General features: G+C 40.1%; 3 protein-coding genes across 8 annotated transcripts; 1 reads left to right on the forward strand and 2 right to left on the reverse strand.

Moving 5' to 3' along the window:
• Positions 1-282: 282 nt before the first annotated feature.
• On the reverse strand, positions 283-106,378 carry PDE5A (phosphodiesterase 5A). Of its 6 annotated transcripts, XM_066184876.1 has the most exons (23): positions 105,799-106,378; positions 103,581-103,670; positions 57,286-57,388; positions 37,729-38,311; positions 36,939-37,028; positions 30,608-30,679; positions 29,443-29,532; positions 28,110-28,247; positions 27,578-27,645; positions 25,369-25,477; positions 23,633-23,717; positions 20,668-20,843; positions 19,213-19,272; positions 15,935-16,081; positions 14,307-14,432; positions 12,981-13,075; positions 9,669-9,756; positions 8,479-8,579; positions 8,307-8,384; positions 7,892-7,955; positions 7,597-7,671; positions 7,031-7,114; positions 283-5,683 (listed from the first exon to the last, which is right to left on the reverse strand). In XM_066184876.1, the coding sequence occupies exons 3-23, from the start codon at positions 57,366-57,368 to the stop codon at positions 5,549-5,551; spliced, it is 2,547 nt and encodes an 848-aa protein (XP_066040973.1). In that variant the 5' UTR covers positions 57,369-57,388; positions 103,581-103,670; positions 105,799-106,378; the 3' UTR covers positions 283-5,548. The 6 variants fall into 6 exon arrangements, with proteins under 6 accessions (XP_066040973.1, XP_066040974.1, XP_066040972.1 ...); XM_066184877.1 differs by lacking the exons at positions 103,581-103,670; positions 105,799-106,378 and adding an exon at positions 57,652-57,720; XM_066184875.1 differs by lacking the exons at positions 57,286-57,388; positions 103,581-103,670; positions 105,799-106,378 and adding an exon at positions 50,711-50,973 and having other exon boundaries at positions 19,222-19,272.
• Positions 106,379-130,688: 24,310 nt separating this feature from the next.
• On the forward strand, positions 130,689-134,664 carry RPL7L1 (ribosomal protein L7 like 1). The gene is made up of 7 exons (XM_066184880.1): positions 130,689-130,776; positions 130,907-131,015; positions 132,588-132,751; positions 132,919-133,056; positions 133,298-133,407; positions 133,576-133,788; positions 134,048-134,664. Exons 1-6 carry the CDS (start codon positions 130,760-130,762, stop codon positions 133,782-133,784), a joined length of 747 nt encoding a protein of 248 aa, XP_066040977.1. The 5' UTR covers positions 130,689-130,759; the 3' UTR covers positions 133,785-133,788; positions 134,048-134,664.
• A 416-nt stretch (positions 134,665-135,080) lies between these two features.
• Positions 135,081-137,489, reverse strand: MAD2L1 (mitotic arrest deficient 2 like 1). The gene is made up of 5 exons (XM_066184882.1): positions 137,384-137,489; positions 137,054-137,200; positions 136,850-136,970; positions 136,434-136,537; positions 135,081-135,933 (listed from the first exon to the last, which is right to left on the reverse strand). The coding sequence occupies exons 1-5, from the start codon at positions 137,463-137,465 to the stop codon at positions 135,761-135,763; spliced, it is 627 nt and encodes a 208-aa protein (XP_066040979.1). The 5' UTR covers positions 137,466-137,489; the 3' UTR covers positions 135,081-135,760.
• Positions 137,490-144,179: the final 6,690 nt, after the last annotated feature.

Below are 144,179 nucleotides of genomic sequence, written 5' to 3' on the forward strand. Positions count from 1 at the left end.
TCTGCTTTCTGTCAGAAATAAACTGGTTTCTGACAGCTCTCAGGAGGTGCAGCTCCAGTGCTCTCTAGTGGTCAGTGGCACTGAATTATTTTTTGTGGTTGTGAAACAAGATCTACTTCACTGCTGGCTGATCTCAGTAGTACTCAGAAGTATCTTGATATTAACAGATACTTTTCAGAATTTCTAGGACATAGAGAAGTTACTATGAAATGTAAATTTACAGAAGCAATGATTTGAACCAGGCACTGAAAATCACACCTCAATATTAATAATAACAAACAGTAAAATTTGACATTGTCATTTTTATTTTAAAAAGCATGAAAACGGTACAAAGAGAAGAATGAGGAAATAAGTAACAAGCAGCAGTCTGACCACAGAAAATAAGCTGACCCTTTTGTTCTCTAGCAGCTGTACAATAAGGGGGACTAATTATTCTCTTAAGTAATGTAACGTGCTTTATTCTAAGAAGTCATGGGACAGATGCAAGAGAGAACACATAACATTCAGAAGACTTTAATACTGCTTAAAGGCAAAACATAATATACAGAGAAACCCCTTAACCTAGTAGAAAAATACTGTGCCCAGAAACTATATATTTGTTCGGGTAATTTTAAAAGATAGAATACAAATGGACAAACTCAGTGACAAGTGACTGTGATTAAGGTTTTTATTAAACTATAATAGGAATGTATGTTAAAACTATTTACAGTGCATTTCAAACTACATTCTTTAAGAGACACATGCAGGTGTCTGCCATGTGAGTACAAAGAGGACTCAAATTCTAACTTCAGTTACAGCTGTAAGGTACCTTGGGCATCAGTGGGAATTAGCTGAACCTAGCAAAGAGCAGGTGAGGCAGCTGTCACCAAGGGTAAGGGTTTGGTCCCTCTTGACAGGTTAAATAAAGGTGCATTCGACCCATTCTTTCTATACAGTTCAACCCAGGTCCCCCTGAGGTAAATGGGAACCACAGTATTGACCTCAGGTGGGCATCTGAGCCTGTGTGAGGCCCTGGCATGCCAAGCTCGTGCTGTGGGAGTGAGTGGGAGCTAGCAGTTACAGAGCATTGTCACATAAATACACATTTACAAACCCTGGTACTCAGATACAAGTTTCTCTAGGGAAACAACCTTCCTTATGTGGAAAAGAAACTTTCCTGTGCAATTTCCATTCACCTTGCAAAGACCAAGACAAAATATCCTGCTGTCACAATTTGCTGCATTTAGCAAGTGTCACTAATTACCAGAACAGATTCAGGGATGTTTCTTCTTCCTGTCAAAGTCCAAACCAAAAAACTCAGGCCTCATTATTTATCATACTCTGGCCAAACTCATTCTGCTATTCAGGCTTACGTTTTAAATTAGTGTAAGCCCCTGAAAAAGTACAGCAGGGTCCAGGAAATAAAGCTGAAACCTTGTGGAATGTAAACTGCATGTAATTTGACATGAAGAAAAAAGCTGCAGCATCACAGAGATAAGACTCTGAACAAATACTACTATATAAATTTGCTTGAGATATGAGGTCTTTATAAAACCTTTACAAACATTTGAATTTATTATAAGTGAGGCGTTTTTTTCCATAAAAAGTCTTTGCTCTGTTCTTATGCATAACTGGAAAGGACAGCAGCTGGATCACTCCTCTAATTTTAATGGCCTAGATCTGATTCTTCATTATCTTTCTGTGTAAGGGACTGGAAAATCAGTTACCTGGTAATTTTGACAAGCCTTATGTGTGAATTAGGTAGGTGTCCTGAATTTGTCAGTTCATGCCACTACCAGGTAAAATGTATTGGGTTGGAATTCAAAAGATGCATGCAATTGTCAGGAGGTGATGCATATAAACAGGCTTTGGTTCTCTCTTCTAAGGAGAAATCAGCTGATCATCAGTGAAATTAATTGTTTCCTTTTATCAGTAGCTCACTTGTACATGTGCTCTGTGAAGATATGAGTAATCTGCTCTTAACTATAAATTGCTTCTAATTAAAAATTAACAGTCTCCAAAATCACCATTACGTTATTTCTCCCCTACTTTCTTTAACTGTGTGAGATAACAGAAAACCTAGGCCTGCTACAGCTAATATTGCACGTATGGCTAATTTCTTGGAAAAGAAATGGTACCTACAGCTCAAGAGCCTCACTGATATTTTGAATTAGAGGAGGTAAGGGTCAATCAGTAATTTTCTGTACGTTAACACAAGTAATTTTTTTCAGAACAAATCGAGAAATAAAAGTGCATTTTAAGCATTGAACTGTGCTGTGGAGTGAGTTTAAAACAGAACACGTTTGTATCTAAGATCAAGTAGGATACTAATTTAGTTGTCTTCATTGAGAGGAGCATTAAGAATTAGTGGGACAAATTCTTGTACCCAGAGATTTAAATCAAAAATGTGACAATGGTTTCAATGGACTTAAGGCTGAAATGACAAAGTGATAAACTCCATTTTAACTGCTTTCTTGTGTAAGCCACACTGATTGTTACAACTAGACAATATAAACTGGGGAGAAGGTGTTTGAGAGCTGACTGAAATAATGAGATAAACAGCTTGTGATGAAATTAATAACAGCTGTGTGCTGTAATCCACCAGCTGGCTTTGAAAATGTTGAATGCTGAAGGTAGTGAACTTCAAGCAGCAAACCTGCAGCCAGGCTGGGTTTGGGGTTTTTTTCCCCCATATTGTCCCCTATCTACATTATGAAAGGAAGGAGCAGTTTCTGCAAATGATTCAAACAAAGCCATGACACAGAACCAGCACACTGATTTTGCCTTCAGGCAGAGTAAAATGCTGTGTAAAGGCTTTGAATTTCATGAAATACAGCACTCTATGATTTTAAGGTTCTTAAACCAGTAGTTTAAAGGCTTTGGTTTTGTAGAAATATATACTGATACACGTGTGTTACTTTAATATTTATTTACTAGGAACCGTATTTATATGTATGTTCCAACATTTATAGTGGAAGAGATTCTGTGGGATAAATGTATACAGATATGTAATTAAATATATGCACATACTGTATAACTGTTCATTTTAAGTGAACCTTTAAAAAAATGTAACATCATGCCCTTTTTTTCAAGTCAAAGATATGAATCCAGCACTTCTTTGTAGCATTTATAAATTTAGTTATAATAAAGCTTTGCTGAACACACAATCTAGCAAAAAAATACTGGAATATTAATGTCAAAGTTACATCACTACACTGTGATAGCATCATAGTTATGCTGTTGTGTTGTCACCATGAGTTACTAGTCTCAACCATAATAGCAAGAGTACACCTTTATATACATATATTTGTATTTATATTAAATATGTATCTCATCAGTTAACATAATAATTATATTTCAGTATCTCAAGCACTCAAGGAAAAGACTATACAAGGACTATGCAAATCCTGAAGCAAAGTTTTCTATTTATCAAAAAGTACCTAAAACTTTTCTTGGGGGGGTTGTGTTTGGGCGGAGGGGGGGGGGGTGGGCAGGGCAGGCAGGCTGCTGTCACCTGCATACTGTGTATGCACAGAAATGCACATACAAAGTACTGCAAAACAGCAGTCCTGGAATTATTAGTCAGTGCTGAAATCCATCTCTTTTTTTTTTTTTTTTTTTATTATTATTTTTGGGGACAGAATAAGGAGAAATACTTTTATAGAAAAATGTTTTCAAATTCACAGCTGCAACAGTTTATTATTGGTGCTCGCTAGAGAAGTTTCAGATAGGACTTAATCAGTGACAAATAATTTAGGGTGGCAGAAATGCTGCTGTCAGAATACCTTGTTCTACATTAAAAACAAGTGTCAACTTTATAACTCAGTCTCGTCAAACATTTTGAAACATTTGCTTCATCTTTTCTTGGCTTCTGACATGGTTTATTTAAAAGAAAAAATTGATAAAAAGGGGGAGTTTTCCCTGTCTTTCCAACCAGCTCTTACAGGTTGGGTTGACAGTCTCCTGGGAAGAAGAATGTATTGCAGTTTCCAACTAGAATTTCCTGGATTATTGTGATAGAACTAAATTCCCACACCTCAAAGTGCAATGCCAAATGTGCTACTTTTGCCAAACACAGTTGCTGATTTTAACAAAAAAAAAATCATTATTACAGATTAAAAAATTGGAACATTTCGCGTGTCTCTGTGCAGCCAAAGTTACGTGTGCTGCTAATGCATTTTAGACTGCTGACGTTCATCTCCTTATCCTGTCTACCTAAAGAATAGTACTCTCCTTGTATTCCTCTTTCGGGATTTGTCCAATGGGGATATTTTCTTTAATTGGTTCTCTATTCAAAACCATTTTATTAATCATCTTCATTTAAATAATACATCAATTTTTTTTTTTTTTTTACTAGTGCAAGTTAATTGATTTCTTACTTTTCAGAACATTAATGCTTCACAAATGGCAAAACCCTGTAGCACTCTTGGCTATTTTTGCTTTTGGTATTATTGTTTTCTTATTTCTTCAAGACACTGTGATTAATTTTTTTCAGCTAATGTTAAAAATGGTTTTTAAGAGATGTTAACATAAAACATTCTTCTAAGTGGTCATAGCCATTTCATAGTAGCACTGGCCTGAAGAATCAGCCACTGATGGTCATCAGGAGCGTGCCCTTCCTGCATCATTCTGATTCAGCTTTTCACCTCTTGCTCTTGCAGTCATTCTCTTCTGCCTGTGATCCAGTCTGTTAGTTAGATGATGTTAAAATCAACTTCCAAATGAAGTTAAAACCAGCTTACAAACCCAATCCTGGTTTGCTTCTGTTTCTCTGTGTGCTCCTTGCAGCTTTCCATGGGAGCTGTTCTTCCACAGCAGCCTGTCAATTACATTGGGACATTTCATTGGTCTTCAGGCAGTTTCCATTGGGCATGGATAACTCGGGCAACTCTTCCACAAAACTCTTAAGCCTTCCATTGCCTAATAATTCTCAAGGTCTTAGAAATTTCTTCAGCTGATATAACACATTTGCTAAGACATCCATCTAATATGGAAAAAACCCAAACCCTACTGGCTGTACAGATTCTGGGGCTTTTCACCTCAGAGCCCAGTTCTGCTTTCTGAGAGGTTAGCAATAGTTTATGCTGCAATAGGCTCCCCAGAGTGAGTCCCAATCTTTGCTCTGAACCTCTGGAAAGAGAACAGGCAAGACTGCTCAATACTTTGATAATGTAACACAGCAAGATGGGAAGAGGGAGAGAAAAAGGTGCAAAATGCAGTAGTCTTTCAGATACTGGCCACAACACGATCACTAAACAACTATGTACATCTGTAAAGCAACAGGCTCTCAGCACAGTCAGTGCCTGCACCAGTACCTTCTTGTGGGGTGGGGTAGCAAAAACCACCCCTGCAGGTCTTCTTCCATCTCAGTCAGATGTAACAAAAGAAACATACTCTCTTCAGATAACCTTGGCATCTACACGGTCATGCTCTATCTTGAAATGTGGAAAAAATAATACAGCAGTGGCAAAACATAAGCCAAATTCATACAGTGTTCAGCAAAATGCAGTACTCCCCTATTACTGTGTCTCCTACGTGAACTTGAGCTTGTGGAGGTGAAATCAGCATCTCAGTTCCGTTTGCCTTGGTTGCTTTCTCCATTAATCAGGTTCTCTTGCTGCTCAGCCAAAGCTTGCCACTTCTGCCTGTTCTTTCTGCAGCCATCCAGTAAAGGGGAGCAGGCCTCTGACACGTGCGTTAGGGCCTGAAATAAACAGAGAACATGGAAGAGATTGCATTCCATTTTTAATTTAAAAAGGGAGAATAAAACACATCTCTCGTATTTTTTTCAGATTTCTGAATTTAGGGGAAGACCTGTAGATCATTAACTGCACTGGTTACCTAACACAAGAGCTGGGTACAATTTGACTAGGATCACTCGGTAACTGTAGGTATCAGCAGCAGTGCATATTTCAGAGTAAATAATTCCAGTTTTTCTGGTCTTTTCATCAATGGAAAGGTAAAGCACTCCCCTAACAGGAGGAAGTATAGATATTCAGGCTCTAGAACTGTGGGCATTCAAGCCTACTCAGGTGTTCTGTTCAAGTGTTTTCTATCTGTCCAATCTGTACCTTTGCAGAGACACTCACTCTTCTTTCAGTGGCCTGCCTCCTACTGGAGACAGTTTTCTGAGGCTTCAAAGCAAAGGCTGCCTTATTTTCCTGACAATTTCTACAGCACAGAAACACTGGATTTTCAGGGACAGCAGCTAGTAGCTCCCTTTCTCTATCCCTGTTTCCTTTGAACTGGTGTATGTACATTCTTTTTAGAAAAAAAGTTTATTGTGTCAGAAGGAAAAACTGAAGTAATCACCCTGTTCCTCGCACTGGAAGGTTCTTAAGAATTCAGTTATCATCTCCTTTCTTTATCTCACCTTGGTTTCTGTAAAATACTTGCTACAGTTCAAATAAACAGACTTTCACTCTAATGTTGTACTGGTTTAAAAGAACCCCAGAAGTCATTATGTTGTGTTTCACACTATATTTGACCCAGCGGCTTCTCATACTGTTTGTGACCAGGACAAAGAAGCGTTTCAGCAAATTATCTCATGCAATGCTTTGGTGTGTGATGAAAGAGAAGGAAAAGAAAGGGATGGCAAGTGTTAAAATTGGGTCAATTTCCTATACATAGGAGATTGTCGCCTTTTGTATGACAAATTCTGAATTCTTTAAAACTTTGAAACATTTTCTATCAATGCACTTCCTGGATACTATTCTTTCCCTAGAGGTCAAGGCATTAGTTTTGTGACTTTCCCTGATAATCCAGAATATAAACCAGGGACGTAACACCAACTGCACAGATCACAGCATTTTAACTAGGTTTAAAAAATATTTTGACAAAATACATTAATCAGACAAATATACAACTAATTATAAATACTAAAATAATGATTTCTTCAACAGAATAATGAACCATATGTAATATAAAATAAAACGCATTTTCTAACTAAGGGGCTAGTTTTTAATTTGACTTTTATTCTAATTGTAAATCTGTGTCTACCAGGGAGCAGCTCTGGTTTCAGATATTTGCTGTTCTTCCTTAGGCACCATACCTCATACAGCTGCAAGCAAACAGCATCAATGAATCCAACCTGCATGCTGGGAATTTTGTTTTTCTTCTCTCTGTTCATTAGATCCTGCAGATAGGTAAACAAGTTCTGTGTTTAAATGCATTAAATAAAAAACCCAACCAAAACCAAAGAGAGTTTTGGAATTAAAAAGCAACACCTTCAACAGCACAGCAAGCTCAGCACAGCGGGGTATCCTTACAGATGTTACAATGAAGGGAATTGGACTGCATGACTTCCCTCAGGAGGCTGGCTTTGGCTTGACAGAGCCCAAATAACCAGGCAAACTTACTGGGTTTGGATAACTGCATATAGGTACCAATTAAGGAATGTATTTCCTAGCCAATTTAGTAACAGTGACTTAAAGGAAATAATACTGTCTGTTCTGGTTCAGAGATAATGACACACTGTTGGTGTTTTGGAACCACAGAGCAAAAGTGACTACTAGGAAGGAAGACAGGGGAGGAGCTGGTCCTGTATTGTGGTCAGCGGGAGAAATTTTAAGTGCCATTTCTGAAAGACATTTTGCAAGAGGTGATTCTGCCACTTACCGTGGGTTCTATGTTGAGTTCCTTGCGCTCTTTATCTCCTTGATCAAAGAACTCAGTAGCCACAAGCTCAGCAATCTGTAAGAGGTTTCACTCACTGAGAGCTCTAAAAGTTTGCTTGCTACCAGCAAAAAAGAATGGTTCCTATCTCTCCTTAGGATATATCATATTAGTCCCCCCCACACATTGTGAGACTCCAGCTCTGCATTCCACCACTGCCTTTGCAATGAGAACTGGGTGGAGGAAATAAACTTTAATGCAGTTTGCTTTTAGGAAATCTTAAAAATTGAATACATACCCGTTGCTGAACTGGCCATGGTTTGGTTATGGCTGATAAGTCACAAGCAGTCATCAGCATTGCTCTACAGAGCAAACAGAAAGAAAGGGATAAATTACTCTATGTGAAACGTATGTCGTCACCAAGTCGAGTGACTAGTAAAATAGAATATAGAATTTCAAGGAACATCAAGTCAGAAAAACAAGTGAAATGAAAGAAAAGTTATAAATGTAACTCCCCATCCAATTTAACAAAGTTTCTTATACAGGTTGCACACTCGGACCCAGGGAGCTCAGTGACCTACATGACAATGTCAGCTTGCACAGCCCAGAGCACAAAGACCTGCTGGGTTTAATGAAGTTCACAGCAACACGGGATGGGAAATTGGGTACCCATTAATACTTACTGACTTCTTCATTATTCTGCTTTTACTTACAAAAATAGCTCCTTTTGTGAGGGATCTTCCCAATTAAACTGCTTCTTCCTTAGAAGTTCAAAAAATTCTCCTCTTCTCCTTTAAAAGAAGTTAAAACAAAGGATTTCACAGGATGTTGACATGATGCTAATACCCAGCAATGATTATCCAGCCGAAGTTTCCTCTGACTTACTTGATATATAGTGCCAAGTCTGTGGCAAGAATGGCTTGTTTTATCATTTTCAGTGTAGCCTTGTATTCTTCAATGGAAAGGCTGCTGAGAATCTGATTTCCCTTTACAAAAAAAGCCAGAAACAGTGCTATCAGTAAAATGGGGAACAGCACACCAGTTTACTGAAGTGTCTCTAAGTTACCAAATCATCATGAGTAGCTTGCTGATATCTGAGGTCATTCTTTTACTCTCCTTCCTCTTGCAGATTCCCTAGTTTAAAAATAAAAATTCCAGTCTTCTTCAGTAATGGCAGAAAGCTACAGAGCAGCAACATCATCTCTATTACAAAATGAAACTGCAAGCCAGAGCAACACCAAAGCCTTCAGGTCCGTTTCATTCATTCAAATCAAATTTGTTACTGGCTGTATCACAGCTTCCCTTTCCTCTTCCTTCCCCTCCCTGAGGCAGAGGAATTGTAACAGATTCCTATACCTGCCCATACACCTCTAGTAAATGAAAATATTTTCCTTTTATGAAGCAGCATAAATAACTTATTTAATAGAAATATGAGCTAGCAGCCCCCTGTTAAACCAAAGTGCTGGTGAAATGGAACTTGCCTCCATTGTTTTTCCCTATTTGCCTATCTGAATAGGAACGCATCACTGCAATACCAGAAGTACCACAACCTGTGGTACAAAAGGAGCAGTCCTTTGAAAGGATTGTGAATGCTAAATAACTGGCCTTGAGGATTACTTAATAACATCAAACCAGAAGAATGTAGTTTTATTTGCATATTTACTAAACTTAGGTTTGGCTTGGCTTTGGAATGTCAACATGAGCAGTGTTTGGTTTGGTCTCATCAGGACTGCTTTGTGTATGTGCAGGCTGGAATGTTTTTTAAAAGAGAGGAAGGACTGGGGTTTGTTTGGTGGTTCGTCAGAGGTCATGAAAATGGCAGCAAAGCCTTTTGTTTCCTTTGGTCCAAGGAAGCGGGTACTCAGAAGGATGTTAGCAAGGCTTCCTTTATCAGGCAGCACTTGGGAGGCTTTGGTGGCACCCAGCAACAGAACTGCGATTTCCATGTTGCTGCATTTGCTTTCTTTACCCAAAAAGGAATAAAGAGCACTTAAGAACATATATGGGTGGGATTCTATCCAGAAGCTAAAAATAGAAATAGTTTCCTTCAGCACACACAGGAATGTGGCACTCACTGGACTATTCAGGATCATAAGGCATTGATCAAAATGATGATGCTCCATGATTGAGTGGCAATACAGCTGAGCCAGTGGATGTTCACTTCTGAGGAGGAAAAAGATGGAGGAATCAAATTAGACAATCATATTAGTGATCCAGAAATAACTTCCCTTTTAACATCCTTTGTAGAAATACACATAAAAAGATAACGCTGTTCTTTTGTCAGAGCACTGACTGCTCTGGTTTTCTGCCTTCTCTGCCTGTAGAGACCAGCAGCACACAAGGAGTGAGAATGTAATACAGGGTTTCAAAAGGAGTGAAAGTTCCTGTATAGAAAGCAAAGGTAACACCAAGAGTTCATTCACCAGCACAGTTTAGGAGACAGTTTTGGTTTCTGTAACACGTTCTTAAACACTCACCTGGCATATTTAGTCAGCTCAGCTTGTAATAATGCAAACCTAATAGGAAACCCACTGATACCAATGGAGAAATTCCTGCTGACCTCAGTGCAATATGGCGCTGGGCCCAAAATGTCGATCAAGTAATTTCCTAGTGTTAGTAACTGTACTGGTGTTTCATCACCACTATTGTCATGACCAAATTACTGCAACATTGTTACCTACCCTTTGCCCAGGGTAAAATCCTAAAGGGAAACTGTTGAGAGGCCAACAGTGACACTGATTCTACTACAGACAGTGAAAAATAGCAGGAAACCAATTGTATAGGTACAGTATTGTATTGTAAAATACTTTAATGCGAAACTTAAAAGTATCTTCATCTAGAAAATACAATTTTCTGTTTGAGTACCTTTAGGCCAAGTACAGAAACTCCTCCTTTCTTGAGGATTTCCAATTTTTCCCGGCTCCTTGTTGAATAATACAGTTCTTGGTTTCTGCTGTTCTGTCTTAATTTTCAACCCCTGCTCCCACATTGCTCACATCATCTCTTCAACTAAATCTGGATTCTTTTGGAAAGCTATTTTGCTGATGATCCTGGACCTATTACTCTAATTATAATCTGACCTACAAATATTTAATCATGGCAGTAGCTCTTTTTTAGCATTTAATTCCATGAGATTTTCTGTACGGTTAAGGACCATTCACAAGACTTAGTGGCTGCAGGATTGGGTCCCTGTGTGAGTGAGTGCACAGAGGCTCAAATAAAAGTCATAAGAGGAGACTCTGGGGATTTAGGAAGCACAAAAATGTGGAGAGAAAGATGGAAAGACAAACAAAAACACAGAAAGGGAGATTAAAGAATGCAAGCCCCTGAGGAATATGGGCTGGCTGCCCAGCACCTCCTCTGAGACCACCACAAAAGGGGCATAGAGCAAATGTACTCATGTGTTTCTGTAAGGAAACAAACCACAGGATGGTGCCAACACATGCTGGGTGAAATTCCCATTGACTTAAGTAGGATGCATAGTGTGTCTCCCAGAGTTCATCCTGACTGGAGAGAGAAATACGTGAGAAATCTCTTAGGTTATCTTCCCAAGTACTGCTCCAAACTAGAGCTTGCTTAGTACTCGCAGACCCTGGCTGGGGCTGCAAATAAATTCAGGTCCAACTCTGTATTAGCACTTCTTTAAAACCCCCACTCCAGGCCAAAGGGCATTGTGGCTTTCTGAGCACAGGGTCTTGGTTATGCAGCTTTCTGTTCTTCCTACTTTGCATAGGGGACTGGAGCAAAAAGAAAATAACTCCCCTGCAAAACTACCAAAAAGCCTTCAAGCAGTTCCCTTTCTGTAACTTCTACTGCCAGGACCATTTCAGTTTTTGAAACCCTGCTGCTTAAGAAAAGAATCATACACTGAATATCCACTCTCCCTGCTTCAAAGGAAAAAACAAAAGGGATCTGTTCCTAGAAATAAAAACTTCTGTATTTAGGTTTAAAAAAAGAAATTCATGGAACTTTCTATTGAGAAAGAAATTATTAAGCTATAGCCATCTCGGCTTTATAGCATGTGTAGATTTTGCTGTCTATGACACTTTCCCAGGACATTTTTGAGAGGAGATGACGCATCTCCAGATGTCTTCCAGGAAATTTATTTTTAAATAAATAAAGCAAAAAATAGCTAACTAGTTCCAATCTCTGTGAGGCTACAGTCACTGCTGGAATCGTCTATTACCAAGCTAGAAAAAGTCCACTCTTCTAATGTTGTGGAGGTTGTTTGTTTTGGTTTTTTTTTTTAAATTTTTTTTACACATCAGTCAGTGTTACTCCAAACATATAAATCTGAAATGCAGGACTTCTGCTTCAGCTTACTTATTTTCTGCCTTTCAGTATTCTGTGCCTTAAATAAGCTTTTTCTCCCCTACTATCTTACTTTACACATAGTGAGAACAGCAAACCACTTCTTCACAGGTCACTTCAAAACCATTCTCCAGCTCTGCCAGAAGAAGATACAAGTACACGTTTCTGGGTATCTTTTGCCCAGCTCTGGTCAGACCAGGACACACTGCCATATCATAGGAATCACATTGAGCCATGCTTTAAACCAGCTGAAGTCTCGTATGTTGTTATTTGAAGTGATACCAAATTCACTGGATTGGGCAGATTTGAAACTACTAATAGATTCTAAAAAACCCAGTTAAAGATTAGAATATGGGGAAAATTTTAGACTTGTTCAGATATTTCATTTTGGTAACTTCAAACCAAAATATTTTGTTTAGTAAATTTTTTTTCAATGTTTTAAATATATTTTGCCTTTTTGCACTGTAAAGGCCTTTCTGTAATTCCAGACTGGATTATAGTTGAAGAGTACAGATAACCCACAATCAATGCAAAACAGCCATGCATTTTTAATATGATTTTAATCATGTAACTTACTCTGAACAACTTAGAATTCTGGAATAAAGTGGCTAAACCAAGAGTTAAACAATTTGGGTTCAGAACAGTGGGGAGACACCTCTGTATCAGGGGGCTGCAGATCTCAGTGCTGTGTTGGCCCGGACGAGAAGGGAACAACTGGGTTGGGCAGGGAGTGATCTGAAAAGCTGCACGTTTCCTACAGGCTGTCCCTTGGAAGCTGCAGCCTTCTGCTGTCACTTTATGGGAAGTGGGGGAGGGGACTTCGAGAATGGGAGCAGGAAAACGCTGTCCCTGCAAGACAAAGGCTTCACTTAATCTGCCATCGTAGTCAGCAACTGAGGCTGTGCATCTTTGAAATCATGAATGGTTCTGCCCGTTCTTGCACTTTCTGCTCCGTGAAAACCTGCTCCTTTGCACAGCCCCACATCATCAAAGCAGTCCGGTTGTACCTAATTTAGCTGTGTGCTTTTGTTGGTTCACTCACTTATTTTTATTTAACTTCTCTCAGACCTACTTACCTTTGTATGTAAGAGTTGTTCACTCCCCTGTGATCCAGATCATGGCTCAGAGTTGCTATCAGCAAAGCCAGCGTTTCTAAGTCAGTCAGTTTGCTCTGTAGGCAGAGTTATGCCAGAAGTGAGTTGGGGTTTTATTTAGTACATTTTACATCTGCTTTCTAAACAATAAGACCTGTTCTTAGTACAGGCAAAAGACAACTCAGTTTGAAAAGGACTGATTTTATGTTCCTGCTAGGAAGATGCATCTCCCAACACTTGCCTTTCCCCTCGAAAAAAATTAAGTTACGTTCAATGCTGTTCAGACTCAAGAATCTAGGACATGAGAATCAGCAGGGAGTGAATCCAGTGTAGTTAAGAATAAACAATTTATGGAAATTGCAGTGGAGACTGTCAGGATTCCAAAAATAGCAGGCAAACTATCATGATCATCAGAGATTGCTCGACTGCACACAGAGCAAAACTACCACATCCATTCCAACAGGGAAGGAATATGGATGTCCTTGCCTTGGTCTCTTCTAGCACCTTTTGTCATTTTCATTAGTGAGATTAAGTTTGTAGAAGAAAGAAATGCCTCTTTCTCATTGGTATTGAGGTTTGGCCTACAAAAGGGATTTATTTAGGCTCTCAGCAGTGCTTACTCTAAAGCAGTATAAACCTACTAGTAACAACTGTCTGTAATCAGACTGAACAAACACATTTATTCACAATGAACAGAAACATTGTTGCCTACAAGGATATAAAACCAAAATCTAAAAACATGTTTTGGAAGAATCTAGAATCGGTATCTTACTTAATAAGAGGACCATCTAGCCCTAATCAGAATTATTAGGTTGTTTTTTTAATTGTGTCATTTTAAGTGAAAGGTTGAAAAGTTGTTCAAAAGCATCGGAACGAAGATTTAAATATTTATTTCTATGTTTTTATGTACTGTTGTTTATCTAAAGCTGTACTCAGCTCTGCATTTGAACTTAAATTCCTGTTGAAAATTTTAAGGAAACATCCTGAAAATGGGTCAGCCTTTTCTTCTCCACTTTTTTGACTTGCATGCAGCATAAGCATTAACTTTAAAAAAGGACATAACCACATACATGCCTTATTTGAGATATTCCCATTGGGAACATCCCAATAACCGCTTCCAGAGGATTTAACTGAAATGGGGAACAAAAAACCATGGCAGCAGTTTCACAAACCAAGCCCTCACAGCCAGATGACTTCAGCAGAAGATTCCACTGGCAATACCATGGAATGATGAACATCTCACTGACATGACAATCAGAGCTGTGCATCATTAGAGAATTTGTCTCAGTAGAGGAACTGGAAATGTACCTGAATTTTCCCAGATTTCAGAGCAGCAAACATGCACTGTGCTGTGTTAAAGGCGTGTCTCCAGTTGTGATAAGCAACGTTCTTCCGGTAGTTTTTCTTCACACTTAAAATCCATCTGCAGAGAACCTTTAAGAAACAGCATCACATAGATGTGTTTTCATAAAAACAGTTTTCTAATACATTCAAACTTTCTTAATCCCACTTGGAAACTCTACTACTGAAAAAATATTCCATTTAACTCAATTTTAAGTTCAAATATAACATGCTTGTAACCGTGAACATAGAAAAGAACAGGATTACACCCACCAGTACAGCTCCTAATTGAGTGCATAATACTTGTGGGTTTGGGGTTTTATTGCTAATGGCTAAATGTTTGTGTCAGAAGCACTGCTGTTAATTCAGAAACTGAGGTATATTGAAATACCTGGGAGAAAAAAAATCCTTGTTTATAATGACATATTTGATTAAGAAAATTTATTCATTTATTGAGTCCTCTTAAGAATGGTTTTGAAAATGAACAGGCAGCTTTTCCCTCCTATCAGCTTGTCAAAACCCAAGCAGAATTGGATTTTGGAAAGCAAATAAGTATGATAGAAAGATTACTACATTGCAGGGCAGGTTCTTTTTTTATGCAGGAGGAAAGCATGTCCTGGATGTTTTACTCAACGGTATTAGAAATTGTGGGTTATAATTTATATATATATATATAAATATATATAAATATATATAAATATATAAAAATAAATAAATACTTTTTTCCTACATTCTTTTTGTAAGGAAGTGACAGGTATGAAGGTCAGGTAGTAATATGATGTTGAGACAATACTCCTTAAGGTTGTTGACCTTACTACAGAGGTGAAGCTAAGTACTAGGATATTCAAGAAATCAGATTAGGTAATACAGCACTTTTGGCCCTTGATTGCTACTAATCTAAACTGGTCTATAAACTGCTGATATAGAAAATAAAGACATGTTTTCTTTAACTAATATGTTTGCCTATGAAGCCCTACAAATTAATCTTGCATTTTAATATAAATTTTGATGGTTGTGTTAAAAAGGTTATAAAGCAAAAATCAGATATTTAAAAATGAAGGTTTCTACAAATAGGTGTTGTGTGCACTGAGTGGAAGAGGCTGAAGAGATTTTTTATTTTACCTGTCTTGACCACCTCTGACCAATGTATTGGTAAAAACCTTCAGAGCAATTCCCACAGCCCATCTAATTTATCATCTGCTTCAGTCTTTACTATCTTCATAACCATAAAGCTCCCCCTAATTTCCAATCTATTCTTTTGTAGGGAAAGACTAAGATAATTGCTCCCTCATATGGAAGTAATGAACAATGTTATTGTCCTCTTTGTAAGAGATTTTCACCTCCTGAGAAGTTGCTGTCTTCTCCCTCCTCAGTATTCTGTTTTCTAGTCCATTAATCATAGACTGTAAAATTACTAATCCTTCAGCAGAACCAAATTGAGGACAGCCCCCAGTTCTTCATATACCTTCCTAGTTTGCTAATGACTCTTCAATACAGATGTCCAATTCTGTGGACTGTGGGATCACTTCACTACCCTGAATTCCTAATAAATAGGCTGTCTCTTTCTGTGGGGCAATATTTGCCAGCAACCATACCTCATGTTTCATTTGGAAATTTTGCACCAGGTTGAGGTCTGTGAACATTCGAATTGTGCACAGCGTTGTTTCAAAGTCTGACAGCTCAAAGTCACTGAAGTAGAAGTCAGTCAGGTTGAGAGTTTGTGCTGATGGCACTACAGCAGCCTGGAGAAGAATAAGAGAACACAGCTGAGCACTAGGGCAGAGAAAGCAGAACAAATACTCGCTTTTTCAGCAGACTCATCAAAAAAGAGACACTAAATTTTACCTTCATGTGATACTGAACACTGATGATTGCTTCTCATTTACTTTGCCATGCCTCTCTTGTTTAACATTACCTTATTACCTCATATGTAATAAGCACTTTTCCATATATCAAGAGAACAAGGATAGAATTACCTGGTCATTCTGGTTATCTAAATCACCCGAGGCAAATTGTAACCAAAAGGATTGATGAAATTGAGAGAATGAGAAAAATGGGCAGTGGAGTTGTATGTTTGTTTTTATGGATGTGCAGACAGCAAAATCGGTAACTGCTGGCATTTTTCTAAAAATGTTGAGGAAAGAGATGTCAGTAAAACAGATTTGCTAACAGAATCCACATTCAGCACAATGGGAATAAGAACATGTCCACAGGCAGAGCTTTCCAAGAGCTAGAAACCTGAAAAATTAGAGTTCATCTGTGATCAGTAATCTTTAAAACCCATGGTCAGTGGTTTTGGTGCAGTTTGCCTACCACCATAAACCTTCAATGTGAAATTTGAAATTACAGCACACAGTACACTCCCCCATCCTATATGTTTTTAAATCTGAGTTTTTAATTGTCAGTAGTATCTCCATGTATTACATCCCTTTTCTAGTTATAAAATACAGAGTATTTCTATCGGTTGCCCTTCAAAATACCGGTGTTGAGGTTATGCTAAGTCTTATATTAACTCTTACACTAACAAAATAATTGCTAAATCTTATACTATAGAACAAAATTGAGTATAATTTTCTGCATTAGAATAAAAGGAGGGGTTCTCAGTGCTGCTACTTCAGAGCTGTTTCACCCCAATATGAGTGTGGTCCAAAGAAAATCAGGTAAATCTGAAATAGTGAAGGAAATAAACCTCTGTGTTTATCTTCCTCTTTGTAAATCTAGGGGAAAACATTTCTCCAGTGTGGGCAGCTGTGTCCTAGAAGGCTGAGGAACTGAAAAGGAAGCATTTGTCATAATCTACAGCATTAGTAGATGTAACAATGGAAATCCACAGAATTATGGCTACCAGCCTCTGTTCTATATCAGTTTGCTGTCCTCTCTAGTGTGTCAGAATCAGGAAGTCATGTAAGATTATGGAAAAGAATATTGACAGAGGGGAAAAAACACATCATTCTTACACATTTCTTGTGCCAGTAATTTTGTGTGCCTGTTTGGGTTCATGTGGGCTTTCAGCTGTGAGCACATGAAAGGCCTGCATGTTCAGTGGTAAATAATGCAACTGTTCAGCAAAGCTACTGCCATAATTTTAAAAAACTGCAAATGCAGGCTGCGATTTTACAGTAAAAGGGACTGGAAGGACACAGAAGGAGCTCAAAAGAACACCTCATGTCTCACTTCATTCATAATTTGTTTTTCCCTTCCTTGATTTCCTTCCTTTTACAGCCACAACAGTAGGTTTCATTTCAGCTGAAACATAAAAACCCTGCACTCTATAGCAGTTTATAGCATTGTTTAACCAGATTAGCTATTTCCTTTTTCACTTACTGAAGCCACTAGAGCCTTCTGCCTCCTGTTTTACAGCACAAAAGTTCATCAGCTATTTTAATTTCAATTTTATTGAGCTATGGTTTCTATAAATACATTGGCAGCAAGAAGAAGGCTGTGGAAAATGTGGGACCACTGTGTGGCAACTATAGAGAGTGTTGCTTTGGATGATAAAACAAAGGTTGCAGACAGTATCCAGGCTCAAAGGAGGTGGCTGATGCAATAGGACAGTTCTGTACTATTTGGAAATGATGATTAAAGTAAAAAATTTGACTGCAGCCTATTCCATAAGGTAGATAATTAATAGAATAGAATAATGCCAGCTGGAAGAGCCCTACAAGCATCTTCTAGTCCAGCCGCCTGATAAGTGTCTATTTTCAGATTATTTAGAAGCAAAAGGCATATCCAGAAAAAAAAAATTCAAACTATTTTGGCCATCGTACAACGGTATGAGCGCAAAAAATTAAAATAAAAATGTTATGCGTGCAAATAAGAAGGTCTGTGCTTGTGCTGTGGTATCACCTTAGAGAGCAGTGGCTGACAGTCCAGGGCTGTGCTAAGAAGCTGTGGACAGTTAAGCCATGCAGCCGGACACTGGCCCAGTTCTAGGTTCGCTGTGACTCTGTTTCATTGAGCAGTAACGGTGGAACCACAAAGATGCAATCACAAGCCCTGAAGAGAAACCTTAGGAGAGGGGTTGCATTCTGGTCTTGTCATGGCTCTTTATTAATGAGCAGCAGTGTGGTAGGTCTGAGGTTCCAAAATCCGTTGTGACACCATTCTAGAAATATCCTTAGTCTCATGCCTTGTTTTGTCACTTGGCCAGGCCGGTCCTATGCTACCCAGCTCACAGTCCCCTGTGCCTTCCTTCCTTTCCATCCCTCCCGTTTGTTTTTGTGCAGCAGGGGTGATGCTATTTCCCTGGAATAGCTGCTGAAGGCTTGGAGAAACTAAACACATGGTGTGCTTTGAAATGCACTTGAAATCCTAGCTGTAGTTATTCCTTAGGCAGTGGCTTCTAAACACAGAATTAAACATGAGCAGAACAGGATATTGCACAGAAAAGCAACCATAACATTTCTTTTTTTAAATCATTGCATCAAAAATTCGATGCAGAATTCCTGTGTGAGGCCAAAAAGCTGCACCCACACTTGGGATGTTTGAAAGGTACCAAAGCTGTAAGATATAAAGCATTCAGACTTAGCTGCAGGATGGAGAGTTCTCAACATTTTGCTTCTGGAATACTTCATCATTGTGAGTTGGGTACTGACATTGCACCAGCAGTGACTGTCTCAAATTCTTGAGAAAAATCAGTCAGCACAGGTCTGGTTCTCACAGTGCTCTGGCCAGCTTTTATCTCTCACTGTAGGCATTGTAGTATTTCCCTTTTATGTGATTCAGCTCAGGAACCCGTCAGTATAAGCTCCACTGTAATTTTTTTCTGGAACATGTGCTTTTGCCCCTTTGAGAATCACATCTGTGCACAGGACTACTCTTGGTTGTTCTATTAAAGCAATATTTCTAAAGTAATAGTAAAAAATTCAATTACCACTGTTACCTGCAGCTCCCTCGTTTCCTCCTCAGCAGCAGAAGCATGGTAAGAGAGAACCTACAGGAAGAGAAAAACAGCCCTTAGTACAAACAAAGGAGCAATGTGATTACAAGGTACTTTTCCTAGAGCAGATTTTTCAGCCTTCCACTGCATTTGCTGGTGAAATCTTCTGTCCAGGCAGGGCCTGTTTTGGGGGAGCTCTCTGAATGCATAGGTGTACATGTCTGCATCTTTTACAAATCTCCCACAGCACAGAATCTTCTCGACATAATTAGGCCAAGAAAACATAAATAGCTTCTATAAAAGAGCAAAGAACTCTGATTTTCTCTTTGGAAAGTTTTCATGGCCTACATTCAAAGACAAAGAATACACAAAACACCTCTTATTATGAGCCTGACATTATTGCCATAGTAATTCTTTCGAGAGTTTATCAATGAAAGAATAACATGAAGACATGAAAGAAAGTTTTACCCTAACTGAAACTTGGCACAAAAGTCTGAAAGACAATCTATTAATTTTAAATTAAAAAACTAAGCTCAGATTTTTAACTATTGAGAACATATAATGTGAAAATGTTACAGAGTTTTATTTTTTTGTAAAGAATTCATTTTATACACTAACCTATAATCTGGCTGGAACTTTCTATATTATCTATAAAGTGTTATAGTAGGAGACAGAATTGCTAATTTGCCAAATAAGCAAATGATCCTGAAAATTGTTTTACCAGCTTTTTATTTAACATGACCTAATTCAGGTTTATTCGAGAAATGTAATGTTTCTTTTAGAGGCCACAGGGCACATAATCCCTTTTTAGGAGCTCTGCAAACACTCTGTTTACATAATGAGTATTAGGAGATCCAAAGTCTACACATTTTTCACTTTCAACTTCAAGTTATCACACCCCTGAGTAATTCAGCATCTCAGACTAAAGCTGTGAAGCTAAACAGGAACCAATTCAAAGGCTGGGACCAGGTGATGTTCACCTTGATGGAGTTTGATGGAGTCTGAGGAAATTGCTGAGAACCTAGAACAATGCTGCTGTTCCTCCTCACACTGGTCTGTCTGAAGGACTGAGCCAAAATCATCACAAAAAACCTCAGACAAGAAGAAGCAGCCCCTTAATCTGCCAAACCGTTTCCCTCTTCCTACGTCAGAGAACGTCCCCACTGCTGCCAGCGTGCAGCATCATAGAGAGGAAGAGATGCCTCCAGCTCCCCACTAAATCTCAGGAGTGAAGTTAGGACACAATACCAAATTAAAGAGTCTGCTGGCACAGTCAGAAACAAGCAGAAAATTCCTGAGCAGCTCAAAAGCCCAAATGCTGCTCTCCTGAGGGATAATCTCTGTTCAGCATCCCTGTGAGGAGCTGCACTTATGTGCAGAACAGAGAGGGCCTGGGCAACATTAGGATCTGTTTGGGACTAATTAAGGACCACCTAGACTTGGGCTCACCTCTAATGTCACCATCTGTTTGGCCATGGCTCTTTCTACAGCCTCATACATCTGTGTGTTCTGGATCCCCAGGCCACAAAAGATGACAAATGCTTCCAGGAACTCCTCATCATTTCTGTTGAAAGCCTTGATTTTTCCTGAGTTTTCTTCCATCTTATTCACAAGCTGGCAAACCCCTATGTTAGGACACAGACATTAAAGGAAGTAATACAGAGAACATATCACCATCAGGAATTAAGTTTAGGACAGATTAGTCTACAGTATAAACCACCAATATACATAAGTGACATGTAAGAATGCTGTAGGATTTTCCTTTTTTTTCCAAGGGTAATTTCAATATATTATGAAATAAATGTTAAAATATTATACATACATAGTAAATTCAAAAGTATTTATTAGAGTTTGTAAACCAAAAATGTAGGGCTTTGGAGACTTGATTATCCCATGAAATTCTAGGGCTGTTTTCATCCTAACTTTTATTATTAATAGTATTCTAGATTGATTTAATCCCTAAAGACAATTTGTCCTTTGGAGGCTAATTAAATTTTTGCAACCATGCCAAAAGAACATTTATGAAAGTCAGAACAGTGGTACACAGAGTTTTCGCTTCCTTATTTGAGCCAGTACTAAGATTTTTTTAAAGTAAATGAACTAAACAGGGAATACCCAAGTTGAGGTTCAAAGCTGAAGTACACTCACCCATTTTTTGAGGATGTGGTTGAATTACAGCCCTTTCCAAACACTACTGAACTCCTTGAGAAGCAACTGACTGAATTCAGCTTGTTAGTTTCAAACTTGCTGATATTTACATTTGTTAATTTTCTGTTCAGAGTTTCTGGGCTTTTGTGTCATTGAAGAAGTCTGACAGGTAACTTCTACCACACCTTGCTGCAGTTTAAATCTCTGACACCACTGTGAGCAGGGGGCAATTCAGAAATGCACCTCCCCTTAGTTTTACCTGCTAAGAAACCAGAATATTAATTAAAGCAGCTGAATTATAGGAATATGTTGTCTTTGGCCAAAACTGCTTTGGGGATGAGTATTGTCTTAAGGGATGTTTTTCCAAATGTCTTCTCACTCCCATGAGCATAAAAGCTGCATTTTCCTGGTCAAGTGCCAAGATGCCCAGCTGCAAATTAAAAGTTCTGAAAAAAATTACCACATGTGCATCTTCCCTATTACAGTAGATAGTAAAACTGAGTTAAAAGAATGAAGCACACACATGAAAACTGGTTTTAGAAGAATGTTGGCCTCACAAGTTTTAATGTCTGGTGACAATGCAACATTGTTCTGTTTCCAAATTATATTCTGGTTGGGGAATTTATCATCAGAGTTTGCACTAAAGAGACCAAGACCATTCATTAAAGCTGTAGATGTCAAGTGTAATGGCAGGGATTGAGGTATCTGAATATTGCAAACAGGATCCTGAACCTTTATGGAATGAGATGGAAAGGGATGGATCATTGAATCACCGTAAAAAAATAGAATCCCATCAAAAAGGGATTAATTCAAATAAGGAACAAGATTAACTTTTTCTGAGAAAAAAGAAGCTGACTTACAAAACTCTTTAGGAAAATCCCACGAAACTGACTTTCAGATTTCTGTTTAGTACAGTTTATGACATTATAAGTATTTCCATAGCAACTGTGATGTAATGAACACAAGATTAAGACCCAACAGTGAATATGCCTGAAAAGTAAATGAATTCTTAAAAGAGGCAGTATTTGCACATAAATATCTGTTTAAAAAATAGAGAACTGCAGTAAATATACTGTGCATCACTTAAGACTCTCTAACCTCTTTCAAAAACTTTCCCGAAGCACTGAGAGGTCCACTGATTACAAAATAAAGGAAATCCAAAATCTTTAACTGGGAGTTATAAAATCACAGCAAGATTCTGTCACACTTTTACCACATACCTGAGAAATCAGGCACAAGTCAGGAGAATAAAGTTCTTTTCATCTTTCTTGCTAGCAAGATTTTCTTGGATTTGATGTGGGCAGTTTTTTACACCCCCACCCCACTTCCCAAATTCTGGTTTGGGGTATCCTAATCTTAAAAATAATTTTAAAAAGAAACCAGACTTATAATAGTAGTCATACATGCTATGTAGTATTGTAAAAGGAACTTCTGGATACTTCCCAAAGACAATTTCTTGACTTTGCCCTGTTAAATAACTGAACATGAGGCAGCTGTGAAACCAGAAAATACTTCCAAGAGCATTTCCCAATGAGAAGGACTCAGACTTGAAAAGCCCACCTAAATGGGCAGCCTGACTGAAACTTTCAGTTTGAACCTCAATGGAAAACCTCAATAGAATAAAAAAAGCAGATGCAACTGTTTTACCAATAGCTCACAGCATGGTGAAATATCTCTGATTAAAGCTCCACAGTTCAGTCTTCATCTTGGTCTTCTAGGGTTTGTTGGAATATTTAAATAAAGTAATAAAAGAACTCGTGGAAGAAGCTAATAACTAAAGAAAGTTCAGAGAACTCTGTTAGATAAAGATGAGGTTTCTCTTTCTGCCTCAGATGTTAAAAAACTAAATACGTCTCCACAAAAAAGGGACATCATATTTACTCTCTAAATTTGCCATCATTCTCAAAGAAAATTATTTTAAGACCATTAAAAAGGTATTCTTGGAATTCTCCATATTTACTTGCCACATTTTTAAAAGCTGATAAAATTGGATCCATGCTCCTATCTAAGAAACAGTATATTTTATTTTCTGTTTGCTCATGGGACTTACTGATGCCAGGAACAAAGGCTGACACTCATTCTCTACTCTATGGCAGCTTATTAGGTGAGCAATTTATATTCAATGTTGCAGTAGATTTATTAGTTGAGAACACAATAATTAAGGATTATCTCCTAGCTTGAGATTGCATGTTGCTGTGATTTTACTTTGGAGCACATAAATTTATCTATGAAATGTACAACTTTTTTTTTTTTTAAAGATACCTACCTATCACTTTATTCTTTTTCCCATTTTTTATTGGTGTACACAGCAAACTCTTTATGTTCCGACTTACATTTTCTGCATTGTCATTCTGTTAAACAAACAGAAAAATACAGTTTTAAAGGCTGTTGTTCAGGTGGCTGAAGTGAAAAAGCTGTAGAGCTGAGTTCCACAACTACTCTTGGCTTACATCTTCTTTCAAAAAGCAACCATGTGATCAGTGAGTTTGCACACAAACAACAGGCAGGAAAACTACTACAACTGGGTCAGCATTCTGCACTCTTCCCAGCACTTTGCAGCATGTCCCATGCTCCAACAGAAGGAGATGAATTTATTTCGGGAGTGGAAGGATAGAACAAAGGGAATGTCTCCTTTGCAAACATCTGGGGAGAAAAGGCCACAGCTCTGCTCTGACTACTCCAGGAATAATGTGGCTGTTGTTGAGAAGTACATTTGGGCTGATCTCTAATTGAGTGTGACACCAAAAGAAATGGGCACACACTAGTATTTCTGGTCAAGGGTTATCTTTTTTTAATATTGTTGCTTTGTGCTCTGGTGCTGTGCAAGGACTGTAGAGAGTATCTTGGTAGGATTTTCATGAGGTAAGTGTGCTGTTGAATGTCCTCCAAAGAAAGAGGCAAGCCAAGGTTTCTAGGGCACTGGCAACACCTGGGATTTCCCTCATGTCAGGGTGCATCAGCTTTCAAAACACATCCTACAGCCCTGCCTTGCCCTGCTCCTGCAGTAGTAAAAGTGCAGTTTCTGTGTTGCTGAAAAACGTTAATCATATTCCTCCTAAAAGGACTATTGCGTTCTTTTTACATACATAGGGTGAATTCCATGGGAAAAAAATCTAAACACTAACCCTACCGAACAGCCTGTTTCCAATAAACAGTTGTCTGGATGATTCCCAAGGTACTAATTTTATTTTTAAGGATCTTCAAAATCATCACACATTAATTTATACATTATATCCACTGGATTCTGTCTGTACTTCCAGTTCTGCAGTTAAGACAGGGTTTGTCTGAGAACTCAATTCCTGTGTTGCTCAATCTGTCACAGAAACCCACTCCACGGCATCCAAGAAACCTTGCTCAGGAAAAGAAAGGGAAACAACCCAGCTCCTCACCATGAGCCTGCCCCTTCTTTCCACTTACTGGAACAATCACACTAAGCACTGTCTTTTCTGATCGTTGTGTATCTCAGACCAAATTTTGGTAAGAAGCCCTCTGCTGACCATGGAAGCTCCTCCCTCTCTCATTACCCTCTCGCCAACAGGCTTAAACCTTAATAGTAAGAAATCTTTCTAATTTCTGCATTGATAATATGGGAAAATACATAATTAAAAGCTTGCTTTCTGCTGATGAATACCATGAAGGAAATGTGACTGGAAGCAAGTGACCTTCCCTCACTCTCCAGTATCCCTGTGCTCAGTCATCCACCACATCACCAGCTCACACTTGAGGAAGTGTTAGGCAAAAGCTCACAAAGAAAAATGAAGTTGTTCCATCTCCGCTGCAGCAAAGAACTTGCATCAAAAACATTTATCTTTGCCAGAACAAAAAGGAAATGATAAAAGGGAAGGAACTTCTGAGAGCCTCCCAACACTCACTGTGTGTTTGCACCATTTTAGCTGGGGCCACACTAACAGAAGTAATAAGGGGAAAGCAAAAAAGGTTTAAAAGTTAAACAGAAAAACATTTTCCATTCCTGAATTTCAAACCTAAGCTTATTTTACTTACTGTCCATGGAAATCTTCTGTCTTTGCAGACATCTGGGATGTTGAGTGGCTCCATCGTATTCTTGACATACTGAGCATACATGTAATTGATTTTGTTTGTGTCATAGTCCCTGAAGGACACAACGTTATTATTATGTGCTTTGCATAAAAGTGAGTCATTTCATTATGCCAGGCAGGTAATATGAGTATTTTTCCCATATGAGAGAAGAATATATAGATACAACCCATAGATATATAATGGAGTTGAATTCAAATCCTGTATCCTAATCCAGCTGTCATCACAAAACTGCAGCATGGATTGGTGCATGCTTTCCACCATTTCTTTAACGTTCAACAACATTAACGCTGAACACCAAACTGAAGAAATAAACAGCTCCCCACAGTTTACACAGATGAAGGATAAAGAATGAACAGCTGGCTTTATATAGAAATAAACAGAACTATTTAAAAGCAGACTGCATTCAGAAATCTGGTACTCCTGAAGAACCAATAGTGGGTGAAATTCACATATTAGTTCTAGGGATTGCAGCAAGTATCACTTGTGAATTCTCTGCTTTTAAGTTCATTTCAAATTTGTTCTAAAAGTAAAGAGACAATCAGTCACGTGGAGGTTCTGTTACTGAAATAGAACTGTCTATTCCAAATCAGGACATAAAGCATCTTTACAGAATCAATCATCTCCACTTTTTTAGCCACAACTTATTTAAGGTATTTTAATTCTCTTAGACCCTTTGCCCACCTTGGAGGAGGACATATGTCCTACTTGTAAACCTATTCCCATCAAGCTCCTGTAGTTTCCCTCCAACGTTTGACTTGACTTTCATTATCCTCCTACTGTAAGGATGTTCCAGGGCTGGAGGTGAGGAATTACTCTTTCATTGTTTCACACATACAAGGCAATGCCCCACAATTCTGGAAAACAGTCTGATTTGGGGCTTGATTCAGTGTCCTTGATTGCATAACAAGCCTGAAATTTTATATTACGTAAAGTAATACTTCCCATCTAATCCATGTCATTAAATTTCTGCTCTTGCCTGAAACTGTGCCCTTCAAGAATAGCAGAAGTCGTAGCTGCAATGGTTGACTCACAGTGCAGCCCTTGGCATAGAATTGTACTGTCTCATGAACAAGAATTTGAGAGGCAAATAAGCCTCCAAGATTTCTCTTCCCTACCAGGTATGAGAAATAAGTTCCTGGTGGCCCATGCAAGCAGTAAATAACATTTTGAATCCATTAACTAGTCACCATAAAAGGGATAATGAGGAGGAAGGGTCCATTCTTACGGAGTGGAAGAGGACTAAAAAGGAATTTTCTTCTTCACCTGTGATCTTACCAGGCTGTTGTACCTCTGTGCTTTCTGGCTGAACACTCTAAAACTGTAACACAGTTCAACAGCTTTTAATTGCTCCTGTCACCCACTTTGGACATCATTCTCTAATATATGGAAATTAACTTAAAATAATAAATATTTACTGCAAAACAACATCAAAGGGGCTCAGAAAATCTGTTTCCTCCCTGCACAAAATATCTGTAGTAGAGCATTTTAGATACAACTGTGTCTCTTTCTGACAGTATTTGAAACAACTGTTTTTGATAACAGAGACGGTAATTTTCAAACTTCAATCCACAGTTTCAAGCTAACTTTGGGAATTAATTTATCTGGGTATTTTAATTCAGCTCTTTATATCTTCCTTTTCCTCCCAGTTGAACTCCTTAGTGGTTTCCCAAAGATGAGTGAGAGTTAGAACTTTAGGACTCCAGTCTTGATTCAGTCAGACGTTCTTTGAGTCATCTTCCTTATCCAGGAGATGAGGATAATGATTAAAATAATTGATCAAAAGCATTATTTTGGTTATGATCTACTCATTTGCATATGTCTCCTCTAAAACATAGTCATCCACATAGATTTCTTTGAAATAAGCTGTAGGGCAGCTCCTCTGTACATTTCCATAGCTCAGCCTTGAAATACAAATATGTTCTTAGACTGGGAAGGTGAAGAGATCAAGCCCTTCTCTTGCTCTGCTCAGTGGGACCTTTCTAAGGCAAGAGAGTTGGTCTATGCCCACTTCAGGGGAAAAGCTGCTCTATAAAGACAGCAGTAATACATGGGATCCAGTAGAACTAAGTCTGTGATTATGAAGGGAATATTAAAAGCATTGTTTCTTCAGCATTCTCCTAGGATGAACAAAAGTCAGAATTAATTGTTTTACCTCTTCAAATTTTCAGCTGAATCCTCTAATTCCTCAGATTCCATGTGAAAGACACTAGAAAATGTATCCTGGAATATCAAGAGGATGTTTGAATACACAGGTGTATTGGTTGTCATTATTTAGAACAGTATTCCTCATTAAAACCTGTTGCAGTTATCAAGACCTATTTTGTACTAAAGGCAAGTGTAAAATTATTTAGCTTCATTTCACATCTGTCATCAAGCATACTGGATCCTACCAAAAAGGTATCTTTTGATACAACTTTAAATATCACTGAAGTGTCTTGAATCTCTACTCGTGAGCCAAAGAAGAAATGGTGGTATTTACAAGCCATGCCAAATTTATATATCAGCACAGAAATTCTTTAATTACACAAAGGCCAAAACCTCTCATGTCAACACCCAACCTGAGCAGATGTCATGAAAGAAAAGAGAGAATAAAAAGACAACAGAACATATGAGAATGGAGGGAAGCCCATCCCACCTCCCAGGAAATAAACACCTCTACCTTCAGACAAAATAAACATACTCACGGGACAATCTTCATCCACTATGAAGATGGTACACCTCTGCACCTGCATGAAGGATATTATAGTGGCTGCTATCTTCTTCAGGATCACTTCCAAAGACTGCTGCTCTTCAAAAATCAGGCTGGCAAGGTCAAGAAGCACCTGAAGAAAAGGTCATTTTGAGGGTTTGACTAATTGTGATTTACCCAATTATTATCTTTACTGATGTCTTTGAGTCTTCTCCTCTCCCCTGAATCAGGGAAGCCAATGTTTACGTCTGTGACCAGAAGCAAATTTTGGCTCTCACAGACTGCAAGGTAACAGTCAGTATTAGCCAGTTTGACACTTTTTATGGAAGAATTAAATAGCACAATAAGCTGTCTGATGTTTTCAGTCAGAGAAGCAGAATAGATTTAGGCGTTAAGATGTCCAATGAAACCTGTGAAATCCAGACAATACAGTTACTTGTCCTTAGGAAACCTATTTTCCTATGGCTCATGTGTGCATTCTCAAACCAGTGATATTAATATTTTTTAAGACTTCTGAACACAGTTGTTGCTGGTTGTAATTCTAACAGATACTAATTAACTCATTTGGTGAAAACATCATTTAGATACAGTCTACTGTATTTCAAAACTGCTGTTGAAGGACTTATCTGCTCAGATATGCTCATATTTTTTTTTTCTCACAAGAAACATGAAGGCAAATTAATAAACTATCCAAATTTGTACCAATTTACAAACACTTGTAGTCAGTTGGAAACTCAGACCTACCAGGAAAACTTTAAAACAACTGCTGTCTAGTCTTTTCTCACATCGTACAGGGCAGGCATATTCACCCGTAAAGGCCATGGCATTAATAACCCCTCAGTTACCAAGTTGACAGCAAAGGAGAGCTGTAGCAATCTGAAGCAAATTCAGTTTTCCATTTGATCATTACTGAAAATATGGATAGTGACTGTTATCGTGGTAATAGCCTAAAGGAGCAATCTGTATGCCCTCTGCTATTCCACAGGGATATTCCTGCTTGTAATTTCTGGAGTCTGACACCTTTGGTCGTTAAATACATACGGTGAACCACAGGATAACTTCAAGTCTATTAACAGTGACTGAATTTTCTGCCATATGGCTCTACCTGCTTCCCCATGACAGGCCATTTCTCACTGCCCCAGCTGGAATGAGCCCAGCCTCTTCCCCATGCAGCTCGTGACAGCTTTATCAGAGACACACAGCATTCAGTTACAGGGATTAAAAGCTGCCAGGGAATAACTACCACATCAGAAACAGAAAGAGGAGGCTCTGCTTACTTGCAAACCCTCCTCATTTCAGCATCCCCGGGACAAACCTGCTGGCCGTACCTGATTGCGCCTGTTCTCCAGCAGGGACGTCTCGTACAACTGAGCGTTGTGAAGAACAATTCCACAAAACGCCAAATACGCCGCAAAGTCCTGGAGACAAATGAACATCAACATCTCACAGAGATAATGTCCCACAGCATCCAAACTCTAGTCAAAGATAAGCTACTGCAACATTTGGTTTTAAGACTCTGAAGTATTAATTGATATTTTTGTTATTTTTGGCAACCGCACATTCAGGGTTTTTTTACAGCTACTCATAATTTCTTATTTCCTCAAGAATCCCTTCGTTTTTTAAGTTAAAATCTGAAGATCATTTCCTTGGTACAAGTAGGGTTCAGCTAAAAAGCAGCTTAAAGGAAAAACTAATTGTGCAGCAATGGATATTGTATCTAGAAAAAACTGGCCACAGACAACTCGCCTCTGAGGGAATTCAGTCCCTTGGGAATTGAAAATAAAAATCTGCTAACATAGCAAAATCATTTTCCTCATTCAGGATGGGATTAATTCTGATAGCCTGCAGATAGGCAGTGTGCATTTTGTTTTAAAGTGGAACTTTTCAAAGAGAAAGGGTAAATTCTGATTCTTTTATTGCTGATTGTTAAGTCAACTTCTTCAGCCTGAGCAGAGCCTGGTTTTTGCCCCACCTGAAATCTGGAAAGTCTTGAAAACCAACTGCACTGGGAGATTGGCAGCCAATTCTGTTGGCTGCTCTCCTGATTCTCTCATATATTGTTCATAATTTATCTAAAACTTTTTCTTCTCTCACAGATGCTATACTGAGAAATGACATGGTGTTTAAAAGAGAATCATTCTACAAATTTTAATATTCAAATTGTGTTTGTTGGACTTGCCAGGAGAGTTAGAACCAATTAATTAAAAATTATGTCCATTGAAAGTTATGAAAGTGTTTTACAATGTGTTTCAGTAGAGTAAGTCTGTGTTTCAGAGATATGTCATGGTGATCCAAAAATGAAATTATTTCACATCCACATTTCTCATGGCCTCATAAAGAAAAAAAATTGCAGCATTGCCAGGAATGTTTACTTTCTCAGAGATGTTTAATTTTTAATAACTTCAAAATTTCTGAGCAGCAGGAAGATGAAAAACATATCTATCCCCCTTCCCCTGTGAAAACAGAAGAGATGTAAACATCCAGCTTTTATACCTTTTCATCTTGTTCAGTGAAAGTGCCCCCAATTCCAGATTTCTTGTTGATTGCTTGAGCCACACCAACAACCTAGTGTATTCAAAACAGAGAAATCAGCTAATTTTTATGAGTCTGTCACTGTATTCCATTTCTAGCATATTTTTATAAGATAATAAACGATCATTAAAGGTACTTGCTTGATTGACTATTAAATCAAATTGTTAGTATAATAAATGTTTCTCTCATGCATAAACATTTCCTAGATTACAGGATTTGAAGACCTTAGCTTTTCCCTAATATAATTCCCTGTTTCCAGACCTTTTGAGAAAAAATATTACTAATCTGAAAAAGTATAATGCAAAGCTTTTAGGTCTTTTCAGATTTTTAGCATGATTGCAACAACTGATAGAAAAAGCTGCAAAGAACTTTCTTTGTTTGAAGTGTAATTAATGTAAAACCAATGCAAAATGCTAATGATGGATTTTTCATCTTGCTTTTTTGGGATAAACACTATAAGAGGAAAATGGTGTAGTGAGCATATTTTAAAAGCTGTATTTAACCATTAATGGTAAAGTTGTAACTGCTAAACTGATGGAAGACATGTGGTTTTATTTTTGTAATGGAAAAGAAGACAATTGACTGTTTCTCAGTCCAGCATTCCCCAGATCCTGATGCTGTAAGTAAGGCCATTGTTCTTTAACATGAATTGCTGCCAACTGGGGGCTCAAAAATGCATGTCTGAAATAAAGCTCAACTGTCAGATCCATTCCATACAACCCCATTTTTCCCACAGTCAACCTCTTACTTCAGTGAGGAATATTTCTCATCCAGTGGACTTCCTTTCTGTAATAACAACGTACCACCAGCCTGTATACTTCTCTGGCAGACTTTGAATGAAAGCAAATCCCTAAACCAGTTATTATGTTTTAATGTTAACCTACATGTACAGAGGTCAATGCTAGGACCTCTTCTCATGCCACTGTCTTCCCTGGGTGCTGATTAAATTTTTTTTTTTCCAGTTTTGATCCAGCATGAGCTAAGACAACTTTTAACAAGGCCAGAGGCTTTTCACCCAGAAGGTGAGTACTTTCACGTTGGTTGCTTAAATACATCCCCTCCATGAAAGGAAAGTCAGCAGTGCTTTAAAAAAAAAGCTATAAGAAAACAGGACCATGTTAATACAGAAAAAAAAAAATACTACTTAGACTCCTTTCATCAGCACTCCAGGTTTCAGATGCATTAACAAGGACAGGTGTTCCAAGGGCAATGGTCAGTTTTAGATCTGTGATAAGGTTTTTCAATAAAGGATTTTAACTGAAGGGGGAAGAAGTAATGGGGAAAACAAACCTGCTAAAAGTTCATGTTGACTTGATTAGGATAAAAATTTTGCCCATATGCAAACCTTTCTCTTTTTAGTTGCTGTTTCCGTGGCATTCTAAGCTTCCAGACAACTTTGTGTTGTGCCCATTTCTTTTTCATACAAAATGAACAGTTTTAAAAATTAAACTGATCCAAATTCTGCCTTCATTTATATCAGTTAAAATTTCAGTGCACTTCTCAGAATTCCACAGAATATGGTGCAGAGGCAATAATGAGAAAAACTTCAGATGGGTGTTTTTTATCCATTGGAGTCTTGCCTGCAACCAGGTAATTAGGAGAAGATGTAGGAAACTCCAGAGGATCTGCTCCTGTTACTAAGTAATTATGTAATTAGGACAAAAGTCAATCATGTGGTAGCATTTGGGGCCATGGAGAACATGTGCCTGCATTTTAGAGAATACTAAGCACAGTGTGAAACCCAAATCCTCATTTTTAAAACTTATTCTAAACAAATCACAAATAACAATAGACCCAATCTGTGATCTCCAGCTGGGAGTTATGTTTGCACCACCAGAAAAACCTGAATCAAAGGTGCCCAACTGCTCTGGGCTCAGCTACACAGGGAAGTAAAAAAGCTTAAGATATTATTCTGGACTGAAGAAAACCAAGGCTAAGGGAAAGACTGAAGTAATTAGGATCTGCTTATGCTTTGACACCAGTGAGTGTATGGCCTAAATCACTGAAGTAAGCACGGTACTGTGGAGTGCTACAAGCTCCTTTTCCTGAGCTTTCCCTCCCATTTGGACTAGGCAGGTGGGGTTAGAGAACTCAGGATTACTAGAGGAGTCCTGCAGTTCCCAGCAAGAGCCTTCTTCCAGGTTTGCTGTATTGAAAGAGCATAAGGGGTGAGCAGAAGGAAATTCCCCTTGGATCAGAAACCAAGTACTTTGCTATTTTCCATTCAAATCACATCATAGAGACATAGACTATGATTGCTCCCTTATTTTCAGTCCCAAAAAAGAACAAATGTTCCATCAGTTGCTGATTCAATACCCACACGTGTTTTACCACATCTGAACACAGTTTTCCTGATTGTATTCTTGCTGTTAACACAGGTGATCTTCCACTGCTCTACTTGTTCTCTTACCTTTCTTTTCTAGCTGTGCAACTTTTCCAACTTAATAAATCCTGATCCACCTTACACGGAGAAATTTCTTCTCATTATCAGAGAACTTCATTTTTACTCTTTTCTTGCAATAGCTGAGTCCTGCCTCTAAAAGTAGCAGGCTACCTTGAGTACCCAGTAGGTGACGACTGATGACTTCAATGCTGACGACTGTGCTCTGGATTTTATATGGATAGTTTCATGCTGCAAATTTTTGTACGTTAAAATTACAGGCCTAACTCTGTGAAAGCTGTTCCAGCTCTACAGGCAGCTGGTGCCTTTTTCAGTATGTTCTGACTTAAGCTGACTTCTGATGTAATTAATTTTGCTTTTTAAGGAAATATATTTTCTATTTTCTTTGCGGGCATCAGGAGGAAAATTACATTAAAGCCAGAGAATGGTAACAGAAAATGGGAAACTTGACATTTTTGATAAAAGAACATACCCACGGCAGAAGACAAAGTGGTGTTGACCTTACTTTGTTTTCCTGGCCTTGTAGAGGTTGGATTCAAGCTTATAAAATTATCCTGCAGTGACAGAACTGTATTTACAGACTTTCATTTTTTATCAGCAAAAATTTCACATCCCTTTCTATCATTCATGCTAGCAGTAGCCTCCACACTTTGCAGCAGTCTAGCAACTATAATGTGTGTCTCAGCATAAGCTGAAAATCCATCCAAGGAGCCAACTACTGATCTCCATAATCCTGCAGCAAGACTGCTGCTGGAACTGAGTTTGTTTAAAGACAGCTTGGCTAGACCTGCTCTATCCTGCAATGATTGGGTTGTATGATATCTGAAGGGTTCACTGGGGGAGAAAATAAATTCTCTGGCTAAAGGTAACATGCCCAGTCCCATTTTACACAATAAATTTCAACAGAGGACTTTCAAAGGCTGTTGTAAGTAGTAGCACCCCTGATTTGTTGGGAAGAGCTTCCCAGTGACAGGCGATAGGGCCCAGTAAACAATAAACCAAACAACTGAGTGAGCATTGGCAGAAAAAACCCAACATTTCCCTAGCCAATTACTAGGAAATTCAATCTTACATGCTTACAGTCTGGGAGAGATGTCTCAGTTAATTCAGCTAAAAGCTCCATATGAGAAAATCCTACAGATTTTAGTACAAATTAAACTGAGATTGACTTTTATGAAAATTACTATGCCCAGCCCAAAGGAAAAAAAAAGCCGCAATAACAGAAAATTGTGTCATTCCTGGAGAGGTTATGTGGTAGCTGTTGTGGCTCTGCGCGTCAGAGACCATCCATTCTCCAGGTATTCCAAATCTGGTGGAGAGCTATGCTATACTGAGTCTTCCATCTCTGGAGAGCTGCACAAGTTGGTTTAAGCTGAGGAATGGAGTAAGGATGTCTATTCCCTATCCAGTCCTATCAAAATGACTGTTTGTTTACAAGTGTATACAAAAGCATATCAAAGGTAAAGTCCTCTTATTGCACAGCAATGTGTCTCATTGTTACTAATTCCTGGGTCCTTTCCATGAGCTCTTCTGTGAATCAAATTGTTTGCATTTATGGAATTTCTTACTAGCTGTTATTTTTAAATGGGACTTCGGTTTCTCACATGCCTCGTGGAAATATAGGCAAATGTGAAAAACATCAACTGGAAAAATCTCTGTACTTCAGCAGGCCCAAAGGATTTAGTAATCAGCATGAGATTTTCCTCCTCTCAATTACTGACTCTTTTGTTTTTAAAAAAATAGCACTAATACTGAACAAACAAACAGAAAGCCCCAGTTGCTCCTCTTTCTCAGTGTTTATTTTTGGATGTCTTCCAGAGTCATCTTTTGACTGTGATTGCTGACATCCTGGGCTAAGGCAGCATTCACAAGCCTCAATATTTCTAGAGCAGCTTTGGGGATTTTAAAATTTTATCTATTTATTATTTTAACAGGGAGGAGCCACTATTCTGGTTTTGTTGTTTGGGGGATTTTTAAACCAAAAAAGCAGCAGAATGCAAATGGAAAATTAAGGACTGATTCACTGACTCCAATGTCTGTCCAAAAACATGTCAGTCATTTGTTACAGCAAGAATGAGAAAAACCTTCTGGTAGAGACTGTAAAACTCTGAAAAAAATTAGGAACTGCCATCCTTTCCTGTAAGAAATCTTACAGTTTAACACCTTCAGATTATTGCCTGTGAGTGTAACACTCCTCAAGCTTCAGGTTGGCTGAACTTGTCGAAATAAACAAATTCCTGCTTCATTTCCGCTTGCTGATGCGCTCAGGAGGAGGAGGAAGCTGCCCAAAGACATGGCCCATTGCAAGTTTATTCAGCCCTTAAGTCATGGTGGTCTGGACAGACTGCAGCTCTCATTCCTTCCCCACCCACCAGCAGCACCTGGTGAGAAGTGAGCATTTCCACACTCCCCAGCCAGCAGAGCTTGGTAGCTCATGTCTGTGCCCAGTTCCATGAGCATGCCATCTTTTTCCACTTGACAAAAAGAAAATAGCTTGGCTTGGGTGAAATTGGAAGCCTTGCATCAGCCTGACATGGACCACTGGTCCCTGACAGTTCTTCACATGGCATCTGCTTTGCTCATCCACTGGCCCAGGGCCAGCAGTGGCTGCTGCCAGGTAGAAAGGGGAAGACTTTAAGCAGGAGTGGGAGTAGGAAAGGATCAAGTGCTGTCCTTGGAAGGATGGAACAAAATAATTTAAGCTGAAATTTGCAGTACGTGAAGACAGGAAATACTGGCTGACCATCTGGGTTGGCTAGAATGAGATTGAATAAACAAGTTAATGTTGGAGTTTAATCAATTCATTTAATGAAAAAAAAAAGGTTCAGTGCAGTAGAAGTCAAGGTGACGCTCTACAAGAGGGGTAAAAGATGGAAGAGCAGAAAAAAGACGCTATGATGTCTTCAAATCAATCTTGGCAGCACTTCTTTTTGGGAACTTGAGCTTTCTGGAAGCAAACTATAAATGCTCTGAAAAATAAATGAATTCCAGGAGAGCAAAATCTCCAGAGCTCTGACACACTGTGTGGAGAGCCTTATATTTTATGAGTGTTCTAGAACTAGTGATGTGGCTGAAGGCCACTACAGTCAGGCTGAAAGAAAACCCAAACATGCTTTCCTTACTCCCTAAGTCAAAGAGTGCATCTCATCTTTTCCCCATTCATTTGCTTTCATGGACTTCACTGAATTCACTCTTCAAATAATCAGGGCAAGAAGGTGCTGTTAGTCCATAATAAGAATTCTCCCTACTGCAATAGCATGAGACAGGATGAGAGAGCTCCCATGAGAAGCAGCATGGTCAGAAAATACAGGCAAGAGTTCAGTGAGCACATTCACACTGTTTCAAATCAGAAGTGATTTAAGTTATGACTTGAGGATGACTTTTCTGAATCACATTGACACCATGTGTTTTTCAATGCCTGATGTCAGGCACTTTGCTCATAAGTAATAAATTAGGAACCATGTTGAGTTAAGAGAGTGTAAAAATAATCAGGTTTTTAGACAATGATAAAACCCAGTTTGTGCCCTCTGAATTAAGCAACATAGATACAAAATAAGCTGAAGTACAGTAACTTAATCACAATTTGAGATAGATCGGTAAGTGTGCAGGGAACTTTAATGCTGACAGATACTGAATACAGGAAGCAGGAACAGCACTTCTGGAGTTAAATACATATATTCAACTGCTGCGTTTGGGATTAAACTCTTCTTGACAGTTCCCTTTGGCTTACATTACTCAACTAGATAAGATAAAATTACAGTCTAAACAAACATAAGCCATCTTGCTAAAAAAAGAAAAGATGGTCGGAAGATGATGACTGCCAGCTAATGAAAGTTTAAAGCATCAGAATGACTGGAAATTCCATGAAGTGATCCCAAGATTGCAACTTACCTCTTCCCTGTGATTCTTTATTGGCATACAGAGAATGCTCTGAGTCTTATACCCTGTGATCTGGTCAACTTCTGCATTGAATCTTGGATCCTAATACAAGAAAAAAATGCAATTTTTAGACTGCTGGCCTATAAGACCAGTTCTTTTTCTTCCCTCGTTTATAGATTAAGAAAAGTTTAATATTTTGACTGTTACCCAGGATAACAAAGGTTCCATTACCAGCCAATAATTATTTAAAGTTGCTACTGTCAATGTGTTAACAGAAAAACATTTGTGTGGAACATGACTGCATAGATTAAAGACCACTGCTATAAAGAACAAAAGCCCCAAACCCTAGGAGAAGCTTTTTTTTGAGCCTAGATCATCATTATAATAAATATGCTCATGGATTAACCATCCCTGGTTTACCTTTTATCATCAAGAAGAAATTACTTAAATAAACTGAAAGATCTGTGCCCACAGAGGAACACTGTTTCATAAATGTGGTTTGTGGTTTTGCTTTTATCAAGAGATGGCTTGTTTCATTTCTTCACCTCAGTATCGAACTCTGAATAATGACCTCAACAGAACTCTAATTTTTTTTTTTTAGTCCTAGCTTCACTTTTCTGTATGCACATTTAGCTATGATACACGTACTATAACCAAAACCATGCTGTCAAGTTTGCATCTTGACCACTTGAAGTCAATACAGCACCAAATACAGGCACTAAAATGGCAATATTCTGGCAGCTGATAATGTGGCAGCTTCTTCTTTTCCAAGAACTGCTGAAGATAAATTTCCTTGGCTTACCTCATAGGCATTCTTGATGTTGAGAGGCTGCCCTATGGCCGCCACATGACCCACAATGCCCTTGTTCCACTCCAGGCGAATGCAGTTGTTGGAAGCTTCTTCTAGGGTGGATCCTTCTGCCACGTCAAACAGCCTGCTCACGAGAAACTTCTCGTTGGAGCTGTCCTCACACACCAGGAACAGGGAATAGCGATCAGCTGCGATCAGCTCGTGGATGTGTAGGAAGATCTTATGGCAAAGCGCTGTGACATCTAAGTGACTAGAAATATCTTTCACAAGTTCTAATAGTCTTGAGCACTGATCCCCTGCACTGGTCTCAATCCTTGGAGATTGCAGAGGCATCTGTTCCTTCTTGTCAGAGCCAGAGAGGAAGCTCACTGCTCCTACTGAGTCCTTGACAAAAATAGGCCTTAAGGGTCTGTCAAATTCAGAAGCGGAGATTTTCCTCGCTGGTGTCCCAGAGTTGGAGGTCTCGGCACAGGCAGGCTGGTGACAGGCACAGGCTTCGCTCTGGGACTTGATTCCCTCCTTACAGACTGGGATGGTGTGAACTCTCTCAGCAAACCATGCATTAACCATTTCTCTGTAAAACAAAACCAAAAGTACAGCAAATGACGTGAACTGGAAATCCTCTAGCGCATATTGGATGATGATACACTGAGAGGGTAACTAAACCTTTTCACACAGAGGGCATTGATGCACCTTTAGACTCCTCTGTATCAACAGTCTCCAATTTTATGCAACACTCAGCCCAGATTAAGCAGTAACATTTTCTGCCCCATAAAAAAAGAAGCTATTTTTGCCTAGAGAAAATACCTGAATAGGGCAGAGGAGGATCACTTATGCTATGGCTTTCAGAGTCCAAATTAGAAGTTTACACCATCATTTTGTGACTGAAAAGTCCTTTCCATTCCTAAGATCTGAATTTCTGTATAAGACATATATATATATTCAATTGATGAGAAAACTTTCTGGTTTTAACCTCTAAAAAGATAATTTTGAACTCTGTCTCTCTCAATCGCCTGCAGCCCTTCCTATTTTTCTGTTGCCAATATACTGGTTTTAAGTTAACTTCCCCTGCCCTCCAAGGTAATAAAAAATGCTGACTCACAGCACAGAAGTTTTGCTTAAAAAAACATCAAAGAAACATGAATATTACCAATTCAACCCCCTTCAAAGGAGAATAGACTGTTTTCATGCATCTCTCCTATTTCCTTTCCTTGCAGATGACACTTATTGTCTAACTCAACCCCAAATACTGAATAACCCTAAAATGGCACTTTTAAGAGTTCATCACCAATCAAAAAATGCCATGCATCTCTAGTATTTAACTGTGCTTCTCAAATTAAGTTTGCACTAGAAAGCCAACCCTAATTATGTCCTCACTAAATACAGCATATCATCATAATATGAGTATACTTTTTAAATCACAATAATATTTTCTTATCCAAAATCTGAGGGGTTTTTCTTTCAGTTTCTTTTTGTCTTTTGGTTGGTTGGGTTTTTTTTTTTTTAAATACAGGGCTTTTTATTTCATTAACTCAGTGTCGAGGATTCCTCACAGCACATGCCCAGCTCTCAAAAGAAATGGGGTTTTGCTGTATTACATAACATACGAGCCTAGGAACAGCAAAATCCTATTAACAAGTTTGATCTTTTGGAAACCTTTCATGGTGGTCATGTTTTAAATTTGGGATATTTTTTATTTGCTCAGCAGACCACAGGAATTCTGAGAGTGAAGCTGAATGAAGCCATGGAAGTCAGTCAGGTTAGTCAGCTACTGATCAGTTACACGCATCGGTGTACATTACATATGAAAAGCACTGTACAATAGTCTTATTTTCCTTACAACACACCTTGATCTTTGCTGTAGGATGCAATACTGCAAGCACAATTAACCCTTATCTCAAAGCAAAGTGATCAATTAAAATCTAAAGTCCAACAATACTATTTTTAATAGCAAACCATCCACAAAAGGAAAATCATTTGACTTTGTTTAGGAAGGCTTGAAAAAGTTTTATCAATCTCATATCATTTGGAGACTTCAACTGTAGGCAAACGTGCTATAAAAAATTGAATTATTAAAAACCAATGATCCTCCTTTATTAAAGCAGTGATACCTATCTTTTTGTGCAGTAACCTCGTCCAAGTGTTTCTTGCAGTGAAGAAAGAACAACTAATATATTCTTGGAAATTTGACTTTAACAGTATTACTTTCCAGTACTTAAACAGAATGAACATTAAATGTGGGAGCTGTTACCATTTATTACTGCAATGTATAATATGATTTGCACAGGACAGTGTCACATTTGCAAAAGCTGTTTCACTGAGAGTCAAAATAAGTAGCTAGCATTTGGTAACACTTGGAATTGGAATTTTCATTTATTAGACCGAATGAGAAAGAATAAAAATTTTCAGTTAAATGACCAGAAATAGCCTTAAGAGAATTAGAAAGCTTAAGAAACAAAAACCCTTATGTAAATACAGTACAACCTCTAAAATCAGTGCTGCTAACTCTGGTTAGCAGATGTGTTATTTGCATGTCCTTTTTGTTTTACTCTGATCTCCTGAAAATAAAAAATTACCTTCTAAAAAAATTTTAGCTTCTCCAAAACGAAACTATCATCTAGCACTAAGGCTGCAGAAAAGAACCTGCAAGTGCCAGTTGGAGGCATTTAAACCTCAGAGGCACAAGAAGGTAGGTATAGAAAACCTGATAGTTTTAAAGAATATTGGTGACTTGACCCAGATTCATGTGTGTGCTGACTTCGTTTCTGAGCACTGAGGACTGGCATTAATGGAAGGTAAGATTGAAAAGCAGCAGTAATAACATAGTACCAGGTGAAGGGTGTTCTCCAACAACTCAGAAGCCATGTAATTGAAAATGCACATGTTTGAAGGCATGTTTCGAAATGAACCTGTGCTGTTGTTTGGTGACAGCAGTTTGCAGAGCAATCTGATTCACTGCTCACTTACTCCTGATGAAAGGAGAATATAAAAAGCTATCATTTTCTCTTCTGATTTACATACGTGAATGCATTGATACAAGATGCAGGGCAGTGAAAGAATCTGTTACCCTTCATGCATAAAGAAAAAGCTACAGCAGAAATTTGATTTATCAGTAGAAACTTGTCATTTTATTTATTCTGCAATGCTGTGTTATGATTTTCCCAGGCCTTAATGGTGTAGCAATAGCAAGCAGTAAGAACAATGTACTCTGAATGCTAATACCTGTTCCCAATCTGTGGCCGTGAGATTATTAATTTTTTACCCTCTTGCCTTTTTACTGTGTAAAATAAGCATACATTTCTTATGGAGGTTATTGAGGGATGTGGAACACAGCTGTAAAACCTTTCACGTGGAAGGAATTATGTTTAACAAGAACTGACTACTTGTTGGGTATCAGCACTGTTTACGAATCACTTAAACATTGAACAGAACTGTATGTGGAGCTGCATAATTATGAGTAACATATTCCTGTCCTTTAATTTCTCTTGGGTGATGGTTCAATAATCTGCCAACACAGTGCGTGATTCTCAGAAGGCTCTTTAGATTAACAACAACAAATCCCTAACTAAACTGGTTAAAGCATGGTTTTCAACTTCAAGCCTTTAAAGCATTTGACTTTGGGCAACAGGAAAGCCATTCAAATTCAACTGGAAAAAGAACAGTGTTCAGTGACCTTTACCAAATGCCTCTTCTAACAAGGAAACTATTTAGCTCCTTTTACTCACCCAGTTACACACACGGGTGGAAGAACCAGCATTTCGCATGAGCTGACGTATTCTAACTCTTTTTAAAATCTCTCTGTGTCTTGACACGCGCTCGCTTGTTGACACTCAGTCCTATTTTACAATGCACGACAAGAAGGGTATTTATGACTAACACAAGTACTCTCACAGCACAGAATTAGCTCAGCAGATATCTGACACGAGACACATCCTGAGCCACCAGTGAGGCTCCTGGAAATCAGCAATGAGTGCCATGTGCAATTAAGATGTCATTTTGAAAGGACTTCAAGAAACCAACACTTGTGACTATTCATACGAACAGTCTTCAGTAAGCATTGGCACTGTCAAGTGCTGATTGTAAGGCCAAGACCCTGGCTGTAACTTGGAAGCTGCAGGAGCAGATACTGATCCACAGTGATCCATGCAGACAGTTAAACTCAATGCAGTGTCTCTATCCCAAGATGGGAATCAGTGCGAGTTGAGGAGTTACAGCACCCATATTCCTGACGACCAGGATGCATCCTTTACTGCACTGTGATCCTTTAATACAAAGATGTAATTTATCCCAGAGCTCATGAACAGGAATAGTGGAATATGAAGTTACCATTTTTTAGTCACTCCTATCAGCCAAATCCAGTCTTTCCACTATAAAACATGACAGTAGTGACAGCTGAATTTGGCTGGTGACTTCATCAGCAGATGACAAATTGGAGAGGAATTTTGAAGCGATAGTGCTAAGAAGGGGATATAAAATGCAATGGCAGGCAAAACATTGAAGAAAAAAAGAAAAAAAGATGGTGTGATCCTCCCCTCTGTCACTGCTTATATACAAGCACACATAATCTGCAGCACATGAGACCTTGTGAGCTTCAGCAGAATTAAGACTCTTTGGCCCCAATTTGTTAAATGCTGCACAGAAAGTAGACCTGTCCCTAGTGCAAGAAGTTTTCAGTATTAATAGGCAATAAAAATAGAAAATCGATGGTTGAGAAAACACAGGCACAAGGAAGCAAGGTGTCTTTAGCCAGGTCATGCAGGAGGGCACACATAGAGCTGAGGAGCACCTTGCTGTATTTCCTGTGCCGTATGCATCAAACCATACTGACACAACACTAATCAATATGCTACTCATACACTGGGAATATTAAATAATTTATTGTACCCATCTTTCCTTCATTGTGATTCTCTTCTAAGTACACAGCAGACTTCTCTCAGAAAAAAAACCCCAGCAACCCAACCCAGTGAAGATGTTTAAGTATTATCAGCCAGGTTGCGATTGTCCTGCTTACAATAACCACACTGCCTATGTAAGAACACACCCATGTGACCATTCAGCACAACTGCTTGGCACCTTTGGAGAAAATGTACAAAAAACCAGAATGCAAAGGTAATACAGAGATGCAACAATGACAGTAAAGACTGCACGTTATTTACCTTGCACAAAGAATGCCTAACGCTTGCATTTCCGTAACAGAACACAGTGATAAGTTTTCAGTGAAACAGCAAATCATACTGTTTTCTCTGTTGCTCACAAACCATTCATATATACAATATGTCATTTTTTAGTAGTTACATGGACTGTACTCCTAATTTTTCATTCAAACCAGCAGTTATTGGTAGCACACTTTAGGAGAGGGATTACAAACTTGCCTACTAGAAAATGCCAGCTTTCAAGTTTCTGAATTCCTGTAGCATAATCCTGCCAATGTTGAAATCAACAGTATTTCAAGCTAAACTTCATAACTGTTTTCTCAATTGCCTTCCATAAAATAACCACTAGATGTCTTCAAATTTCTCTCCAGCATCTTGACATAATTTAGACACAGAAATCATTTAAAGCATTAGCAAAAACTCCAAAACTATTCAGTTTTAGCAAAGGAGGTTGAAATGCAAAGCCACTTGGATATTATACTTGCCTTCCCATTTTCTTTCTAGTCCTTCCTCTTTCACAATCACATTCTAAGTGGTTTTGTCTCTTTTCTAGCAATGGAAACATTTAAATAAATTGTATAAGGCCTCATAAGATGGAAACAGGAAACCGACTGTAAAAAATGTTTTCAAACTGACTAAAAGAGTAGATTGACAGAAACAATAGATGTTTTTCCTTAAACCCTTCCCAATTATAGTTAGTGGAGATGCCATTTCTCATGGAGGTAGGCAAGCAGTTCTGGAATATGAAGTATGACAGTTTCTTAGCACAACTGTCAAATATATTTGCATACATTTAGCTTTAAAAATTTCAATTGGCACAAATGACTTCTGTTTGAATACAGTTCTTAACTTAGAATGTTAATTCTTGATTCAAACCATGCTCATGAGAGACTGAAATAACTTTTTAGAATGATGAAATTTTAATCTTGTCTGAACTTTTTTTTTTTTTAAGAAGGCATAGATTGCTTTATTATTTGTAGCAAAAGTATTCAAATTGAAAAATGCTGATAGAGCTATTCTTGGCTATTTTCAAGTTTTCTTTAAAAACCTAACTTCAAGCTTCACTTTTTACAAGAAAGATTTCTTCCACAGAAGAGACCTTCTACTTGCACTATAAAGAAAGACAGACTAAATCCTCAGGGATTAAAGTTCGAATTCTGAAACCTGATCTTTATTTCTCCTCCCTATGTTTGCTTCTTGCTCCAAACTCAAAAAAAAAAATAAATTACAAATAAGTAGGTACCAAATGATTTTGTTGGGAAAGCAGTAGAACAATACCAGTAATTTCAGTGAAAAATGGATTAAGTGTTAAATTCAGACCTGCTTGAAGACTTCACGTAAATCTTCGGCACTACTTCATTTCCACCTGAATTCCTAAACCAGGGATTAGGTATGACTGAAGTGTTGCAGAGGCTCTGGGATGGCTCTCTCTGCTGGGGTGAGTTATCCATAATGTACAAAAAAGCTGGAAAATATCTATCTTTTACTAAGCAAATATATTTTGTGGCAATATTTTCAGTGCCAGAGCCAATGTGAAATTACAACCATTGTGTTAATAACCACGAGCTATTTGAGTTGCATATTTTCTGGCACTTTGCAAATAGCTCCTTTTTTATTTAATGCCTTTTTTAAATATAGTTTTCTTCAAGTCAATCATATAAGTCAGAAAGCATTCCGTGTAAATTTATGTTTCTTTTCCAGTAAAGAAATCTGTACTTCTATACTGTGCTTTTATTATTTATATTTTTTCCACAACAAAACCAAAACATTTTAATGGTGAAAATGAAAATAGGTGGTATCCTGTTAGTTCAAGTCAAGAAGGTATTGCCTAAATCCTCACATGAGGATTCTTCAGCAGATACTCTATGATGCTCTACAATTTAGAAATCAAAGAAAGGTGTCAAACTTCCTTAAGTCTCCTGCAGAGGCAATGTATACCCCAGCTCCACTTTTCTCCCCTGTTGCCAGAAATCTGACACTGTTCTCTAAAGTCTCCCCAGTTACAGCCAAAAAAACACCCAACAGTGGAAATGAGATTTCAGTGCCTATTGGCATTATCAAAAGTACTGTAATATGGTCATAGTTACCCTGAAACATGAGGAGGCAAAAAGGCCGTTAACTATCAGAGTGGGTCGCCCCATCTGATTTTCATCCTCTAAGGCATTAATTAATGTACTCTGCACACCCATTTGTTTCTTTATCACATAGGGCAAGAACTGAGTGAAAGCACATTTTCCTCGTAGCTACTCACAGTTTCTGCTGACTAGTTCATCTCCATACCAAAGATTCTGTGTAGGAGTTCAGTTTAGAGCTTTGGGGGAATTTAAGATGTAAATCGCTAGTAAGTGGTTTCGTATCATTTCTCAAATGACAGTTTATTCAGTCTACAGTAATTGCTGCTTCAGAGATAGTTTCCAAAATACTCCAGCATTCACCTCACTTGATTTCCAACAACAAATGCCAGAAGTAGTCAATCACATTTGCAACTTGATGAATAGGGGTAACATTCCTCACCTTCCTGAATGCTTTTTGAATCAGTAGTTAAAAATATTTTGGGATCATCTTAAAACTTTGCTGTTATCATGAAAGCCATAAGGAAGGATATGGATACATTATTTATAAGTGGGATAACTATGAACATCATTACACCAACAAGAAAAACTCTCCAAGATTTCACAGAAATTGATTTTTGTCCTGTACTTAGTTCTCAGAAAAGCTCAGTAAACATCCAATAAAACCAAGTAAGTGGGAGAAAATATTCTGATCCCCTGCATTAACACCACTGCTTCCGGTGAGTTTCAAGCCATGGTCTCAAGAATCAGTCGGTCTGCAGCCCTCTTGTAAATGCTTTATATTGGGTAACTTAGAAAAGACAGTCCCCTTTCAGCATATCTCAACTATCTGCACAGGATTCTGAGCCTCCACTGGAAAGCTACTGGGGTCCTTCAATCACGGAAGTTCAAAGCCCACTGTCTACTTACCAAGCTCATGTTTGGAGTGCTATACCTGTGCATTTTTAGGATTATTACTTTTTGTATGCAACACTTTTTCAAGAAAAACACAGGCCACAGCACATTTCAGTGCAGAAAACCTCCAGTAGCTTTATCTTTGAAAAATCAGAATTTTCATTCAATTACAAAAAAATTAAGCACACACACATTACCAATGCACAGAACACATATGACACATAATATTTAGGAGATTCAACTTCAGATAGCTGGCTCAAACTGAAAGACATTTTTAAAAGCCCTCTAGACAGAGACTAGAAGGCAAATGTCCTGACTAATGTAGTACCGCAGACAGCACATTACAAATTGATTGTCCACCAGCCATCAAGAAGAAAAAAAAACCCCAAACAACTGTGCTTGAGTTTTCTCCAAGTAATAAATGTAATTGATATATTCAAGTAATGCAATATCTGAATTTTAGCACCGTTTCCCAGTAAACACCAGTTCTGGAGCCCTTAGTGAAGCAGTGTGAAGTACCAAACTGTTAAAAACATTTATTTTTCCAAATACAACTCTGGCTTTATTAATTTGTAAATATTTCTAAAATCTGCTAATAAGCCAAGACATATTTATAACAAAAATAATCTTATTTCCACAGAAGGGCATATAAGATTTGGGTCAATAATTTGTCTTCATGGCATCATACATTTAGGGAATCAGATAAAAGCTGCCTGTAACAATACAGTTAACTCTAATTGAGAGGAGAAATTTTACTTTGGCTGTTTGGGCACTCTGCTGCTTCTGAGTGCAAAGAGCACTAAGAGAATCATGCCCATATTTATTAAAACAGGGACAAACAGGAAGTCAGAAGTACAGAAATATTCCATAGTGGGTTGAAATAAGTGCGATGTTTGAGGATGGTAATTCATGGGTTCTTTGTTTAAAGGAATGTAAAAAGATAAAACTTCAGGTAGACAAGAGGGTAATGAATTTAGCCATAAATGTGACAAAAAGACCCCCAAAACAACCCAACAAAAACTTGCAGATTATGCCTTTATAGCATCTAGTTAGAACAACTATAGTTGTAGCAACAAAGCAGAATCACCTAACTTGAAAACCTTTCTGCTTCTGGGAAGCCAAAATATGATAGGCAATTCTAAAACTTTGGGAAGGGAAAAATAACAAGAGCTGAGAAAAAAAGTGCAAGCTTAAACTTCATAGGAGCGAGGCTTTTAGAAACTCCTGACCCTTAGGTTTGCCGTACCAAACTCTCCAGCCAGAAGTTTTGTCAGCCAGCACAGTCTCACTGAACGAACCAAATTCATCTCGTCCTTTGATCATCCTGGAACAGCACCTCATGCATAACAGCTATTTATATTGCCTGCACACACCACTCACCTCCCTGGTATGAAATAAAAGTAATAAATAACTGATTCCACACCTTCCTACTTACGGGATCCCAGTTTATTCACCTAATCAAAGGAGGGAGGACTCAAAGCTGATCACCTGGATGACAGGCTTGTAGGATTGTAGCCTCGCACTGCTCAGGTGCAATTCAATCAAGGCATTTTTATCGGAGAATATCCACAAAGCCAGCCCAGCCTGGAAGGAGGCTGGGATGTGGCCTTCCTGCAGACACTGCCAGCCTCAAGGCATTGCAGATCAAAACACAGGGTGTAAGCCCTTGGAATGTGCTCACCTTCTGCAACACATTGGAGGGGAGAGAAGGACACAGGTGCACACTTGTTCAGCTGATGACCTGCAGCCCTTCTCTCCAAGAATCCAGAATATGGACTGAGGAGCACAGCGATTCTAACGGTTGCCACTTTATGAACAAATTGTGACTAGAAAGTAACATCTTTTAAAGTGCTACCTTGCCAGAAAATACAATTTTTATTCAAACCATGAAAACAGATACTAATCTCAAACTGCCCTATGCAAACTGGATCAGGAGGCACCTACCCCATTATATAAGATGACAACCCTAACCCCATACTTTAAAAAATAACAAAGCATGCATCTTCTAAGTATTATTTAGACACCTAATTAAAACTTCTTTGTCTCTGGAAATTACCAGCAGAACTACTATATAAAACATTGTGGGAATTAATTAACTGCAGAAAAAATATACTAACTATTCAACACTCGTTATAAAATTGCTAAATTAGGTTCTAATTCAAAGCTCATTAATATGAGTGGAAACAGCTTGTATTATGCAGTCATAAATGATGGAGCTGTTGATCTTTTCCTATTCCTATGTAGAAATATTTGAGAAACAGATACAGAAACTATCTTTACCCATTAGCAATTGTGCCTCAGAACGTGCAGCTGACTATGCCTCTGTGCTCCCTAAGATACCAAATGAACTAACTTCTTGGTCTATTGTTTTCAGGACCTGTGAGAACTTCTGCATATTATGAAACAAAACAAAACAAAACAAAAAAAAAAAAAAAAAGAAGCAGTAAATTATGATTAGAAGAGAGTGAAAGTAGCTCAGGGAACACTGCTTTACTTGAGAGAGTAAATATAATGTTAAGTAGCAAAACATTAACAGCATAGTCTTTGTTCATTGTTTGCTGCTCTGCAAGGATTCATCTAAAAGCATGGTATTAGATGCTAGGATTTTCTTTTAGCCCTAAATAACACTACCAAGAGGAACACTAAACCTCTTTACAAAGTACAGTTCTTTCAAACCACTCAGCTCTACATGTTATCATCTTTGAACCAACATACAGTCAAGTAATTTGTCATTTGTCTTTTCAAATACAAACTTACATATAACAGAGGTATTCCGTATTGTATATCGTTTTCTATTTAAATAAGGACAAAACAAAAAACCCCAAGAACTATTCCATGCAAGACAGCAGACAAGAGAGTTTTGAGACAATTGCAATGTTTCCACCATTTCAAAAACATCACAGAATTGTTGCCAAGCAAAGATTAGAAAGTCCACAGCCCTTCTGCAAACCCCGCTCTAACTGCATCATTGCCATCACGGACACTCGACTGAATTGTATTTTCTGAAGTACTGCCTCTTTCAGAACGGCACAAACGCAAAACTGTGCCTTAGAGTGGAGAGAAAAAAGACTAACCAAACTTGCCCATGGGGAAACCAAATCTGACACAGCGGCTCCTATTAATTAGCATTCTTATTTGTTCGATACTACATCCAGTTTCCAAAGGAAGTGTGACAGGCTGGACTAGGAAAATGCTACTTCTCAAAGCTGCTAGCACCCTATTTCCTGGGCAAACAAGCCCAGTGCCACACCACTCACTGGTGTTCTGGAGAGCATCAAGGTTAATTACTTCCATCTATGCATCCTGCACCTATGTACAGCCTTAAAAAAAAAAAATCAACATTTAAAAGACATTTTTAAAGCTTTTTTTTTTCCTGTTAAATGAACCTAAGGAAGCAGCAGCAGAAGAAAGGGGATTGCCTGACAGATGGTCACAAGAAAGCAGGTGACCCCTGAAGCTTTCTAGCTCTCTGCGAGTCAATTATTAATGGGGGTTTCTCTTCTTACCGCCCCATCCCATGCAGAGAGGAGCAGCAGCAGCAAAACCTCAATCAGAATGCATCCATGCCCGCCAAGTGACTCAGGGAAGAAGCAAACCAGCAGCGGTGAGCAGATGGTGCGAGCGGCTCGGGAGCGGGAGCGCAGCGAGCCCGCGGAGACGGCGTGTCCGAGGAGCCAACCGCAGGACTTACTAACCCGAGCTCTCGCTAAGATATACCGTGGGAGCTGCAGATCGCCCGGGCTCTGCATCCCCACGGCTTTGTTTATCGGAAAATATTCAAAATGGAAACCTGACTCCACTTCTAAAAATAGCCGAATTTACTCCAATTCAACTTGAACTCCCGCTGTTGAAGTGTGTGACAACAGTGAGCAAATACCTCGTCTTATCTCCAAAAGGCAGCATGTCAGGCCAAGGGGGGAAAATGCCCAGACGAGCTCTTCAGGTCCTCAGTATTGGGTTCTTCGCAAGAACCGGCACCGAGAAGGGGCGAACGCGGAGCGGCCGGCCCCGCGCCGCCCCCTGCCGGCAGCACGCCCGCTCCCCGGGCAGCGATCCCCTCCCTGCCCGGGTTGCACCCCGCTCCCCGGGCAGCGATCCCCTCCCTGCCCGCCGCCCTGTCCGGGCTGCACCTCCGCCTTCCCCCCAGGGGAAGGCGCGGCGTCCCAGAGGCGCTCTTCCCACTGGACGGGCTCCCGAGCCCCCCTCCTCGGGCGGAGCTCCGGTCTCAAATGCACCGCGAAGGGCTCATCAGCTCCCTCGGCGCTTAACCCGTGGCCCTCGCCGGTCCGGAGGGCCGCCCTCATGTCAGAAAAAGGTGACGAACCCACAGGGTGACGGAGCTCTTGAAGAGCAGCACTTTGTTTTGAGATGACTAAGTACTGATATAACCCGCCCTCCCCACGATAACAGATGCTCTTTGAGGCTTCTACCTACTTCGCAGAGCGGGGAAATACGTAGTTACTCGCTACTCACGAAAAGTTGACCATATCTGTTTTGGACAGAGGAGAACGCAAAACAAATAACTAAAAGCCCAGGGCAGGGAGCTGCGGGGCTAGCACAGCTTCCCCGAGCGGCTGGCGGTGCCGGGCGGGAGCTCCCCGCCGCAGAGCGGCCGCGGGCCGGGGACTAAAGGCGAGAGCCCGCGGGGAATGCCGCATGTGCCCTTCGGTGGCAGCCGGACGGAGCTGCTGCGTGGTGGTTTCAGTTCTTGCTCTTTCGAGAGTGAGGGCGGCGGGGGTGGGGTGGGAGTCGCTTCTTTTTATTTTCTTTGGAGGCAGCGAAGTGAAATGGCAAAGAACGAGGTTTTCCTGTAAAGAAAGGAACTGCCTCTATCCGCCGCCGCTCCGGTCTTACCTCGTGGCTTTTCTAACAAAGTAAGAGCGGGTGAAGTCGCCGTGATCATCCAGCCACGCTTCCACCGCTTCCTGCTCCGGCGCGGGGGGAGAGCAGCGCTCCATGCTCCCGCAGGGCTACCGGCACTGCCTTCCCCGGTCCGGCCCCCCTCACGGCTGCGGTGCCCTGAGCTCCCACCCCCGCCTACGCCCCGCTCCCAGGTGTGCGGGCAGCAGGAAGCCCGGCCCAGGGCACCTCAGCGCATCTCCGGCCCGGCCGCCGGTCCCGCGGCGGGCAGAGCCGGCTCCACCTCCACCGCGGCCCCGCCTGCTTCGAAAAAGTGGTAAATGGAGTGTCACTTTGGAGGGTTCCGCTGTCTGCTGTCACTGTGTCGTCTCTGACCTCAGCCTGGATATGAGTACTAAAGCCCTGGCTTTACAGTCCTTCATTCCTTCAAGGCGGCTGTTACTCTGAATAAGCACAGCCTAGCTTTGAGGATGCTCAACACACAGCTCCTACTTTCTCGAAATTAGACAGCTGGGACTGCAATTTTGGTTAATATTGAGCACCACTTTTATGTATTGTACTTCCAGTCTATGATGTGCACGTGCACACATGTATAATAATTCATACTCTGCATTCATAATACACCTTTCACAAAGCCTGACGCATGTCTGTGGTTTCCTGTGTTGCCCCATTTGCAGTATCTTTGAAGGTAAGATAACAAATACAGAATGTTTCAGGGAAAGGGAATATACAGAGCCTTGCAAATTATTCTCCTGTGTAGTCAATTGAGAGCTATTGTAAGAAATGTTTTCTTTTGCTCTAAACCCCCTTTCAGGTGTACATAAACTCCCGATACAGGGATATATCTCCTGTATGTAGAGGTGGGGTTCTGCAGCTTGAGAAGGGGCTGCAGCAGGAACTTCACAGCAAAGGGATTCAGAGCCTGTCCATGAGCTTGAGAGAAAAGTTTTATCTTCTGTGTCTTTGTGTCACGTCTGTGTGTAGCACTGACTTGGACACGTGTGTCTTTTGGCTGTGAGAGTTTGTGTGTAATCTGAGGCACACAGAAAGGGAGGTTTTACATGAACATTACTCTGTTGTAAAGGGAATTTCAGGGGAAATGTTGTGCATGGTGACCAGAGAGCAAATGTGAAGATAAAACATAAACCAGTTACGCACAGCACGAGTCAAGCTGCTGTTCAAGGCAAAGACAAATCTTTCAGCAGGGAAATACAGAATTACCAAGCAAATTGTATAAACAGTCAACATGGCAATAAATGAAGCAGATGTTTAGTGCCAAAACCTGGAAAGAGTGGTACTTTAGGAAAAAAAAATAAACCCGTTGTGTATATCACAGATTTCTGCATTAAACATTTCATTTCAGAAAAAGAGTTCTGAGGCTACAGTAGACATGGCAGCTGAAGCTCCTAAGCTAGGCAGAGGTTTTGGAAAACATCACTATGTTAAAATGCTTAAGGATAATAGCAATGTAAAGTATACAATTATAGAGTGCAGATAACTGAAATGCCATTCCCTGAATTTTTTTATATGGAATATTGATCATGGTCCTGCTCATCCAGTCTCGAAAAGCAATTGCAGAATCATCAGAGGTGACCTAGACAGGAAAAACAAGAAGGACCAAACACATGGAAATATCTTTTTTGTGAAGAGGCAGAAAGAGTTTGTTTACAAAAGGAGAAATACAAATATATAATTTAATTACTGGTATTTAAAAAGTAAGATAGTATTTTCTCTCTGTCTCATAGGAGAATAACAAGGTAATGGTCAATGCAATTATGTCAGCTGCAATAGATAGTGCCTCATTTCATGTAATTAGGAGTAGCACTAATAGAAATAAGCATTTATCCTGTGGTAACATCCAGTACGCCCCAGTCAGGAACCGAGGTTGCACCAAGGAGCACTGTAAACATGTAACATTAAATACCAGGCCAGCTGAGGTGCATCCAGCATCCCTGTACTCCACGGCACAAGGAACTGGGACCCGTGGCTGCAGCTGCTGCTGCTGGGGCCCTTGTTTAGCCTGCAGATAAGAATCAGTGAAGCCAATGCAAATGATTATCTTCCTGTGAATTTAGTGGCACAGAGACAGTTCAAAGGATTGCTGCCCAAGCAAAGGTCTTTCCCAAAAGAAATAAAAACGGAACAGCTGGGGGGGAAAAAGAGATGCCTTCTCTGTATCCGATGAGTTTCCATGAATAATAATGAACGTGTTGTTTTCGTTTTTAAGGTGACAGGAGGGGACGAAGGCCAAGCGTAACAAAGAATGGATGGTCAAAGTGGAAAAAGTCTTCCATAACTTTGGCTTCCAAAGTGCTCTGAAAAAGCTCCATGTGTCTTAGCTCTCACCCAGCTTTCCAGTTTGTTTCCAGAGCTTAGAGGATAGAACTGATGTGGAGTAGCTCTAAACTTGAAAAGGGCTTGTAGTAATGACACACAAATAAAAATGCCCACTTCAAGTTTAGAAGCTGCTTGAGAGCTCAGTGTTGAAGCCAGGAAACTTTTCTATCAGTAGGCCATGCTATTGCTGGTGGATGGAAAATTAGTTAGCTGAAATACTTCATCTGATGTTTTGCAAATATTGTCATGTAAGGAGATAAAAAAGTGAAAAAAGTGTGTGGCGGGGGGGGGGTGTGTATGCTCAAGGCACGTAAATTAGAAATTCTGCTAACTCAGGATAATTGGTAAGAATAAATAAGGAGGTATGTAACTAGAGGAAAAGTATTTATGCGATAATTTATGCTCAAAGAACTCTATATTTAAATTTATTTGAAAGTACTATAATTCTATTTTATTTCCCTTTAAAAGAGAAAGAAATAACGTTTCAGATGTCAACATTGTTAACTTTTCTGACTTAATCATTAGGTGAATTGGAGCAGCATTTAGCTTTGCTGTGAAGTGGGAATTGGCTGTCTTTCCACCATCTCTTAAATTTGGAAAACAGTTGGTCTGTTTTGGCTCCTAAATCAAGTTTAGGACTGTACTCTATGGCCAGTGAGGCTAGAATATGATAAGGCAGAGGAAGCTATTCCACTTCTTTATTAGCCAGCACTTTCACACACATGCAGTGGAAGAATCCTAATACTAGTGAGGCAACTTTCCATTTTCCTTCCATTCCGTTGCATAAGGAGAGTGAAGTAGTCACCAAAATCCAATTCATTTAAGATCTTACATTATTTAGTAATGAAAACACTACATGATGAGAATGTCTTAAAAGTTTATTCTCTCAGTTTCCAAATAATTGCTGGAAATGTTTCCCCAGAGCTGCTCAGCAATTGCATACCCTGCCCTCTCCTCTGGGATAACAGTGCATATGTCCTACAGGAAGCCATGGAAAATAGTAGCTTCCTCCTATTTTGATTTAAATGTGATTGAGCATTTGCGTCAATCAAAGAACAGGCGAAATTATTGTTCACGTCAGGAAAGCAGCAGCTTCTCAAAGCTGTTTGTAATGCATGGATATTTGTCTGGAAAATGCTGTCAAACTCTATCTCCTGAAAAATGTAAGTTAGGATTTGAGTTTAACATATTAGCATTTGATATGTAGGTCTACCAGTATGCTCAAATTTTAACTTCTTCTGATTTCTATTGGAAATCTCAGGATAAGTTGGAAGGCTGTTAGCAAGTCTGTCTCTTTTTCTCAGCATTCTCTCCTTTAAGCTAAGTAGTGCCACATCTTTCAGTTCTTCCTTGAACATCATGTTTTCCAGCCCTCTGATCTTTCATTTTCACCTTGGGCATTCCCTAGATTCTCTCCCATTCCTGCAGTGTCTCACCAAGCTAGAATTAAGTAATCCAGCTGAACACAGATCAAATCTCAATGAAGTGGAAGGCAAACTCTGTTCCTGCTAATAGTCACCCTTGCTCATGGCTTCTTGGCAACAGCCTGATATTGTTGACTTCTGTACTCTCTGTTCCCCTTCTTTATTTACTTGCCATGTACTCAGGTGCTGCCTGTATGTTTTACCTCTGCCTAACTGCATTTTCTCACTCTTGAACATTTTTAATTTCATCCTGTGCTTGCAATACATCTCCAGTTTGTCAAGCTGAATTCTGTGCCTGTCCTGCGATGCGTACTTGGCCAAGCTTAGTGCGGGTTTGCTGAAGGGCACTGGTCTGGGCAGTTGATGGGGTTTGATGCAGGTGAATAATGTATGCATAGGGTTTTGTGGATTTTACTTGGGAAGTGGTGGGCAAGTAGGAAATGTGTAGGGCAGATCCATTCCAGGCCCTTCTCAATGGCATATCAAACCCTTTCTTCATTTACAATGATACTTAACTTATTTTTAAAGAGCTTCTTAGCAATTATTTGGTAATTTTCAGTTAGCAGTTGCTCTTATTAATACTTTTACTAGTAATTTTGATTTCTAATTGAAGTATTTGGTTTATACCTAGTCTTACAGATAATATTGTGTCAAATTATAAGGGACTTGTTTTCCTAGTTGTGATTATTTGGAGATGGAGACTTAGTGGCAAATGATATAAATGATTATTATTATTATGATTATGAAAAATTAATCAGTTTTTTTTTTCCAGTACATACCACTGCAATGTGAGCATTCACTCTCCTGTTTCTGTACTCATATATCACAATTCTCTGTTAAACTTCTCACCCGTTTACCTAACATCTGGAATTTCTGAAGGCCCCCTATCATCACAAGTTAGTATCATTTGTCTCAGTAAAACCCTTGGTTTTCTGGAGATGTTTTTTCAGGACATTCTCCCAGTAATGATCTTTTTGAAGCTTCAGAGAGGTGTAGTAGTACCAATTCCTCTGTCTTGGTTTAATCCACCTTGGGCAATAAGAATAATTTTGCCTACACTTTGCTATGGGACTGTGTCTGCTTGGGCCTATTAGTACTATTTATTTCTTTTCACAGTAACTCCTTTTCAAAAATTATTTCCTGTCTTGTAAATGAGATTTTATCTGTTTCTTTAATGAAAAACTTAGATTTCTCTGTGTTAAAATATAGGCCAGACCTCACTAAGTATTCTTAGCTGATCTATATTAAGGGCCTGCCCTTCATGTTATTTATAGCTGTATAACTTTTTGTAATTTGCAGCTTTTTCCATCAATAATTTTATATTTTTGTTCAGATCATTCAGTATGATTTGGGTCCATTTAGTATGGACCAGACTGATAGTATACATTTCTGGGGCTTTTATCAAAACTCCTGTAGACTTGTGAGCCAAAGCCCTAATGAAATCTTACAGGAGTTTACTTTATCAAACAATTAGTGGTCTCATGGGAAAATAGGAAGGTTTTTTTATTCCTGACAAAACTAATTTTCTGTGTTGACTGGCGTTAATTGTACTATCATCCTTTCAGTGTACACTGATTTCTTCCTGTACCAGCCTTTCCATCAGTTTCCCTGACGTTGATGTCAGGCAAAATGATCTGCAATTTCCTTATTAAATAATGGAACAATGCTTGCTTCTTCTCTGTCTTGGCGATCTTATGAGGAATTTCAAGACATGTTTTGCTTAGTTTGGTTCTTTTTAATTTTATCTTTTAGGGTTTAGGTTTAGAGTTCATCCCTGTTAAACTGGTATTATTTTAGTTCCTGATGTTTTGGAATCTTAGTAGTGAACGTAAGAATTTCTTCTTTCATCGATCACATAAGGAATATTTTAGTGGCACAGAGCTGGTGAAGTTTTATGCAGTGGACATAAAAATTGTTTTCTGGGTGTTTTAGGAATGCACAGACATTCTGGTATTGAAGGAAAATGTTAATTTCTGATTGTGAAAGAGCAACAAAAAAATTAAACAGTAAATACAGTGAATGAAGTGATTATTTATGTATAACATTGATATTATAACCTAAAGGTATACCGACAAAATTTTCACTGTTCTGAACAATGTGAAAGGAAAATGTGAAAGGGATTAGTTTGTAATTGAGGGTCACTGCAGCACTGCTAATAGGTGAATTTGTGGGGTTTGCATATATAAATATAAAGGGTTTGCATAGCGATTTAATTATACTCAAGAAGAAAATGTATGAGAGCAGTTAGACTGGAAAGAGGTTGTTAAACAGGGGTGTGTGTCCATTTCTGACTATCCCATTTGATTTTTTTTGGAGAGGTATGGCATACTCAGGATCCTTCCACGTTCTCCTTCACTTTTCATACCTATCCCTGAAGACATCTGTGGTGTTGATGTTTGTTTCGCCAAGGGAATCTGAATGAGAATATTCACAATGTAGCACTGCTGATCCTAAATCATCAGCAGTTTCATTGAGAGATTTTCCCCACAGTGCCTGTTCACTCTTCCTCATCTCTCTTTTTTGAAGCTTTGGCTGATGTGAGCACCTGGAGCTTTCAAAACCTTTTGATACTTGGTAACTAGTTTCCCTCTGGTAAATAAAAGAAGAAAACTATTAGAGCAAATCAGTGAAATGGATCTTTAGATTCTCCCATCAAATAGCTTGGGGTCAACATCACCCTGCCTTCCTGAAGAAGTGAAGCTGTATTTCTCAGGAAATTAGTGAGTATTAAAAGAGCTGCTGGGTCCAAACTGTGATAAGTACCAAGCTTTTCACGTTTGGTGCCACATTTCTGAAATTGCTACTTACATTTCATCACTGGCAGGTTGCACACTGTTAGGTTTCTGAGGCAGGGGCTTTCCATGGCCATGTGTTTCTGCAGCCTTTAGCATAGTTGGTACTTAATCTGCAGCTGTAAAACCAATGCAAGGGATAAATTAAATCAAATCCATTTTTGTTGGAATCCAAATTCAAATCCAAATAGCTTTTATATTAATCATTCTCTCTCCATTAGATCAGTGAGGACAGCAATAGTTGTCACTGGTACTGTAATATAGGTAGCTATAGCAAAATATAAAGTTTATGGGATTTCACTTAGGTTATAGAAAAAGTTTCTATCACGTGTAAAATTACATCAAATAAGTCACTTGGTTTTAGTATTAAAACAGCTTATACCACGTCCTAGGAGAGGCAGGAGGAGTTGTGTCAACAATGTGGCAGACCTCGTTTGGCGTGTTTGCTCCCAAATGGATAATGTGAGCACCTGAAAACAGCATGTACCTCACTGGTGGCTGCCTAATCTGCTGGCCTGGGCTCCTGGTGAAGGAGACCCTTGGCCACTCACCCCCAAAAACAAGCAGCTGGCTCAGCCCTGCCTATTCACTGCTGTGGCACCCCACTTTTGTGGTCTTCAGTGCAGATTTTAGAGCAGGGGAGAATCAAACTGTGTGAGAAGAAAGCTGCCAGAAAGAGTGAGGAACGTGGGGACAGCAGGATGGAAATAAGCACATAATTTTTCTAAACTGTTCCAACATGGAGCAATATTAGGGAGGCTCTTGATGAGCCTAAAACTCCTTCCAGCTGCTTGTGAGCTGCCGGCTGTGCCTGATGTTCCTGATTTCTGGCTTCTAAGTCTGGTCTCTTTTTAGAACCTTGAAAACACCCCAGTTTTTATTTGAGCTTATTGAATTTGTTTTAATTTTGTTTATTTCCAGACTAAAATGTTTATGTGGAAACAAGTTTGTGTGGTGTTCTCATGGCTCAAATAGTAAGCAACCCGAGCACCCCTGAGGAAATGAAAAGTGACACAGCATGGGCCAGCCTGCGCGGACAGATGAGTGCTTGCCTGCTGCAGCCTGGCTCTCAGTTCATCCTGCACTGAGCGCATACATATTCCTGCTGTTTTCCTCCTTTCCATGTGAGACTGGGTGACAGAGGTGCAAAATGAACTGAAAAGCAGGTTTTTGTGTGGGAGGGACATTGTATCTCTCTGCCATTTTGCTTTCCTTTGTAAGTGATCTAGAAGAGTTCCTGTTTTATGAGAATTTTATGCTACCTGCACCATGCCAGTATAGTGACATTGCCAGGTAAAAGCATGGACAGAGAAGTATTGCAGTACTGGACTTCAGTACATTTATACTGACTTCACATTCATTTACACTGTGTTATCTGAATTTGCAGTGTCTTTTGATTAGAACTGCCAACGTCTATTTTTTCTGTGACAGCTGAATTACGGGTTTTGTGAGGAAAACCTCACAGCTGATTAAATTTGTATTGACAGGGTTGCACTCTGTTTTAACAGGAAAACAGCTGCTTCAGGCTCCCTAAATCGCATCTTTTCCTCTGCTCTTACTTTAACGCCCTGAAAACCCAGGGTAAATCAGGAAGTGTTTGCCACCACAGATTCTTTCGGTGTAAAGGAAACCAAATATGTCATTACTAATTGACCAGAGTAGCTCTTTTGATAAATTTTTGTCTTCTTTTAATCTGCTCTTTGTCTTTCAGATGTGGATTGATTTATCCTTCCAGCATTTCTGTCTTAGGCAAAGTATTTTTGTTAGTTTATAGGAGATAAATCACAGCTCTTCCCCCTAAATACTTAGTGACTGACTCTTAATTTCTTGATCTCTGTGTGTAAATAAAAGTCTGACCTTGTTTTGCTACTTAAAAGTACTCAAGGGAGGTAAGAAAATACAGAGCTGTACATAATGAAAACCATCAAAAGGAAAAAAACAACACAAATCAATCTTCTTGCTGTTTTTGAATTTTAGTGAGGTTGAAAGATGTTGATTTTCTATGGATTAATATTAATTTTAACTGATACATGGAGTTTAATATTACAACCAGGTAAAACAAATTTTGGATTCCTGTAATCTTGTAATTCTATTGCTTGCTAGAGGTTGAATTATTTAGAATGGAAAATGTATAACAAAAAAAGGTTATAAATATGTCTATGGAAACAAAAGGAACAGGAACTGGAATTCTATAATGTTTATAGTTACTAATAAGGAAAGAAAATAAATACAAGTTGTTCTTAACCAAGCTGGTAAAATTGAAAGTGAATGCTGCAAGTTCTCCCAAGTGCTTTCCAGCCATAAAAACTTGCAGAAAGTAGATTTTACCACAGATACAGCCCAGCTGAGCATCGAGCTGAAACATGCACAGTACTATTGTTTCCATTTGCTAACAGGCCTTACTTGCTTCAGGGGTCCCTGAATATTCTGGCTGTTTTTCATTCCAAGTGGCTCAAAGTGTTAGGACAGTTTGGTCCCTTCACATCTCAGTAGGAAAGCTTTGGATTGAAACAGCTTCCCTCATTCAAAAACAGAGCTTCTTTCTTCTCTCTCCCTCTCTCTCTCTCTCTCTCTTTTTTTTTTTTTTTTTTTTTTTTTTTTTTTTTTTTTTAATTCCCCCAGGATTCTTGCTGTTTCTGAACAATTATGGTCATGAATAGCAATACAAAATAATTTCTGAAGCTCTTACTACAAGGTAATTAAAAAAATATGGGGGTGAAACATCTGAAATATCTTTCAGTTTGTGTGTTTATCTGTGTTTTGAATATCTATCAGTTCCTGCAACCTCAGGACCCTTCAAATTCACTAGCCAGCCTCAAGCACATCCAGTGGAAAGTTAAATATAACAAAGTACTGTGAACACCTCAGTAGAAATGGGTGTGCTGTTGAAAAGAGACACTATTTTCATGCCTTCCTCAAGAGTCAGGGTGTCAGTGACCATCTCAGGAGAGGACAGTACCCAGGCAGCAGAGAACCCACAGCCTGCTGGTGCTGGAGCTTCAACTGGAGCTCTGCACAGTCGTAGGAAGGTGTTAATATGATTCACTTAAAAATCTGGCAGCCACAAAATACAAATAGAAAAAAACGCAGCTGGATTTATTCTGATGCACCCAGAGCAAACGTCTCTCTTGCTTCAGGCTGGACTCTGTCTGCTCTCTTGCTCCTTTTGCTCTGCTAACATCGAGCTTACACATCTCACCCACTACTTGCAAGAAGAGTGTGCAGACAGCGTTAACTTTCTTACCTTGCCTAACTTTGCCTTCCTAGTTTTAGTTTGGAAGGAATTGGAGAAATGTCCCTCTGCACATCGATCTTCCAGCTCAAGATTAAAGTTCTTTTCTGGTGTGTCTCACGTCCTCACCACATTTCACCATATTCCGTTTCGTTCTTGCTCTTACCATCACTGGTGCTTGAAAATACCTTAAACCCTAATGCAAGAGCAAAATACCCTCTCCTCTTCACATCTCCCTCAGGAAATTCTTCTTTGGCAGCGCTCAGAGACACGAGTCAATAGCAACATAGAGCCATCACTATCTGACCGTGCTGCTGCTTCTGGTTTGTTGCTCCCCTTTTGATCTCACTGTGCTCTGCTTGCAGACCTGTGCCGCTTAGCAAAGGTCCTTGGGACACGGACCAGCCCTTTGTGTTTTGTACAGAGTGTTTCTGTTCTCTGGCTGAATGTCTTGACCTTTAAAAGACAACTCTAAGGCTGTCAAAATGTGGTTTATTTAATCAAGAATCTAATTTGGACATAGCGACTCTCTGTTACAGGCCCGAAATTCTCTCTGTGTACTGTTCATGCCAACACAGCTTTGCCCACACAGATGTTCATGGAGCTCAAATAAAAAGAGCTGTAAATAGAGGAGAAAAGACCTTCAAAATGATGAAGAAAGCTTTCTTAATATTTATGTTCTTCCTTGTTGGCAAAATGGGTAATTTGAATTCAACTTAATCTGTCTTTAGTTCAAAATTGAGAAACATACAACCAATACTTCTTTCCTCAGTGGAGCAGATTAATGAGTGCGAGTGAGCTAAGCACAACACAATGAAATGAGGCAATTTAAAGAAAACCATTAAAGGTAAAAACACTTGTGTAATCAACAACAATGTTCCCTTCAGAACAGGGCATTACAACAAAGCTGGTTGTGCTGCCAGTCTTGGTGATTTTCACTGCTTACAAAGCAGAATAGAAACTTTCTCCATAAATCCCTGGGCGCTAATGCAGGAAGGTGGCTGTGTAATCTGAGCTGTCTGACCCTGGCAAAGGAGCAGACTGTAAGCTCACTGCCTAAAGAAATGATTTAAAAATTCAGTGCTGGGAGGAGAACTTGCTGCTTTATTAATGTTTATCAGATTAAAGAAGTTAAATAACTAAAGTAATATGAGCAGTGCATAAAAGCAGGGGAGTGAAAGGAAAAAAATCCTGGTTTTGGAGTGTGCCATGGCCTCTCTCACAGAGCCTCTAATTGATCTGCCTTCCAATCCATCCGGTCAAACAGCTGGCGTGGCCTGGGGTCCACAGGCAGACAAGCAGCACCATTCGTATACACCCTGCTATCCTGAGCACAGATGCTTTCCCTGATGCCTGGTAGTTCCTAGCCAGCTTCCAGAGCTTTGGCAGAATCCTTCCCAGGTGTCTGACACATGGGGATCACACAGAAATTCATACAAAAGGGATATGAAGTTAATGTATAGTTAATACTGTTGTCTTTAGCTCTGTGAAGTGTATCTCCATGAACCTGGTAGGAAATGATATGTGCACATTGCATTAAAATTCCTTTTTCGAAGGTATATATCCCAGAAGTTAAGGAAAGAAGCTTTTTTTATTTGCATGTGAGAGTTTTAACATGCTTTGAAACGGATTGATCTGTCAGTGCTGGGGCTGAGATCCTCATCCACAGAGCACGGTGCACAGCTCGCTCTTCAAAGAGCCTTTTAATGAGCCATTCCAGGCTGCTGGGCTCCGCAGCCCAGCAGAAAGGGGAGGCTGGAGTGGCATCCTTCTCTTCTCAACACCACACTTTTGCTGTGGCTGACTAAACCTCCCCAGTAAAAGTCCCCCAGCACACTCCTCCTCAGCATTGCTGTCAGGGTGGTAGGAAAGTTCGGAATTAATGCCAGCTCATGAGAGCACGGAATTTAGACCAAAGATGTTTCTCAAAGTCTCTACAAGAGTCAGTAGAAACTGAAGTGGCCATAAGTATACATTTGTAAGAAAAGTGAAAAGCAAAGTAGTGACAGAAAATGAGTATTTTAACAGGAGAATCTAATTTTTCCCTTTTCACCACATGGTATGCAAGGGATGATGGTGAGCGCTGTATTTGCTGGCAGTGGAGGGAAGTCTGGGGAATCTATTCATTTTCCTCCTCATTTAAACAAACACTCTCAGAACCATGACCAAGAAAGGAAGCAGAAGTACTTAGCAAACTCATATTAAGTGTTCTAACTCAATGTTTGTATTTTGCTCCTGAAAAATATACTGACTGCATTGATAGCACAGTAGTGTCCAGCTCCTGCAATCTGGTGTGGGAGAGGTCTTAGGGAATATTTTTAACCTTGTATGGAAACCTAGTTTTATTTTCAAAATACCTGCAGCTCAGAACAGTCTGAGCTAATCTGAAGCAAAAATTGTGTCCTTCAAAGAAAGTTCATAAAACTCCCACAGGAGAATCCTGTCTGGAAGAAAAAGCTACTGGTGCCCAGAGACAGGAATCCTCCCAAGGAAATCTGTCTCTTCCCCTAACTTTTTAGTGCTTTGGGAATGTTATCGTAAAACAGAGGTCTTGTGAACACCAGGAGTATTACTGTAGAAACATGAGTTCTTTCCACCAGATAGCTGTCTCAGATAATATCGGCCTGCTACATAATGCCACTGCTAGCTAAGATTTTACAGATTTTCATTTGGTGGATAAACCTGTGACTTTGCTTACTAATCTGGAAGCTTTTGTGGATAAACAACAATATTTATGAAATTATACTCCATTCCCATAAGTCTGTATTTTTGACTGTCAAGCCAGAAGTTCTCCCTTTGGGGAATGTAAAGCAGATTTTAAATGTGATTGAAAAGATAATTGTGTCTCGAGAAGCCAAAATATTTAAATTTTGTTTACTTTTTATTCTCATCTCTTCATTTTGAATGTTTCATGCTAAAATTCCCTTGTGTCTAAGTAAACTCTTATTAGTTAAGGATGAGCTGCAACTCACAAATGCAATCTCCAAAGAAAAAGGAAAATCAGTGAAGAACTGATGGGGGTTTTTTAAGGATGCATCTGAAAGGTTGGGATAAAAGATTTTAATTTCTTTCCATAACTTATCCCCACTATCAATGTCCCTCCTGCCACAGAAGTGGTTAGTCATAAACTGCATTGGATGGTAGCTGTTGTGTTTTTAATCAACAGTGTTGTCAGTGCATGGTTTGCTTCAGGAAAATCCCACGTCTTTTGCAGAGTTGAAACAAAATGTTTTGTACTTATCAGCTGCCTTGGAATAAATCAATCATAATGGTGAGAAAGATGTGGAACTTTGAAAGGCAGGTATTTTATGGCAAGGAGTGGTCCATTATTTCATCTTTCTGAGATAAGGACAGGATATGATGCACAGATTTGTGCCCGTCAGTGACCTCACTAAGTACAGAATGCAGTAGAAACATCAGGAGCAGGAGCAGAAATGGCTGCAGAGTACCTGGATACTTCTTTGCTGTCTCCTTCACCATCAAATTCTCTTCACGACTGCAAAACTAATTAAATCTGAGAAACAGATTTGTGGGTCAAATTCTCCTCTCGACCCTGTGCTGTATATTTAGAGTGACTCGTTTCTCCAGGGTTTATCTGTTTTTGTACAAATGTAGTATAAAGGAGAAGCTTGTTGATGATGACATTTTGCCCTTGTTGGGAGATTTGCACCTGAAGTGGTATTTCTGTCAAAACAGTGAGGAAGCACCAAATCTGAATGATGGTAATGTGTTACTTCACTTTGGCAATTTTTCTTTAAAAGCTGTTACTGTTTTTCTTGAACCACCAGATTCAGCTTTTTCTAAAATAACATATTTACTGCTTCTGTCTCACAATAGTTTACAGAAATGGTCTTGTCTCGGTCTCCAGTGCTGTCTAGGGAATACTTAGAAGTGTCCATCAGTCTGAATGTCTCTGAGTGACTAATACAGTGTATGTGCCCCAAGAACAGCCCTGAGAATTTTGCTACCACACAGGAAGTACAGTGATGTCAGTGAGAGCTCAGTGTAGCTATGGGTTATCTATGTGACCTAATGAAGTAAACAGATAGACTCTGGAATCAAGAGTTTTTCTTCTGATGCTTCAAGAACCTTATTCTCCATAACTCTGTGAGCTTAAGTCAGATTTGTGTTGGTGAGATTGCTCAGGAATAATAGGTAGAAAAAGGGAAAAGCAACAAAGGGTCTTGATGATGATTTCTTGGCAATTCCCACTTCCCGTGAGGAGCAAACACACAAATGCTTTTGTTGAAGTGACACAGATGTCACCACATGTCCATCACTTGGGAAGGTGCAGAAGGACTCACATTTGGAGAAAAAACCACAGGCAGGGAGCTTGGAGAGGAAAAACACTCTTTGCTATTTTGTGGCTGTCACTTTCTGATAGAGAGGTGTGAGCAGGCAGAGGGGCAGCAGGGCCGCCCCAAGCAAGCGCTTCTCCCTCCATGTCCACAGCTGCCAGGGCTGCTCTCAGTCAGAGGGTGCTGTGCTAGGCACTTTTGGGTGCAAGGGGCATGGGCAGGCTGTGGTGGGACCTGGCGATCACCTCTGTCCCGACACTCGTGCTTCTGGGATAGCAGGAGGGATGGCAGCTGAGGGGCTTAGCGTGGGCCAGAACTCCAGTCTCACCCAGCCTGCTCTTGTTCAAAGACTTGCTCTTTGAATTGGCTTCTTCATGGAAAAAAGGGTAGTTTCCATCTCACCAATTAGTTAACACGGCTGCAGTGCACAGAAATAAAACAGCTGTGGAAAGAGGGGGGGAAAGCTGGAGCTGTGAACCAGAGAAAGGCGCTGAGTTCTGTAGTGGCTTAAGCTCTCAGTTACATGAGCAGGGCTTCCAGCAGTGCAATTCCTTCCTGGATACAAGTAGGGATTTAGTTCCTTCTGATTTCCTGCCATTTTTGTCTAATTGGCTAATTTTACTGATTTGATACACAAAGAGCCAGAATTCCTTACCTCCATTTCTACCCCTGTCACAAATTAGGACTATTTTTGTTATAACTAGTTATTTATTTATTACTGAAAAAGATGTTGTTAATTCATAATAAATATTCAGAATCCCATATAGATGAAGTAAATGAATCACACGTACTGAACATGGATTTGAAACACCAGCCTGTTAGTGAAATCCAGTGGAATTTGGCCAGAAGTTGCACTATAAATATGTGGGATCTATTTTGTGCTAGGTTATATTTTGTTTGCCTTCTGCATTAGAAGGCTGATCTCTGATTTTCAATCATTATTTTTCCATGAATTCTCATTTGATGTATGCAAATATGTCAGTGACTGAAAGTGGAGAAAGTTGGCTATTTGTCTTTTCTAAGAGATCATCTAGGAATCAGCAAACTATCAAACAAGGGTTTATTCCTATTGCTGAAGTAAGAAGGATTGTGCTGCCCACTTTGACATTCCCAGCAAGGACAATTAAAAGTGTATCATCTACCTAGGGAAAAAAAAATTGTTTCCTTTAGTAATTTAGGTGTAAAAGAATGTAAGAGCCATCAGAGAAAGAGGGAAAGGGGTTTAGTCTGAATCAGTTGCAAACGGCAGGAGAAAAGAGGCTGTTATTTCATCACCAGTGAGTAGATATCTACTGCATATGATCTCTGAAAGGGTCCTTAAGTCATTTCAAAAGTCTGGAAAAGCTCAGATCTTTATCACCTGTATCTATATCTTTATCTCAAAAGTTTTTTTACACAACCCTAAAGTAATCAGTTATTAGGGTAAGTTTGAATTCCTTTTACCCACTGGAAGAAATCGTCACTTTGGAACTTGTCTTTTATGCAAAGGAAAAAAAAAATCCACCCTATAATTCTTTCCAGGAACTTAGCCAAAAGAAGTTTACAGAGAAAGCTTTCTGTTTAGGGGAAAACACTGAAAAGCCCCACACGGCACAAACTCAGCAGACATTACATATAGAACACACAGTGGTAGCTGTGCAGCAGTGGAGCGTGCTCGTGGGCACTCACAGGCCCTGAAGGGTTCGATACTAATGAAAAGGTTAGTGATGGGAAATGATCCAAGGGAATAGCCTGTATTCCATGCAGTCTTGTAAAGGATCTTTTCCTGACTTGTTTCACATCTCACATGCAGGACTTGTTTTTGTCAGCCAATCCTTCGTGAGGCTGCTGAGCTGGGCCCTGCTCAGGCTCCAGCAAACCACAGCAATGAGGTTAATGCCCCCCAGTGCAGATTCGTTAAAGTTTCTCATCGAGACTTGCCTTTTCTTCAGCAGAGGTTATTGATCCCTATAATTTGATGACAAAGGTATTCATGAAATTTGTGCTAAAGTGCATTCATTTAGAGAAAAAAGACCCCACAGCAACAAATCAAAATACTTTTAGTAATATTTAAAGTAACCTTTATTTTAAAGTACCTGTTCTAAGGGTTTAACTACATCTGATTTATGTCAAAAAATACTAAGAGATGGTGATCTAGAAGTGTGATCATGACAGAAGCCTATTTATCCCATTGATTTTCAGCCAAAAGAAGGCAAGTAGCTTCTCCCCATGTCATTTTTTCCAAGGCCTTATGGTACTGTTTGTTTGGGAAGTACGGCCTTCTTGAAACCAAAGATAGCCAGGAAAAAAGAACAATTTAATTTACATTATAATTTGCAATTTAATTTGAGGCTGAGAAGACATTCTGAGAAGCATGGTAGTAATCCAGTGGAGGGAGAGTGAGATAAATAAGCTTGCACTAATGTCAGCACTAATAAGGATCCTGTTTTCAGCAGCTGAGGCAGAGTGGTCAGGAACAGCTCAATTATGTCCGTGCTGTACCACAGCTTGTGGTGCAGATAAAACCGGAGAAACCTCACAGTGTCTGGCTCTGAAGGTTGGCAGAAAAATACTGGAGGCTATTCCAGACGTGCTCATTGGGAATTTGAACAAAGTCGTCTTTTCTTTCAACTTGCAAGGTGATGCAAAGCTTTCTTTCAGTCTCCAGACTTAGAAGATAGTTTTAAACAATGACACACAAGTACATGAGTCTCCCTTTGGAGGCTGCTCCAGTTTCCGTGATAATTTAGGAGTTAATGTGTTCTGTTTTGCCATTTGTTGGATTGGAATTCAAGAGAGCTGTAACATTTCATCTCTCAGAGCTTGTTTCTCCTCCTACCCCCAGTCTGTCGGGAGCTAATAACCTAAACCTGTGGGATAGTCTTGTATTACAGATACTGCACAGATCCTAAATACGGTGGGAACAGTTATTCAAGTTCTCAAGTGCTGTTGTGAGACACAAATAATATTAAACATTACCTTGAGACGTCACTTTTTGTTTTTATGGTGAAAACAGAGATGTGAGTGTGGAGCTCTGACGAAGACTTTGGGGCTTTGGAAATGCTGTTCGCTTTAGAGCTGGACCTTCATCTGCAAGCTTAAAAGCATTTCACATAAAATGCTTTTTTCTTTGAGGGGGGTTTTGCATGGATGTAATTGGTCAGATATGTACGAAACCTATCTAGAGGCCTTGCCTCTGTACTTATTTAGAGAAACAGAGAGACTGTTTCTATAAATTATAATAAAATGTACAAATTGTATAGCAAATGACAAACATTGTAAAATGTTGTCTGAAAAGTTCAACCAAGCACGAGATACAAACTAATTTTGAATTCCAAGATTCCAGATAAACATTTTTTTGTCTCTCTAGATTTATGAGCTCTTCTAGTTCTCCACTAATTTCCTCTTAGTTCTTTGAGTTGTGTTTATGTTTGGTTCATTTGGCCTACTTGAGCATCCTTTTCTATGCCAGTCGCTAAGTTGGATTTTCCAGTCAAGTACTCTTCTGGGGACACTCAGCACATCAATCCCTCAGGGGCTAAATTTGGAAAGCACAGCATCAACTGTTATCATTAACTGCCTTTAGAGTGCATTGGAGTAGTGAGAGAAGTGATAGATTTCCCAAATCTTTCTAAAGAACCATTTCCTACTTCAGACCAGGACACATGCTCTGCTATCTTTTTAATCAAGTAACAGAAGGAACAGTCATAGTCAAAAGCCAGAAGAGGAACAATTATCTAGTCAGATAATTTGAACATCTTTAAAATTTGACTCCGCAATGCAGTAGAATATAATTTCATTTTCCTCCAGACATTAAAATTATTAATAAGAAGTCACTATAAATTATGAACAGTACAAAGTGTTCAAACCAACTCAGCTGCAAATTTATTTTGGCAAAATTCCAGAGGTCTACTTTAGTCTTCCAGAGAAGATCTTTTGCCTGATATTGTGCCGCCTTTGCATTTCTTTTCTTTTAGTACCAGCAAGGAGAAGCAGAAGGCTGGGCCAGCTGTTCTTCTGGGCAAGAGCTGAAAAGATCAAGAAAGACTCCTGATATTATCTTGAAAAAGGATGTAGGCTACTGGCTAAGGTTGTCAGTAATGGGAGGTGAGTTATTTCGTAACTAGTTTGGATAGTTTCCATGAGCTGGTTAGAGAAAAATGATATAATTCTGAAATTATAGCGGAGAAAGCACAAATAGCAAATTACTCTAATGAAAGCTTTTGTGAGCAAAGCCTTTCATTATAGCTATTCTACGTGTGCAAAAGGGCAAAGTAACAAGCCTAAATACATTTTGGTTTTTTCTTAAGCAGTGCCCAGTGTCCCTTGAGCTCCATTTGTTCAAGTAAGTAGGAATATGGTGATACAAAAGCAGATGGTGTTTGCTGCTGTTGGATGACAGATGTTCCCTTATCCCTGAGATTATGCAGTTAAGTGTAATGCATTTATAGCTGGGTTATGCAAAATACTGAGCACCCTCAGCTCGCATTAATGGCCAGGACAGCTGGAGGGGCCTGGTGCCTCCCAGAAGGTGCCCAGCTCTTGGGAGTCAGAGACCTTCTTAGCTGAACTCTTCACCTCATTTGGAGATTCCTGATCATCAGTGTTCAGCACCTTTGGGATCAGCCTGCAGTCACCCTTGTTGGGCCTGAAGTTAAAGACCTTCCCTCTTTGCAGGAAATGGATCCAATGCTGAGGAACTCGCTTGATGCAATTGTGTGAATGTTGCAATCCCACTAACAATAACCATGTTGGAACACACGTCTCTATGTTGCACAGAGGTAGAAAGGAGATAAGATAATCTCAGTGCTCACTAGAAAATGCTCACTAAAAGCTAAACAGTTCCAGATGCTGCGCAGCCTTCCCTTTAACTTAACACTGCTGCAGTGTGGCAGCATTAGGTGAGCCCTCCAACCAGTGCTGATCCTCACTGCCCCTTGAACATGGCCCTCCCAGGATTATCAAACAGGCTCCTTCTCCTTCCACTGTGATATCTTTGAAATGGCAAGAAGCATTTTTAAATTTATGAATCTGGACCCTGAGATGAGGCTGGCAAATGTAGGAAAGTCAGTCAGATTTAAGGAGTCACCAGAGGAGTGCAAAAGGGGCTATCCCACTAATGAAAATTCTATTAAAATTCATTAGGAGGAATTTCTCCATAGTCATTATTTATCAGTTAAAAGTCAATGAGAAACCAAACTCTTTCTTATTTCAGGGCCAATGTGTAGTGCAAAGTACAATCACCTATCCTTAACTTCTGGATGTTTCTGCATACTTAGATGGATATAGTTACAAAGCAATCATTTAGGACAACATGCCACATGAGTTAATTCATCCTTGCCTTAAAAGTTCCTGGATTCCTGCTGAACCTTAACTTTGACCTTTTCTGAATAGAAACAGGAGATAGTGACTTCAAAGCTGATACATTTCCTGAGTAACAGAGTGCACGACCAAGCACGTATTAAAATTAATTTTCAGCAGTTAATTCCAATAGTGTTTTATTTTATATTTTAGTGCTACAAATAGCAAGGTTCCTTTGTATAAAACTGTAACTTTGATTTCACTTGATGGTTTTCTGTGCTTTGAACAGCAGATTTTTCTTTTTAGCCCATGAAATACTCTCATTTGAAAAAAACCCCTGATCTCCAAGGAATTGCTGTTAAAAAAAAAAATGGATATCTTACACCAGGTCCTGCTAAATTCTTCTCCTCTTAAACAATGCCTTTTTTTTCATGTAAGCAATACGCAGGCCAGAGACTTGCATGAAAAATATGATGTGTATAGTGCACTTCATTTATTTCTTGACATAACAACATAAGTTGAAAAAACACAGCAGTTTGTAGGAATTAAGTTAGGACATAAAACAGACTATTTATGTCAGGAGAAGGAGACAATTTGCATTAAAAACAGGGAGACGACGACTCACTACATAGTTCATGCAAATCTTATGTGAACTTTATAAAAACATGAGAGGGACTCACTGCAGCCATGTGACAAAGCACAGAGCATTGTCACCCCAGGACAGACACACAGACAGTACACTGTTCCACTGTGGAGAAACCCAAATTCTGGATCTGAATCTAGTAAGTGCACAAACCCCATTGCTTATGGAAGTTCTGGATGTGAAAGTGCCTCACCACCTCCTGTGACCCAGGAAGGGTCTAGGGCAGCACTCCCTGGCAGCAGTTTCTTTCCCACCCTCTGCAAAGGGAGGAATTCAGTTGCTGCAGGACTTCAGCAGGCACTGGTAGGAGTTATAGCACTGTACAGAACAAAACATATTGTCTGCCTGAAATCACAACAGAATTTCAAGATGAACAGACTGGCATGAAAAAAAAATGTTTGAGGTTCAGTCCACTTCAGGCGATTTGCCCAAAATAATAGATGACGGTTAAAAGTGATATTTGGTTTCCAAATACCCATCCAAATGCATTTTACTTGGAAGCTTGACAGAACAGAACAGTCCTTTTTAGAATTTTATGCCATTAAAATCAGAGGTCAGATAAAGTGAACTATCCTATCATTAGACTAATTATTGCTACCCAGTGTCTGTCACGGGCTTTGTTCCTTGTCAAGATGTCTGCACACTTTAGTATAAATACCAAAACTCTCCTTCCCTAGCATCCCTCTTTTCCTTCACCCCAACCCACACACAGAATGGCATTTAAATAAGATTCTTCACACTGTGTCATAAATATTAATGGAATGAAACTCAGAGCTTGGCATTTTTCACTAATGGCCCTCTTCCTCACAGCTTCACCCCTGGACTGCAGCCAGGCCCTGTGTAACTGGCTGACATTTTTTTTAAAACATGTTACTATCAAAGTGAAACAATATACTGAGACAATTTCTCACAAATTAAAATTGTTAGCAGATCCTCTCTCCACATTGTGTGCTTGGGGTGTCATTTGGCATGACTTCCTGAACAATGCCCATGTTGGCTTGGCAATGGTTTGTCTTGTAATTACAGTTTATGCCTTTCACCTAATCCCTATAATAGCTCCAAATGAGCTGTAGATGGACATTTGATATAAAACTCAGTCTATTAAATAAAAAATAATTAATTAGTATGTATATCCCTACAATCCAAATTTCCTATGAAGCTTCCAGAAAATCTTCATAGAAAGATTAATACTGTTGTTGGCATTTCTTAGTTCCTGTGGTTATTTGCATCATTTCTGTCCTTTCAGTCTGAGCTGTGCCAGTCATCTGAAATTGTAAATTAAACAACAAACAATATTTTGGAGATATTTATGGCAGTGTTCAAGATTTAGTTTTCTTTTGTCTTTCTGCCTGAATGAAACACGTACAGCTCCGTCTCTCCATACAAGATAAGGAGCCTTCTGAATAAGCTGCCAGACACTGACAGACTCCCTGAAACAGCAAGTATGTTTTTGCTTCTTCTTAACCTTCATTTTATATCTGAGTTGGGACCACAATGTTCACATCCCACAGGCTTGAGCCTTTCAGTTTCTAGATCATCACTGAGCAACTGACATTTCACTAAAACAATTGGGTGAATGAGAACAATAATAATTTGTCTTTTGCCTTCAGCAGAAAGTTACAGTAGAAGGTGGATAAGCAGAAACATATTCTGGGCTCATTGAAATCAAATGTATTTCATAGTGTGGTGTGTGTCAGAACTTTTAGTGCTTTGAATTAGACAGGATAAGAGCAAACAGAACCATGGGATCGTAGGGCTGGAATGAATAAGAAATCCCCTGATACAAGGCAAAAGCAGCAACCTTTGGGTGCTTCTAGGCAGACATTTGTCAGCCTGCCTTGAAATCTTCAGTAGGGATGCACAAAACCTCAGTCAAATTTTTCTGCTGTTCATGGCCCTTTCATTACAAAATGTTTCTGATGATGTAACCTGAATCTTTCTTGAATTTTATCTTGTTACTTCTGCAGACACATAAAATCCCCCTCTACATGTCTGAGAGACTGTTATCCAGGCTTTCCTCAGTCTGTTTGGCTAAATATCCAACTTTTCCAATATTTTACCCTAATTCATAATTTGTAGATCACTTAATCATTTTTATTGCTATGTTTGGGACTGTCTGACCAGTCCATAGACTTCTTGAAGTGTGGTCCCTGACATAGCCACAGCAATCCAGCTAAAGCCTTATTAGTTCTGCTCTAGCAAAAGGGTTCCTCTTCAAACTTGTCTGCTATCCACATTCCAGAACGACACTCTGTGTTGGCAGCGGCATGGCGTTAGCTCCCATCCTGGCTGTTCTCAGCCGTCATTTCTATGCTCTTTTTTATCTGAATTTCTCCCTCCTCAGCTATTCCACATTTTCTCTCTGCGCAGGTTATTATTCCTGAGCGTGGTGCCCACACTTGAAGAAGTCAAAAAAAATAAAAAGTTTTCCATTCATATCTCCAGTTTGTCACAACTATGTGGAATCCTATTCTTGACCTCCAAAGTACTGGCAATGTACCAGACTTCATTTGTCTCTAAGTCAAATGAGCCTCTTCTGCGATGTGACCTTTGGGTAAGGAGTGAAAACGCTGAATAACACTGGGACAGACCCCAGTGGAGCATCCATTTGATACATCCTCCCATATGATAAGGAACATACTTGTTCAGCTCTGCACTCACATTGGACATCCTTTGCCCCTAACGTGCTGTGACATGACACAATATTACAGACATAACACTAAATATCTAAGATTCCTAGTCTTCCCTTCCGCTTTATTTCTCAATAATACATTTTTGGAAAAAATTGCTGAACATGTAGTAAACAGGGGAACTTTTGAAAGCACACATTTAAAATAACATATTTTATATTGTTTTGTTTCTTCATCAACATAGAGAATTAAAATACCAAGAAATGTTCTTTTGTTCTGAATACTCTGGAGGTACTTACTATAAGCTTGTGCATTTAGAAAGTCTGCATAATTTAGTGGGTGGGTACCAAATGCAACTTAAATTGTCTCTACTGTATGAAGACAAATCCATGATAAACTTTGAATTCAGGTAAGTATTTGAGTTTTAGAAACTTGGAGCATTTGCTGACTGGATTTCATCCACTCTGAAGTCTCCAGCCATCCAGTAAATTCAAGGTCAGTATGAGAATTCTTGGATCCAGAAAACAAGGGTTTTTTAAGATCTCAAAGTTCTGAAAATTTATGAGTGTTTGCACTTGGTGTTTTGGTTTGACCCCTGCTACTTACAACTTTGTTTTAACATGTAAAGTGCTGCTTTATTAAAAAAAAACAAACAGTGCAGTTATGTAGGGGTGTTTATCAGATATATGCCCAACTGTATATAAAATGTTCATGGACCAGTCAATCAGTCCAAAACTGCAGAATGGGCTGTGGTGTCCTCCTGTTGTTCAAGGGCTTGAAGTATTTTTTAAACTCCTGGTTTTAATTTATACACATACTCAGAGATATGGAATGCTTTGATTCTTAATTTAGAATATTCATACCATGCTTTGACTCTGGAAAACAAAGGCAGCTCACCTAGGAGCTCACAACTCGGAAGAGCTGTTTCCTTTCATTGCTGTCACCATTAGCATTTCCTATACAACAGGAGCCCAAGTGTGAAGTGCAAAATTCCAAGTGTTCTGTAGAACCATTACTGAACTCAATTCTTTTTCAAGCAGAAGGAGTGGAGGATTGTCTGGCTGAAGTAAGAAATGCAAGGGAAAAACTATGGTGTCTGTTCTTAAGGATATCATAGAATAACAGTGGAAGAAAGTTTGACTTCTAAGGAAATGGCCACTTTTGGAGGATAAAATAGTCCTTTATAAAGGGATCACAGCACCCTGCTAAGCACCATGATACTTGGTTTGCTGCAACCCAAAACCCTTTCTAAGTGTTAACTTACTCACTTTGTAATTCTCCCTTTAGGGAAAAATAGTCCTTTCAGACCTTTTTTGACAGATGTTGAAACTTTGTCTCTGGAGGACAGAGTTGTGTACCCCAATTCAAAGCAGAAACAGAGATCTCAGCTCCAGGTTGTCTCCTGTATGAGTATCAGGTGTAATCCTACAAGTTGGCAACCGCTTAGAACAGCCAAGATTTGAAGGAGTCCCAGACTTTGTACAAGTGCTCATTACCCTTTTGCAAGTAATACTTGTGTTTCTGTCCTGCAGAGAGATTTTGGAGTGATATTGAGTGATCTAAACTAAATTTATGTAGAATTTGAGCTATTGTCTTCATAGTAGATGTTTTCCTGGCACTCACACAGGAAAATCCTTGTGCAAATGGGTAAATTAGCAGCACTGTTTCCATTACAGAGGGGTCTCAAGCTGAGCTGGTGAGCTCTGCACTTCCAGCACAAGTGAGGTGGGTCTGTTACCATCTTTCTTGTGACACCCTGGCAAGGAAGAGCTGTTTGAATCTGGATGTTTTTTCAAAGTTATTTGTTCCAAGTGCTTGAAAATGTGTGGAAGGCTTGGCTGTCAGCATGGAGCCCTGATACCTGATGTCTTCCCTATGAGTGTCTTGAGGGCCAAGCTATTGTGGTGAATCACAAGCCTGAAGCCAGCCAGATTTATTTCTGTCAGCCTGGAGCTCACTGCGGTTTGTTTGAACTGAAATCTGAGGGCTTCCAGTAAGGCTGGAGCAAACAGAATTCTAGGTAAGCACACGTGGAGTTCTGCTGTTTGGGGTTGGCTCTAGTGCCAAAGCCAGTGCTGTGAGCTCCACATAGACCTGGTTTCAGAGAACTGTGTGTGTGCAAGGAGCCACGGCTTGGCATCACGCCCAGTTTACTTCCACAAGTAGGAACTAAAGATGAGATCTCCTTGTGTGGCTGGATAAAATACATATCCTGCCTTACAGCTGAGGACACATGCACAGTGTTAATCACAAATCTTCACCAAGGAACTGTTTCTAAATAAGTGGATAAGTGTTGGCCAATTGTTTATCACTTTTTTACTGCTGGTATATTTTACGGGAGACCGGATGATCGGAGCAATGCAACAGCATTACAGGAAAATAATCACCCTTTTCCCAGCAAATGCTTGCACTCATTTTTTATTTGCTTGTTGTGACAATATGCTTGCAGAATATGACTGTTGGACCTGAAATTGAGATTAATTTAATGATGAGATGGAGTATATTTGAAACAAATTCAGTCCGGCAGGCTATCCGGTCAGGAAGAGGAAACAATATCAAGGAACTAAGCTGAGAAAACATCTCAGATACTGAATTGTGAATATTGAGCACTCAGAAAAATTTCATATGGGCTGACGTTGGTTGTCTTTTTGCAACAAAGAGAAACTTTCTGAAGTATAAAGCTGGGTGGTACATTGACCAACAATTCCTCAGTATGAAATTCAGCTGACGCCACTTTCCCTCTCTTCTCAGTCATGCGCACTTTATAGAGTATTCCAGTCAAAATAATTGTTTCTATAAAATAAATGACTAATTGCTAAGTAAAGAATAAAGCACATTTTTTGTCACAACTTTCGTTATGGCTCTAACCATAGAAGTATCCAATTTTTTCATTTTTATATAGATGAAACACAAATAAGCAATCTTCATGTTGCATATTCCCTTGGTCTATCTTACAAAAACGATTAGGGGCCAACTTTTCAAAAAAAAAGAATGCAAAATGCTGTCTGCTTGTAAGTTTGTGATTCATGCCTCCTGTCAAGACTAGCAAACCAGTAAAAACACTGGAATGTAAAAAAATAAGCATGATTATGTATTTCAGGAAAACAATTTTCTCAAGAATGTTTCTGGAACAAATTTTCAATGTTTAGCTATTTCTAGTTGATATTTCAGTGATGGAATGCCTACTGGCACCAATTTGTACTATGGAATTGTCCCACAGGACAATACTTTCCTCTAGTGTGTTTAAGGTGTCTTTTTCTTTGGATTCTTGTAGCAGCAAATCCTTTAGCAGCTCATTACTTAATGGAAACTAAACAAAGCTTCTTCCAGGAAAAAAAAATGTTGATCTCTATCACCCCACAGTGAACTTCTCTTCTTAAATACATAACACATGCTTTTGGAAAATATCCTCAGTTTAATCTGAACAGTGTAAACTCCAAAGACAAGACCACGTCCTCATTCATCCATCTTGCATAGCTCAAAACTCTAGACTTTCTGGGAAAAAGAAAAGGAAGCACAGAAGATACTGTTTGTGTATACAAATCTCCTTGTGTGATATGACTAGACTTTGGTCTGTCATTCCTATTAAAAACAGCCACCTACACAAATGAGGACTCAGGGGTAGGCTCTTATAAGTAGGGATCCTAGAGACCCTGGCTGACCTTCTTTGCTCTCTGCAAACAGTTATTTCTTTGGGTGTTTTTCCATTTCCTATGGAAACTCTTTCTGCTTTTTCTTGTGCAGAAAGCACAGTGCTGGCTGCTGCCTCCATACATCGTGACCTTACTGCTGTGTCTGTTTCTGCCAAAGCTGCTGTTCCACAGCTTTTCCATTCCACTGGAACTACCATGACCACTAGTATTAATTGTGCCAAGAGAAGTATAGAGTGTAATTTAGGTGCAGAAGCCACAAATTTAGCAGCTGACAAGTTATTCATAGGTTTTGAAAATTGTACAGTAACCATTCTGAGCTTTGACCATGAATATCATATACCTCATGTACAATCTCAGTTTATTTGAAGCAACACTGGATCAGGAGGAAAGATGTTTATAATATTTCACTGCTGCTGTCACTTGCAGAGCTGCAGTGCACTGTTTTATTGGATCCACGCTGGAGATCCATTCTACACTGGCTTTGGCTTATGCTTTTTGCCAAAAAAAATTTGCCAGTCTTTCAGCAGGAAAACGTTTGTGCCTGGAGTTGAGCAACCATAAAAAATAATGCCATGAGTCTCATGGCACAATGAATAAAATAAAAGGACAAGTTATTTTGCAGATGTATTTTGGAAACATGCTTTCAAAATGTTTGTCCTTTCAAAGCCTTAAATTACAAATTTTTATATCTAGTCATTACTGTTCTGACTTTACACTGTAGGAAGACACCTTGCTCCTGTTGTCCTTACTGTATCAGTGAGGTATTCCCTCAGGAAAAATCTCAGCATGTGGAAAAGAAACTATTCCTGAAATTAGTGAACTCTATTTTAAACTGGCAAAGCAAGTTGCTCCTGTTTCTCCTCCAACTTAACCCGTAATTCCTGGAAGTATACAGTTCCCAGATATAAATGTAGAAAACCTAAAATGAAAAACAGATCACTTGCCTTTTCTTTTGAGGATTGTGGAATTGCATACTTGGTGTTTATTTTATAGTTGCTGTGTAAATATAGAATATATAGCAAAATACTGCTTAGGCCTTATGCCACGTTTGTGTTTGTGACTTGTAATCACTTGTGATTTATGGCAATATTAGATTAGACTTGGACAAAATATTGTCTACTCTAAGGAATCTGTGCTTTGAAATAGGTGAATGAATCAAGCTGTGAGAAAATGCAGAAGGTCCACTATCCAAAGTTCTGTGCTGGTTCTTGGAATTATGTTCGGATAAGTGGAAGGCCATTTTCTCAGTACCTACAGCAAATGCTTGTTTTTTTCAGAGGAAACATTTTTCTCTCTTAACCATTTTGGGGAAAATCTTCCACAGGGCATATTTGTACTGAACAGCAAAGACAGCTCTTTCAGAGGATGTGGAAATACCAAATAAAAAAGAATATTATCCAGAAAATGGTGGCTTGTCTGGCAATGCTTTAGCCATCTGCTGAGAGTGTGAGTACTGAGCATCCAGTCTGCATATTTAATCTGCCAGAATGTAAGTTAATTGTAACTTACTGCTTTTTTCATAGCTTTCAACAATGGAAGGTGCTGAAAACTCAACTAAATTGGGTGCATTTCACATGGATTTCCTGTCTGGTCCTGTCCACTGACATAACCTAGATTCATTATTTCATAATCACTCTTGTGGCCTTGGGCACAGATTTAAAGCCATGGTCATGGGGACTAATGAGGCGTGAAAACATGGGGAAATACCATGAAAAATTAACCAAATGGTCCACAAGGTCAATTCTGCTTTACAATTTTTGCAGCTGTTTTGTATTCCATTCTATTTGTTTGGCAGAAATCTTCCATAATCAGAATCATTCCATAATTTTTTGATGGATGATTATCGGGTTTGGGTTATAGACTTTTTAGTATCATGGTGAACTATTTTGGATTTGTTTAAAAAGGAATATTGAATGCTGATCATGCTCAACAGATATTCCCAACAGAATAATAACTGTTTGAAACATCCAAAAGGAAAGACATTTTTCCATTAATATTTCAGTAATTTTTTCAGACCTTCATGAAAATAATCCATCTTCATGAAACAGGGGCATAGACTGCTCTTTAATATCCCAAATAGGTAATTGTGAAGTCAAGTTGTACGGAATGTTCCCTGATAGTTGGTAAGTGAGGGACAAACTGATAGGGATATGTGCTAGAAGATCCCTTATCAATTCTAGGGCCAATTATTAGTTGCTGGCCTAAAATGCAAAGAAAAATTATTAAACCAAAAAGAATAGAAACAGCTGATATTTCAAACTTAGTGACAAAGGGGTATTAATACAGAATGAAGTCCTTGTCTGTGCTTTGTTGTCTTTGACTCAAATCCATTCTTAAGAAAGGGCATCAAACAGCTCATATTCCAGCGTTTCATCATCCCTGTAAAAATTCCAGCTGCTCTTGTTGCTGAAAGTGCATAAACAATTTGTTGTGTAGCATGTGCAGTGTCCTGCAGCATTCAGAGTCGTGCTGGTCACACTTCCAGTGCACCATTACCTCATCCCTAGGCTTTGGGAAGTCTGTTGCTAACTCTACAAGAGTTCACCCATTGGACAGGCACATAGAGACTGTGATAGATTAACAAACAAGTATCTACAGAATTATCCCTTTCCTGCTGATGATGAATGGCTTTTGTTTCTCCCACCACCATCCCTCCACAATGTATTTTTTTCAGAGTACACTGAAGGTGGATATGGAAGCAGTGCCATTCAGAGACCATTACAGAGAAAAACAGGAGCTGTAAGGCTGATTAGGGCTGTTATCTTAATGCCCCCATTACCCAACAGGCATCACATTGGGAAAAAAGGTCAGACTAATCCAAGGAAAATAATGTGAAGAGAATACTGTAGCTGTTCAGTGCTGTGGGGGTGAAGATGCACTACACTGTTCCGTGTATCCTCTGGCTCTCTACAGGACTTTCCAGCACATCCTCACGTTGCTGTGCCTCAGGTCAGGCAAGGACTGCACAAACTCCAGTGATCCCTCTCTGTTCCATCACACTTCCCAGCAGTGGCCAAAACTGGAGAAATTTAATTGAATCTCTGGAATGTCAGGTGAAAGCTAAGAAAAACCACATGGAAGCTTAATATTCTGTTACTCTGTTTATCTTTCTCAGATCTTATGTTAAAACTTATGATCGCTCAGACACATCAATAGCAAAGCCAGACAAACCCCATTAAGGGTAGGGAGGATAAAGTTTTAGGACAGGCAGGAAAATAGGGATCCAACCATGCTCCTCTTCTACATTCTCTTCAGTCACTGAGGGGGCACCAGCAACTGCCCTCAGGACTAGGCCCACTTTTAGAAAACAGAAACAAATACAGAAGAAAAGTCATAATTTGAGCCCCATCTTATCCTTTCCCCCTTATATCCTGAAAAAAAAGAAGGAAGGAAGCATTAGAAGGAAGAAACAGCAGCAGAACTGGGGGAGTTAGAGAGGCAAAGGGACTGATACAAAAGCTATTTCTCTTTAAGAACTTGCTAAGCTGAAGCCTTGATCCCAAGAGTATCTTCAGCAGCCCTTGATTCATAAAAACCCTGATGTGGTAAATATTTCTATTCTCACCTTCCCTGATTTTCAGGGTCTGTGACTTCTTAAGGGCATTGTGATATATCAAAGTACATTGCTCTATAAAGAGTTCATGTATGTGGCTATGTGCAGCTTTTGTGGAAAAGCAGGGAGGAAACCTGAGGTGCTGGGTCACTTTCTCACCATGTTTAGTCATGTCATTCACCTACTTGTGAGCTAAATACCTTCAGGGTGTGATGACACTGACACTGCATTAGCAGCAAAAATATCGATTCCAATTATTTGCGATGCCTGTCTGCTGTAAAAATAAGCCTCCTTTAGTAGATAATGAAAGTAGTAACTAATCCTTTTACCCAAATTTAATTTTATTGCAGAACTCTGTAGGCTTGTACTAGTTTAAATATTAAATTTCCACCTCAACAGCTTCTTTACACAGGCCAGGCCATATGTGCATCTGGTATAAATTAGCATTGCTCTGTGGATGCTGTGAGAGACAGGAAGATTTCTATCAAGCAGTGCTCAGTTCCTGTATGATTAAACATATATTATCTCAGTCATTTGGGTATTAAATGCTTTTGAATCTGGATTGCTTTCCTGCCACTCTGCTTGGAAATACTTTCAAATATATGCAGCAAAATAATGTTAGGGCAACAAAAGGATGAAGTAACCTCAGGCTGTTTTTTCAAATAAACTTGACCCAAGCAAGTAGATTTCTCTGAGTCTGGTCAAAATGTTTTGTTTCAAAATTTAGATAGTGTAATTTTGAATGCCAGACTATGCTTGAGATTAGGTTTAACTATATTCACTAATTACTTTAGTGTCACTAAGTAACACAGTGTGATCAGTTGGCCAAAATTTCAATTACTCACACAGTTCTACTCAAGCTATACAAAAACTTGTTTCTTTGACATTACTTTCTCCATCTTTTATGGATTATCTGCTTAGTGGGTATAAATGGGCATTGCTCAGCTCTGACCCTGTAACTATTGGTTCTGGTCTAGAGCAATTGTTTCAATCCATAGCAAATGGAGAAAGTCCTTGTTTAGGCTTAAGTCCAAAAGGATTTTTGTATTGCCCTGGGAGAAGATTACTGTCCAAAATGGCACAACTGTGCATATAAGATTGATGGATTTCTTGAGATCTGATTTATAACAAATTCTGAATTTCTGAGAAAAATGCTTTCTCAGAAAACATCTTCTGGATTTCTGAGAAAATGTTGTGGAACATCCCAGTCCACACCTTTCCACTGATTGAACATCAGACACCTGAGACCCTTCAGAGCACCTTTAGTCCTTTTATTTAAGCAGTCTCTGGTACTAGTTCAGGTCTAAACTTTTCCCCTGAAATAATGAAATATAACTTTTCTAAATAAGTATTTTAAACAGACATTATGCCACTTTTCTAAAATACTCTTTAAAATGCTGCATCTCTCCCTCTTTTGGAGTTCTAGACCTTGACTTAATCTTCTTGTGTTTTTCCTTACCGAATACTTAATTCTGCTTAATTTCTTGTTTTTCCAAACGTTCCTGGTGCCATAGCACATTAAGGGTTCCCTTAGCAACCCAAAAACACACTTTTCCTCAGAGCTGCATCTCCGTGGTCTAAAGCACTTAAATTATGACCTTTTAGCTACAGCTTGTTCTGAATTTAATTAAGAGCATTTTAAAATAATAATGACAAAGATTAGGGCATTCTTTGATCCGCACAAAACTGAGCAAAGGGGTCAGATCTTGAGTTTTCTGTGCCCAGATTAGCAATGAAATATTTGAATCCAGAGTTGATTTATACATTAAAATGTAATTGGATCCTAGGTTTGGACTTTACATTCAGTTTTGTTAAATGCTGTTTTTATTTGGGCTGGCACTATATGGATACACGAAAGCTTTAGCTGAGGACTAGCGAGTGCAATGAAATCTGTTTATATCATTCTGTATTTATTCTCTGTCACAATATTTCAGCTCTCCTGGAGTTTTACATTCCATAAGCAGAAGGATGTGTGTATGCACACACTTCAATTTGTTCAGGTTTACCCAAGCCTGACTGCAATGAAACATAAAGACAATGAGTTGACATTCGAGATCTGTTTCACTCACTACTAACCCTTTCCAGCAGCACAGCTTGAATGCCTGCACTAAATCCTTCTCAGAACAGTCATCTCTTTCCCCCTAAATGGAACAAAAAATCCTAAGAAAAATATCTAATTGGAATAATTTACCTTAATTGATTAAAACCACAATGAGAGAGCGCAAGTAGGGCAACATAGATCTTCTTTGTGATGATAAATTCCTGAAAAGTACCTTCTCAAAACATTTTCAGTACAAAAGAAAAGTTCATGGCTTTTCTCTTTGCAAATTTGCTCAAGTTCGTAATTGGAGAACTTCACTGTGCTGGTGCCAATCTGAGATGAACTCACTAAATCCTGGTAGAACACTTGTCTTTCATTACTTCTTTTCCTCATTTTTCCTGGCCCATCATACTATTTATTTACAACCATCTATGCATATCCTGCCCTTTCATTAGTCTTGCGCCGTTAAAGCTTAAGTACTGGGTTTGGGAAGTGCCTTCAAGCCAAATTTCAAATCACTGATTTCAGAATGAGGTCTCATTAAACCCATAAAGTAATAAGCAACAGTTGTTTGTAAAACTTTCCAGGATGGGGAGAAGGCACCAACTATCAGATAGCTGTGAACTACTTTCTCCTTTTTTTATCTCCTTAGTCTTGTCCTGTGTTACTAGGCAGTAAAAATTCAAAGCTCTGGATATAAATAGTGTCTGTTTTACTCCCAAAGCAAGGCAGATACATTTGTGGTGATCTCATTGTTTGAGGTGGGTAAATGTAGCTGAAAGATAAGTTTTATTACACAAAAACTACAAACCCTCCCAATATGGTTAACTTCTATCTTTGGTCCCTGTCTGTGGGCAAGCCCAGTTCGTTCAAGGCCACCAGATAAAAAAAGGTTCCTAATTTTACACATTTGGGAGCTCTTTCAAATTTGGAAGAGTTATGTACATGTGAGTGCCTATCCACACACATCTGAATCTAGAAAAACACTCCTATTTGTGACCTTTTGACTATCAAGCCTCTTATTTCCAAGGCTGTGTGCTAAAAGCAAAAGAGCTCTGGATTTAGCCTGGGCAGATGTGCAGAGGAAATCTGCAAAAGCAAACTCTCACCTTTTCTTGAAATGCTGTTTCATTTACATGGTAGAGTAATTGAACAGACATGGAGCTGCCGCTGAAGGATTTGTGAGCTATGGAAACCTTTGAGATCCTTTCTGTAAGAAAGCTCAGTTCCCTCAGCGAGGAGAGAGGTGAGAGCTATAACTAAGAAACATAAAAATGCAAAATTAATTTCTATGAGTTAATGCTAAATGATTGTAATTAACAAAATAAAGGCCATATACAGGTCACTGAAAGTTACAACTGATACTTAGATTTGATCTTTCTGATAGCATTTACCTTGTAAATACCCCTCATATTTCTGCTGTAAATGACTTAATTTTAGAAGAATCAATTACCATTAGAGAAACCTTTTTTTTTTTTTAAACAGATAAAATTTGGTTTTGTTTTACCTTTCTGTAACAGTTTTTTCTACATGAAGTTTTTCAACATGATTGAGTGAATTTTGAGAAAACTCATTCCTTTTAGTAAAAATATCTTTGAGAACCCTATCTGGAACATAGGTTTAGGATTAGAGGAGTCAGTTGAAATAACTGAATGTACCTACTCATCTATGACAAATATGACAAATATTACTATTAAATCCTAAGTCTCTTTCTGTTTACCATTCTTCAGCCTCCCCAGTAAATGTTTCTGTGATGTTCTGTTGCAATTTTGTTAAAAGAGGATGAATGACTCTATTAGAATAACTCTGGAGAAGAATAAACTGAACTTTTTATTGTACTTAAAAATACACAGCAAGTTACCATGGCATGGAGACAGATAAAATAAATGAAGGTTTCTAGCATTAATTCCCCAAGTCTGTTCTGGAGGCAAACAGCATTTCCAGTTTGATTCAATTTGCTGTGTATATTTCCCCGAGCTCTCTTTCATTACAATGCAGAGTGCTTCAAACATCAGAAGAGCAGTGAGGAATGCTCATCATTCTCACCCCTGTTGGTACTGGCTTTGTAGATGGAGAACTGATTATACAATCAGGATTCTTTCCTTCAGCCTGTGCTCATCTATACAGCAATGGGTTGTCAGCTCTGAAAATCAGTTCTGCTTTTGCTGTGGAACATTTAGGTCTTTAATGACACCCGAATCTGAGGATGCTTTGAACTGCTACACAAATGCTAAAGCAGGCCATTCCATCTCCGAGAGGATAAACTGAGATAGAACAAAAGTCAAGAAAGTTTCCAGGAGAGGAAGCAAAAAGCTGGCTGTTTATTCCCAGCCAGATGTACTTGTCTCTTTCTCTGTATGTTTTGACTTAGTCCTGGCTCAGCTCTCTCCTTGTTTGGGGTTTGCAAGTATGAATGGATATTATGACATGCTGTCTCCTGATGGTTCCATGTAAATAATTATGAGGATAGGAGACGTAGATGGAGTTACTCAGCCATTTGGGGTTTTAGCAGATATCCTGAAATTTCATACCCAGACAAAACATGGCACACAGCTTAATATTGTCACTGCCTTCAATTCATCCTCCTGCATTTCTGGTGTGTACAGGGGGATTGCAGCAAACAGTTCCCAGCTGGAAAGATTATATGCGGGTGGCCATTGTGAGTGAAGGTTTAGTAAAAACAAAAGGTGCAATTCCAGTTGCTCATTGCAAAAAGAAGGAATGAAAGGCTGTAAAATAAATATTTTAATGAATTAATACAGAAATCAAGCTGTTAATTAGGAGCTCTGCTAGATACTTGAGAGATGAATGGAGAAGCATCACTGAACTTTAAACATCTACAGGCTCCTTCTTTACGTTCCTATAATACTCTGAAATAGAAGCACCTTCAATCAAGAAAAGTCCTGGCATACAATTATGGCCACATCATGTGCCAGGAACTTCCAGTGGGGGCAAAAGGGACAAGAACCCCAAGAACCCCTGCAACACACCGGGTGAATTTGCACAGCCCCTACATACCCCTTTCTTCAAAAACCCTCCCTACCTGGGAAGTATTTTGATTCATGCTTCTCATGCCTCTGTGATGTAAAGAAACACCATTTTGCAGATGAGAAATCTGAGTAATGCATGTTCACAGCCTGGTCTCCAGAGTTAGTGCAAGAGTTCAGGCTAATCTGAAGAGAATAAGGCCCATGAATATTCAGGAACTTTGCAAACTGATAGCACGGAATAGTCCTCATGGGTTGACCTGGGAACAGGATGTTGCTCTGGTGATGTGCAGTGCTTTAATCACAATGCATTTCCACTAACGCAAAACAAACCTCAGGCCGTGATCAGAGGAAAAAAAGGCTCCTTTATTCAGCAGATTTCAAAATTTATTATGTTTATGTTTGACTGAATTATTTATCCATCTCTGGAAACTGAGGGATGACTGAAAAATAGCTCAGTGAACTGAATTCTGTGAACTTTCCATTAAACTCAGGAACATTTGGGTCGTGTTCTCACAATCCAGTTTCCCCCAAAACTGCTTCTTGTTCCTGAAAATGAAATTGTTGAATGACAGGAAGATGACCTGAAAAGCAAATCTCAAAATTTTTCACGACAGTGTTGGCAGCAACAGGACTAGCTGTAAATGAAGGATGAATTGAAGTCAGGGGAACAAAAAACTTTTTGCCCTTCTCTCTGGGTGGCCCTGCCTCCCTCGGGTGCCGTCCCTTCAGCCAGTGTAAATGAGTGAAGTAATGAAATTAGAAGACCCTTGGCTGATTTCACAAGGGAAGAATATTGTCCACAATGGCTTCAAGTCTTCTTATTGTTTGACACAAAAAGTGTGTTCTCCGTACAGGAGTACTTCAGACCTCATGAGCTATAGAATGGTTTTCCCACAGAGGATCAGAGCTCAGTTTTACACATTTGAAATCATTATAATAATAATTAAAAATATCACACACTGATTGCATTGCGGCAGCATGGAAAGCATGTTCTGTTACAGGGAGCAGCTGTGGATGTTGCTGTATTTTGCACTTTCAGCACAGGTTAGTTGGATAATGTTAAATAGAAGGCATTTTGAGGCAAACCTCTGCTGATTTTACCTTGTAACTGATTCATCAGCTAAAAGAATTTTTAAAATGTGTTAATTTTTAAAGTTCACTTATACAGCTTGAATATGTTTGATTAACTCTGAAATAAAGCATCTCTGTACACAAAAGGGAACAAAAATATGCCTAGAGCATACCCAGACTTCATTTCCTATGCCTGCAGCTCAAACTTTTCCTCTAAGCAGAGCTATGTAGCTCCACAGAGTCATGTTAATAGTGTCATTAATCTTCCCTGCAGTAATCTCTACCTCTCAGCTTTTACACATTCAGCACCTGGGGCAGATTTGACCTGACAAGTTTGTCCTTGAATCCTATCATTTACAAAGTCCACGTTAAAAAACCCCCTCATGTATTATCGGCCCTGCTGCGTTTTATCAAATAACTGCCACCAGCTCCTGCCTGAAATAGTTCATTTGCAAAGCTGTTGCCACCAAACTGTGGAAACCAACCATCAGTCAAGGGCTTGTTTTGGTCCCTTTTTCATAGTGAGAGCACATGAACTGCAGATGGAGCACTGTTTATACTTTCCCATTATCTCCGAGTGCCAGGAGCTGTCGCTGTGATGTCATTGCAAGTCGGGCAGCACAGAGAGAGGGCAGCAAGACTGGAAATATTTATTTATTGGGTTTAGGCTAGCTGGACTTGTACTATAGAAAGAACACCAAGGGGCTGGAAATGCAAAGTACATGACCTCACTTTATGTAGACCTATAGGGGAGACACCACATAGGGGGAAAAAGTTAGATGCATCTGCTGATCAAATTGCAATTAGAAAGAGCTTCTTATTAGATTTTATGTAGCTCTATGTCAACAGGAAGTTTTGGCTGTTTGGGGTGGGGTGTATATCTGAAACCTCTGTCACAGAAATACTGGCCTTTCTGGCTGAGACAGATGTGTTCTGTCTGATTAAGATAAATAATAGAGTCCATTCCCACCCTCAGGTGTCTACCCATCTTTGGAAGCGGTTGTTTACTGAGTGGCTTGTGTTGTGCATGAAGCAAAGCAACATTGAGAAAACGGATCATAGACAGACTTTTTCACTTCCTGTAGCAGGCTTCATCCATGAATCTGTGCTTGCAGCAGGAACGCTGTAAGTCACACCACTGACTGAGACAGCCATTGGAAAAGTCTGATAACAGAGAGCTGCAGAGCACACAAGCAGTGACAAAGCAAACAAATCCAGGTTAAGGTATCACAAAAGGAACTTTGTCTGCCTGACCAGAAAACAAGATTCTTTACAGTATTACTTCCTCATTGTCTAGCCAGTGTTTTGTGTTGCTAATTGTAAAAGCTGCAAACAAAGCCTGTGAGCCTACTGCAGTATTCTCTATTAGGCAAAGATCTCTCCAGCAATTTCTAAGAAGCTTTATATGTAACTCTGCTCTCCTATGGACAGAGTTAATTTCAGCTAAACCAGTCTCTAGTAGAAATGTGGGAATGAGGTCTTCATAGGGCCCCCCATGTAGGGAGAACAAATGTCCTTTGTTTTTATTTTAATAATGAACTTTCAAGGCATCTATGCTAAATTATTTTGTTCTGCGGTAGTGTTTAGTGCTCAATTTCATTGCTGTCTGTAGGAAAGTGCATTATTATGTGTTTAATGGTCACTTAAGGATCACTTAAAGTTTTTATTACAGTATGCTTATTAATAGTGCACAGCTTATTTCTGGAGAGGTTCCGTTCTGCTATTCGTGTTTAAGTAATGTTTAAAAAAAATGTGAAATTTTAAAGATGTTGGTAATATCTCTGAATATTTATGTTGGAAGGGATTTCAGGATGTGATTTAGTCCCATTCCTCTGCTCCAGGCAGGGCTAATGTCGACATTAGAACAGGCTGCTTGTGGCCTTTTGCAGTCATATTCTTTCCCAGCCTGTCCAGTGTCTCTCTGTTGAGCCCCAGGGAAATGTGCTCAGTGCAGGCACTCAGTTCAGCTCCCAGGCAGCCTTCAAAAGGCTTTGGGACCAGAGCTGGGTCTCAGGTACTGTGACCAGTGATTGTGCATCTGCCAGTGTGTGCCTGAATGCCTTTTTTGGCACTCTTGACTTTCCTGCATTGAGCCTTACAGCAAAGGAAAGTAAATGAACCACACCATAGGGAGAAAAAACCACTGTGGGATGTCATTTACTAAATTACCAGGAAGGGCAGGTATAGGAGGATATTTTGGCAGTCAAAACCAATAATGAGCTTGCTTTCTATTCACTTGATCTAGGGGGTTTTTCTGCTTCTTCATCACCTCCTCTGTCAGTAATATATTCCTTCCCTAAATAGTTAGGCTTGCATTAATCCCTATGGCTGGCAGGAGAATCCTGATCTTCAAGATCACCAAAGTAAATACAACCTGTATCTTCATCTTTCATAATTTTTACTACAGAACTACTTGCTGTCTTTCCAGACTTGGAGAAAATGTAGGTTATCCCATGCAGTGGGTTTCCCCAGTTCTGCTGAGCTGGAGATGTAAACACTTAGAAGAGAATGCAGGAAAAGGGGATCATGTGAGAAGTCTGTAAGAAAAGCTCCCTTCACTGTCCCATGATAACTGTGACCCTGAGCATCTCTCCTGCGCTGTGACCAGGAGGAAATAATGAAATATTCCAAGTCACAGAAAATGGAGAACAGCCACTGTGATGCAGCTAGAAACCTGCACAGGGGAGGACTAGCCTGGGTAATTTAAAAGATGTTTTTACCCTCAGGCTAGATTCTAACTTTGGCTAGGCTGGGTTAAATCAGGCAAAACTTTATTGACATGAAAGGCCCTGCTCCACATGATCTAACTTCATCTCAAAACTGAGGTCAAACCCATTAACTTTTCTAGGCAAGTTCTGCCCAAAATGAATGAGTGGAGCAAGGTCAAGTCTATGATTATTTTCACTTGGGCACTTGCGCAATTTGGTATTCACATCTGGCTTTGCCTTTTAAAGGGCATTCTTTTTGGCATCTGAACTGGCAATTGTCTGTCCACAACTATTCAGCTGCCCAGTGTTGGATGGGGTGGGTTAGGGGTAGGCCAGCTTGAGAAATACAGATGCAAAGGGGTATGTAGTTATTTTTAGGATGCTGTAAGAAAACTGTATTGGATTCTAAGGGTCAAGATTCAGGCTATCATAACAATGGAGCTCATTTTTTGTCTGTATCAATTTTCTTCTTTCACTTTTATTTAAAGTTAGTGAGCCATAAACAGAGCAGAGATGAAAGTCTCTTAGTAAATGCCTGTGACCTTATTTTAAATAATCTATAAAATTTTTCAATGTGATAATGTTTTCAGTGTAAGCATCGGGCACTGCTGAGGTGCAGGTCCCAGTTCAGGTGGTTGTGCTTAGCTTCATGTCATTCTTAGCTGGAAACTTCTACTGTGATTTCACCTTGCTTTAGAAGCAGGGAATTTCTTTAGCAACATGCTACGTTAGACATTTCTAGTAAATAGAAATTTAGCTGCGGTTGCAGTTGCTGGTGTGGGCGTTTAATGTGTTCCCATGCAATACCACGGGAAGGGGCTGGTCTGTAAGAGGGAGTAAACTTAGAAAATACCCTCCTGAAACTCTGCAAAGCCCAGGAGTCTGGGTGGGCTGTATTAAACACTCTCAGCCACCAGGTGGCAATGAGCTGTGGCGCTGCAGCTGGGGACCATCCTCTGCAGTGTCTAGGAATTGCATGGGAGAAGGCATATTCCTATGGAGCACAGCCTTAGGGCCTCTGCTGTATGTCAGCCTGCTGGCAGTGACTGCACTTTTTTCATTCCAGTTGGTGTGAATCAGTTTCCATTCCCTTGGTTGTCTTTTGTCATTTGCCACTTAGCAACGTCATGTTTTAACACTCTCCGTGTCCTTTGGGAAGCAACCACATTCTGTTATTTCAGCTGTGAGTCTGAAAATCTACTGAAGTGGTGATGGATGTTTTAAAGAAAATGGCAATTATCATGTGCAGTTATGCTGAGCTTGCAATCTCCTGGAGCCAGTGTATCCTGCTACCAGCAATAAGCAATAAGAGCATGTGGAGCACTGTGCTCACCTAGAAAAGAGATGGTGATAATTTAAGAATGTATTCTGAGTGACATATTTGCTTCTGGCCTATCATGAGGTTGTAACCTTTCCAGAGAAAAGTGGTAAAGTTATTCACTAGGACTTTTTTCCTACTGAGGCAAGAAAATAATCTTCAAGGACACAAGCAGGGCTCAGCAGCACTTCTCCCAAGTTGCAGTAAGGTCAGCATTGGGAATGCCTCATTTTATGGGATGCTCTGGGAACCCTTTATGCGTTTTCAGTAGATGTCACACTTCAACTGAGCACTTTCATTAGCAGTGGACTACTACTTCAACAGCACTCAGGGCTTCACAGGCATGTCCTTAACATCTGAGAAGAAACTGTTTCTGCGGGAGGCCCATGTCCTGTTCTTCACTTTGAGATCCTAGCAGGGCTATCTGAGCCAACAAAACTGACAAATGTGTTCGGCAGGAGGTCGAGTGTTTGATAGTATGTACTGCAAATGCCTCCTACAAAAATGGTGCTAGAAATGAAGGTGCTGTAGCAAAGCTGAACACCACAGACACAAAGCAGTGGTGTTGCAGACACTTTTGCAAGTTTAATTTCTTCTATGTCCCATTATGGTATCAATCTTTAGTTACATGGCAGTCCTACAGTTTTCTCCCATTTTCTGCTTATTTTTTTGGTGCAGCTAAAGTATATCCGGTGAAAATTCTGACTAAAACACCTTGAGATAATGACACTTTGAAGCATAATTTCTGTATGCCCAGATTCAGCTCCAATCACCATTTTGTAAGCACATACAATAACAATATACTGCCTTTGGAAAAATGGTGTGATCTAAACAGGTAAAGATGAGAAAACCCCATACAAAGTTCAGAGAGGGCAAGGAATTAAAAAGCCAGGAAAAGACATGGTAACAGTGGAAAGATTGAATTGCATGTAACATGCAGCAGTCTCAGCGTGCACGTTGCCTGGCCAAGGTAAACCACACAATAAGTTACTGTACAAACAGAGAATCATGGAGTGTATTATCCTTTAATCTTGAGGTGGCATCAGTGTAGTTCTGTTCTAATTACCTTGTTATGGATAGAAGGAGCTAATGTGGTTCCAGCTCCTGAAGAGGCATGGTAGCTTCTAATTGTTGGAAAACAGATAAAGACTGTTCCATGGTTTCACAGGCATGCCTAAAATCCAGCTGTCAGGCATATTTCTATTCAGCTATGGTTTGGAAGGTGTTTAAGGGGAATGGCAGTTTAATGGAGCATCTGGATCTCATTGCAGGCCTGCTTTTTGTTTTTGTGTTTCTTAATTTATTATTACACTTTCCAGCTGGGCTCATAGAGGCACAAAGTAGATGAGACACGGCCCCAAGTCACAAAGCAAATTTGTATTCCAGCTTAAACTTGATAGGTTCCTTTTGCCTATTACTTAAAATGTTAAATGCTAGAGCTTCCAATACTAACTGATGGTATTTTTACTTGTCTCTTGAAGCTTAACTTGTGATTAATGTATTTACATTCCTTGTTTTGAAAACAATTTTTAAAGATGTTACAGAAGGCTTTAGTTTTTTTCAGCTTTGTTTTTGTCCACTGCTAGTAGTTGCTCTCTATTTTTTTTTATTCAGGAGCATGTCAGGGGTGTGTTTGTGGTTTAAGGACTCCTGGAGCTACTCTGTAAAAATGTGCTGGATATTATGGGTAATCGATACTTGACTCTTAATGTGGACAAAGAAATAGCAGAACATGCCAGCTATTGACTGCATTATGTTGTTTATCCTGGTTATGAGTCTTCCTGCAGGCTGTTCATCCTCTCACTATCCATTTTCCAGTTATTTCTGACAAACTTTTGCTTTGATAAAAAAAGGCAAAGGGGTGCAGTCACATCCATGTTCTGATTGTTGCCTGCTGTATTCTTCCCTCACAGGATGCAAGTTTGTTGTCCTCCCACTCTGTAAAACTGTGCCAAAATACAGATTGTAATTGAGAAATAATGTATTAGTGGTCTTGTAAGGAACTGAGGAAATCCAAAAGGAAATTCCACTTGTAAATCTCTTCAATTCTGTTAAGGCAAACTGTATATTTGGTTGTCTGCTTGGAGGGGAAAACTGAAACCCAGCCACTTAAATTAAAGGTGTGTGTGACCTTGGCTGTGCTGGCTGTTTACTACTCAGGTAAGTTCTTGCCATTTCTGATATCTGTGGATCATGCCCTTGGAACTGCTGTGTAATGCAGGCAAATCATTTCCATGGGCATGAAGTGGAAAGAGAAGAAATTTATCCCAGGGTTTAATCTGAATGAGATACACAGTTTTACTAGAGATTAAAGAAGGCTCTTGAGACAGTAAATAGAAATACGCCCAGAAGCAGCTGTTTGGGTGTCAGGTCTTTAGATTTATATTCATGCTCACAGATCTAATTACTGCTGGTGAACTGGAAATATCTGTACCAGCTCCACTCTTCCCTAACATGCTGCTGATCACAGCAGTATAAAGCCAGTGAGTGAAAAACCAGCAAGTACTTGTCAAAACTCAAACACTGGCCCAATTTCTATTCGTTCATGATCCATGCAGTAAAAGGCAGGGATGATTCCAATTACTTTTTATCACATCAATGAAATGGGATAATTTCTCTGAGTTTTGTGGAACAAGATGTTACCTAATGCAAATTACAGCCGCCACATGGATGTTTTATCAGGGAAGCTGTTCTTCCAGCTGGAACCATTGGAATACTTTCTGCAGCCTCTCCTCCTGCCTCACCCTTGAACTGCTCCTGGGCTCAAGTAATGTGGACATAAAGCCAAAACCCTACAGGAGGACAAAAGGAGACTCATGAGAGCTGTGGGTTTTATCCACTGAATTGGTGACAAACCCTGAAAGATGGATGGGACCTAATTGTAACAGTGATCCATAACCTGTGGTTCTCATACATGCAGCTGCAAGTATGATGGTTCCTTCTCAAATTTCTGCATTTATTCCTGCAGCTCTGAGTACTGCAGCACAGTGCCTTGTCACTGTGTATCTTTGCTCTGTTCACTAAAATCCTCATGCCCTCACCACAGAGTCACATGTTTCTCACTCACCTGGCAATACTTAGAGCATTGTCAGGATCTGAAACTCTCCACATCATTCATCACTGGGCAACCATCAGTAAATGCACAAGCTCTCACTTTGGAGAACTCCTTGGATGCTAGTGGGATGGATGTGAGCAATTCTGGCTGTGTCAGCCGAAAAGGCAGCAGACAAATGCAGAGAAAAGAGCATGCTAACAGGTGCTGGAAAGCAGTGGGCTGCCAAATGAGATCATGCAGAGCATGGTGCTTTAAAAAATGCTGGAATTTGTTACTTTATTCTAATTTCCTTTGTTTTGAGATTTTTTTTTTTTTTTTGAAACTGTGATGGCACTGGAGACAGTAGTGATGATGAGTTGGAGAGAACCATAGTTTGCATGCAGTCCTCAATCTCAGAAAATTTTGAAACCTGAATCGTTTTCTTCTGGGAAAACTTTTTGTGCCAATTATGTTCCAAAAGAATTTCTGAGGCAGCCTGCCCATCCAGTTTCTCTCTTTTCCAACTTATAAAATAGCAAACTGATAGCATGCATCTATCCTTTTGACCCTGTGGAGCATAAGGCAAGTGAAAAGTCATCGGGCTGCCCCTGGAAGCTGAATTATGGATTCTGACCAAAAGCATGGAAGCTGTAATCGGTGTGGAGGATTTTTCTTCTCTTAATCACGCCTTCATATTTGAACTCTTTCCAGTCTTCCCAAAGAACAAGTCATTAGCCACTCCTTTGGAGGCAGAAAGGCCTGAGGCAGCATAGCTTGAGATTTGTTTGACCTTTCAGCTCTGCTTTCCTCTGAGCACAGGATTACTTCTGCTCTGTGCAATGTGGATTATGTAGGGATTGAAACATCTGAGAGGGTGAGGGAAATGATAGTTTTTGGGTCAATGAATGAGACTTTTGGGGAACCTCTCTCTATTTGCTGGTGTGTTTTTCAGGAAGTTTGGTGTTATCAGAGTAGTTGCTGAAGCTACTTGCATGAAAATCTGAAGGGCTTGAATAGGATGTCCAAGTCTGAAAACTCTTTCTGCTAAGGACAGATCTTATCCTGTGATTTTGTGTTAAAGTCAGAAAGTACTTCACAGCAGAAAATATTTGAGAAAAAAATCAGCATGCAAAAGGAAAGAGTTAAATTATCAAAAAACATCAAGAAATGGGTTATAGTTGTCTGATTTGACTGTCCAAAAGAAAGAGAACACTGCTTTCCCCAGGCCCAAAAAGAGTTTGCAGGACTGACCCCCGAGAGAAGCTGACCCAATATGTATGGAAAGAGATGGCTGAAGGAGCTCTCTCTGCCAGAAGAGCTGCTGCAGAGATGTCCCTCTTAAATGAAATAACACCATTCCTGTAGGAATTAAAATCTGACTAAAATCACTACTGTTACGGAAAATACTCCATAACCCAGACTATGCTGTTCTGCATGCAGTTGCTCCAAAATACCCTGAAGAACCAAATGCTGCAAGTTAAAGCCAACAGTACCAATTCAGTAGGTATGTAACATCTTCCAGTGTATGGAAACAAAGTCAGGACAGCTGATTTAATTCACAGAAAATACAGAATTTGGTTAGTTTCCTTCAGTGATTGGTTGTCTTACTGATAGTAGGATTTGCTTGGTAATAGCCATCTGTAAATACCATTTGTACCATGTAACCCAGGGTTACTGTGGTTCCCACCCTTCCCCTGGCTGGGGAAATTCAGGTTTGATCTTGAGTAACTGAGACAGAAGTACCAAAGTACAGTAAATCCAACATAATACTTTCTTACCCCAAAATACACATTCCAAAACACTGTAAGAATACAGCTTTGCCTTCTTTTTTTTTTTTTCTTTTTTTTTTTTTTTCCTGCATTATTTACTCAAAAAACAGATGAAAAATAATATAGTTCAGGAAGCTCATGTGTGATTAAAGGAATGTACTGTGCATACACCTCAATATGCAACATACATATCGGTCCAATTGTATTAATGCATGGAGTCAGAGAAGAGATTTCTAAAGGCAAAGCAGGAGCTGCTCCCAGAAATCGAGAGGGAGACAGTCTGAAAAGAACTTGACTGGGATTTTATTTCTACTTTGCGTACAAGGCTGCAGCATGTTGGAACTTCATATGTGTTCATGCAATATTTGTCTTTTAAGCATGACTAACATTCTGAGAAAAAGATTTAATATGCATTTGGAGCCTAAAATAGCCACTTGGAACTTAAGGATCCAAGTCCATGGTGTAGAGTCTGTCCTGGAGCCAGGATAACTTTGTTCCTACATGTAGGTGAGGAGACGGAGGCTTGAGCAGAGCTGGCTGTTAGGGGGATGCGTTTGGTGACAAAGTGACACTGTCCCTCCTGGAGCTGCCAGGCTGTGCTAATGTAACCTGCTCTGAATGTGCCGCTCTTCTCTACTTTCTCATCAATTTGAAGGGGTCACTGGCCATGGCAGGCACCTTTGTAGCTGTTGGGGTGCACGACTTCTTTGGAATTGTCTGTCTCCAGCTTGCATTATCAGATTACTTTTCTTTCAGGGGCCTGCATGAGAGAACAAGCCTCTGCCCACTGCCAATTATAAGTGCAAAGAAAAGCCTTTTTGTTTGGGTTTGCCTTTGATGTGTGTCAAGAGGAAGCATGGAAACCACACTGCTGGGTTAGCTGACCTCTCTGTGGTGAGTTCCAGTTGCATTTACTTTACAAATAGCTCTAAAAAGTGAAGGGTTTTCAAAGCCCTCCTTCCAAATTGTTCCCAGCACAAACCCCAAACAGCTGCACTTTGTGCTGGGAAATGCCTTGAAGGCTGAAGGAGGGAGCCTTCCCTCTGGGCCATGTGGATGTTTTACAGCTGTACATGTGGCCTTGAGGTTAAAGTGACTTCCTTGGAGATCCTGTCCCTTGATGGGCTGGTCAGGCAGTTTTATGGTTATGAAGGATGACCTTGGCCTGTTGTCCTGAATGCTGCTGTGGGGGGAGGAATGTGATGATGGAAGATGTGCACAGCCTCACCTTCCAGGGGCGCCTTTCAGTGCCCTCACCTCCCTTTCCACACACTCCCTGCATTTGGGGCCTCCTAATCCATAGGGACAGGTCTGGCCAGCCCAGAGAGAGCAGTGGGGACATCCCTGCCAGCCTGAGGAGCTGAGTTCTCCCTTTAACTCTGTGGGGAAGCACAGGAGTCCTGGGCTGAGACTGTGCTGACACCAGGGCCTTGTTTCTGGTCATTCCAGTAGTGTTTGTTTCAAATACCCTCAACTTTCTCAAGCAGCTCTGGAAGCCCCAACTCCAACATCTGCTTTACAATTATCTGACAACGAATTTAATAAAAGCTCTGCAATTAACAGGCTGAATTTGTGTAGCTTGTGTTCTTCAGGGCCTCATGTGAAGGCTTTGCAGTTCTTAATGGACAGAACTTTGCAGATGCTGCACTGATCCACTAAGCTCTGCTCTAATATTGTTTAAAAGTAATTACCCTCACCATGTTGTTTCTCCTTTGCTATTTCTAAACCATGCAAATTCAGGAAGCTGTCTCTTGCACATGATTATACATTGCTGGCTGGGGTGAGATACCTAACAGGCAGCTAAAATGTAATAAAATATTAAATGCATTTTCATACTGTGCATGCTCTGTTTACATATTATTCACCAGGGACTCTGAATTTGCTGCACAATAATAACCATGAAGGGAAAAAATTCTTTTCTCAGTAATGAGCAGATACAGCAGAAGGGTTTTGGCATGTAGTTCTTCTCTTAAGAATTTTGCCTGAAAAGGGTATGAAGAAAATCTCAATAAAATATTAAGATTTGACCTATTGCTGATTATGTTTGAAAAGCACAGGAGAGAGTCATGGCAGGAGTGTAATAGGAGGAAGGTAGGGTGCCAAGTGTATTAAAAATTAAAATTTTCGGATTTGTTATTAAGAAGAACAGCAGGTTTTATTAGTGGCATATAAACAACACTGAAACCTGGAAGTGACAGAAACAGCCCACAGCTTGTTAAGTCCATGATAGAAAGTTATATGGCACATGAATTTTGTGTAAGGGAAATGTGGAAATTCTGTAGAAATTTTGTTGAGGGCTGTTCTAAACATGAGCTCATCATTTGGTGCAAAATATTCTCCTGCAGGAACATGTCTCAAAGAACAGCAAGAGACCTGAGGGGCAGCAATTTTCAGGATAGGAGTCGATAAATTCTGTGAAGGAAGGAGATGACTTTATTTTCACCTTTGCCTTATTGAAACAGCTCTGAATTCAAAAGTCTCACTTAGATCCTGAAGTCTGAGTGCTCTCTTATTTCTTCCTGAATGGGACTGGTGATCTGTTTAGACCCTGCCATGTGCCACAGACAAAAGTCCTGCCACAGACTTTACCTACAAAACTCATTCTGAATCTGTGTCAGGAAACTGAAAATGGGAGTAAAACATAAAAATAAAATATTAAAGATAGCTTGATGGACTCTACCAGCTCATCTGACACATAAGAAAAGATGGAAAAACTTGTTCTATTTAGGCTAATAAGATAGAAGACAGGCGACGTGTCATACATATTACATAACAGAAGGTATATACTGGTGAGGAGAGATTATTTCATGAAAACCTTCATGGTGACTAAAAGCCACTTTACATTTTAATTAGGAGAGGCCATTAATTTTTAAAGCAAGGTACGCCCAGAGCCTTGCCGAAATTTAGCCTCAGGAACTGTCTGAAGCAAATCAGTTTAATTTAGCATTTAACAGAGAGAAAATGCATTTGCAATTGGCAGCAGAAATGAAACTTTCAAGAGGGCTTCCAAGCAAAACTGAAATCACGGATGATGAGCTCACTTGTTAAACACAGCACATTACTTATAGAAATGTTAAGGTAAAGTCATGGACCTGAAGTAATCCGATGTGGATGTCAATTATTTGAGCATTCTGTAATTAAACCCAGACTCTTCTGATAGCTGTGGCTGACTCCACATTATTTTGAAGTGTTTGACCTTGAATAATATTTGCTGAACTGGCTGTCTGTGGCCACAATATCACACAACATGTTTTGGAGCTGTGGAAAGATGAGCTCACCAAGGGCACACACAGCCCACAGCCCGATCCACGGACAGTGACTGATATCAGCCCAGACAAACAGGCTGATTTTCATATATCCTGAAAATGCTCTCTGCTTGCATAGACATTCAGAGATGTTCTTGACAAAGTAAGTCATCAGTTTTCCTGCTCTCACCAGTCATCTTTACAGTGGCATTTCCCAAAGATGTGTTCTCAGCTGAGATTCACCCATTAGTCATGTTGTTGATTCAGCCAGGCTTCCCAAAGCCTGGCCTATGTCTCCTATCCATTTCAATCTTGTGCATCCTTTTCTTTGAATTATTGCTGATCCAATTCTGTATTACAGTAATTCTGTGTACATGGAGTGTATTTTGTGCTAACAAACACATTTGCTTATTTTGCTAAAGACCCTCAGGAAAAATCTTTACTTTTTAAAAAATGCTGCATTAAAATTGTACTTCCCACTGAAAACACTGGGACTGTCCCAACAGACCATTAAATTAGCTGAGATTTAGGTACTATAGGATCCTTCCCTTAGCATGGGAAAGATATAAAAGAAGCCTTAATTAGTTTCAGCCCAGTTCAAAATGAGACTCTCTACCACATCAACTCCATAGTGCTGTTTTTAGAATAAAAAACTATGAAAATCAGACCTGGGGACCTCAAAGTCAGTGAAGCCATTCTTAAAGATTTAATCATCGCATATATTTGGAACACTGACATTTTTAGTCTTATGAGTATTGTGAGAATCCCAACTGTAGCTGTTCCTAAATGCAAACCTTATAGAAATATTCCTTCCAAGCCTAAAGTCATTAAGCAAATTGATTTAGGGTTGGGAAGACATCATTCTGTTTGGGATTCTCTTTGATTTTCTTTTTAAAAACAGGGTCATCTCAGAAATAAGTTTCCCCCTTTAGTTTGTCAAGAAAAATGGCAAATTTTATTAAAAATACTATGCTGGTAAAAATACTGTTCTAATATTTTAATCCTCCTTTTTTTCAGTTATATTCTGTTTTCTATGAAGCACAGTCTGCACAAAGAAATTCACCTGCAGAAACTATTGTTTGAAGTGGGAAGCTGAGACGTTCTCACAAATTGCAAATAGCTAACTTGGAAAAGTGCTCCCTGGTATCTTCCCCTGAATGAAAAAGAACACATCTCTTCTGACATGTGCTCTTGCTATCTGCTGATCTCAGCATTTAAGAATGTTTCAGAATAGGACAGGACTGTATTAAGGGAACTTGGATGAGTAAATCCTCTTATGACTCTTTAGGAAGTTATAATCTGCAAAAGGACTTCACTTGAAGGAATCTCTTCTGCTTAGAAGGCAAAAAGGGAAAATTAAAACTCCCTATTGCATGCAGCTTGCTATCTGATTTTTTCCCCTCATGTGTAGCCAGGTTTTTCTGAGGGAAAAACTTTAATGATAGCTGCTTTTTTCCATAGCAGAGCAAGGATTTTTTGAACAGATGCTGACTGATTCCGTTCTGTGCAATTGGACTGGTGGCTCTCGGAGTGCTTGCTCAGGGCTGCCAAGTTATGAAATGTTTGAGGTACAAGCAGAGCGTGAATAAAGCTTTTATTACTTTGAACAAGAGATCTCAGCTCAAAATTCCCTTGCTTATATTTGTGTAGATATTAATGACCTGTTAGTTAAATGTGGGTATAAAAATGTCAGATGGGCTAAAACGGATCAAATCATATTTCTTCTTAGTTTTACCCTTTAAATGTTTTACAGTTACTATCGCTGGGCTTCCCTCCTCTTTTCGTGGTTTGTGTTTACTGGCTGTTTCATGGTCACCTTTTTAAATACAAATACAGCCACAAATCAGCAGCTGCTTCTATTGTCATTTTTATCAACTGAGTTGTTGTCTCTGCTTTCACAGATGAGGGAATAATTTCTAAATGGGATGAGTGAAGAACTCCTTATAATCTTTATATTCAAGATGATATCTCAGAAAAACAGCAGGTTTCCAAGGGTCTAAAATCTTTCTGATATGCTAGGAGAAGCTTCAATTAATCCTCTTAAAATCTGTCTCAAGTCTTTAAATACTATTGTTGTTGTATTTTCCAATTCTAGATTATACTTTTATGTTTGCCAGTCTTTTTTTTTTCTAAAGAAAGTTTTATCATTTAATCTGATAATGATTAAAAAATTAGTGATATGACCAGTTTTTAAATTTTCTTCTATTCTTTTTCTCTTCTCCTTATGTGGTTTTGTAAGTGAAGACAAGTAGAAAAGGCAAATATGGAAGAATTTTGTGTTTCAGAAAGGAAATTGATGTGTTCAAATACATTGAAAGAGAAAATGACATTTCACTATTTTAAATAAAATGACTGTATCATTTTCAAACAGACCTAGCTACTAATACTTATTCCTGACATTACTTAAGTAATTACACAGCATTTCAGGTATAGCAGCTAATGGTAGAAATTGCACAGTGAATTCAAAGGTTGCTCCCTTTCTGATGCTGCAGGACAAGCCTGATCTGGACAAGATCCTAGGCAGTAATGCCGAGCAAGTTCAGTGTTACAGCAGCATCATATTTTGCTCTTCTTGTCACTATGGATTCCAAAGGCTGTAAAATTCTCCTGTGTTTCTGATCCTTCTCATAACATTGCTGTGTGATACTCTAAAGGTGCAAGAGTTGTCTCAGCACCCTGTGACAGCATCTGGAAACCATTAATGCTTTGTGGAGCACAGGATGGCACAAATGCTACTGATTCATCTGGAAAGAGCAAAACCTCTCTGTTGTGCCCTGGCAGGGTGGGTGATTGCCAGGGAAAGGCTGGGAATCTCTCAGGATCTTTCAGACAGACTCCTGGCATGTATACAGTGGCTGAACCTATAGTATGACCAGGAACCCAAATGCTCTGTGTGAAGAGGATGTGGAATATTGCTCTCCTGGTTTTTGTTAGTTCGAATCTGTTAGTGACAGTCCAGTCTGTAAAAAGTGACAGCTACATCTGTGTGGATAAATTACCCATCTGAAACAGATCTGAAACCAAATATTTTGAACTTAATTGCATGTCTTCAATGGCATTTGATTTATTCATGTGCACAATGGCTCTGTGGCTCACGGCAGCAATCACAGGTAGGATGTTACGTGTGACATGAATGATACAAGAGTATTTTTCCGTGCTGACATGGTTCATCTGCTCAAACTTAAAGAACTCATTTAATGATGCAGCCTTATTTCTCATCTTTCCTTTATTCTCTTCTACTGGTAGCATCAATTCATCATTCAGCTCCAGTTCAAACCCAAATATTTTAAATGCACATCTTGTGGGGCAATTTATGCAAGACCAGTTGTATCTGATTATTACATATTTTCCACAGAATCTAGAAAAGCTCACTAAAAGTCAAAAAGAACTGCAGCTTTTCATTACTACATTTTTCTAGACACTTTCTTTGCTTATTAATATCATAACTGCAACCCTTACCAAGCTCCCTTGATTCTCTTGGTTCTGCTAAGAGCTGGGATCCTTCAGGTTGAAGAAAAGTGCAGAAGACACAAGTTGAAGTGGTGCTGTCTTTTTTTTTTTTTTAATTATTATTTATTTATTTATTTCCAGAATGCCTACAGCTATGATTTTCCACTCAGTGAAGATTTTTGCCCCAAAGGAATAAAGAGTAGGCAGATGCTCAGACAACAAGTGATATGGATCTATGAAGATATTACGACCTGCAGCTCATGACAAACTAAAATCTTTTGCAAACAGAATTACAATTAGCTGTTTTCTGATGGGATTTCTGAGGACTCAAAGAATTCTTGGTGGCTCAGAAAGACAACTTTAACTTCTCTTAATGTGCCTCTTTTTCTGACAGCTATGCAGAGGCAATAGAAAACATTTGTCAAAACAGATGGCTGGTTTAGCCCCCTGCCACTGGATACAAATGGGAAGTTCGAGGTCCAGTTAATGGCTGCTGAGCCAAGAAGCATTTGGAAACTGAGTTAATATTGAACAGACACCAAAGAATACACTGTTACAATTCCAGGACACCGTGGCTATGGCCAAACTCAGAGTGCTGTGAACAGTCGTTTCGCAGTCTTACGCTTCCAGCCAGAACAAAGAACTGCTGAGGTGCACTAAAACTGAGATGTAGCAGCTAACATGGCTTTCAGGATTTTTGAGAAGACGTTTGACAGCTGCTTCAGCCCAGCAGAACATTTCTTTGCCCAGTGCTTCCTGATATTTTACTCAGTTGATTTTCCTACACAAATAAATATTATCTGAAAAGCAATCATGTGCATAAAATATACACAGAGACAAAAAGTGAAAATCTCTGTTTTTTCTATTAAATCATGCTGTAATGGTACACTGAAATAAGTTTCACAGAATGTCTAGGCAAATTGTGGAAACTATGATCTGTGGAGCTGAAAGGTTTTAATTTCTGGTGGCGTAACTACTGAAAGCAAAACAAAGTCACAGAGATGTTTTACCTGCATCCAGTGAAACAAATACTGGGGTAATTTGTGTTGACTAATAATGAAAAATGTTCTTGCTATGATTGAAACAAGTTACTGTTGAGCAGTAAATTAAATTAAATGAGCAGAGGTTACTTGCCTGAGTTTAGAATAAGAATGTAGAGAAAGCTTCTCCAAAGTGTTTGTAGTAGTGATCAGTGCTTTATACAGACCCTAATCAAGATCCTAATAATTAAATCATGTCATAGATTAGAAAGGTAGATTTGTCCTATGGAATAGGTACTCACAGCAGTGCAGTGAGTGCAAGGTTAAACTGCACCATATCTGTCTCTACCTTTGCATCCCTTGTCCATACATCAGGAATTAAGCACTGAAGACCGGAAGTGTAGCACATAACTGACCTCTCAGTCCTGCACAGGAGGCCCTGTCACCACGTTCAGAATGTTTCTTCCCAGTCCAGTCTTGCTGAGCTCCCTCCTTCTTTCTTCACACTGAGGGGAATGTACAGCAGCAACTTAAAATCAAGAGCAAGGGCTAAAAGATAACTTTTGTGGCTGATAATTGTCAGACTACCCATATTTGTTTTCCATAGTTTCACAGGAATGAATTCCTAAGGATTAGTTAAGGCTACCTGACTATTGTACCTTTTTTTTTCCTTCTAGAATTTCGTGAACCTACAGGATGGATGTCATAAGTGAAAGCCAAGTTGCTGTTAACTGTATCTTAAGGTAAGCTGTTGAACACCCAGTGTTATTACTTTTTTTTTGTTTATTTGGAACTGTAATGAAGCATTGATGTGCATCATACCCTGAGTCACTTGCAAGTGGGCATGGAACAATGGCAGGTCCTTAATTTCTATAACAGTGGTTTCAGTCTGGACCTAGAGACCAAATTAAATAATTAAAATCCAGGTAATCTCATGAAGATGTGCAATTCTTTCTCTCCATCACTTCTTGTGATCTTTATGCAACAAATTTGGCCAATATGTCACCATCACTTCCCACAAAGCAGAACTGGGAGATCCGTGAAGAAAGCTGTTAAGTGTTCCCTTAGGATTTAGGCACTGATGATCAGTGCAGGAGCAGCAGGCAGATGTTAACACACCTCAGCTGGCAGGAAGATTCAATTTTTAAAAGACTTCGTGTTCCAAATAACTGTGGCAGATGTACAGTGAAGCCCACAGAGCTGTGGGAGCCAATCACTAATACTGAGGGCCTTGGATCTTCCTGACAGATAACAGCTTGCTGGAGCAGCTCTCTCCGGAGGCTTGCTGTTATTTGGAAGCAACACATTTCAGTGCCTCTTTTCTTGACAATACCTGAGATTAATTTAGTCTACTGTTGTCTAAAGATCCCTGTGGACAAGGGTCTGTCTTGAAGGAAATGGCTGCAGAGATCCAAATTAAGTGACGAAGAATTGTGGTTTCCAAATTTGTTTACATAGATGGGGTTTTTTAGCTGAGACTTTCACTGTGTGGTTTGACACTAAAAAAAGTCGTTCCTAGATTGAAGCACTGGGAAACAGTATAAGGGAACAAAAAGGGATGTACAGAACTAAAAAAACAACTCTTTTAACTACATCCATCATTTAAAATAGAAAAAAATCATTAAGTGAATTGCATTTTCCAAGTCTGTCTAAGGAACAAGGCATTTCTTTTTGGATTTGTGTTCTTTTTGGATGTGTTCAGTACTGTGCAAACAAAAGAAATGCTTTTTCCCTTAATACTTGTATAAACCTAGGTTCTGCCACTTTAATCCACCAGTGACAATAATGCAGCATTTTATTTCCTGATTTGTTGTGACTATTAAACCTATGAGCTCAGATAATTTTGTTAAAACACAATTAAAATTTAACAACTTGCCTAGTTGTCTTCCCAGTCAAATTTGTCCTCATTTGAAAGGGCTCTTTTCTAATTTTGACTTATTAAATTCTATGAGAAAGATCAAAGTTGCCCTCCTGTTCCTTATTACAGAGGATCAATGGATCAGATAATTTAAGGTTTGATAAAGTATCTCAGTGAATTCAGCTGTATGCAGTAATTATGATGTTATTAGGCGATTTTACACTAAGAGTTAAACTCCCAATCCTTTTGTAAACAGCATCAATACTCGCTAAACAAGTACCTCTTTCCTGTGGAACACGGTTCTGGTTTTGTTTCAAATTTGAAAATGTACCCTGTCCTTTTCAGTTGCTAAGCTGTGTGATTTACTAACTGTTCTTGATGGACTGTATTGGCATCCCATCAGGACTGCATTCTAGCTTTCCTCCCTAAAATACAGGCAGTTCTAAGAAAGCAGCACTATTCTTGTAAAAACAGCATTTATAGATTTCTCTTGCATGTTTATCCTCGGCATCATCTTACTGGGAACTGTTTAACCTGCCAAAAGCTCTTCTGAATTCTGACTGCAAACCATTCCAAAGTCCAAATTTCTCATGCAAATGCCGTATGACCTCAGGTAGGTAGAGAACTCCAGGTTCTCTGGGCACATTATCTGTAACCAACTTTACAGTTTTCTGAGCCTTTTGGCTGCTGCATATTCAAAGCACTGTTTACTTATTGCCCTTGTCATCTAGTCAGACTGCATAGCTTTGATCCAGCCAGTATGCTTTCAGTCTTACCTCGGGATTCACAACCTCACCGTGCTGAGAAGTCTGACCCAGGCACCTTATCCTGAAAACCTGGGGCTTTTTGTTTGTTTCATTAACCCCCATGGCTCGCAAGCGATCCAGCTTTTGTTCACTCGCTGTTCTGAAGGCTGGCGCATGGCTCTGCACAGCTTGGGCTTTCCTTAGTCAACATATGGACTATAATATATTGTTTGTTTTGAGTCTGATGTCATGGGAAAAAGTGTTGCTTCAGTCAGTATGGAAACTTGCCCAGATACGTTTGAGTTGTTTCTTCCTTGACTGTAGTATCTGCTTAAAACTTTTCACTTGCCTTCTAATGGTTATTCTTGCTCATCCACGGGCTGTTTCCAGTCCAAATATAGTGCTACTCGATAGAAAAAATCCAAGAAACAGTTCTCTTTTTGGCACATATTTAACAATCCCAGCTAAATCCCTTCTGAAATGCCATGGTCCAGTTTGTCATAGAAGGTCACAGGCTTGCTGAGGCTGTCCCTCCAGACATTTCAGCGACTTCTGTGTCTGCAGAGCTACAAAAGTGCAGTTGAAATCCGGAATGTTTTTCAAAGCCTTTCTTCCCCTCCCTCCGAAGTGGCTGTGAGGAAGCAGTGACCAAGGGTATCCTTGTGCAACTCCTATTGACCCCCAATATGGAATGTGCAGCCAGTTCAGGGCTGCACCGGGGTCCTGTGTTTGGGGTTTGTTTTTTTGTACTGAGGGAGCCTTTCAGATGATGTTTGGGAATGACTTTAAAAGAACAGCTAAAGTGATTTTATTTGCTTGTCTGCATAACTAAAGGATATTAGTCAGGGCAAACTAATGTAACTCCAGTGATATTAATAGAGCTGAGTTAGAACAACTGGAGAATAAGCCCTTAAATTCTAGGGAAATTATTATTGTGCAGGCTGAGTTTCAAAGGCTCTAATGCTGTCTAATAATGTTAGGAGCCTCTAATACCCAACTAATTCCTAATTAGCTTTTCCTTCCCTGTCAACTCCTCTGTTATGCCTTTTTTGTTGATGTCAGAATTTTGCTGTAAGAAAACAAGAACTCTGTTCAAGAAAAACCTGCCCTGAGCTGTGCCTACAGACATGTAGTACCTGCCCAGAACAAGAGGCTGAGCAGGCTCAGGGCTTGCACGCTCCTGTTGAAACACTAAAAAGCAAAATGTGTTTCTGCTTTGTAAATACCAACTGGGATTTTTCTGTAACTTCTAACATAGCTGATTAGGAATGGATTTTCCTGGGGACAAAGATACCATTCTAACTTGAGGGTTGTCTCACTGCCAGATTTTAAGCTCCTCTTACAAATCACTAAGGCTCTTCAGAAAACAGATGAAAAATATGAATGTTGGCGAAACCACCCGTCACTATGTTTGTTCCAAAAATGGCTGAACTATTTTCTACCAAACCTAAAATAAAAAATAAAATAAAATTAGTAAGTCAAAGAGGAAGACATTTCAACCTGGATACTTGAAGTTTGGCTTTATAACTTCTCACACATTATGGAGTTAGAGTTTTCTCCATGCCATCTGACTAAACCACTCCAATTTTTGTCGGCATAAGAAACTTCATACAACAATACGAGGAACTACATGTATGGAGATCTTTCGTTGGTTTTATCGGGATTTGGAGGATCTTTTGCATACTATTGAAACAGTGAAAAGGGTCCGAGATCCCAGCTTTTCTCAGGCAGTAATCATCAGATAGGGCAAGTGTGTAACTCCACAAAAAAAAGGAAAATGCTTAAATTATTAAAATACTGCATATTCTATTATCTGAGGCACTTTGGATTTGTGCTGTGTGGGGAGCTAGGTTATAAAACAGAGAGACCTTGTAGAGGTCAGTCTGTCCTGGACACCCTTAAACTGCAATGCAGAAGATGGCAAAATGAATCCACCTGCAAATGGACTCAAAATAAACAACTGCTTGAATGCAGTTTTCCTTTTATCCAGAAGCTAGGACAGTGCTTTTTGTTACCTTGTCTAACCTATTCATTTCCAGGCTATCTATCAACACAGTTTCAGTTCTCCCCTTGCATAATAGGATGAGGGAGAAACCAGGAGCCAGGCAGAGAATATACAGACCATTGTGACACCTTTGCAGCATTAAATGGCTTTAGCTCAGGGAAAAGTACCTGGCCCTTGGAAAGACCTCTTGGCAGTGACAAATGTGCACGTATTCTGATGCTTTATGTCCTGAGATTTCTTCTGAGTTACTGTTCTCTATGAAAACAATGCTTTTAAAATAGTGGAGATGATATCCAGGATATTTTTGCTATTTATAATTCCCATTGTTGCAGCTCTCTGGGGATGATTAGGTCGGATGACTTCAGTGGTGTGATAGCTATTGATATAAATAACTTTCCAGAAGATTTCCTTGTGACTTCAGAACAAATTAACCAGCAAGAAAAACATTTCTGAAGGAGTTTAGTTACCTAGCCATTTTCTGAAAACCATGCTAAGGCACTGATCTGCATGCAGAAGAGATAAAAACCTTTAAATTCTAATCTTTGAGTCCTAAGGATTTTCATTAAAAAAGGAATTATCAATTATCAAACACCTAGGTGCCATTTTCAGGAGTCTTGGGCTCCTCGGTCTCTCAAGTATTTCTGACTATTGTGTTTTCTGAGAAATTTAGAGAAAAAGAAGAAATGCTTACCTAGATGAAAGCAAAAACAAGCCGTATTCATCAGTGATCAGAAACAGGGTGCAGTTCAATGAGTTGCTAGAGAAATCTGGCCAAGGGACAGGTAATTATTCAAAACTCTCTACTTACTTGAAGCATACCTAAAGGTTTGCTGTTGGAAAAGGTCTTTCCTTTGAGATTTCCAGTGTTTCCTGGTTTCAGCCAGGAAAGGAATAGTGGAAGAAGTGCTTCTCACTCTATTTTGGTACTTCTGATCCCTGAAGAAGGGAGGTAGAGACATGGTGTGTGTTGAAAATAAACTAACAAAGTTCTAGTTGCTCTTTCAGATGAGTCCGTTTAATTCCATGTTTTGGTTGCAATTTTAAATCATGTTTTTGTGGATTAATGATGACAAAGGATCAAAGATTTCTGGTCTAAATAGCCAAAGGTGAACCTGCTCCTCATTCTTTCCCTTTCTAAGTCTCACTTCATGCACCCAAATGCTCCAACTTTGTGTGCCAGTCCATGTGTGTGTGTACAAATACAACTGGATAACCTCCTTAGCTTACCTGTGAAAAATGGGATTCTTAGACCCATCTGGTAATTGACTGAGAGACCTTGGATGAAGAATCTGCCCCTGCAATTCGATTATTTAATCAGAAGAGACTTCCTTAAGTTAGCAACAGAAAATTCTGAAATCTTTGAGGGGTTCTCACTCTTTACAATTTTCAGTTATTTCATTTAGGACAGAAGCTGCTTCCTGTCCATAACAGGTCTACAGAGGGAATCCTATAAAGACTTGCTTGATTAATTGAAAAGACAGTTTTCTTTGAGGTAACTGCAGCTTTTTCCTTTAGCAGGAGGAAGCTAGCTCAATTTTATGCCAACGAAATGCTCACCATGCCATGTCGTCATTTTTTCCATGGAATCACAAGTGTTCCTCAGCTCAGCAGTGCTCCATGCACCTAGAAACTTCTCTCTCTGAGTGACAGCCCAGTTTTTCTTGGAGAATATTTAAGAAGTGTTACAGAGCCATCCAAAATTGGAAACCTCCAGAGAAAGAGCAAATCCCTTGGTCAAGGAAATATGAATATATTTGAAATTTAGTAAAACCTCAGAGACTTGCTGAAGTCACCTAATCAGTCAGCAGGGCTTCAGAGGGGGAACAAGGCTGGCACCATGCACTCCCTGATGCCAAGTGACTACAGTCCTTCCCTGTCATGGTAAAAATCAATGTGCTTCTTAAGGTGAATGAACTGCAGTGAACTTTCCTGGGGAAAAAAATTAATTGTTCTTAACTCACTTGCATAATGAAAATGTAGAGGATTAATATGTTTTTACAGTGAAATAAGTGCATTGTCGTGCTGAATTGCACCACAGCCAGATTACTGTAGGTGGTGGTGACCAGTAACAAATGCTCTGGAAAATGTAGGAAATGCAATTCTAGGATCACATGCAACAATCTGCCCATAGGGGAATGTTTCCCTTCATTAGCGACTTTATAATTTGGAATTGGAGCCTTGCATCTTTTCAAGGCACTTTTCTTATTTCCAGTTTAATCTAGATGACATTGCAAGCCTTGATATAAACTCTGGGAGATGCAATCATATCTGGGGGAAAGAGGGAAGCTTCACTTTGTGAGACATTATACATGCTAAAAGATAATCCTTGGGCAAACTGATTATAATAAAAGCAGCACACGAAAGTAAAAGATGTCCTGTGTAATATTCCAAAAGGATCAATTTGATCAAATCTGTTCCTGCATCTACTGCATACTGAAAAGCTGCTTTAGTTCTGCCCTAATTTTCTAGCCAGAAGTTGCTCCCTGATGTTTCTTCGGACCCAGATAAAGAAGCGTGTGCCAAAAAAAAGAGTTTATCAGCATTAATTTTCAGTTCTACTCATTCCACCAGTAAATGTGTAAGTGCAGTGTTGTTTCCTCCGTTCTTCAGTCTTCACTTGTCTGCAGCCTTTGGATGAGTTGGAGCATTCACTGTCCATATAAAACATGGGGCTGAGTGAGGCTATTTCAGAATTTGGTTGGTGTAATGAGTGCAGAAGCTCTGCATTTCCACCCCTCTGTAACCTGTATTAATTTGGGTATCTTTACCAAGGGAGAAGGTTCTCATGGGAATATACAATGAACAAGCGTGGTTCACCCTTTCTCTTTTGTCATAAAATCCTGTACTTACTCTACCCACAGCTATTTTAACTGTTGCTTAAAATATTTCCTCATTGAAGCCACTGATTAATGCCAATGATTATTATAAATTGGGTTTTGTTTAATGGGCTTCTACTTAGATTTCCATGAGATGACTAAGCTCTTAAGCAGATCCTCTGCCAGGACTTGTTAAACAAAATCACTTTTGTCCATCAGACCAGGTATTGGATGAGGGGATAATACACTTACTATTCACCTGAGTCCCTCAGGTGCTGCTGTGAGCTGAATCTCTCCAGCAGATCCAGAAAACCATGAGAAGAGACTTGGCCAGTGGATTATGTTCCCAGTCAAGTCTCATACTTTGGCATATTTGACTAGGATTTCTCCACTGGAAGTAAAGGAGGTATTATTCAAAAGAGATCCTGTCTGCAAATACCAGGGAGGAATTCTGTTGCTCCCTCTGGTATTTTTGGAGCAAGCTGATGAGCTGAGACACTACCAGGTGGGTTCTTTGCTGCAGAGAACTGGCCCTGAGGAAGCTGCCACCTGGCAGAGTGGGGGGGCGGGGGGGGGGGGGCGTTCCTGCCTCCTTTCCCTGTGCCGCTGCTGCTCCCTGGTGTGTGGGAGAGGTCATGGTAGAAATGCTGAATTCATGAGCCACGTTAGATTCCATTTTGCTCATGATTGCTCCAGGTGGACTGTGATAATGACTGGGAAAATTAATATTAATTTGCTCTCATCTCTATTCTTGAAACTGATAGAATTTTTTATCCTCTATGTGAAATTTCATACAGACTTAGAGACTTGTTCTGTGAAACCATCTTGGTTACTAAAAAAATTTCCTACTTTGCAAAGATCAAATCAGAAGTTAACCAATCTCTGCTGCCCCACATGATCTGAATTTACTGCTTCCAAAAGATAAACTATTTACTGCTATGCTCTGCAGCAGGAGGGCAATGGATTTGTTCAAATGAAGTTAGTTTTCAACACTAAAAGCTAATCAGAAATAAATATAGTAAAAGAAAGAATTTTAAAAATCCCACTTTTCGCTCCAATAAAATTTCTCACTTCCATGTCCTGCCTTGTGACACAGGTTTTGATCAGACATAACTATCAAATAAAATAAAATAATAATTAAAAAAGAAACAGCACATAATTCAATCTCTAGGAAAAAATAAAAAGCACTGAAAAGACGTCTGAATTGCAAACAGCCACCTTTGCTGATGCATTCGGGGTGCTGCCAGGCTTGAATTGCAGATGGCCCCTGCTTGAAAGCCGATCGAGTTCCAGCTTTCATCCACCAACAGATGGTGAGCAGGACAGGGCAGGGCTCGCTTTTCAGGGGTCTGTCCTCTGCACTGCCACGGGCACAGGTTGGCAGGAGCCAGGTCATGCTGAGCGACCAGCGCAGGCTCTGGGTACTTGGGAGCCCGGCTGTAACCGTGTGCGGGCACTGGCACTTGGAGAGAAATCACAGCAGGGTGCTGGTGTGCTGCTCTTGGAGGGCCTAGGAAGGTTGCTTCAAAAGTGACCTCTGTACCAGAGTGTTCTCTGGCAATGAAAGAACAAACTTTCTGAAGGAGAAGCTGTCTTTTGCCACATGTGCCCCTCTAGAAAAGCCTTAGTCCCATCAATTCAAATGACTGCGGATAACAGACGTCACTGCAGCACTGGTAACATACCTGTACTGATGCATCCTCTCCTTGCTTCCAGTAAGCAATTTTCTTGTAAATTAGCATGCAAATTAATTGATGACTAAGCCCCTAGGAGCGTCTTTTCTGTGAGCCCTTCGTGTTGTGGGGTGTGGGTTTGGCTTTCAGGCTTTTTGAGGAGACCTCCCTAAAGATATCACTGAGATATCACAAACAAGGCAACAGCTTCTATGCTTTGATATTTATATTGGTTGCTGACACACCTCAGATAACAAGGTTTCTCTGCATCAGTTTACATCATAAATTGTCATAATTTAGTCTACAAAGAAAACGTGCAAAGGAACATCTTGAAAGCTCTTGGGCTTTTGTGACAGATAAAACAGCAATACAGCCACACTAGAGGCTTTGTGCCACTCTGTGGGGATGGATGAAGAGATGAGGGTAGGAGGGAATTCCATTTACTGAGGTTTCCACAGAGCATATGAAAACCTCATCACCCTGTGGAGAAGTGTGTGCTCTGGGCATTTCCGCTGGTAGCTCTCCACACTGCTGGGGTCCAAAGATGTGGGCAAGGGAGGATTAGTGGCCTGCTGTCCAGTTGCCTTTGAGACTGCATTTACCTTCAAGCACTCTGTGGACATGAGGACATTAATTATCCTCAGCACTTCTATTTCCTTGGAATAGCTAGAAAAATAGTTTCTCTAAAATAATGCTCATCATAGACCCGAGTTTTCCTCTTCTCTTGTTTAATAGAGAATAGCTATGGCCTGTGGCCTTGCATAAGAAACCAGCTGAATTCAGATGTGGGGGTTTTTTCAGGGCTTCCTCTCCTGGTCATGCTGCAGACTTCTCTTGTTCAAAGGAGCTGGCACATCATTGCATTTTTGCAAAAGTAATGGGTTCCTTCTGAAGGCATAAATCAGAAAGTCGTAATAAAACACAACAACCCCAGCAGCTGACGTGTTTTAGAAGCAGCTGAAGATGAAAAACCTTTCAAACTTGTTGTTCTCCTCAAACAGCTTGTGTTCAATCTGTTCCATGCAAACACAGTAGGAATTAACCTTTCCACATGTTACTATAGGACAAACACCACTCTGTGGATGTGGATAGTTTACATTGGGGAATGTTCCACTCGTACATATTTGAAATATTAATCTATAGACCCCAGTGCAAACAGTAACTTACTTTTGCACTGCATTCCTTTCTACAGTTTGACACTTTTTCAAGCTCATTTGTGAATGATTTTTGTATTTTATTAGGCATTTTTTTCCTCCTTTCCTTTTAAGAGTGTATTAGTTTGTAATACCTAAATTATGGAGTTTATAGAAGCTTTCAAATAATTAGAAAAGGTTTGGAAAAGAAATTATCCAGCATTCAAATGTGTGCAAGTGCTTTAGGCTCTAGTGAAGTAATGGATCCTGAGCAGCTATGTATGAAAAGTTTTACTATATCTTTTAATGTCCAGCTTACAAACAGTGGCCTTGGAACATTATGATAAAATCTCAAGTTATCTGCTGCCCTACTTTGATTCCCATGGTGGTATCTTTCAAGAATTCTCTTGGCTGAAAAAGGAAAAAAAGGCTTTGATATGTGACTAAATGCCTTAAGGCACAGAAGCAGGGAGCTTCTATCCTTGCATAAATGAGGAATGACAGCAACGGGAGGAGAAAACTTCAGGTTGAGTTGTGGGAAATCTCTACATCCTTATTTTCATGATTGGTTAATGAAGCAGTGGGACTGGGATTCAAGGTGGATCCCTGCTCAAGCTAATTCTAAAACTGAGTAACTGTGGTGTTGTCATGAACCACACAAAATGCTTTTGTTTAGGTGCTTCAGTGGAAGTTCTTGGGTATGAGGCTCTTCTGAAAACGTGGCTCTAAGTCAGTGCAGTTCTGAAGAAAGGTTGACTCAGTTCGGTGGACACAGACATCACTCACTCAGGTAAGAACCTGCCACTGCATATCTGGGAGCAGTCTGAACACGGATCACTTCATAAAAATGTCTCTTACAGATTAAATGCAATAACAAGTTGGTAGTCTTTGGCACAAGGCAGAGACCTGTGATAACCTCTGTGACCTCTCTGGAAATTACAAAGCAGGTAGAGAGTGGTCCCTGTAAATGCTTTACCTTTTATACTCAAGAACAACCTCAGCATTCACTTCCTTTATCTTAACATTCCAAATATATAAATATGACAGAAAACAACTAGAGTTACACTCTTGATAAATTGCCACTGTGACCTTCGCCATGCCCTGGAGTGTCAGCTTCATGTGATATCAGCTAAGGCTTTGTGTCATGATTTGTCATTTGTGCAGCTGCCTGGTGCTCACAACTCTGTTGACTCTGCAATTTGGCGATGGAAGCACTGTGGGAATTTAATAATGAGTCTTGGTTTATTTGTTGACCTTGATCTTAACATCCATAATCTGATTTTTAATATGCTGCTATTTAGCAGGTACTAAGCAAAAGGTGAGGACACCCCAAAGTAATCATTGCAATGGCTAATCCATTCCTAAATGCCATGTAAAAACCTGAATGACCAAGTTAGATTTCCACATATAAGCACAGTGTGCAAGGATTAATTATTATTTTTGTTAGGAAACCAGAGTAAACTGATATTCACTTTTGTAGATGCCCTTTTAATACTTTCAGTGCACCAGTAACCTAATGCTTGGAAGAAAATACTACCTCAGCAGTACCTCTGTAATTAAGATTTCACCTCCTCGAGTCAGGCTCCCTTCATGGAGTGTGCTGTCATGGTGCTGGACACGGCCTTGTGATACCTGATATTGTTGTTTCAACGCAATAGGCAACTATACTTTCAGCTGGAGCAGTGCAAATGATAATATTATGGCCTGACAATGTTATTCTTTTAGTGGATGGTTTGTACCTCTAACAAGGAAAGTTTTATGAAATTTGTATTGGCTTGAATTACAGAAAGCATACCCGTTTAGTGGTTCACTTTGACATAACTTTTCTGGGTTTTTATTACTGCTTGGTACATAGGAACAGAATGGTTTTAATTTTTTTTTCTTTATTTTTATTGCTTTTGTCTTTAAAATGCTCCAAAGGATCTCTGTGTACAATGTGGTTTTAAACAGAAAAATATATTAATTTTGAACAGGCATTTTGTTTTAGTAAGTATCCCTTTCAGCATTCTTGTGTCTTTATTGGTATGAATGGCACAGCTTCAAAGGATAAAGATAAATACTTCATTCTTAGCATTGAAAACAACCTACTGTCAGCAGAAAAGCTTTTTGAACTGGTTGGAGCCTTGATCTGAGAAGTTATTAATTTCTGACATCTCTCAGGCTCTTTCTTTTCAGCTTCCTTTCCAGCCAAAACAAATGGCCCTGTCCTGTCCTGAGCGGGGCTTTGGGCAGGGGTGCCCTGGCAGTGGATGCAGGTCAGTGCCAGGGCCCAGCCTGGTGCAGTCACCTGGGGCACCCTGAGCTGCAGACTGCTCTGCTGGGCTCACTGCCTCCCAATTGGGGCTCCTTGCCAATTTCTGAAATCTGCTGTGGGGGCCTGACTTCTCATTTATCAGCTCAGGCACTCAGGACTGGAAGTTTTCACTTGGGCTTGTTCAGTGGTGGGAGTGCACACAAGAGAGAAACAACAGCCTTTTGTTCTGAACAATCTTTTTCTGTGAGTGAGATCTGGGGAGAAATTAGACCTGTAGAGAGGCCACCTATTTCATTAAAATGCTTTTTATGTTGTTGTTTTTTTAAAACCTTCCCATTTTACTCATCTTAGGCTAGGATGCCAAAATCAATCTCTGATCTATCACACTCTCCCCTAAGAAGATTTTGCTAGGAGTATTGTGTGGGGCAGGCAAGAGATTTAAACTTGGGGCAGTCATGCAGTCCCAACAGGGACACTGTAAGAAGAAAGCAATGGATCTGGGTGAGTGGCTGCTGTGCCCCTGTGGGGAAGGGACTCTTCCCAGTGCTTCTCTGGTTCTAAGGCAAAGCCCAGACTCTCTTTTCCACTTGGGTCATCTCAGTGCAAGTCCAACAAGGGCGTTGTGAGTCCAGCACGACTGGCAGTGAAACCACTTCCTGCAAAGACTTCAGGAACGAGCTTGTGCTCCTGAATTCTCCAGTATCCCAAAAACACAGATCATCTCTTAGGGGTGCTGGTTTGTGCTGTTTGCTGCTGTGACAGTTCCCAGCTGAAGCACTAGGAATGGTGTATGTGTGGGGGTAGCATTAAGAGGTGTTTGTGTGGTGTCAGTTGGCCATGGAGGGGAAGGGAAGAAGCAAGCCTGGCATTTGATTTTCCTGCTGGTTTCCTTCCTCTTTTCCATTGTCTCTATTCCTCTGCATAAGGGCAAGGAGAAACTTCCCAGCATTGCGTGAGCTCAGCTTGGCTGTGAAGTGTGAACAAAAGCTGTATGGATAGGTGTTTGGAAATAGGCTACAAAAATAATATTTATATATTGGGAAAGCTTTTAAACATTTCCTTTCTGTCCAGCTCAAATTCCAACTCCTTGAGCAGGTTCCATAAAAGACCATTCTTGAAATCAAGTTCCTGCATGAGATCTGACATCAAGAAGACACAACGACAGTTTGTCCAAATTAATGGACTTGAAATCTGTTTTCCTTTGGGAAACCTTTAATATTATTCCTTATGTTCCAATGACTTGACAGATCACAGACATGAGTAACACTTTCTCTAAAGTTATGTTCGCTACTTCTGGGGGAATAGCAAAGACAAAATGTTCACTGTGTTCATCCTTAGAATCCCTACTGGACTCCAAAGACTTCCATAGATGAGGGGATAAGAAAAACAGCCGTGGAAATTTAAAGTTCAGGCTCCTCAATAAGAAAAAGCAGGAGTCTTCAGTTCACTACTTTGCAGATTCTTAATCCTTAGCAATATTTTTTTTTTAATATTTCAAGATAATTTCCATCATAATGCAGCAGCTTTCCATTTGGGAAGCTTACATATCTGAAATATAATACATTTTTTTATTTACTTGAACTAAAACAGTGATAAAAATACGTAGGTTCATATTGCTGGTTTTAACCAGTGAATGCCCAAACAGACCCCTTGAAAAAAGGTTTTTACAAAGCTAAATTACTTCCATAGGTGAAACGTGAGTGAAAAAAATAATCAGCATGAAACATATTTTTGTACCCCCACTGAACCTCCATTTTCCATATTTTTGGTGCTGGCTGGAACCCCAATACCAAGTATTCCTTTCCTACGTGGAATGTTTTCAGCAGCTCAGAAGATAACACGTTCAGGTCTCACCCCAAAAACTGCATTTCCTGCAGTTTGTTCTTTCTCTCCTAGCCCAGCTTTTCTCTGAATCTGTAATAATTTTCAGTTTCTTTGCCAATAATTAAATTAACCCTTGTGAAATAGAACTTGAAACATGTTTCAGGTTTCCTCTCTTCCTTGAATAAAGAAATGGGAGCTTGTGAAGTATCCTTTAATCATGCATCAGCCAAATTATTTTTCAATTAACAATTAAATAATGACTTTTTTTGCATTTTTCATTATTGAGGGAGTGTAAGGTAGTTTATTTGTAGGCAAATACATAGTAGAGACAAAGAGAATTTTCAATTACTTACTGGGCCTTCTGTATGTATCATATCTGAGCAGTAACCTGAGGAAAAGGTCAGTTAAAACAGCCATGGTCTTTCACAACAAAATACTTAATAGGAAGGATCTAGGACAGAGTCCTTGGTCATATCCAAACTAAGAGAGTAATAAAAAATATCTTCAGCTAGAAAACAGATGTTTCAACACAATTCTGTGTCGTAGAAATGTTTGAAAGAGTTTGTTTTAATTCCTTGTGAAAACAAAAGCAGATTTTGAAGCCTTGAGTGCAATCACAAGATGGATTTGTCCTTGGCTGGCTCTGCACTTCAGCCAGGCATTGATTGCTGCTGCCCCCAGCTCAGCTTGCCCTGTCTGACCTGTTGGACTGGGCTTTTACTGGGAGCCAGTGCTCCCTACAGCCTGGCGAGGAGAGACAAGCCTGTGCTTCCAGGAGATATTGGAGAGCTGGTCTTCTTTCATCTCTAAAGCTGAGTTGTCCAGGCTGTGAAAGAGGGAAGGGAAGGGAAGGGAAGGGAAGGGAAGGGAAGGGAAGGGAAGGGAAGGGAAGGGAAGGGAAGGGAAGGGAAGGGAAGGGAAGGGAAGGGAAGGGAAGGGAAGGGAAGGGAAGGGAAGGGAAGGGAAGGGAAGGGAAGGGAAGGGAAGGGAAGGGAAGGGAAGGGAAGGGAAGGGAAGGGAAGGGAAGGGAAGGGAAGGGAAGGGAAGGGAAGGGAAGGGAAGGGAAGGGAAGGGAAGGGAAGGGAAGGGAAGGGAAGGGAAGGTATCCACTGAAGAAATGGAGAGATGAGTCCTATGAAAAACAGGAAAGGCAGAGTAGATTGGGACCAGCAGTGCAAATGAACAGTTGTGCTATCTATGAAAGGGTAGGACTGTTTGCACAGTGGAAATAATGTGTAAAGCACAGGCGCAAATGGCTGTGTGTCCCCTCCTGGCTGAGAGCCTGCCCTGGCCCTGACACGTTCTCCCTCATGGAGCTCCTTGCATGGAGACCCTGACAAGTGTGGGCAACAAAACCTAACATAAGGCTTGGGTGGGTGAAAATGACCTCAGGCAGGCTTTTGAGTTGACCAGATAAAGACTTGCTCCTCCAAGCAGCCAAAGTCTTTGATCTTTTTCTCCTTTCCAAATCCTTTTTCTTTCCTCCTATTTATTCTCTTTTAACCTGTCCACCTACTCTAAGCCCCTTTTCTTGTTTTTAATTCCATGTTTTCACACTCTTTCTCCTCCTGTGTTTTCCACATGCTTTCTTTCCTGCTCCATTTTTTTTCCTACATTCTTCCCTCAAGCCATGACAGCTTTTAGTTACAATGAGAAATGACATATTGTGAAGGTGCTCTATTTTCCAACCTCTTCCCATACTCACTCTGAGCTGGGAGCAAAATGTTCCTGGTGTGCTGCCAGCTGAAGCTCTCGCAGTGCTACAAAGCTGGCTCCCTCCCATGCATTCACTCCAGGGATGCAGTCCCACAGCACAAGCTTTTTTGTCAGCTACTTCCTACGTGGCTGACCCTCTCTTCCTTTCCGGCACAGGACCCAGCAACTATGAATCAAACTATTTACACAAACTGTCCCTGAAGTGCAGAGGTAGAAATTCTGTTTATCAAAACACGCCTCTTTCTGGAGAAAATGGCAAAAACCTTTGTTTTACCAAAACATATGTGTTACTGTCTTATATTTATCATGGAAGTTGGATGTGTTTGAGACAGCAGCATCATTGCTGTGTTCACTCTTCTGGATGGTTTGGGATGAGGTTTCCTTGTATTTGCATTTTCTTTCAACTTGAGGATTATGTGGGGATCTAGTATCATCTCCTCATGTTAACCAGGCAAAGCCAGACTGACTTCCTTACAACGTATTAAGAAAATACTTTGTTCCACTGCAACTTTTGGCCTCTTTTTGGTTAGCAGCTGCTCACATCTTTGAGGATTGTAGGCTTGCTACTTGACATTTATTTGCAAAGAAAAGCAGATACCATCTATTACCTCAACCATCATAAAAATTACTTAAGCCTTTCAGTGTAATTCTCCAATTAACGCATTTGAAAAATACATTTTTTCTCTCTTAAGTGCATTCTGAAATCGTGGAACTACTCCTGCTTCCAGCATTAGTCTACAAACAGAAAAGAAAAAGCATAATATTCTTTGGGGGGGAAGGTGGGATAGAAACAGGAAACAGAACATGATGCAAACTCTTTGCTCATATGAATGCTAATTTATAGCTTTAAATCATAAGATACTGGCCCAGTTTATTTTCTTAAAATTAGATTCCCTTTAATATAAAGAGGCAGAGATAAAACATTTCCTGGTGTTTGTCAGTGCAGGGGAAGGCACAAAGCTCGAGGAGAAGTGTTATATAACATGTCCCATAAACACCTCTGTATTTATAGTACTTTTTTAGTATGTCTTCCTTCTTTTGCTGAGCTTGCAGGCCTGGAGATCTATGCCTTATATAGTGGGTAAGAAGTGCTTTACCTCTGCTGTTCAGTCAGGGCTTAGGCTCTCCCAGTGTCCAGTTCTTGGCTATGAGCTCAGAGAAGAGAATTCTGCATCCAGAAGAGTCGAGTCCCACACCCCACTGAACTTGCTGTCACAAAAACAGCTTTGCCTTTGGTGTTCAAATACTTTGGGAAGAGTTTAACCCTTTATCTCTGAGTAAAGGGACATACTAACAGTAAACACCTCACCTCTGGCCTTTTAAAATTGAGTTTATTTCTTCAAGTGTGTTGTTTCTAGGTATATGGTAAGATAAAAAGAACATGCAAGCCAGTGGGAAGGAGCATTAACCTTCTTTTTAAGGCCAGGCTGTGAACAGCCCTGCTGTGTCTGGGCAGGACTTGGAAGAAGATTCCTTTTCCATGAGGAATCTGCCCTAACAAGACCATCTTTTCAGCTCACATGGGACCCTAAAAGCTGAGCTGGCAGGGGCTCCTGGCACTGCTGCCCACAGATAAACAGTCCATCACTCCCTGTCACAGCATCAGAGCAAGATACATGTATTCATTGTCAATGTGCCAGTTACAAGTCCTTGTTTTAGCACAGACCCCACAAAAGTGGAGTGCTGTAGCTTAAAAACTGTACTGCAGACAGTGGTGGCTGAGGCAGAGGAACAATCTCTGATTCATCCCCAGCCACTCACAGCTGGATTTGCAGAAATATCTTGCACAGATGCAGCAAAATCCTCTAGGACTCATCTGTCCAGATCCTTCATGGAGTGATGCCCATGTCCTAGAAATAGATAGCTGCTCTTTCCTTAGGGATTTATTCTTTTGCTTCCTAGAGCTGTTGGCACCTGTGGCCCTTCCTGGCCCGGCTGCATGCTCTGTGCTGCCTGTGGCTACATCTGAATTGTGAGCATATGGAACTCCCTGTTTAGTCCTTTCAATTATTCTTTCCCAAGCTACTGGCTGCCACCTCACAGCCATGTGCTGACTCTCGCATGGCTAGATGCAGTTCCTAAGGAATTCTGTGCAGTTTTAATTGTCCATTTTCTCTCAGGAAATTCAGACCATGGGACACAAATATAGAAAGCAAGAGAATTTTAATTTGCTCATGTTTCCAATGTGCCTGTAATCAGTTTGCTCTCAAACAGAGACAGTAGTCCACAGGAGTGTGCTCAAACTTGAAATTTGGTTGCTGGGAAGAGATGGAGGAAGAAGCTGGATCTGGGGCTTACTCTTATGGCCTTTAACTCCTGTGTGAAAAACACAGGAGGTGAAGCAGGTCTCCCTGCACCAGCCCCAAGAGATTTGGATTCTATCAGAGTGGATGAATGATTATGGGCATCCTGTCTGTCAGGTGCAATCTTCCCAACTTTTGCCATGGGTGACATGAATGTCAGCACCATCCTGCCCTACGAAGAGGCACAGCTTCAAGCTGGAGCATTGACTTTGAGGCCCTGATCATAAAACATAAAAAACCCTTGGGTAACTGGAAGCAATTCCACTTCTGTTCTGTAAGCTCCTTGGTCCAAACACCCTGCAGAAATGTCAGTTATTGTTTGGTATTACTCTTGGGAGGATGTGTGGGCAAAATCCTCTCAAACAGGAAGTTCTTTCATAGCTGTGTTCAGAGCAACCGTAATCACATTACATTTTCTGTTTCTTCAAAGATCCCAGATGCCTCTCAGTTCATGTTTAATGTCTGGATGTGTTTGTTATGTTGATGGTAATTTACCTACAGAGCATAATTAGGGAAATTCCTAGAGCTGGTGATAAAGTGCATAGAACTGGTCACCACAGGAGGTTTTTCCTCAGTTGCAAGTGAACCCTTGAGTCATTCAGAGAAATGGAGATATTTTCTGGGGAAACAGAGCTCTTTTGACAGTGCTTATTTTGTTGCAGAGATTTCTTAAGTTGGTGCAGTACCATGTTGCAAGTGACAATGCATTTCTAGGGCTGCTTCTTCCGCACTTCCTTGGTCCCTTTTTGAATTTTCAGTCCCACTGTGGAAACCAAGGATCATTTTCATGCTTGTCAGGCTTCCGTGGTCATAAATTCCTTCTCTTGTTCTGCCCTTACAAGACTTGAGGGTCATTTTCATCTATGTCAGGGTGAAAGTGTTTCAAAATCTCAAGTAACAGTCTTGCTGTGCTGCTGTGCAGGCAAAGTGCAGACAATAAAGCAATATTAAGCCATAATCCATTTTTAATGAGATTGGGGAAAATAATAGAGGACCAACTATAAGACTTGGTACAACAAATATTTACCTATTGTGTGCAATAGATTTGTTTACTAGAGGCTGGGGTTTCACTGCCCACTTGTGGAGATGGGATCTTTGTGTCCAACTGGCATGTTGATCATGGCATCACCTGTGTTGCATACACTTAACACAAACCACAGCACCTATTGCCATGTAAATCCTCTCCCAAGAAACTGTTTAGTTCAGATTTCAGTGAAATCACGAGACTAAGTTTCTCAAAAGTAGCATGTTTAAAACAACCAAAATGAAAAAAGGAAAGATCACAAAGAATTGTGTCTATCCCGATAAGTAATGGCTTTTTAAGAGTGAGTAATTTCCTAGGCAAGTAATATCTTTTTTTTTTCTGTCAGTCCTAATGAAAATGCTACTAATAAGTAAGTGCAACTTAAAAAGTTCATTTTTACAGAATTAGCATGGGCCTCCTGTTATGTTGGAAAGAACATGAGTTCAGCTGAAATGAGGTTTTGGGCTAAATGGCACGTTTCTATTTTTGCTGTGCTTTAATTGCTCCTTATTAAATTAGTATTATATAAACTAAGATTTAGCATAGTTCTATTTTTTATCCCGTTTCACAGTCAGCATAATAAAGATCCAGCACTTGATGACAGAAAGTAACGAATTACACACTGTCAGAACATGTGGCCAAAGCTGCTATTTCAGCTGAAAATGCACTTCTGGAAGGAAGGGGAGCTCTAGAGGAGTGGTGGAATATCTGGTTCAGTCTCTCCAGTCAATGCAGTGTGAAATTTCTATTAAGTCCTCCGACACCACAAATACAAAATGATAAGATGCTCCTGGTATTTTTTTAGGTACAAAAGCGTGCTGGCTTGCAATAGACTGATATTCTCATGCTTGATGAATACATCTTCTGCTACAGACACCATGTTTAATTTCTGCCCAACACTGGCATTAGAACTGCAGGCATAAAATCAATTGCTAACAAAGCAAAACTGTTATATTTGCACCACTGGTAATTATTTTTCGTAATATATTCTGGGCATGTCTCTTCCGAAGGGTATGCTAAAGCAAGGAAAGAGATATAGGAGATGGATGATAAATTTTAGAAACCAAACAAGCATCTAAAACTCATTAAAATGGGTTAAGCTCAGGGGAACAGTAACTTAAGCACTAGATAGATTTTAATAGAATTTGGAAGGGATGAAAGAGAATATTTCACACCTTATGAACAGCAGCCACAGAACATATCAAGCATACAAACTACAAAACAGATATTTCTATTCACAATCGAGTTCAAAAAAGAACAGGAAGAATGTTTCCTGTTGTATGTATTTATGTGAAACACTCTTAGTGGCCACTTAGGGAATAACGTGAAGAAAAGTTTCACTGGCAGATAGCAGTTTCCCAAAGGACCGTGAGGTGTGACAGGGGTTATTAATGCCACTGCCGCAGTAAGGGTGTGATCTGTTTGGAGAAGTCTGTTAAAGATGCACATTGTGTAATAATGTATAAAACTTGTGTCACTAAAAGAGGGGCTGCAAGAAAGGGCTGAGGAACTCAGTTGAGCTGAAGAGACTATACCTAAGGTGAAAACAGACAATAGACAAGCATCTCATAGTTAGAAGTAGAGTGAAATGAAGAAACAAGTTAATAACAGCAACAAGTGACGGTAGAGCATGGCTGTCTCTGTTGCATGCTTGCTGGAACCCATCTGGGCTCTTCTCAGGAACAGTGTGTGATCACACGGACCATATGTGCAGCAGCATCTCAGCTGAGCAAGCTGCTGATTTGAACTACTCATTTCCCTACAGTCACTGGGGTTAGTTGGAGTCAAAGTGGTATATATTTTAATTAGAGTGAATGAAGAAAAAAATATTTCCATTTGTTCCACTAAATCCCCCAGATTTTCCTTTTAGCTCCATATGGAAAGCCTTACATTCATTTTCCAGTGGATTTCTGTTTGTAGACAGAGAAAGCAGTGGAAGGGGCCTGTGTGTGCTGGCACAAGAGTCCACACCTCAAAGGTAGATGTGATTATTCAGAAAGCAGCTTGTAGATATGGTGTCTTGTAAACTGGAGAAGAGAATCAGTAACAAAAAACCACATGCCCAAGGGAACCCTTTCACCATGCAAATTCAGAAAAGCAAACCTTTAAAGTGATGTCAGGAATTCATGTGCTATTCATCACCTGACGTATTTTTATTGAAACCATCTGGTGGGTGATCCATAGTCATAATAATAAAACACCATTAATCCAGGTGTCTTCAGATCATTACAGACAGATAGCAGGGTTGAATTTCAGCAGTGCCTTCCAGGTTTTGAAGTATCCATGAACAAGTGACCTCTTTGAAATAAATCCTTATCTGGATCAAAATGCAATCCTGGGGCCACAGCACTTCCCAGGCTACACAGGTCTGTGCTGCAATGTAGTCTGCAGTCCTTAGGCCTCACTCGCATGTGGCAGGAATGTTTTCTGGCTTTTTCCTGCCCTGCATGTCCACTTTTTCCACGTAGAAGTCAAGGTACAAAGGGAAGGAGAGAAGAGTGCCAGGGATTGCCCTGCCAGGAGCTGGAAACAGCTGTGCTAAATCCCTGGAGCTGAGCCCCAGCCCCAGCCTGGGAACAGGCACCTCTTCTTCTTGCCCCACATTCCTCCTGACACCAGAAGTAGGATCATATTGCAGCAGCGCATTTTGTCAATCCATTATGCTGCACCTTGTTATCTGTACACTGAATCCTGCAGATAACTGTTTTCATTCAAGCTTATCTCCCAGAAAGGGAGCCAGTCTGGAGCTGAAAAGAACGAGAGATGGAGAAGCCATAATTTCCTATTCTTTCTTCATATTAAAGTGTTTCAAAATAGAGATTTCAAGATTTGGGAATGTGGTGAGTTTGAAGGTATTAATTTCCATCTCCTGACTAAAAGGCCGTGAGTAATGATTTTTCTTTGACAGGGAGATACTGAAACCTGAGTTAAAGCAAATTAAGCACTATGGAAATACGCAAAGCCTTTCTACATTGGCTATATGGGGAATTTAGGAAGACTGTGAAAACACCTGAAATGAAAGCACCAGGATATAAACAAAATAGGTCAGGTTCTTCCCTCTGGCACAGATTTAAGAGCCTTCTCTTCTTTGATAAAACCTACCTGACTAATCAGCTCTGCCTCATCACATAGCACCAACTCTTACATTGGGTAGTGCCTTGACAAAATTGGTTTAGAGAAAAAAATAGCATGTGTTTGTCAGCATGTTTCAGCTACAACTGCAGTGTGTACAAGTGTGTTCATCTGCTACAAGTGCCGATGTCAAAGTGAGAGATACTGTTTTGAGAATTAACATTTTGACAATTATTTGATAAGTTTTGTAATTAACATTTGTTTGAAGCACACCTCCACCCGAGTGATTTCTTTCACTATTGGGTTTGTGGACTGACAGGAAGAAGCTTATTCTTACTATTAAAAATAGGAAAAAAAGATGATGAATGTTTAAATTTTTCTATACAATATATCAAAAATAATTTATAATACAGTTAATATATGTATCGAAAATTGGAACTAGCAAGACAGGCTTGTTAACCTGCTGACTGGTTTAGAAACAGGACCTGTTTTTTCTTTAGGAGCTCTTCCTAAGGAAGTCTCTTGAGTCAGAAAATCTCTCAGATGTGAGAACACAGCATCTGATATAGAAAGGCCTTGATCCTGCCAGGGGTTATGGAAGACTCTCAGGGAAGAATCAAGTCTTGCTGAGCACAGCCCAGAGAAGCAACACAGTTGAATTGTGGTTTATTGAATTTCTGTGGTTTATTCCTGTTGAGGCATTCCCCTCATCTCATGCCCATTTTTTCCAGGTGATGTCATCTGATTGATTACTGTTACAACTGGACAAGGATGCTCCAAGCTGCTGGAACCAAGCAACTGGGCTTTGCTTGCTGCAGGTGCTCTCTGCAGCTGTGGTTCGGGCAGCGCTACCTGGAGCTACCCAGCTCCTTGATTCCCTTCTCACTTATTCCACCTCTCCTCAGGTTTTTGGCAAATTTGCCTCATCGTTCCAGCTTTTACACAGTGCTGATAATAGATCACTGCAGGAACAGGATTCATTTATTCAAAGCTCTTTAAACACTGGAAAAGATGGACTTCAAAGGCAGGAAAATGGGACACAGTGCAGGTGAACAGGGGAGAAGGATATGCATTCAGATTAAATGAGCCCTTCTGTATGCAAGCAAAGAAATTGGTTTCTGTCGGTCTTTTCTGATGTTGAACTATAATAGCAAGGACAAATATAAAGTGGGATAGATCTCAGTGGAATGGGAAGTTTAGAGCTGAGCTAGCAGAAAGGCCAGATCCGCTGGGGAGTGGGAGGAGCTGGGTGAGGATGCATGGCTGGACTGTGTTACTCCTCCAGTGGCTAAGAGGTCTGGGTCTTCAATACAAGTTCATGCGCTGAAAAAACCACATTTCCTCTGAACATACCTTCTGCTGCCTTCATCTGAGGTTCCTTTCCTCTTGTGCTGAGAGAAAGAGAGCAATTATCCCAGCATTTATCATTTTACCAACTAATTTTTCTTCCCTTGGACACCTTTCTCCCAGCTGGCAGACCCAGTCTATGTAACTGCTCCACAGATGGAAACTATTCCCTGTGTTTGATCTTTTTTCTCTGAACCTTTTCCAAGTCTGTCTTGGGGGAAGGTGGGTGGAGGTATGGGATGGACAGATGGAAGAAAGATGACTGACCAAAGCTGGAGCATCCAAAATGTGGGTGTGAGAGGCTACACTGTGGAATCAGTATCTGCTTTGTTCTTTACCCCTTCTCTAATAATTTTCAACTACTGGTCTGTTGTCCTAAGCATTAAGCTGATATTTTTATCTATCTCTAATAATTCCAAAATCATACTCCCAAGCTTATTATTTCACCTTGAACCCATCATTTAATGTAAAAATTTGTGGATCATTGCTGCACTTTTATTTATGGATTTTTTGTCTGCTGTCTCACTGCCTTAGCACCAAACCTTATGACATCTTCTGCTGTGCCATGAGGGGAATCCTGCAACTACCTCCTCCCTTCCTTTGTTTCTGCTGTGTGAAGGGACACAGCCCTTTTCTTGGGATAAAACTATAGGTGACCAGTTACATCCCTTGGGCTCTGTGTTTCCCTTCCTGGTAGTTCCTGGCCAAATACCAGTGCTTTGTTGCTTTATCTTGACTGGGCAGTTGTCACTAATAATTGCAGGCAAAATCAAATATTCCAATCAGAGCTTTCCCTCCATAAATTAACAGGGAAAAAAGTGAGAAAACCTTTATAGCCCTATTGCACTGTCACAGCACTCAGGGCCACAGCTTCCTTCAGGACTCAACCTTGCTACACACCAGTGAAACTACTCTGCTTTGATTTTTATATTAACTATTGCAGGTCACTTCTCACTTATGATGTTTTAATCCTTTTCTGATTCCTGTTTCTGCTGAAACAACTGCTGCCTGTTGTTTCTCTACTCTCCCAAAGTGAACTTGCAAAAGGATTTTATATAGTTGTGTCAGTAACCAGAGCCATAAAATAAAAAAAAAAAAAATAATTGCTTTCTTTTTTTAAAAAAAGAGGAAAAGTTATCATCCATGACCCACCACCAATGTATGAGAATCACTGAAGTTTAGGACAGAGAGCATTATCTGTCTATACAAAGCATCTCCTATTAAGTTGTCTACACTGACATGATAAACTTCCTTATTAGGTAATTCCATTCCAGCTCTTTTTATGGCTCCTCAGTCTGTAGTATTTTTATGAATAGTTTATGTTGTGGTGTACTTATTAATTTGCTTCCACAACCTAAATGGCATAATTATCTCAAAGGTTCAATTAAAAAGTAATCTAGTAGGAGGTAGGATTCCCAATTACTGAGTGTGGGAAAGACTCCTATTCTGTTCTCACTGTCTTTCATCTCAGACATAATTGAATCAGTCGTTCTCCCAAATAAAATGCAGCTTTTCATCCCTGTGGAAGAAGGAGAGAGGTCATGGAGACCTGTGGAGACTACATATAATGATGTCTATTTTTACCTCCACGTTTTTCTTTAAAGATACAATTAAATTTGTTGTACACTCAAATTGCAGCCACTATGGGCACTCTCTTATAGACAAGACAGAAGAATAAATTATTTTCATTGCTGTTTATTGTAATTGAAAAACAGTTTTTCTATTTCAGGTTCATTAGGCAGGCCTTTATAAGTGCATTAGAAGTAGAACAAAATCAATTTACATTTTAATTCGTACAAGTGTTTCACTTTGGAAACTTGTAAGTAGGTACTACCACTCTTTCAGAAAATGTCAGAACATTCTGACAGATATAAATCTGTAATTTAATATTCCTAACTTAAAACTCCAGATATAATTTCCAGGGACAATAATTGCAGACAGTGGCAGGGCTTTATTAGTAGTCTGCTTTTCTTCCAGGGAATTATTCACAATAGTTATTCTAAAACTGAGCTTTTGAAACTGGAATATTTTCCATTAATACTGGTAAATTAGTGGCACCAAAGAATGAATTGGTTTGCCCCACTGAGTTTTTTTTCCAGGGAGACACAAAGACAAGTTTTATGTTTTAGCCTTTTCAATTTGACATATTAGGTGCCACTAACTGAGGGTGCACACCTGCGTTAGTCTCATCCACATGTCTTCCTTATACCCAGATTGCTCCTTTTGCAGGGAATGTGCAGGATTTCTGACAAAAATGCCCATCTTAAGAAAGCTTATTTGGAAAATAATAAACCCATGCATCTATCCACGGTGTTTTTCAAAAATATTTTAATGAAATATTAGTTGATCTCTGTATGATTGCTGTTTTCATGAAAGAAAGTCTTGGATCACCCAGCTTTTCTCTCTAATAATTATTGGTTTGAGTGTGTGTATGGAGTAGTTCCTGGGCATCATTCCAAATCATATAAACTTTTTCCTTAAAAGATCTGAAAATAGGCATAATTTAAGATCACAAGATACTTTCCTGATTAAAATACTCCCAAGATTAGATCATTGGTGAAATAAACAAATTTAATTTTTTTGGCTCTTTTTATAAGGCATTTATTACAGACAGATTTCAGATTGGGGCACAGTTTGATGAAGTGAGTGATGGACTTCAAGCCCTTTTGCTGTTTTGGGACTGCACACAGCATCAATAAAGATTTGGTGGGATTTGAAATTAATTTAATGGGGTTTTATACCCATGGAATGAGAAAATAAGTCAAGAAGTGTCATGGACTTCTGACATCACACCTCATCTCCTGACTTGGCTTTTGATATGGAAACCCTAACAGTTTGCATGCAGGAGTTCAGAGTGCTGTCTAGGAAAGTCTAGGGAATACTTTTCTTGGGTAACCCTGCAAACAGGGACACTTGAATATCCATTCATTAAAACAATATAACTACTGGTTAAAGTTTAACGAGTCAGCCTAAGAATTTGCTGTGCTGGGAGATATTTCATAGCAACAGCGCTTCAAGTATATACTTATTCATTGTTTCCTTGCCGTTATATAATGGAATACCCCAGAACCTGTTTGCATTTCTCTCCTGTTAAAGCACTGTTTATTTGTAGATTTAAATGGGCCACTTTCTCTGTTGTGAGCTACCAGGGATTCCAGCTATTTTTACAAGTCAGGGAGAAATTTGTGTAGTTATGGAAAAAGTTTCAGATTATTTATTTCATAAACTTGTTGCTTTCTCTCTCATATCCCAAAAATGGGGAGTTGGGTTTGCTCACCGAGGGCTGTTTTCTTCCTGGAATTTGGGATCTAGTTCCTAAATACAGATTTTCATGTGTTAGGTGTCAAAACAGAAGTGGGCTCATTTAGAGTGTTGTAAAGGTTTGCAGCACCACCGAGGTGAGCAACGAAACCCTGGCACCACCGAACCTTGCGGCCAGAGGACTTTGCGGTCAGTGTAAATGAAAATGATTTCACCGTGTGCAGACAGACACACATCCTTCCCCTGTCCTGCACGACGAAGCGGAGGGAGGCCTCCAGGAGCACAAGCCCAACGCCATCCAAGCGAGCGTGAGGCTGCGGCACCACCTGCGGGCGACGCGCCTGTCCCACCCGTCGCATGTCCTCGCGTCTGCTCCTCTCCCGGGCTGGCCGCGTGCGGGTGTCGCAGGCAGAGCGCAGGGCGGGCCAGGAGAGCGTCCCTTCCCCGGGCCGGACGCTTCCCGACACTCCGCCATCCCTGGGAAGGACAGCGGCGCCTGGCGGGGGGGGGAGCGGCCATGCCCCCCCCTCAGCCCCGCGCATGCGCGGCGGCGGTGCGGCAAGATGGCGGAGCTGGAGGAGTGAGTGCGGCGGAGAGGGAGGGGTGCAGGGGGTGCGGGATCCGCCGCCATCCGCGGGCCGGGGCGGCCCGGGGGGCTTGGGATGTCACCGGGGTGTGACCGGGATGTGACCGGGTTGTCCCGCCCGCAGGCCGAGGCGGCGGATCCCTCTGGTGCCGGAGAACTTGCTGAAGAAGAGGAAGGCGTACCTGGCCATCAAGGCCACCCAGGCCAAGCAGGCGCTGCTCAACAAGCGCAAGGTACGGCGGGTCCCGGCAGAGCCTGGTCCTGCAGTCCCAGGTCGTCCTCCGGAGCAGGGAATCGCAATTCCTTGAAATTCCTAGGAAATGATCGAAGTGGTCGGGTCCCACAGTGAGGGAGTGTCCGAGCACAGCGGGTGGGCAGGGATCATCTTCAGGGTTCCGAGGGGAGCTTGTGTCCCTCAGTATCATCTCCGTGTGTCGCTGAGTCTTGTAAAGGGGAGAGAATTTTACAGGCTGTTACACCGAAACAGGAGTATATGGAAGACTGTGTGTTGTTCCTGTTGGATTAGTGGTGGTCAGATGTTTGGAGCCACATGTGGGAAACTGCAGCGATGCTGAGTTGTCTCTGCCTCCCAGGGATTTCAGTGTCTGAAACCACCTTTGTGTTGTAAACCTGCATGGTAACCGTGCTTTTCTGAGGGTACATTTAGAGTTACTTATCTGTTAGAGCAGCACAGGTCATGCTAAAGCCTTTTTCTACGTGTGGGATGGCACATGACCTAGTGCAGACACACCTTGTGCACAGTGTGCAATTTCCAGACTGGCAGAGCAACACTAACATTTCTAATTCCAAATCTAATTTCAAATCTGCTGTACCCCAGCTAGTACAGGTGTCTGTCTTAAAGGTTTCCCAGTGAATTTTGTGGCATTATGTGCAGAACTCCTGCCATTTTTGTTTGATGCCGTGGTTACATTTTTAAGAGCATCAGTGGCTTGCTGTGTTTCCAAAGTGGAAGCATAAGCAATAACATAAAACAGCCACTCCTTAAGATTCTCATCAGAAAAAAGACCTTAGTGATGAGACTTTGATTAGGTCTGCCTCGTTTGAAAATACAAAACAATTTTGTGGGTGATTTACAAGGTGAAGTAAAACAGAAGACACGCAACATTAGATTCTTTATTTTAAAATGGGCTGCTAATGTAACCAGTAGAGTATCTTAAACATAAGTGTGTGATGCTGTGCATTTTTAAGTCCTATATGTATGAGAGAAGACGATGACTTAGGTGGATATACTCATTTCTAAGCTAAGGAGAGGCATTTAAACATCTCTTTAATTTTGAAAAGGAGCTTTACATTTTCTAGGAATAATGAAAAGACTTACCAGGTGAGCCAGGTGTTCTCTATTCAAATTAGCAGTACTTAATAGGTGAATGTTTGAATTTTTTTTACATGTGTCCCTGTGTAGAAAAGGACTTCCAATGCAGTTATTTTCTGTTGGAGGGTAATTTTGAGTCACACTAGGGTATTGCTGTAGCATCTGTTTTGCCCACATGTTGTTTCTGGGTTTCCCAACCATTTGCTGAGCTGTGTGCCTAGGAGTATCCTGGGTCTTGCTCCGTTTTCCCTAATTTATATTTTTCCTGCAGAAAAACTCTTTATTCACTGTTCGTAAATAATAGTTGTGTGTAAATTCACGTGTTGTCCCTCAGTTCTGCCTCCCTTGGGCTTAGATAATCAAATTTATTTTCTTACTGCTTCCAAAGCTGAAAGAACATTGTTTGGCCTTGCAGATGTAAACCTCTGAGACTTTTGTGATGGGTGACACTGTGTTTTCCTTTTGTCTGTAGCAGCAGAAGGGGAAACAGATCCAGTTCAGGCGCCTGGAGACCTTTGTCCGGGACTCGTGGCGCAAGCGGCGGGATGACACCCGGCTGAGGCGCATGGAGCAGAGGCCTGGGCCGGCAGCGGCGCCTCAGGAGAGCAAACTGGCCTTCGTCGTGAGGATTGAGGAGTAAGGACCTTCCCCTGCTCCTTCCTTCATTGCTGCTACCCCTTGTTGGGTCATTGCTACACCACGGCAGTGGGATCAACCCAGACAGGTCTCCTTGCAGGTGATCTGAGGCCTTTTGGTGCTGCAATAGAGAAATGTGGTTACTAATACTTTTTTTTTCCCCTCAGTATTAAGGGAGTGACCAAGAGGGTGAAGAGAGTGATGGAGTTGCTGCGGCTGAGGAAGAATTACACTGGGATATTTGTGAAGCTGAGCCCGCTGTCGCTGAAGATGCTGCGGATCGTGGAGCCTTATGTGGCGTGGGGGTACGTACCCTTCCCATGACTTGGGGGTTGTTGGATTCTCCAGCTGCTATCACAGATCCATTACTTCTCCTGTAATGGTCAAAACTTAATAAACTTCATAGCTAGAACTTGTTACTGTCCCTTTTCTCATTGTTCTTGACATAACTTGTTTACTTTCCCACCTCTGCACAAGAGAGTGGAATGGGGCTTTCCTCTGCATCATGTCTCTCTGTTGCTGAATCTGATTTTTGCTTCTGCACAGACAGCCTAACCTGAAATCTGTACGAGAGCTCATCCTGAAACGGGGCCAAGCCAAGATCAAGAAAAAGAGGGTGCCTCTGACAGACAACATGCTGATAGAGGAACATTTAGGTGAGGAAGAGGGTGAGACAGTTGAAGGAAGTGTTAGGCATTGAGAGTCTGACTTGAAAGGGTGAGGAGAGACAAAATCTTGCCAAACTAGAGGACTGGCAATTCTGGAGCACTGTGAGATCATACAGTTGGGCATCTCTTTTTTTTTTTTTTTTTTTTCTTGTGTAGGGGGCTGTGGTATCATTTGCCTGGAAGACCTTATTCATGAAATCTACTCAACTGGGAAGTATTTCAAAAGAGTAACCAGCTTCCTGTGGCCGTTCCATCTGTCTGTGGCTCGCCACGCGTCACGAAACAGAGTGGGTTTCCTCAAGGAGATGGGCAAGCCTGGCTACAGAGGGGATGCAATCAACCAGCTCATCCGTCAGCTCAACTAGCCAGGTGAGCAGTGCCTGCTGGCTTCAGTCTGAGGCTCACCCTTCGTTCCCTTTCCTAAGGACAGCCCCACTGCCTTTGAAGATGAAGGGGGGGCTCCCTTGGTTTTGATTGTCACTCTACAAAAGTGACCTCAGGGTAGGGGAATCTAATCAAGAGCGTGGGTCCTATTAGGAATAAGCACATGCTGTTGGATATCTCCATGAAGACTTGCTTCCTGGGAGATAATAAGACATTCTTGTTTGTTTTCTTCCCTGTTCTGCAGGGTTTTTGTGACAGCTTCAGGATCTATGACCTGCTCCTTTTCACATGTACCTTTCATGGACATGCAACTTCTCTTGACTGCTGGTGCCTCTATAAAAGAAGAAATACAGAGATGATGATGGAGATGGACTTTGGGCTGGCCCTTCTTAAAGAAGAAGATAAATGATGTTTGGTACCAGAATGGGCTTCTTGGAGCAATTTGACTTTTGCATCTCTGTAAAATAAGTGGTTTTTTTATGCTCACCACTGCAGACTTCACTCTTTGAAGTGCTCCTGCTTCTAGGGGTGAAGAGGTACTGCAGTCACAATTGTGCTGACAGGCAAAATAATACATCAAGGTATTCTTCTGTTACTGCAGCATAAGCCCTGGCAGTGAATAATGTAACTTTTTAAGTACCTAGATTGTATTTATTTTAAAAAATTACTTGTTTTGTGCTCCTGATTTGAAAGGGACTGTCTTTTTTTTTTTTTTTTTTTTTTTTTTAAACTTCTGCCAGATTGTGACTGCTGGGGAAAATTATTGCCTGGAAACAGGAAAGCCCCTAAAGGTTGTAATACAGTCATGGGATGGAGTATATGTAATTGATGTTTTTTAAATAAATTTTTGAAATTATTATACGATAAGGTCCTACATCACTGGAAAAGAGTGGAAAAAACAGATTTTAACACTCTGGAATGAATTTAGTGAAGGAGGTGAACAAAACCATGGAATAGTCCGAAAGTTCTAGGGTTTTAAATCCCCAATTTCTTCTACAAAAATGGGTAAGAACACATGAAGAATCCAGTGCTGTTTAACAAATCTGGAAGGCACGGTGCTTAGTCATTAGTTCACTGTGACAATTTAAATTGTTATTTGAAGACTTGGGTGGGGGCAAACTGTTAATCCATGAATGGATTTTGTATGGACTCCACAGCACTTGGGAGACACAGGAAGGAAACAAGGAGGATGCCTTTTGGGTGTTACTTGGATGACAGTAACCTGGAATGCAGCATTCATAAAACCATCTGAAATATGAAGGAATGCAGACTCTCAGTTAGAGAACACTATAAAACTTGAAGCTTTATTCTGTAAAACAAGAATACAAACATAGAAAATGGTGGACAGACACTACAGACGAACACAGACTCAAAACAACTCCGTCTCCAGAACTAGAGCCCAGTGGTCACTAAAATAAAAGGCTTCATATATTTAAAGTTTTCCTGATAAACAGCTGCTTCCATTGTAGAGAAGTACAAGAATTGCTTGGTTGATTCATTTTAGGGTTAATTCTGGTAGTAAAACAGCCCAGGCTTTTAACATGAGAACTGGCATACTAGCAATGAGTTTTTTTTAGTTGCTACAGAGAACTTAAGACTGCTAACAGAATGCAGTTTTAAAATCATTTTAAAATACAAAATTACAGGAACTGAACACAATTCTAGCAGCTATTCCTATATTTAGGCCATTTTTCTAGCAGAGGCAGTGGTTTAACACACCATTAGTTTAGCTCACACAGTAAAGTAAGAATTGAACTATGATCATGAATACCTTTCTTAAATCTCTTAAAAAATGATGCCAGCTTAGTCTAGTGTCACATTATCACAGACAGGTATTTTGTCTTTGTTATACTTCATCAAGAGGACAGTAATGATGTGCTCATGGCTTAGCTGCATGATGAACAGAAACTGTACAAGGTGACAGGATATTTACAAACACAAAACTTGCCCCTGCATCTTACGGAACAGAATCCTTCTTGTAAGCCACCATGGTGTTGACTTTGTGGATTGTGGTAGTGAAGGAACGCAGCCGAACCTCTTCTGAATTGGCTATGAACTGTGGTCCTGACTCTTCCCACTTTTCTGGCACTGCCAAATCTTTATCCGTGTATATCAGCAAGTCAAAGGCACCTGGGAGCAAGGGAGAACAAATTCACCATAAGGAGATGGCAGGGTTGAAGGGCAACTTCTAGAACTTGAGACAAGGACCAAGGTTTTCAGAAGTTACACTGATACTAGTTCTGTGAAAAAACCCCAGTAGTTAAAATAAGTTACATTCATGTGAGGCCATTTTAGTTTTCTCAAGTGAGTGTCGTAGTTTTTTTTTTTTTTTTAACATGTTACAATGCTGTGGAGCTGAGCTCTGTATAACACTTCATATGAACAAATTACTCAAGAAGACTTGTGTTCCTTAGGGCATACATACTAATTAATTTCCTCAAGTTTGTTAAGCCACCCCAAGTTCTGCTCTCATTTCAGTCTAACAAAGTGCTGTCTCACAAACATGATAGCACACAATGTGTAACAATTTAAAAGGCCTCAGAAAACCAGAAAATACTTTCTAAAGTTGGAAAGTTACTAAAGTTTTTTCAAAAGCGTTTGATTTCTTTCGTGCAGTTCAGAATACTCACAGGCAGATTCCAGGAGTGGCAGGAAGGTTACTGTGGCAGTTATCTGTCTGATGACAGAGCGAATTTCATCCTGAATTGCCTTCTGAGATTTCTCTCGTGGTCCACTGGAGAAGTAAGAAAACTCTGGTAAGAGAAAAAACTTCTACTGTGCTGAGTTTCCTCTAAATACAGTTCTCTTTGTTAAGCTCTGTTAGTCTGTTTGCTACAGTAATTCTAGAGTAGTAGTAACACTTTCAAGTCCTTAGAAAAGTTAAGTGATAGCTGGCCTCCCATTATTGTTGCGTGTTCAGTCGTAAAATGACTGGTTTGCAGACAAAAAGAGGGTGGGGCACTGAGAAAGGTTTGAAGGAACAAGTCCGTGGCGTTGATCCTGTGCCTGCACCGGTACTCGGGAGTGGAGGGACCGCGGTACTCACTTGTCATCCTTTGCAGTTTTGTCACACTCGATGTCAAACTGCCATCGCTCCAGGACCTCGCTGCTCTCGATGCTGGAGATGACCACCACCAGGCGCTGCACGATGCACTTGTACAGCCACTCTGTAAGAAGGCACGGCAGTCACTGAGAGCGCGAGCAGCAGCGGCAGGGACACCGCCCGGAGGGCCCCGCCGCCAGCCCGCACCTTTCATCTGCTCCGTCACGTTGTTGAGGTAGTTGGCCAGGTCCGGGTCCGTGGTGACCAGCAGGGTGAGCCCGTACTTCTGCACGCGGGTGAAGGTCTCGGGGGGGTAGATGCCCCGCTGGTACAGGATGCTGTTGATTCCATAGGCTGCACGATTTAGATGGAGAGGGAAAGGGATGTGTACCACACGCCCCCCGCCACCAGGCCCCAGCCGGCGGCCATGTCGCCCCACAAGGCGCGGCCTCCCACCCTCTCACCTTCCCTCCCACCCTCCTTCTCTCCCTCCCTCTCTCGCAGCGCAGTCCCCGACGCCCCCCGCGGCTCCCTCACAGAAGAACTCGGCGACGAGCTCGGCGCTGCCGCGCAGGGTGATGCCCTGGTGCTCCCGGCCGAGCTGCAGCTGCGCCGCCATGGCCGCCGCTTCCCCGCCGCCCGGTTCGAATCCGGCCCCGCCCCCGCCCGGCCCCGCCCCTTCCCGCGCGCGGCCGCGCGGAGAGAAGCGCGCGCCGCCTCAGGCAACCCCAGCGGTCTTCTCTCTGGGAATCGCCATTCCCTGTGCCTCTCAGCCGTGGAAAACGGGCTACAGCCGAGTCCCCTGGCTGCCTGGTGGGAAAGGAAGGGTTTTTCCCCCCACGTTAAGCTCCCCGTCCCTCCCGGTGCCGTTGCGTCTGTGGGCGGGGCTGAGGGGAGCGCGGAGCGGACGGGGGTTTAGCTAGTGAGGAGCTCTGGTACGGAAGTGCCGTGGGAGGTTGTGTTTCAGCCTTTGCCTAGAGGTGTTCGACCTTTTGAACCTAAAAATGGTACTTTCCAGGTGTGAATTGAACAAATACTTCATTTGTGATTTGCTGATGGCTTTCACAGTGTAAGTAATTCAGTAGCTGTTTCAAATAAAAATACTATTGTGCAAGCACTGTGAAGAGGCAGGTGGGGAGAACGTGGGGAAAGCAGGATAAACAATTTTTCCTTCAGTCCATAATAACTGCAGGGAAAAAAAAAAAAGAAAAAAAAGAAAAAAAAAAAGGCATTTGGGTCGTTGGGCCGTCTTGGTGAAGGGAATTTGCTACCTGGTCAAACAACTTCAGTCCTGTTACTGCAGAGAGACCATTTGCAACCGGCAGTGGCCGTCATCTGGAGGAAGCTCTGGCAGAGGTTAACAGATAAGAGAGACTGAGCAAGACAGTAAATGTTGAAGTCTATTAATAATATGAAGAGTGGAAGTTACAGTCTGCTGGGATAGTAACGAAGTGGCCAGTTAATTAGCCGATAACATCAATTGTGGGCAATAAAATGAAAATTAGTGGATTTGCCAGGCACAGAAGGGCTTCAAATAACATTATTCCCTGAGCTGATTTTTCCAAAGCATTATCTGATATTATCATCTAAGGCATACCTGTGTTAGATACCCATGTGGCCCTTGAAAGAAACAAATTGAAGAGTCTTAAAATGAAGTTGCATTCAAAACAGAAATATTTATACTGAGGATAAAAACCATGTGGTCATTACACAGTGCAGTGGGCCAGCTGCTAAGAAAGTGAATTGACGGTGTGATTGCTTACTTTATTGTAATAAAACAATTTTCTCAAAAGCTTAGGCTTTCTCTTGGTTCCAGTTTTGATCCAAGAGGAAGTATGGTTTGCCTCAAAGTTCAGGCTGCTGTGATTAAAACAAATGGTGTAGTCCTGAAGTCATGTGCTGAAGTTCTGAAAGGTCTGAATAATTTAATTTAACCAGGGGAAATTTATTCTGGATCTTGTTCACTAGTGATTGTGTTATACCCTACCTTCTGAATAAAATATTTTCGGAGTAAGAGTGGTGTATTTCCAAGGCTGTGATAATGGAAACATTTTTTATCCAAAGCCTAACTTTTAGAAGTTGGATTGCTGTGAATATCAGCTGTTTTTCTTAAAACCTTATGTACTGTGGTGCTCTTATTTATTTATCCCAAAATGGTCTCAACCCTCTGGGGTTTTTTCTACACTTGGCTTCTTGTCTGTTCTGCTTTTGGAGAGTTGCTCATTTTTGTGACACATAAAAGATCTTGAAAGCGTGAGACATGGCAAAAATAGTAGAGCTTTCGATTAATATTTAACATATTTCTCCTCTAGCTGTTTTACAGTTAGACAGAAGAAAGGAATCCGAGTGTTTCTTGGTTTACCAAGTCGATTTCACTGTGTTTCAGTTTGGATGGTTTGCACACACACACACACAGATGCAAATGCTTATCAGCTACAGACTTAATTGCTTCTTCATTACTTTTAACGAGATTCACTTGGCAGGCGCTGAGAGTGGTTGATGACCTCTGTTAGAACTCTAAGCTTCCTGCACCTGACATTTCAGAGTTTTGGGTCACTTTTCTCTCCCTGGTTCTGTGTTGTGATTAGCACGAGTTTCCGCCCGGATGTGCTCCCTTCTCCCGCACAGAAAATCCCCAACACTTTGTGTTTTGTCTGTGCCGTAACTCAGCTGCAGTTGGCCCCTGACCGTGTCCCAGCCAGGTGTGATGAGGACACGCTGTACACAAAGTCCTTCTCCATGTTCCTGACCACGCTCCATGGGCAGTGCCTGTGGTTTGTGCTTAGGGAATGTCCAGCAGGGGCAGGGCTCTGCCAAGGACACTGACAGGCTGATGTGGAACAGTCTGCTTCCTCACCAGCTCCGAGGGGCTCTCGCAAACCAGGATAAGTTAGAGGTTCCGGCACACCAGGACTTGGCTATCCTTGCTTTAATTGTCTCATGAGAAAACCTTCATTTTCATAAGGCATGTGAAATCCCAGTTGGATTTAATTTGGGTCTCTTACAACTCTTCAGTCATTGTTCAGTTTCTCAATTGCAGCTTGATGTTACGACACTTTTTTTTTTTTTTTTTTTTTTTTTTTTTTTTTTTTTTTTTTTTTTTTTTTCTTCTCGTTCTGTGAAAGGAAATGTTCAGTATTTAGCTTGGCTTTTCTGCAACATCTAACAATTGTTTCCCCGTGGCAATTGTCAGTGAACCATGGACAATCCAAATCACTGCTATGCCTTCATTTTTATTTAAGGCAAGCCAGGTCACGTTCCCATAGTCATTCAGCACACAAGAAGACAGAATCCACTTGTAGAGTTCATTCCCATTATTTATTTGTTTTCTAACCTTCAATAGGATGTGGACAGGTCTCTCCAGCACAGCAAAATAGCCTATGAAATAAATTCAACAGTCTTTGTAGCACAAAAATTTGCACGATAAGCACAGGTGCCTCCTGTCAGCTGTCAAAATAAAATTTCTTTTCAAGTTGGCTAATCCTATTTTTAAAACATAAAACGTGGAATATTATTACAAATAGCAGTGCTGTGCCCTTCAACAAAGGCAATGAGAATACTGCAACAGTGGAAGATTGTCTTGATCTTTAAGCATTCATGAAAAGAAATGGATATTAAAATGAGTCAGTATGGGCCAATAATCTGCACTGTAACTTTTAATATCATGAGCAGGCTCCCCAGAGGGACTTCCTTTGGTTTGGAATGCCATGTGGAAATTTTTACAGTTAATTTTCTGAATGTATTTTGAAATTAGAATAGCTCGGGTGAGTACTTATTTCTTTTATAAAATGAGAGAGCTTTGATGTTTCATTACTTAAGCCAATGTTAGAACTCCATTTAACTTGAAAGTAGCTATATCCAGGTAGTGGATGCCTTGTACAGAGAAATAAATTCTTGCAGATTCTGAGAGTTTTGAAAGCTCCTTCTGTAGAACATAAAATTGTATCTTTTTCTTGTTTGCTTTTTGGGGAAGGTCTTCCTTCGAAGACCTGACATTTTTTTAAAGAAGTTAATATTTGTGTCGGGTTTACCTCTGAACTACCAGGAGATGGCAGCAGGCGCACGCATAATCTGCACCCCTTCAGTTTTGCCTGGTAGTACAGCGAGTTGGTTTCACTCTTAGGTTCTTTACTAGTTTTACATCTTTTTCTAGTTTTAAAATCATTGTTCCAGAATGAAGGGGATAGTTAATACCCAGCTTCCGTGTTTTCCTTTGCATTAAAGACAATTTAACAGAGGAATGATTATCTTGAAACATTTCTTGTGAGGATAGGAATTCTGTTTCAGAATTGGGAAGAGCAGGGCTTTATTCAGCTTTTTTGTGCCTTGAGAACTCCTTAGTGCTGAATGATGTCATGTTACGCTGGTAACAGGTATGTGAAATCCACTGAATCTTGCTCTTTACAACTTAATCCCCTTCATTACTTAATCCCCAACATGAAGGTTGATAGTCTGAAAGGTGAATGTTAATCCAGTTCAGTTTAGCTCCTGTCACATCTGAATTTTTCATATTAATAAATCAGTGGAAAACTAGGGAGTTCTCAGGTAGGTTAAATTTACTAAGCCCATATTACTGGCTGTTTAGCTCTAAATTCAAATTGAGCCTTCCTAAGTACCCTGGAACATTGATTTATCATTTATAGGTTTATCAGCAGAGGCTTTTGGTGGGTCATCAGGAACTGAGGAGAAAAGGATCTCAAAGACTGGTTGCACAGTAAATATGCCTTGGTAGTACCATAGGGAGTTTCTATAGGATTCTGTTGTGTGGTTGCAACATGTTAGATGGGAATTGTTGCTTTGTGATTGCTTTCTAATCAGGTCACTTCTGATGTATAACCATGATGGGCCTGTTCAGTTGATTGTGTAGCAAGGGATACAGTGCAGCTGACATAATGCCTGAGAGTTGTCATGACTGAAGAGGGAGAGATACATTGTGAAAAGCATGTTTTTGGCATTGGAAATATTTGAGGCAAAAATATGAATAATTCCTTTCCACTTGAAAATTAGAGTTTTTATGCATTTTTTCTACAGTTAGATCTCCAGGCCAGTTAGGTGTCCTGTTGGCAAAATGATAATCATTACTGAGAACAGGCATAAAAATACTCAAATTCTTTCTCCAAAGTATTGGACAGTTTAAGAAAACGGCAAAGGATGACTTTCTAAAGCTATTTACTCCTGTGTGGTAGGAGGAATTCTTCTATGAGCATAATTTTTATTTGAAGAAAAACATCCTTTCCCATCTGTTTTGAGAAATTGATGCATACCTTTCTAAAAAAAAAAAAAAAAAAAAAAAGGAAGAAATTGTCACCAATGAGTCATAAAAGTGAGCTGAGCTAAAATATTTTCTGAGGCACGCAGGCCACATGGGCTGGGACTGTACCCTGAGCAGTTCCTCTCCACCCCACACCTGCATCTCTCAGTGCAACTGCTTCCCTGGGAAGTCCCATCCCATAGCATGGAGACAAATGCGTGACTCCTAAACTTTCTGTGTGCCTTAATCAAAACTCATCTGCTCTGCTGGTTCACAAACAAACGTGAGCAGTCTAGAAGCAACATGAACTGTTAAAAATGCCTTTGTCTGGAAATCAGAGCAAAATCTGATTACTAACCCTGGTGGCTTAACACCCATTAAAGAAGCTATCTTTGCACAACAACAGCGTTGAGGTAGGTGTGGGAAGTATCAGCTACAAACCAAACATTTTACAATTTTACATCACATCTGAAAAGTGAAGAAAGGATTTGCTGGTATAGTTTGAACAAATGCACTTGATTTTCTAAGTCATGCATGAGCCTAGAAGGACATCCAATTCATTGCTTGCTGTTAGTCAACACCAGCAAAATTTTTAGGAGAAGAACTAGAGAAGGGTGTAACAATATTTGAAAGTCCAATTTCAAAATTCAATTTCAAAGCAGTTACCTGTGTCTCATGCACAGTGGATGGTCTCATCCACGCCTCATGATGTGACATTGCTAGGAGTGTAAAAATGGAAACCAGATGGCTTGGTAGTGTGAGTAGCACTTTGATGCTAGTTGTTCCTTACAGTCTTCCTTCCTTGAAATCTGATTTGAGTGAAAACGTGGCATTATTGCTCAAGGTAAGATACTCCTTGTTGTAATCTGACAGTCAGTGGAAGGTAGACCACAGGTAGATTCTTACCTGAAGGGTCAGGTCACTCTGGCTACTGAGGAAAATTCCCTTGTGGTAGCTGGGAGTCAGCACTCTCCTTTTCCATCCTTGCCTGCCTGGCACTTTGTATGAACTTGGGCTGATCACTTCAGATGTAGATTTGAAATTTCCATGAAAGGATTGAATAGTCCTGCCAGGCTCATGTACATTGAGTTTCTGCAGCTTCTACCATGGAGATGACTTGTGCACTGACATCCTTTCATTTTCAAGAACAGGTTATCTACTTTTTTTTTTTGATTTGGTTTGTGAGGGATTTTTTTGTTTTGTTTTTTTTTAGTGTTTTGTTTTTAATTTTTTAGAGGTTTGACAGTGCTGACAGAGCCCACACTCATTTAACGTTATGATATGAAAGCAGTCATCTAACACAGAGAAAATTGAGGTTCAGGAACATTTACATCCAGAGGAAATCCAAACCCTTGTCTCCCATGCTCAGGGAAGTGTTGTCATCACCAGGCTTTAAGCTAGTTTGGCTGGGCAACATTCCTTATCCTATCTGATGAAACTGTGCCACAGAACAGAAGGGACTTGAAAATCTATTTGGAGACAGCAGGGAAGAGGAAGAAATTGAGCTTTAATGGTCAAACCTAGAAAACAGAGTGCAGAACCGCAGTCCAGCTGTCAAATTACTTTGTGTTTCTCTTACTTTATTTCCATATATTTTCACTTTGCATAAGATTTTCAGTACCCATAAAATTTAAACAGTAGGGCCTCCTGCTCTGAATTAAACTTGTGACAGAGAACCTTTTCTAAGATTTCTTTTTATTGATAGTCAAGTTTATATAACATTTCCATTCTATGTTAAAATCCCACAAAACAGTATTAATGGGAAATGGTAAAGAGATGTGTTGCTCTGGATGGTTTTAAGAAATGTTACATAGATATTCTCCAACATTAAACAGGATGTTGTAAAGCCAAAGGACATGATCTACTGGTGGGTGTTGTAAACAAAAGTTTTGTATAACACCTCAAAACACACAGTAACAAATTCAGTTCTTCAATTTCATGTACTTCAAGGTGGGGTTGCAGTAGTCATGGTACCACAAATGACATAGGTATGTAAAAGATTGTGGTGTTTGGGCAACGTTCATCAGCCACCCCTCCTTGAGAGAGCTATTCAGAGATGTGTAGTCGGTATAAACTGAATTT

Source organism: Chamaea fasciata, unplaced genomic scaffold, assembly GCF_029207755.1.
Source record: "Chamaea fasciata isolate MVZ Bird 193981 ecotype frontalis unplaced genomic scaffold, bChaFas1.0.hap1 SCAF_6, whole genome shotgun sequence".
NCBI classification, from domain to species: domain Eukaryota; kingdom Metazoa; phylum Chordata; class Aves; order Passeriformes; family Sylviidae; genus Chamaea; species Chamaea fasciata.

Bases quoted from the DNA above. Each gene is read 5' to 3' on its own strand.
- PDE5A (XM_066184874.1), bottom strand. From the start codon at position 50,814: ATGGAGCGCTGCTCTCCCCCCGCGCCGGAGCAGGAAGCGGTGGAAGCG. The intron at 27,646-28,109 runs GTGAGTATGTTT...TTGATATTCCAG, and splicing joins TAGTGGATGAAGATTGTCCC to GATACATTTTCTAGTGTCTT. The intron at 13,076-14,306 runs GTACATTTCCAG...CTCTGCCTACAG, and splicing joins TGAAATCTGGGAAAATTCAG to AGCAAACTGACTGACTTAGA.
- RPL7L1 (XM_066184880.1), top strand. The intron at 132,752-132,918 runs GTAAGGACCTTC...TTTTCCCCTCAG, and splicing joins TTCGTCGTGAGGATTGAGGA to TATTAAGGGAGTGACCAAGA. The intron at 133,057-133,297 runs GTACGTACCCTT...GCTTCTGCACAG, and splicing joins GAGCCTTATGTGGCGTGGGG to ACAGCCTAACCTGAAATCTG.
- MAD2L1 (XM_066184882.1), bottom strand. From the start codon at position 137,465: ATGGCGGCGCAGCTGCAGCTCGGCCGGGAGCACCAGGGCATCACCCTG. The intron at 136,971-137,053 runs GTGCGGGCTGGC...GCCTTCTTACAG, and splicing joins CGTGACGGAGCAGATGAAAG to AGTGGCTGTACAAGTGCATC. The intron at 135,934-136,433 runs GTGAGTATTCTG...CCTTGCTCCCAG, and splicing joins GCCACTCCTGGAATCTGCCT to GTGCCTTTGACTTGCTGATA.